The following is a 108,032-nucleotide window of genomic DNA, read 5'->3' as shown; positions in this document are numbered from 1 at the left end:
GACCGCACTGTTAGAAATTGAGTCAAGCGTTACAGAAGTTACCCGGACCACAATTGATAAAGTACTATATGACAAATACTCCCTTTGGCTCCCCTAGTAATCGTTTTTTCTTCTCTCCCTTTTACCATTTATTTTTCTTAACATGTTTTTTATTTTTCTTATTTTTACTTTTAAATGTTTTTCTCTGTTAGTTTTTAGAACTTTTCTTGTTCATGTTTATTGTTTTGTTCATTACATCAGATTAAATAGTTTGTTGAAAACCATTACCTGAAATAAAACTTTTTTGGAAAAGCATTGCAACAATCAATCTTGTTATTTGTTTCGCACCCATTCAAATCTATTGCTTCCATGACATCAGATTAAATAGTTTGTGGAAAACCGTTACATCAAATAAAACTTTTTTGGAAAAGCGTTGCAGTAAATCAAACTAATTATTTTTTTCACTAGAAAAGAAACAAACTATAATGTTATTAATTATATCAAATAAAAAATATATTTGCAAACTCGTTACATGACATAAAACTAGCCGCTCATAATGAAATAAAACCATAGTTAAACATAACTTGAAAGATCACACATGGCAGAGCAGAATCTATTGAAACGTGCATATTATGACCCAGCTCACCCTGGTAGCTTTTGCGGTGTGGAAAAATTGATTAAAAGCATACAGGATGAAACTGGTACAAAGATTAACGCGCAAACAGCACAGAAATTCCTCTCTGGACAAGACGCTTACACCTTACACCGAGCTGCACGCCTGCGCTTTCCGAGAAACCGTGTGTTTGTCCCCAGACCTCTTAATCAATACCAAGCAGACCTTTGTGATATGAGAGCGTTAGCCGAGCATAATGATGGCTATCAATATTTACTTACAGTTATAGATGTTTTCTCTAAAAAAGCTTATGCAAGAATCTTGAAAAACAAAACAGGCGTTCAAGTCACTAAAGCATTTGAATCTGTCCTGAAACATGGCCAAATCCCACAAAAACTCCAAACAGATAGCGGTAAGGAATTTTTTAATTCCAGTTTTCAATCTTTAATGAAAAAGTATGGTATAAATCATTTTGCTACAGGGAGCGATCTAAAAGCATCAGTTTGTGAAAGGTTTAATAGAACTCTTAAAAGTAAAATGTATAGATATTTCACTGCTGCAAATACACGTAGATATATCGATGTGTTACAAGATTTATTAGACAGCTATAACAGTAGTTACCATCGTTCCATAAAAATGACCCCGAATCAAGTAAATTCAGACAACACAGCCTTAGTATTTCAAAACCTGTATGGCACCTCTTCTCGCTGTAGAAAAAACCCCATGAAATTTAAAAAAGGTGATCATGTTAGGCTCTCTAAAGTCAGAGGTGTGTTTGATAAGCGGTATGAGCAAACATTCACAAGCGAAGTGTTTACTATTGACCAATGCATACCTAGAGATCCTCCCGTTTATAAAATCAAAGATTATGACGGGGAAGAAATTATCGGTAGTTTTTATGAGCATGAGCTGCAGAAAATCACTCTTGTCAAGGATAAGCTCTATCACATAGAGAAAATTCTCTCAAAACGTAAACAGAGGGGACAGGTTTATTTCCTGGTCAAATGGAGGAGCTGGCCTGAGAAATTTAATAGCTGGGTTAAAGCCAGTGAGCTTAAAACCATCGCATAACAAACTTCGGACCACACACGCACCTTGGTAACCTTGGTAACGGGTTAGCAATGACTGTCAGGTCGCAGGGTTTTTACGTCACGCTTCCATCAAATGCAAGTTTGAATGTATTTAAAACTAACACCAGTAGCTGTTTCCGTGTGGATCTCGCCCAGCATCTCAATCTCGATGGGTCATGGGAGGTTGCTCTCACTGAAATTTCATATCCCTATACATGGCTTAATCTCCCAAATGATAAGGCTTATTTTGAATATAGGAGAAAGGGTGATGCTGACCCTGACAACGTAGTTAAAACCAAAATACGCGCCGGGTTTTATGATCATGCTGAAACTTTGAGAGCTGAGATTGAGGCCTGCCTGAGGCGTATCGGCTGTGATATTTATCTAAAATATCATCCCATTGTTAAAAAGTTTGAATTCACAGCTGGGGGAATATATCAACTAAGGTTTTTTCCGCCTCTCGCATATATGCTTGGTGTACCAGCAGGTGTATGGCAACGATTTGAGCGCAAATTTGCACCATATCCTGCAGATATAAAGGCTGGCTGTTATCATCTATTCTGTTATTCTGATATAGCATCCTTACAGCTCGTGGGTGATAGCTACTCCCCGCTACTGCGTACTGTGAAAATAGAGGGCAATTACGGAGATATCGTGACCCTATCTTTTAACAAACCAGACTATATTCCAGTTGCACGAAGACAAATTGAAAATATCCATATTGAAATCAAAACCGATCAGAACGAGCCTGTAAACTTTACCTACGGTAAAACGATAGTAAAGCTACATTTCCGTCCTGTCAAGGATCTTGCATAACTCAAAACAACAACAACAACAACAAAAAAAAATGGATAATAATAGATTTATAGGGTATTATCAAACGCAGGCTGGTAACGGTCTGCCCGGATTTTCAGGTGCGCCTGTAATTTACGGGCGCGGAATAGCGTCTATTTTCTCTAAATTGTTTAGATTTGTAACCCCGTTCATAAAGAGGGGTGTGAGCATCGCAAAGCCTCACCTCAAATCTGCTGTCAAAGGTTTTGCTTCTGATATTGTCACCTCATCACTCTCAAATTTAACTCGGTCGAACACACCAGAACAGCAAGAGGGTTCGGGGCTGACCCTAATTTCCCGCAGACCCTTGAAGCGACCCCCTGGTCAGAGGTTGAGAGGGTTTAAAAAGCGCAGGAAAACGGTGAAAAAGAGACAGAGTGGGAAAACCGTGGGACGGAGAGGACGCAAGACTGATATATTCTAAACACAACATCAACTAAGAAGCAATCAGCAATGTCTTTACTTCACGAGAGATCAAACGAATGCACCTTGAGTGAGTTAGATATTTTTACAGCCCCACTCACTCAGATGTCTATCGAGGACAAATGTTATTCAGAAATTCTACCAGTAACAGCGCTCACAGATCGGGGACCTCTGGAATTTTATGTCCCCGGAAATGGCTTGCATTACTTAGATCTGAATGATACACTGCTCAGTTTAAGAATGAAAATAACAAACCATGATGGTAGCGATATTGCAGCAGACGCTAATGTTGGAATTATAAATTACCCTTTAAACACCATCTTCAGTCAGTGTGACGTCACATTGGGCGACAGACTGATTTCACAAGCGAGTTCGACACATGCATATAGAGCCATAATTGAAACATATTTAAATTACTCAGAAGAAACTCTGAAAACTCAATTTAGTGCAGGTCTGTTTTACAAAGATACTGCTGGCTCACACGACTCCCATGTTATCAATAACGGGCCGAATAGGGGCTTAGTCCGGAGGGCAGTTTACAGTGAACGCTCGCGAGAGTTCCATGTGATCGGTCCGCTACATTCAGACATATTTTTCTGCGAAAAACTCTTATTAAATAATGTGGATCTACGGATTAAACTCACAAGAGCCAACGATGCTTTCACCCTCATGGCGCCTCAAAATGCCAATTACCATCTCAATATTGTTGGGGCATCATTGTTCGTAAGGAAAGTCACGGTCTCCCCCGCTGTCCGTGTTGGCCATGCGTCCGCTCTCATGCAAGCGAATGCATTGTATCCCATCTCCCGGATTAATGTAAAAACATTTTCAATACCCGAGAACTCGCGGATATCACATCATGAGAATCTGTTTCTGGGCTCACTTCCCCGTTACCTAGTCATAGGCATGGTTAACCATGAGGCTTTTACAGGTCGATATGATTTATGCCCTTTCAATTTCCAACACAATAATCTAGAGTTTTTGGCTCTGTGTCATGAGAGTAAGCAAATACCAGCCAAAGCGTTTCAACCCAATTTTGCTGAAAATCAGTCCGTAAGAGAGTTTTACAGCCTGTACACTGCTACCGGGAGAAACCTGAAAGATTTGTCCTTGTGCATTGACAGACAGGAGTTTGAACAAGGATATACATTGTTTGTTTTCAATATGAATCCTTCAGATGACAATCAGGCCTTGTCACCTGTGATAAATGGGAACTTGAGACTTGAAATGCGCTTCAGAGTGCCCCTGCCTCACACAACGACACTGATCGTTTATGCTTGTTATGATTCCATTCTCGAGATCAATTCCAAAAGACAAGTTTTGGTTGATTATTACTAAGGTTTCACTTTTTTATTGAATCATGAACAATCACGAATTGGAAAGTATTATGAGACTGTTAGTGGGCGATAGTTTTTTTGGAGTATATGCAGAAGATGAATTATTAACATTACTCAAACGCTCGTTTAAACGGCCTACATATATGATCATAAATACAGATCCTAGGAACAAACCTGGAACTCACTGGCTGGCTATTTCTTTAGATCAAGACGGAGGTGCAAGTTTTTACGATTCATTTGGATTCCCACCAGATTATCCTTTTTACCCGAAAAGTATTGTAACATTTTTGAAAAAGCATGCTAAACGAGTATCTTTTCATCAAAGACAGCTACAAGCCACAATCTCCACTGTATGTGGTCAACACTGCATATTTTTTCTGGCTAACAAATCGCGTGGAAAGAGTTATGAGGATGTACTTGCTTTATATAGCTCTGACCAAATCAAAAATGATAGCATGGTCTCGTGTTTTGTAAAACGATTTATCAGATGTGTATTAATATGTAAGGCTAGCAATTTTAATCAAACTTCGTGTTCTCTGAAAGCTTTTAATGATTGTCATTTGTGTTAAAAATATTTCAATAAAACTATCAAACGTTTTCTTTCGGAAAAAAGTGGTGTATTTGTGCTTTTTTGTTATATAAAAACATGAGAAACAATTAACTTTTAAAAACAATAAGGTTTTATTTTTTGGTTTTTGATTACATCAGAAATACACCCAAGACGGCGTGATGCTCTTGCTTTTCTTCTTCTTCTTCTTTTTCTTAACAATAACATCATCCTCAGATGATGTGTGGTATTCTCCTGTTTCTCCTTTTAACGCTGCTATTTCTCTTCTAGCTGATAAGTTTCCAATAGTTGATAGGGGTATTTTTACATCCGCCAACATTCTCGCGAGAGAGCTCCAGCCTATGGGTTTCACACTTGCACGGGGACTTGCTAAAAATTTCATCAGGTCCAGCATTTGACTACCTACTATGGGCTTTTCTCTATGCATCAATTCACCCTCCTCACTCCACCCGATGTGACCTTTTGATGCTAATATTCTACGCATTAGATATTCAGTGTTTCTCTTTGAACGTGGATTTATGTGGGTTAAAACATCGTGTAAAACCTTATTCACACTTCCCGTCTTTCCCCCCTCTGCGCTTTCTTCCAGATGATATTCATCGGATCTCTCACTATCACCCCCTTTATGCTCTCTGGGCAGTCTCAGTGTTATATGTCTGCTTTCATCTGATTTCTGTCTCTCAAGCACCAGATACCTTTGTAAAAGCATATTATACTTTTTAATTTTCTCATCTGGTGCTAGACCTTGAGTCTCCAGTACTTGTCTCATTTGACTATCCAGATCATCCTCCGCCTTCTCTCTGATATTCACTCGAGAAGCATTTGCATGTGTTTCATTTAAGCGTTTGATCTGCTCAGGTGAGATCAGATACATTTTCTGCATCTTTATTTGCGAATGGCCCCGATTGCCAGGTCAGCAACAATGGGTAGAACCGTTGTGAGCAAAGGTAACAGAAAACCCCCCTTTTGAGTGATTAATTTTCTTTTCTTTCTAATACCCTCTCGTCTGCTGGCCATCTGTCTGATTTTCTCTCTATACCGTCTCAACTTCTTATGCTGACAATCTGTGACTGGAATATTTCCTTTTAAAAGATTCATACAAATCTCACAAACAGACTGAATAAAATCGGGCGAGCACTGTTGTAAAATAACCTTACGGATTTTAGGGGAACTTCTCGATAGTGTTTTCAGTAAAGCTAAGTTTCTTCTCAATCTTACAGACATTGTTTCTATTATTTTTTCCTGGGCAAGAAAACACACAGCTTTTCAGAGGGTAGTATCCCTGTTCTCAGTCTTAGTTGCTCTGGACAGGTGGGGGTTAAATCTATCAATAAATATCCATGTGGCTCTCTTGTAGCTTCTTCAAAACTTTCCAAAAAGTATTGCACACGTCCTGGGTATATTTGTCTAGCTAGTGTATTAACTTGTAATTTATCACGAGGGTTTTTAAACAACACCATGTAAGTACTGTTCAGACTGATCGTCCTGCTGTGTTTACCTTGCAAAAACACGTTCTGGCTCAAAATCATCACACTCATATTTTTATGGTGTCTGTATTGAGTGAAAATCCGGACCACTTCCGGATGATTAGCTGCTTGAAAAATAACATCGTCCAGTACAATGAGATGACTTTGGTGTGAGGGAAACAAGGTCTCATCTTGAAATGATTCAGGAATGCCCTCGATGAATTTAATGTTTTTATTTTTCTCTTGAAGCTCAGAATACAGAGGTTGAAAGGATGTATAAACCCACACAACATTGTCAATAAGCTTGTTCAAAACATGTACACAGTTTTCCAATACAGATTTCACAAAAAAGGTCTTTCCAGAGCCACTTGGCCCGACAACCATACAGGAAAATGGCACATGAAGTCTGGGGTCAAACTCGATTAAAGCAGGCTGAAACATTTTTTTAAAAAACAAACAAAAACAAATAACAAAAAATCAATAACCAAAGGGTAAAGTCAGACCTCCTGGCAGCAATCTACGCTTGTCATAAACAACACGGAATTTTTTGGGAAATGATGAATTTTGTAGTGAAAAGGCTGATTTATTACGAACGATACTGTGCTGAGGGGCCTCAAGTGTAGACCCCCCTTCACAGTTATCAATGTAATTGTCAACAAGAGTCTTTACAGATTCAAAGTTGACCTTCTCGCAGACATCATGTGTTTGTGTGATTCCTTTTGCTTTCAAAACAACTTTACCTTTTCTGGTCATGTAACCATAACTCTTAGGTCCTGCTGCAACAAACTCTGTAATGAAATCATCCTGGTCTAACTCATTTGTTAGCTCGCCTAAATACCTGCCTGTTTCTAGTTCAGATTGATTTTCTTTAGTGAGATACACTACGCTATCAGTGTCATAGTAAATAGCTCTTTCCTGCAGCTGATCCAAGTAACTGTAGAGTTTCATACGCCCATATGAAGTAGTGAAGGCCGCAATGAAGATGTTATCTGTGGAATTTGGGAGCGGAGTGCAGAGGTCACCATAACACCATTGAATAAGAGCCACATCATCACTGACAAAAGAGAAATAGCTCACTTTGTATTTTGGAGAGAACATGAGGTTAAAGAATTCCTCTGGGTCACTCACCAGTTTGCTCTGTGTGAGATTATTTCTCTGACCAAATTTTCCCCAAAAAGAGTTTAAACAAAGTTTGGCCATTTGTCTTTTAGCAGGGTTTAGTTTTATGTTTTCAGGGTCTAAAGTTATTCCTTGCTTAGCCTGGTAGTCTTTAATGTAAAGCTGTTTAGCCTCCTCAGTTACAGCATCTGATGGGTAGCCTGAAGCTTCTTGTTTTTTGCGCAGGAAATGATGTACATAGTCTGTGAATATTGTGTTACTCTGTCTCTCAAAGTGCCATACCTCTGTGATTCGACCTATTTCATAACCCTTTTCTAATGCGAGGTTAAACTCGGGAGTGGTCCAAACCCCTCTCAGTGCTCTATCCTCGTTACTATGGTTACAGGCTCCATGTTGGTTGTTCATTTCAGCACAAGTGCGACAGAGAGTAAAGAGAAGTTTTCCTGATTTTGTTTTATATGGTAAAACGGGGAAATAGAGCCGTCGTGGTGGGTAAACGGCAGCTTTGATAAACCCAAAGTAGTTTTTAGGGTGCTGAAAATTTCGAAAGATTATTTGAGGATGACCCAAGGGGTAACTACATGTACTATTTACATATGGATACAGGGATGTGACATCGACATAGTTGATTTTCTCACGGGGGCCGGCACTACAGCGAAGTTGTGCTGGGCTTGTACGGCCTCCAAAGAGGGCATGGCGGGGGTTCAAAGGCTCTGGTGGATCATAACGTTTGAGAAAGCTGATTACACTCTCATCACTACGTTTTAACTCGGTCCACTCATGCTCCCAGATTATAACAAGAGAGACATTATGCTCAGCTCTCAATCTAGCGAGCCTGTCTTGAGTGGCGCTGTTTAACTCTGCAAAAGAGGAACCTACCAGGGGGTTAACATCGGACTGATTGGAAAAACACTTAATACACCCATGGAAGTAGCAGCCCAAAAATTCCCACACGTATGTTTTACCATTATTTTCGGAATATCCATCTACATAATAACTACCGAGCTGTTTTTCTCCTTGATTGAGCGCATGTCTGATAAAAACACCCTGCGTAAACGAGAGATATTCGAGCCATTGAATTGAGGATGAGGAAAATGATTTTACCTGATTATGGTAATTTAAAGGACAGGGCAGGGCCAGAGAATTGGCAGGCATGAAGTTTGTCAAATACGTTTTAAGACAAGCGCTTGCAAGCGTGTTGCGACTGAAAGGATCTACTCCTGTCTCTTCAATAAACCCGTTTCTAAACAATGCGCAACCCCGAGCTAGAATTTCAACATCATTTTTACAGTATAACAGCGCCTGTTTCATGAAATTGAAGGGGCCAGAGCTGACTGAATCATACCATTTGTAAAATTCCTCTCTGCCTTTTGATGTCATGCGCTCGAGACTAAATGCGGAAGGGGGAGGGTACGGTCCAACATAAGTTAGGTTTTGTTTGGAGCTGAAAGAATGAGGAAAAAAACCTTTAACACTATCTGAAAATCCCATCGCTTTCGGGATAGCTGACAATGGCATAGGTAGGAAGCATGACGAGTCTATATAACGTTGATTAAAGTCTGGGTCTGTAAAGCTGATCACTTTGGAACCTTGCATTATCAAGTTTGGTTTTAATCCTCGCATAACTAACCCGCGAAGGATAATGTACGCATCGAAACCCTTTGCATTATGAGCGATAAAGATTGAGCCCTTGAAGAGGGGGCGTCTAAAATGAGCAAGAAAGTTTTCAACGCAATGCTCACCCTGAGAGCTCCAAGATTTACCATCTGATGTTTTTGTACACACCAGAAAAGGGCTGTGCTCACCGTGTTTGTTAACAAAAGTTTCAAAATCATAAAAAATCAACTTGTTATTATGTTTTGTTTCGCGTTGTAAAACCTGCATATAGCACTGATGTGTTTGATGATCACTAGAGATTTCCTGACGACAGATTTGGCATTTTCTCTTTTGGCATTTGTGAGGTTTTTCATATGCTGCTAAGTAATATAGCCTTGAGCACTTGATACATTTCCTGTAGAGCTCACAGTTGCTGGCAGACCTTTCACGCCTCTCAACGAGTTTTTTATGGCTCTCAAAACAATAACGAGATCTACAGGTGCGATTACAATCGGTACATACAATAGGGGAGAGGAAATGCTCGTTGCAGTCAGGCTGCATACAGACTGAGCAACGAGCAGGGCAGAAATGGGATAACACATGGTTAAAGCCTATGTAACAATGAGTACACAAATACGCTGTGCCCAAAAATCCTTTAAGATTTTTGATAGCGTAGTAATGATTGTCAAATAAAAATAAACACAAGGCTTTTGCGCTATTCACTGTACTAGTCTGAAATTTACAAAGGGTGCGATCATGCTCGTTACGGTAAAATACTATAATTTTACATCCTAGTAACCTTTCAAATGTAATTATTTGATTAAACCCAACAGGCGTTTGATCATTTAGACCAGCTTTTTGTTGAATTTCTCTAGCTAATGTTTGTGCTTGATAGTCATTAAAATCGGGTTGCAGAAGGTGGGCAACACTTGTAGCAAAACACAACTTATTCGAGGGGTTATGGACCACGTATAAAAAACGTCTTTTCTTTTTCACAATTTCGCTGTCGAGTATGTGTTTAAGCAATCTTTTCCCACTGCCATTTGGGGGTGTAACAATCTGAGCTACAACCTCCAACGAGCCATCACACATTACTGACCAGTTTGACTGTACCGCTCTCAAGAATAAATTTTCAAATTCAGATAAATCATGATTATCACGTAAAATCACTGAAACATTATTTTGTAACTGTTGGCCTATCAATTCTAACTGGATATAATCACCTGGACGTGCGTGAGAGAAAACCCTGTTTAATATTTCACGTGCACTAGACATTACGCCTTGATAATAATGCGCATAGTCGGGTATATCGTTTGGAGGAGGAAAATTCAAAATTTCTCTAATTTCAACGTTATTAAATTTATTTCTAACAACTATAGAGGGTTGTGCTGAATTACTGGCGCAACTCTGGTCTGGATTACCCCCTTGTTGAAAGGAGTGATCATGGTTTACTGGGTTAAGTGGCTCGTTCGCAGAGACAATGTCTGCGGGAGAGCTGAGTGATTGATGAGGATTAGAGTCATTGAAAGTGGTTGACAGCTGTATCGGGGGGCTGCGGCTGAGCGGTTCGTGGGGACACGCATTTTCTGGGGAAAAGACTAGCGAATGCTGGCTTTGAGAATCAATGAAACGATTTTGATTTAGCCTGTTTATTTGACTCAATAACTCTGGCGGTATTTGAACCTCATTTTGTATTTGGGCCAAAGCTTCTAAAGCTCTATTAATTGCTAAAAACGGATCAGAAGAGGAGATGTTTTGTGTCAGACTCATTTGTGAATGAACCGCGTCTGACTCTGTTTGGATCTCATCATGATCCAATCCCAAACTCAAAGAATTATTTTGAAAGGCACTTTCATTGGGTGCTAATCGGGCAAGAGCTAAATTAAGCAATTCTAAAGGATCATTATTATTGATCACCTCAGGTTGCTCACTGTTTTGTGAATATGTAATCTGAGAATGGTGTATATTTTCATTTAACCTAGCTAACGCTGTTTCTAAAGCAAGAAACGGGTCTGTAATATCTTGTTCCTGGTTATCCATTTTATTTTATTATTATTGTTTAACAGGAATATATTAAAAGAAAAAACCACAAAAGAAAGTATGTTTGAAAAGCAAAATAAAAAAAAAATATCAAAAACAAAGTTTTTATAAGATGAGCTGAACTAATTCAGCGAACAGAGATACCGCACGAAGAGCGATTGACGCCAGCTGCCTTCGGGTGCGTGTTCGCGTTGTCCTCCTTGTCCTTGCGATCCTGCGGGTCCTGCTACTCCTCCTTCTGAGACGCCCTGAGAATTTGAGGGTAAGATACAAACAGTTAGTAAAGTTAAATAGAAAAGGGTTAGTTTTTATTTTAAAAAAGAAATGACAAAAAAAGCGAGAACCTAGAGAGACTGACCGTGATTGGGTCTCAAAGGCAGGCGCGGTGCATTTCGTGTGTCTGATGGCGGAGAATAAGAAGCGTTTCTGGGGCTCCGATCGGCCGGAGCATCGGGAGTGAGCTCGGAGAGCAAATCTTGGCTGTCCCCCGCGGACAGGCGCAGGTTTTTCCCAGAGGGTTGCGGGAGAGAACAAGCTCCGACGGGAATGGAACTGGGGCCAGATGAAGCAGGGCGACCTAGCGTAGAGAGCAAATACTCTCTGTCCCGTGTGGAGAGACGAATATTCTTTCCTGTGGATCGCACAAGCACTGGTGGTGAAGAATTCGGGGAACTCGTACCAATAAAGGTGTCCAAGTCAGAGATATCTAGAAAGTTTGATAAAAATGAAAAAAGAGGGTAAATGTTTTGTTTTTCTTGTACAATTAGCTGTTAAGAAGGGGAAGAAGAATGAACCAAACCTACCAATTCGATCGAGATACTCAAAAAAAGAGGAGTTGAGCAGGTTTATCTCAGAGTCTGAAAAGAAATAACATCGAGTATTTACAAACGGGGAAAAAACAGTAAAAATATAAACATTATATGAACAAGAGTAAGAAAAATGAGGTACCTGATGAGGCCATGATCGCTGCTATAGTTTAACTTACAAACGCACTTTTTAGCTCTGAGTGTTAGAGGGGAGCTTATATATGTTTTAAAAAGTGTATTCCAAGTGTTACAGAGCCTATTTGCATGGCTTTTTTGAAGATGAAAGGATTGACAGAATGGTAAAAAGGAAAATGCGAAAAATGTAGTTAGAGAGGAAGATTAACACTTACCGAGTGATATGCACATAGGGCACGCGAAAGGTAGTTGTTGATCCCTGGTTTCATGGCTGTTGAGCTCGCAAGCAGTGTGAGCGGCGCCAGTTGTTGATACGTCTGAAGTCAGATCTCTTCTGGGGTTCGAAGATAGTCTTAACATCAGCGGGAGAGCGAGTAATCGAGCCTGGAGCGGATTGGCTAACCGGGGTGCGAAGGGAGCGGTGCAAGGGTTATGTGATTGGCAGCGGGGCGCAGTGAGGCGGAGTTGGTCTAAGGGGGGAATTTTCAAACGAGGTAAGCAGCGCATTCGGGACCAGAGCGGGGAGCGAACAAGCAGGAAAAAATTGTGCTCTGGAAGCTGTTGCGGGATCGGTGCGATTAAGAGCGAGGTAGAACTTAGAGTCTGCGTAGAATTTTAGAGGTAGCTAGCAAGAGGCAAGTTTTTGAAGAAAAAAGAGTAAGGAGCTTTCCCAATGTTTTTGGATTATAGCGCTTTTTTTGGGGGGGAATAGAGGGGTAGCTAACAAGTTATTCTAGGGGTTTTGGAGAAATCGCGGAGAAATTTTTAAAAGGAGTTTTGGCTTTGTTTGGCTGAGCATGAAGGGAGCCGCGGGGCGCTGAATTTGAGAAAAAAAGACTAAGGATTTTTTCAGGATTTTCCCTGTTATCGAATATAAGGTTTTGGGAATAGAGGGGGTACCCTAACAAGTTATTGTAGGGTTTTGGAGAAATAGCGGAGGGTTTTTTAAGGAGTTTTCCCTGCTTATGTATCTAAGGATTAGGTTAAGGGGGCTGCGGGGATCGTGAGTTGTTTTTTCTGAGTATGAGTTTTATTCTAAATCTACAAATGCATATAAATCGAAATAAAGTTTTCCCCCAAGGCATGCAGCATGTGTTTGTGGCCATACTGAACGTTACAAAAGCACAAGTTTAACTAAACAATTTTAATATGGTTTAATACATTTTTAAACACATGAGCACAGAGCCCGAGAGAGCACGGTCCGGAGACACGGGCGCGCCCCCGCGCGCCCAGACACACAGCCTCGGGCGCGCGCGCGCGCGCGCACACACTGACCCGCCACCAGATGGCGTTTTTTGAGCATAAAAAAATAAATAAATTTTTTAATTGCTTAAAGAAATAAAAGAATGCTATTTTGATATATAAGAAACTTTCTAAATAATCAATTATATTTTTATGAATATCATATTTTTATGAATATCATATTTTTATGAATATCATATTTTTATTATTTAATTACTTCCTACTTCCGGACTTCCGGAGCTAATTTAATTAGGGGCTAATTTAATTAGGGGCTAATTTAATTACTTCCTACTTCCGGACTTCCGGAGCTCATGAATAATTAATGAGCTCCGGAAGTAACCTGTCACTTTTTTTGACGAGAGGGGTATAATATCACTCTCTGATGTCAAACAGTGGTTGTCATTAAATGTTTTAAAGCTAAATGAAAATAAAACTGAGGTTGTCATTTTTGGCAACTTTAATCATATCGACAGCACTCTGGGCTACTTTCCTCGTATTGTAAAACACATGTAAAAAACCTCGGTGTCTATATTGATGGTTCTTTTAAATTGAATAAGCAGGTGAGTGCAGCAGTTCAGTCCTGTTTTTTTTTAGTTAAGACAGCTAGCCAAGGTAAAGCCATACCTTCCGGCTAAAGTCTTTGAGCGTGTTATTCACCTTTTTCTTACTTGCAGATTGGACTACTGCAATTCATTTTATTATGGTCTAGATCAGGCCACCATCCATCATCTTCAGATGGTTCAAAATGCAGCTGCTCGCCTGCTAACTGGTACCAAACGGAGAGAGCATATAACCCCACTTTTAGCTTCTTTACACTGGCTTCCTGTCTCCTACAGGATCCAATTTAAACTTTTACTTTTTGTTTTTAAGTCACTTAACGCCCGAGCCCCTCCTTACCTGTCTGAGCTCCTCTCTGCCTATGCTCCAGGAAAAACCACGAGGTCTAGCTCAAAACTAATGCTGTCCATCCCACGGACTAACCTCAAATCCCGTGGTGATAGATCCTTCTCTGTGGCAGGTCCCAGACTTTGGAATAGTCTCCCCTTAAATATTAGATCTGCACAAACACTTGAGCAATTTAAATCTTTACTAAAGACACATTTCTATGCCCTGGCTTTTAACACACTATGACCCAAACATTTTGGTCTTATTTGAATTAGTTTAGTTATTGTTTTAATTCTTTTACTGTCCTATTATTGTTTTTTATTGTTATTATTGTATTACATTGTTGCTTTTTAATACCATTTTTATATTGTTAAGCACTTTGTGCAGCATCGGCTGTTTGAAATGTGCTATATAAATAAATTTGACCTTGACCTTGACCTTGAGGTAGGAGCCAAAAAGGGTGTAGTTTGTGTGTGTGATCACCCGTGTGTACACCTGTGAGCATGGACGCGCTTGTCTTTTTAAAAGGTTCCTTCATGTAATGATCTGCTAGAGGGTGTGGGGGGGCCACAGCCCCGTCCTCCAGGGCATGAAGCAGGTATGGAGGAGATCAAAACTCCAGACATCCAGAGGCCCCCAGAACACAAGAGACCAAGGAAGACCAACAGAGGGGCAGCCGCACCACTGTCCCAGAAAGAGCTGAGGAGAGTCCCAGATGAGGGCTCACTCAGCAGCCGCGGAGCAGAAGCCAGGGGGGGTTGCAGTGACGCGCCCGTGAGCTCCGCCGGCAGCCAGCTGTGCCTGAGTGACCGAGCCCCAGGCCGAGAGGCCGAGGGCACCCCACCTCCGAAGTGGCCCGAGCGAGCCCCAGGCTCCAGGCCCCGATAAGCACCCACCAAGGAGTGAGCCGGTGTGTACCTGGACGCCCATCCCCAGACACAAAGAACCACCAACGCACCGATGTCTGAGGGCGTCCGCCACCGGATATGAACTTTTTTCAAGACAGTGAATCTTGAAACCAGAGAAAAAATAGAGAGTTTTAACTTGTTCCATTGGCAGTTTTTTTTCACTTATTTCAAGCTAAAATATTTATTAGAATTCAAATTTAGACAGAAATAAAGTGAATAATATTATTTTATTATCACGTTGATGCAGCACATGGTTCAGTTAGCTTTGTATAAACACGTGTTAGAAATGTTCTTCAATCAGCTCTTTTTACTCTCATTTCACAGCCAGTACTTTTTACTTTTACTTGAGTAAAGAAGTTGAATTAGTACTTGGAGTATTTTTAACAGTAGTACTTCTACTTCAGTACACACTGTGTGTACTTTTACCACCTGTGTCTGAGACCTCCTTCAGGGTCCACCTGAAGCTCTCAGTCTGCTGTGGAAAAAGGAAATCCAGGTGAGTTTCTCCTGATCACCTGAGGCCGTCATTACTGTGTGAACCCACACACCACTCCTCACTCCTCCCACCCGCTGCACACAGTCACTGAGTACAGACCGGCTGATTCCTGTAAAGGGAGAGGCAAGAAGAGGCGGAGCAACACCTGAAAAACAAGAAGCTCAACGTCATTTTGCAGAAGTGAAAGTGTGAGAGAGCAGCAGCAGAGCTGCAGTCGAGTCCTGTTTGTCTCTAAAAGAAGATTCACTGGAGTCCATCAGGTTTCTCTCAGCAACAGTGGTGAGTGCAGCTGATCACACTTCCTGCTTCTACACAAATCTTCACTCTGTTCACTTCATCAGGGTCTAGAGCACCACCTCATTCCTCCATGGTGCCACTTAGGCTACGTCCACACTCGCCCGGATAGATTTGAAAACAGCGCTCCGCGTCCACACTAGTGTTTTCAGTCGTTTTCACAGAGTTGTGCGTCCACATTAAGACGGCTGAAAACGCTTACGTTCCAGTCCTGCGCATGCGTGAAACGCAAGACGATTCGACCGGTCTCATTTCTGTCTGCCGCTTATTCACTTTCCGGCTGTTTGAAACGTCGCGGCAAAAGGTGGAGGAAAAGCACCGAGTTTTAAAATGGACTAACAATGAGGTGGAGTTGTTGCTGCGAGTAACACAAAAGTACAAAGTTGCAAAAGCGAGAGAGAATTAAAGAATTTTAAGAAAAACTCTGTGGAGCATGTGCAGACTGATATTCATCTTTAATAGGACTGTCAAAACTGCTGCTGTATAATGCTCTCCACTATCTTTGTTTAATTGGTCACATGCCTGCATCACATGACTAACATGCATCATCGTTTTAGAAAGTCTCTGTTTTCACTGTTCACTGTGACACAAACGCACCGTCTCCAAATTATTCACTTTCAGGCTGTTTGAATCGTCGCAGCAGAGGTGAGCAGCGTGATAGGAGTGGATGTAGCTGTGGGTAATGAGAAAAGATGAAAAGAACGATTGATAACTTTTTCGTTAAGGCCGGTGCTCTGACACGGAGCCATCAACCTCTCAGTGTCTAACACTGGTCTGCAGACGGCATCAGATAATGAGCCACATTAGATGGACTCTGAGCCCACTGACAGTAAAAGGGTGAAGTGTAGACATTTGGAAGAGAGCGGCCTGACCAGTTTCTCTGACTATGATACTGTAAAGCTGACAACATGATGCATTTACTGTGGTGAGTGTGCAAAGACCATGGCAGGTGTTGTGCCAAGGTAGGGATCCCCAACAGGATCTGTTTCCCTGCGTCAGGAACATCGGCTGGGCAGGGAAAGCGGACCCAACGCACTCCGCCTCCATCACGACCAACTAGACGTGGAAGGAGTGATGTTTTAGTGACAACATGAAAGATGAGTGTGACCGTTCAGTTTGTGGGTTACAACAGAAAATTATACATTTATTGTTCTCGTGTGTTATCGGACGGGATCGTTTTAACAAACCGAGGACATTTTCCTGATAATTATCTGTATCCTCCTGTAACTTTACTGTTTAAAGAGCTAAAACCTCCAACATTTCAGGATCAATAAGTCCTTATAAGACGTGTTTGTGAGCTAAAAATCAAGAATGTGGGATACTGTTTGTCTGTGTCAGCCAAACAACTTCACATCTTTGTAACGACTGTTAAAAAGATGTTCATCCTGTTGATCCTGTTCATCTGGACGCTGCACTGTACAGCAGACACGACGTTGTTCAGTTTGTGTTTCAGATGAACCAGTTTGTGTCTGAGTGTGTTGCTGGGTCTCCACCAGTTACTCTGACAACTGAAGGTTCAAGATTTTTATTTTGACATTTGCACACAGGACCAACAGTCCATGCACAGTGGAATACTTGTGCAGAGCTTTCCAAGTCAAATCACACTTTAACAATATAAAGACAGAAAAAGCAGGAGGATAGAAATGAAGTCCGGAGTAGGGTAGTCGTACTATTTTCTATATACAAAGAAAAAGAAGAAAATGTACAGAGAGTGTGTAGTTCTCTACCTCTTATCGCACTCACAGTGTTGCACATTTGTTCCACAGATCTGTTTCACAAGTCTGTTGTGAGTGTATTGCCCAATGGTCAGTGAACCGATGATACATTCAAAGTGAGGTTAAGTAGTGCTGTGTTATTTTAAGTGTTCAGTGTGTTTTTGTTTGCCGTCAGTCTGACAGTTGTGGGGAAGAAGCTGTTGAAGAATCGTGTTCTGTGTGTGATGCTGCTGTCCGCTCTGTTGTGTCTGAGATTGTATGTGCAGCTTTGTATGTGCAGGTCCATGGATGCAAGTGTTGTTCCCATAATCCTCTCTGCAGACTTTCTGACTCTGCAGAGCCTTCCTCTCTGTCTGTGTAGTGTTTCCATACCAGACAGTGATGCCTGCGGTGAGGATGCTGTCTATCAGTCCTCTGCAGGCCTGGGTGAGAGGGTGGTGGTTCATGCCAGCTTTCCTGAGCAGCCGAATGAAATAAAGCCTTTGCTGGGCTTTTTTCACAGTTGCTGTAGTGTTGAGAGTCCAGCTCAGGTCTGATGTAACCTGCAGTCCCAGGAATCTGTGGCTGTTTGTCCTCTCCACCTCCGTCCCTTTGACGATAAGAGGTTGCAGGGGAGGGAGTTCTTCCAAAAGTGCAGTATTCATTCCTTGGTCCGTGTTGAGGATGAGGTGAAGAAGCTTCTGTGATGAAAAGAAACTTAAAGAAGTCCAGACGCTTTTCTCTCCAAGCTCCTCAGACTACTGACGCTTGTTTCTCTCTTTGTAAAAATGAAATTTAAAGTGAATTTTGAATCAAATGTTTCTCTTCTTTCTCCCTCAGAGTGCAGACATGTCTGCTGCCAGCAATCTGCGATCTGAAGATCAGTTTCTGTGCTCCATCTGTCTGGATGTGTTCACTGATCCAGTCACTACATCATGTGGACACAACTTCTGCAAAACCTGCATCAGTCAGCACTGGGACATGAATCAGAGCTGTCAGTGTCCCATGTGTAAAGAGACTTTCTACACTCGACCTCAGCTGAAGATCAACACCTTCATCTCTGAGATGGTTGCTCAGTTCAGACGTGAAGCTCAGCAGAAAGCCAGCAGCAGCAGCTCAGAGCAACAAGCTGCCAAACCAGGAGAAGTTCCCTGTGACGTCTGCACTGGAACCAGACTGAAGGCCCTGAAGTCCTGCCTGGTGTGTCAGACCTCCTACTGTCAGACTCACCTGGAGCCTCATCTGACACTGAAAGGTCTGAAAAGACATCAGCTGGTTGATGCTGTGGAGAACCTGGAAGGCAGGATGTGCACGAAGCACGATAAACTCCTGGAGCTGTTCTGTAAGACCGACCAGACATGTGTCTGCATGCTCTGCCCTGTTTTAGACCACAAGAACCACGAGTTTGTTCCTCTGAGAGAAGAATATGAAGGAAAGAAGGCAGAGCTGGAGAAGACAGAGGCTGAGATTCAGCAGATGATCCAGAAGAGACGACTGAAGATTCAGGAGATCACAGAGTCGGTGAAGATGAGTAAAGATGCTGCAGACAGACAGAAAGCAGAAGGTGTTCAGGTCCTCACGGCTCTGATGGAGTCTGTTGAGAGACGCCTGAAGGAGCTCATGAAGGAGATCGAAGACAAACAGGAAGCTACAGAGAAACAGGCTGAAGGTCTCATCAAAGATCTGGAACAGGAAATCTCTGAGCTGATGGAGAGAAGCTCTGAGGTGGAGCAGCTCTCACGCTCTGAAGACCACCTCCACCTCCTCCAAAGCTTCTCCTCCCTGAATGCTGCTCCACCCGGGAAGGACTGGACAGAGGTCAGAGTTCATCCACCATCATATGAGGGGACTGTGGGGAGAGCTGTGGCTCAGCTGGAGGAGACAGTCTGGAAACCCATGAAGAAGAAGCTGTTTGAGGCTGAGCTGCAGAGGGTGCAGCAGCATGAGGTGGATGTGACTCTGGATGTTGATACAGCTCATCCTGACCTCATCCTGTCTGATGATGGAAAACAAGTTTGTCATAGTGATGTGGAGAAGAAACTTCCAGACAACCCAGAGAGATTTTCTCACTGTGTTGATGTTTTAGGAGAGCAGAGTTTCTCTTCAGGCAGATTTTACTTTGAGGTTCAGGTTAAAGGAAAGACTGCGTGGGATTTAGGAGTGGCCACAGAGTCGATCAACAGGAAGGGAAACATCAAACTGAGACCTCAGGATGGTTTCTGGACTGTAGTGCTGAGAAATGGAAATGAGTACAAAGCTGCTGCTAGTCCTCCAGTCCGTCTCTGTCTCCATCCTGGTCCTGAGAAGGTGGGGGTGTTTGTGGATTATGAGGAGGGTCTGGTCTCCTTTTATGATGTAGGTGCTGCAGCTCTGATCTACTCCTTTACTGGCTGCTCCTTCACTCACAAACTCCACCCATACTTCAGTCCCTGTTTCAATGATGGAGGTAAAAACTCTGCAACTCTGATCATCTGTCCTGTCAATAACATTAATCTATCCCCGATTTCATTGGAAGAATTGCTTGATTTCTATTCTGATTCTGATTGAAGGGAACAAATGAACATGTTGAGTGTAAATCCTCTACAGTCTCCATGTTTCTATAGAATCTGATCATCAGGACTCTGATTCACACTTTGATTCTCATGGAGTTTGATTTGAACAGAAGAAAAGTTGAATCAGGAAATGTTCCCACTGATGGAGACTCGAGCTGAAGAGCAAATATCAGAGAACAAATGTCCAAAAGCTTCATTTCCAATAAAGTTTGTTCAATGCTTTGAGTGAATCCAGACTCATGTGTGGCTGTTATACGGAGCATCAGAGTCCAGCTGAGTTATGTTGGATACAAACTGCTTATTTTGGCTCTGTGAGGAGTTTTGTTCACTGAAAACTGATGAGACGGATAATATTCAAAGAACTCTGTAGAGATTCATGCATCCATGTTCTCCACCTGCAGGTGTCATTGTTTTAAAAGAAATGAGAGGACTACAGTTCACTTTTTTCTCATTTACATACTTCTTATGGTAAAAGTCTGGTGCAAACATACACTTGGTCCTAGAACAAAAAACAATTCTCTCTTTTGGCTTTAACTATGCGAGAATAACCTGCGGCATTTGAGAACTTATCTTCCAGATCAACATGCACAAACCTGTTTGACTGTTTCTGTAAGCAAAACCAGTGTGTGTGTGCTTGTGTAAATATGTGTGTGTGTCATAAGTTTAAAAGAAACTTTTCTTACCGTACAGGAGGATCACAAACAAATCCAAAATCTTCATGTTGCTATACAGAGAGTAGACATCTACAAAGTTAATCTTCAACCTGAACCGACTAAGAGATTAAATAATCCTGCCAAGAAGCCAAAGGTGTTTTCTGGCTGCTCTCCATGTCACACATCACACCTGTGGATTGTTTTCATTCAGGAAGAGGAAACACTTTTTTAAAAGCAGCAGGAGGAGGAGTGTTCACAAAAGCCTCAGCCAGTAAAGAAGAAACTGTTTGAATGAAAGAAGCATTCATTAGAGTAAAAACCTAAATAACCTATTTGCACATTTAAAAACTTCCTGCTTCAAATCTGTGATTTTAATCTGTTATGCATAACTTTAATCATGACACTTTTTCAACATGAAACACTAAAATTAAATGTTTCCAGTTTTGGATCTGTTGATTCCCACTCTCTTTTAACTATTTTCCCACCATCTAAGTGCATCTAAGCACAGCTGGGATTGATCTTTATTTTCACTTCTCTTTAAATGTAACTTTTAATCATAAATATTATAGGATAGATTTAAATTCTAGTTACAAAACTGAAGAAAACAGCAAAAACAACAACAAAAAATCTACTGCCATTCACATGTAATACCTGTACAGCCCACCAGAGGGAGTGATACTCAAATCAAACACAGCAAAGGCTGATGGTGACCAGTGGGAGTTCATTCAGTAACAGAAAGGAACTGAGTGGGTAACACTTCATAATGGCCACTGTTATTTAACTGTGAAGTATAGGTGTTAATTTAACTTTACCATACTGCATGATACCATCTTTATTTATAAAGCCCTTTAAAATAAAACCAAGGTTCACAAAATGCTGAACACGCCAGCAAAAAAATGTGTTTTAAGAAGAGTTTAAAACTCAGAAAGAGAAGAAGCCTGCCTAATGTGCAAGGGCAGATCGTTCCACAACTTTGGAGCTGCTACAGCCAAAGCAAATTAATGCTTACTAAGGGAGTGGGAAGGTGTATATGGCTGTTGCATCTCAGAGAGGTGGGGGCAGGCTATAAGAGATTTAAAAACAAATAGAGAACTTTAAGAAGGACCCTAAAATGTACAGGTAGTGTCATGGTCTCCGTGCCTGCCCGGCCGGCCCCACAAGGCTGCATGTGGTGTTTGGTTTTCTCTCTCTCTGCCTGGGCGGAGCTCACTGTGGGCTCCCGCCCTTGGCCCACACACCTGTCAACAATCAGCTGTCATCACCTGGAGCACTATTTGAGGCTGGAACACAGATCCTCTCATCGCTGGATGATTGTACTACAGACGTTAGTGATTCTCCCAGCTCCTGTGAACCTGTGCTTGAGTATACCTGTGATTCGTGATTTGTGAGTGACTTCCCTTTCCTCTGCTACAGACTTTCCTCCCCGGACCTCCCTGTCGTGTGAGCATGTGTGGGTTTGGGCAAGAAGACGTGAGCGAGTGTGAGAGCGCTTCCCTGTGATTCCCTGGAGTTTGGATTTTCCCTTCACTGTATATATCGTGCACTGGTGCTGTAAATAAACTGTTTTTGGAGACGTCACACCGCTCTGCTCTTGAGTTCCTACTACCAGTTTGTGACAGGAAGCCAGTAAGTGAAATTAAAATGGGGGTAATGTGCTCAGACCTTTTTGTTCCAGTTAAAAGATGTGCTTCATAACCTGCAGACGCCTAACAGATGCATCACTAACCCCACTATAAAGTGCGTTACAATAATGGAGTCTAGAAAATTCCCACATGTGGGACTAATAAAGGTACATCTTATCTCATCTCTTATCTTAGATGTAACAAAGACATGGATTACTGTCTCAAAAAGTTGCTCTGATAAGATGGGCTTTATTTTTGCCAGTTGTCTCAAATGAAAAAAAGACAGATTTTACAACAGCTCTGACCTGGCTTTCAACTTCATCATCTGCCTCCATTTAAACTCCCAGGTTAGTGGTGATTGGTTTAACAAACTGCGCCAGCAAACCAGGATCCATAGTAGTGGTCTCAGAAGTGCCACCAAAAACCATCACTTCTGTTTTCTGCTCATTAAAATGTAAAAAGTTCAAAGGCACCCAGGCCCTTATTTCATCAAGACATCTGAGCAGAGGGCCTACTGAGAAACCATTTATCTTTTAAGTGGGAAACAAATCTGGGAGTCATCGGCAAAACAGTAGAAAGAAATCCCATGTTTCTTGAAAATATACTCGGGTGGTATCAGATATAAGGAGAAAAGAAGCGGGCCTAAAACTGAACCCTGTGGAACCCCACATTGAAAAGAAGCAGCAGAGGATACAAGCTCACCAAGTTTCACAGAGAAAGTTTGGTCTGCCAATTAGGATCTGAACCACTGCAGTGCAGTACTCCTAACACCCACCACCTGCTCTAAACTGCAAATTAAAATCTTATGATCCACTGTATCAAAGGCAGCTGTTAAATCTAAAAGCACAATAATAACACAGTCATGTGATGCAGTTCCTAAAAAAATTATTAAAAACTCTTAAAAGGGCAGATTCTGTACTATGCAAAGCTTTAAAACCAGATTGAAAAACTTCCGAAATACAACATTCTTCTAAAAATGGATATTCATGGCTTGTAAACTACCTTTTCAAGAATCTTTGAGATAAAACTCAATTTGGAAATAGGCCTGTAATTTGCAGTCATTTCAGGATGTGAATTCCAGTAATACTGTAATATTTGCTGACACCTGAAGTTCATCCTTCTTCCGTTTACGTTCAGCTCTCTACACTTTCTTCTGGCTTCACAGGTGCCTTCATTCAGCCATGGTTCAGATATGGCTTTTACTTATCTAAGATTAAGGAATCCCAACAGCCACTTCATAAATGTATGGCACAGCATAGAAGAGCCACCTCCACAGGACAAGACTCAGCAGTCCATCTGCATCTAAAGGACAAAGGTCACTCTTTTGAGGATGCCAAAGTTCACAAGCACAAGTTCACAATGAACTCATCCAAAAACCTTGGCTGATTGTGACCTACACCCGTTTTCACGCCATTGTCCCTCTTGGGGGGACACTCCCACGGGGCTTAAATCTGGGATTTTCCACGGTTCGACCCTAGAACTGAAGAAGCTTCTCGGATGAAACGTCTTCAAGAAACAGCTGTGAGGACAGAGCAACTCCTTGGTAAATAATGCACTTGATGGTGACTTATGAAGGTCCTTGCAGTCCAGTTGATCTTGCGCACTTCCAGGATCCCTGTGTGAGGCACAGAGTCATAGGCTTTCTTGTAGTAAATGCAGGTGGTGCATATGTTGGTCAGTGTAGTTTTCCTTTGTGTGCCCCACTCACATATTAATCCTTATTCCTCTTTGTTGCTATGCCTAACAGGAACTTATATGAAGTACCGAGGTATTCTGGTGAGACCACTTGCTTCTTCAATTGAGCTTTTCAGGTCTATCTTTTTTGTGTGTGTGTGTGTGTGTGTGTGTGTGTGTGTGTGTGTGTGTGTGTGTGTGTGTGTCCTGTCTGGCACTGTAGCAATCAGAATTATGTCTGAAGGCCAAGACAAATGCCCAACAGATTTACTTTCCCAAGTGGGCCTTTTGCAATACTGGTCCACTTGATTGTCATAGTTTATTTGATCTTTATCAGTTATTTTTATAAGTTATTGTAATCAGGCCAGACTGGACTCGGGGACGGGAAAGAAAAACAAGAAGAAAAGTTCAGAAGAAAGTTAACAGAAGGAGAGAGAAAGAAAAAGGAAAAGAGAGAGAGAGAGAAAACACGATGAAAATCTGCTTCATCACCTTTTTTTTTCTTTTTCCTTTCTCTTGATCACCTGTTGAGAAAGAAAAAAGAAAACAAGCAGAGGAAGACTAGAGCAATAGCATAAACAACATCACGATGATCTATGTGACTATAACAGTAATACTAAATATTAAACATTATTGTGCAGCACGTAAGATCGACAGCGCACAGTGTGCTTTAAGGTCTCAAACTTAGTGTCAGTAAACAGTCACAGGCCTCAGGTACTTTTTAACGTTCTTAATCGCTTTCTTAGTTTATGTGATAATTCTGGAGTCACTTCTTCACCAAGTATGTGCGATGATTTTTTAGCATTTTTTTAATGACAAGATCCTATTGATCAGGGCCCTTGTCTCGTTGTCTGCTGCCTCAGATCAGAGTCCTTCTCCTGTGTGCTCAGCTGTCTTAGAGCAGTTTGATCCCGTCTCCCTTAAGGACTTGACCGCGGTAGTTAGTAACCTAAGATCATCACACTGCCCCTCTGATTGTCTCCCCCGAGCTTGCTTAAAAGCACTTTTAATACTGTTGGGCCTTTTATCCTGAGATTAATTAATACGTCCCTTGCTACAGGCTGCGTCCCATCATGCTTTAAACAAGCTGTAGTTCAGCCTCTTCTTAAAAAACAAAACCTGGACCCAACTGTTCTGTCCAACTACAGGCCTATCTCAAAGCTTACTTTTCTTTCTAAAGTCTTGGAGAAAGTGGTCTACCTACAGTTGCAGGCACACCTTGATTCTTATATGATCTCTGAAAAATTTCAATCTGGTTTTAAATCCCTACATAGCACTGAGGCGGCACTTTTAAGGATTTTTAATGCTATTCTTTTAACTCTGGACTCTGGCAGCCCTGCTGCCCTTTTATTGTTGGACTTGTCAGCAGCTTTTGACACGGTCGACCATGACATCCTGTTATCACGGCTAGAATTTCATGCTGGCCTAAAAGGATCTGCCTTACAGTGGTTTCGGTCCTATCTGTCAGAAAGGTTTTTTTTTTTATGTCAGTATGGGCCCCCACAACTCCAAAATAGCCCCTCTTAAATACGGTGTACCTCAAGGCTCTATTTTGGGTCCTGCTCTGTTCGCAGTCTATTTGTTGCCATTGGGCTCCATCTTCTCGCGGTACAGCATTTCATTTCATTGTTTTGCTGATGATTTGCAGATTTATCTACCTTTAAAAGCAGGGTCAGACCATCCCCAGCTCTTATTACGCTGCCTTGATGATGTCAAACAGTGGTTGTCATTAAATGTTTTAAAGCTAAATGAAAATAAAACTGAGGTTGTCATTTTTGGCAACTTTAATCATATCGACAGCACTCTGGGCTACTTTCCTCGTATTGTAAAACACATGTAAAAAACCTCGGTGTCTATATTGATGGTTCTTTTAAATTGAATAAGCAGGTGAGTGCAGCAGTTCAGTCCTGTTTTTTTTTAGTTAAGACAGCTAGCCAAGGTAAAGCCATACCTTCCGGCTAAAGTCTTTGAGCGTGTTATTCACCTTTTTCTTACTTGCAGATTGGACTACTGCAATTCATTTTATTATGGTCTAGATCAGGCCACCATCCATCATCTTCAGATGGTTCAAAATGCAGCTGCTCGCCTGCTAACTGGTACCAAACGGAGAGAGCATATAACCCCACTTTTAGCTTCTTTACACTGGCTTCCTGTCTCCTACAGGATCCAATTTAAACTTTTACTTTTTGTTTTTAAGTCACTTAACGCCCGAGCCCCTCCTTACCTGTCTGAGCTCCTCTCTGCCTATGCTCCAGGAAAAACCACGAGGTCTAGCTCAAAACTAATGCTGTCCATCCCACGGACTAACCTCAAATCCCGTGGTGATAGATCCTTCTCTGTGGCAGGTCCCAGACTTTGGAATAGTCTCCCCTTAAATATTAGATCTGCACAAACACTTGAGCAATTTAAATCTTTACTAAAGACACATTTCTATGCCCTGGCCTTTAACACACTATGACCCAAACATTTTGGTCTTATTTGAATTAGTTTAGTTATTGTTTTAATTCTTTTACTGTCCTATTATTGTTTTTTATTGTTATTATTGTATTACATTGTTGCTTTTTAATACCATTTTTATATTGTTAAGCACTTTGTGCAGCATCGGCTGTTTGAAATGTGCTATATAAATAAATTTGACCTTGACCTTGACCTTGAGGTAGGAGCCAAAAAGGGTGTAGTTTGTGTGTGTGATCACCCGTGTGTACACCTGTGAGCATGGACGCGCTTGTCTTTTTAAAAGGTTCCTTCATGTAATGATCTGCTAGAGGGTGTGGGGGGGCCACAGCCCCGTCCTCCAGGGCATGAAGCAGGTATGGAGGAGATCAAAACTCCAGACATCCAGAGGCCCCCAGAACACAAGAGACCAAGGAAGACCAACAGAGGGGCAGCCGCACCACTGTCCCAGAAAGAGCTGAGGAGAGTCCCAGATGAGGGCTCACTCAGCAGCCGCGGAGCAGAAGCCAGGGGGGGTTGCAGTGACGCGCCCGTGAGCTCCGCCGGCAGCCAGCTGTGCCTGAGTGACCGAGCCCCAGGCCGAGAGGCCGAGGGCACCCCACCTCCGAAGTGGCCCGAGCGAGCCCCAGGCTCCAGGCCCCGATAAGCACCCACCAAGGAGTGAGCCGGTGTGTACCTGGACGCCCATCCCCAGACACAAAGAACCACCAACGCACCGATGTCTGAGGGCGTCCGCCACCGGATATGAACTTTTTTCAAGACAGTGAATCTTGAAACCAGAGAAAAAATAGAGAGTTTTAACTTGTTCCATTGGCAGTTTTTTTTCACTTATTTCAAGCTAAAATATTTATTAGAATTCAAATTTAGACAGAAATAAAGTGAATAATATTATTTTATTATCACGTTGATGCAGCACATGGTTCAGTTAGCTTTGTATAAACACGTGTTAGAAATGTTCTTCAATCAGCTCTTTTTACTCTCATTTCACAGCCAGTACTTTTTACTTTTACTTGAGTAAAGAAGTTGAATTAGTACTTGGAGTATTTTTAACAGTAGTACTTCTACTTCAGTACACACTGTGTGTACTTTTACCACCTGTGTCTGAGACCTCCTTCAGGGTCCACCTGAAGCTCTCAGTCTGCTGTGGAAAAAGGAAATCCAGGTGAGTTTCTCCTGATCACCTGAGGCCGTCATTACTGTGTGAACCCACACACCACTCCTCACTCCTCCCACCCGCTGCACACAGTCACTGAGTACAGACCGGCTGATTCCTGTAAAGGGAGAGGCAAGAAGAGGCGGAGCAACACCTGAAAAACAAGAAGCTCAACGTCATTTTGCAGAAGTGAAAGTGTGAGAGAGCAGCAGCAGAGCTGCAGTCGAGTCCTGTTTGTCTCTAAAAGAAGATTCACTGGAGTCCATCAGATTCCTCTCAGCAACAGTGGTGAGTGCAGCTGATCACACTTCCTGCTTCTACACAAATCTTCACTCTGTTCACTTCATCAGGGTCTAGAGCGCCACCTCATTCCTCCATGGTGCCACTTAGGCTACGTCCACACTCGCCCGGATAGATTTGAAAACAGCGCTCCGCGTCCACACTGGTGTTTTCAGTCGTTTTCACAGAGTTGTGCGTCCACATTAAGACGGCTGAAAACGCTTACGTTCCAGTCCTGCGCATGCGTGAAACGCAAGACGATTCGACCGGTCTCATTTCTGTCTGCCGCTTATTCACTTTCCGGCTGTTTGAAACGTCGCAGCAAAGGTGGAGGAAAAGCACCGAGTTTTAAAATGGACTAACAATGAGGTGGAGTTGTTGCTGCGAGTAACACAAAAGTACAAAGTTGCAAAAGCGAGAGAGAATTAAAGAATTTTAAGAAAAACTCTGTGGAGCATGTGCAGACTGATATTCATCTTTAATAGGACTGTCAAAACTGCTGCTGTATAATGCTCTCCACTATCTTTGTTTAATTGGTCACATGCCTGCATCACATGACTAACATGCATCATCGTTTTAGAAAGTCTCTGTTTTCACTCTTCACTGTGACACAAACGCACCGTCTCCAAATTATTCACTTTCAGGCTGTTTGAATCGTCGCAGCAGAGGTGAGCAGCGTGATAGGAGTGGATGTAGCTGTGGGTAATGAGAAAAGATGAAAAGAACGATTGATAACTTTTTCGTTAAGGCCGGTGCTCTGACACGGAGCCATCAACCTCTCAGTGTCTAACACTGGTCTGCAGACGGCATCAGATAATGAGCCACATTAGATGGACTCTGAGCCCACTGACAGTAAAAGGGTGAAGTGTAGACATTTGGAAGAGAGCGGCCTGACCAGTTTCTCTGACTATGATACTGTAAAGCTGACAACATGATGCATTTACTGTGGTGAGTGTGCAAAGACCATGGCAGGTGTTGTGCCAAGGTAGGGATCCCCAACAGGATCTGTTTCCCTGCGTCAGGAACATCGGCTGGGCAGGGAAAGCGGACCCAACGCACTCCGCCTCCATCACGACCAACTAGACGTGGAAGGAGTGATGTTTTAGTGACAACATGAAAGATGAGTGTGACCGTTCAGTTTGTGGGTTACAACAGAAAATTATACATTTATTGTTCTCGTGTGTTATCGGACGGGATCGTTTTAACAAACCGAGGACATTTTCCTGATAATTATCTGTATCCTCCTGTAACTTTACTGTTTAAAGAGCTAAAACCTCCAACATTTCAGGATCAATAAGTCCTTATAAGACGTGTTTGTGAGCTAAAAATCAAGAATGTGGGATACTGTTTGTCTGTGTCAGCCAAACAACTTCACATCTTTGTAACGACTGTTAAAAAGATGTTCATCCTGTTGATCCTGTTCATCTGGACGCTGCACTGTACAGCAGACACGACGTTGTTCAGTTTGTGTTTCAGATGAACCAGTTTGTGTCTGAGTGTGTTGCTGGGTCTCCACCAGTTACTCTGACAACTGAAGGTTCAAGATTTTTATTTTGACATTTGCACACAGGACCAACAGTCCATGCACAGTGGAATACTTGTGCAGAGCTTTCCAAGTCAAATCACACTTTAACAATATAAAGACAGAAAAAGCAGGAGGATAGAAATGAAGTCCGGAGTAGGGTAGTCGTACTATTTTCTATATACAAAGAAAAAGAAGAAAATGTACAGAGAGTGTGTAGTTCTCTACCTCTTATCGCACTCACAGTGTTGCACATTTGTTCCACAGATCTGTTTCACAAGTCTGTTGTGAGTGTATTGCCCGATGGTCAGTGAACCGATGATACATTCAAAGTGAGGTTAAGTAGTGCTGTGTTATTTTAAGTGTTCAGTGTGTTTTTGTTTGCCGTCAGTCTGACAGTTGTGGGGAAGAAGCTGTTGAAGAATCGTGTTCTGTGTGTGATGCTGCTGTCCGCTCTGTTGTGTCTGAGATTGTATGTGCAGCTTTGTATGTGCAGGTCCATGGATGCAAGTGTTGTTCCCATAATCCTCTCTGCAGACTTTCTGACTCTGCAGAGCCTTCCTCTCTGTCTGTGTAGTGTTTCCATACCAGACAGTGATGCCTGCGGTGAGGATGCTGTCTATCAGTCCTCTGCAGGCCTGGGTGAGAGGGTGGTGGTTCATGCCAGCTTTCCTGAGCAGCCGAATGAAATAAAGCCTTTGCTGGGCTTTTTTCACAGTTGCTGTAGTGTTGAGAGTCCAGCTCAGGTCTGATGTAACCTGCAGTCCCAGGAATCTGTGGCTGTTTGCCCTCTCCACCTCCGTCCCTTTGATGATAAGAGGCTGCAGGGGAGGGAGTTCTTCCAAAAGTGCAGTATTCATTCCTTGGTCCGTGTTGAGGATGAGGTGAAGAAGCTTCTGTGATGAAAAGAAACTTAAAGAAGTCCAGACGCTTTTCTCTCCAAGCTCCTCAGACTACTGACGCTTGTTTCTCTCTTTGTAAAAATGAAATTTAAAGTGAATTTTGAATCAAATGTTTCTCTTCTTTCTCCCTCAGAGTGCAGACATGTCTGCTGCCAGCAATCTGCGATCTGAAGATCAGTTTCTGTGCTCCATCTGTCTGGATGTGTTCACTGATCCAGTCTCTACACCATGTGGACACAACTTCTGCAAAACCTGCATCAGTCAGCACTGGGACATGAATCAGAGCTGTCAGTGTCCCATGTGTAAAGAGACTTTCTACACTCGACCTCAGCTGAAGATCAACACCTTCATCTCTGAGATGGTGGCTCAGTTCAGACGTGAAGCTCAGCAGAAAGCCAGCAGCAGCAGCTCAGAGCAACAAGCTGCCAAACCAGGAGAAGTTTCCTGTGACGTCTGCACTGGAACCAGACTGAAGGCCCTGAAGTCCTGCCTGGTGTGTCAGACCTCCTACTGTCAGACTCACCTGGAGCCTCATCTGACACTGAAACGTCTGAATAGACATCAGCTGATTGATGCTGTGGAGAACCTGGAAGGCAGGATGTGCACGAAGCACGATAACCTTCTGCAGCTGTTCTGTAAGACCGACCAGACATGTGTCTGCATGCTCTGCCCTGTTTTAGACCACAAGAACCACGAGTTTGTTCCTCTGAGAGAAGAATATGAAGGAAAGAAGGCAGAGCTGGAGAAGACAGAGGCTGAGATTCAGCAGATGATCCAGAAGAGACGACTGAAGATTCAGGAGATCACAGAGTCGGTGAAGATGAGTAAAGATGCTGCAGACAGACAGAAAGCAGAAGGTGTTCAGGTCCTCACGGCTCTGATGGAGTCTGTTGAGAGACGCCTGAAGGAGCTCATGAAGGAGATCGAAGACAAACAGGAAGCTACAGAGAAACAGGCTGAAGGTCTCATCAAAGATCTGGAACAGGAAATCTCTGAGCTGATGGAGAGAAGCTCTGAGGTGGAGCAGCTCTCACGCTCTGAAGACCACCTCCACCTCCTCCAAAGCTTCTCCTCCCTGAAAGCTCCACCCAGCAAGGACTGGACAGAGGTCAGAGTTCATCCACCATCATATGAGGGGACTGTGGGGAGAGCTGTGGCTCAGCTGGAGGAGACAGTCTGGAAACCCATGAAGAAGAAGCTGTTTGAGGCTGAGCTGCAGAGGGTGCAGCAGCATGAGGTGGATGTGACTCTGGATCCTGATACAGCAAATCCCTGGCTCATCTTGTCTGATGATGGAAAACAAGTGTACTGTGGTGATGTGAGGAAGAAACTTCCAGACAACCCAGAGAGATTTTCTAAGTGTGTTAATGTTTTAGGAGAGCAGAGTTTCTCTTCAGGCAGATTTTACTTTGAGGTTCAGGTTAAAGGAAAGACTGACTGGGATTTAGGAGTGGCCACAGAGTCGATCAACAGGAAGGGAAACATCACACTGAGACCTCAGGATGGTTTCTGGACTGTGTGGCTGAGAAATGGAAATGAGTACAAAGCTTGTGCTTCCCCTCTCGTCCCCCTCTGTCTCCATCCTGGTCCTGAGAAGGTGGGGGTGTTTGTGGATTATGAGGAGGGTCTGGTCTCCTTTTATGATGTAGGTGCTGCAGCTCTGATCTACTCCTTTACTGGCTGCTCCTTCACTCACAAACTCCACCCATACTTCTGTCCCTGTCCTAATTATGGAGGTAAAAACTCTGCACCTCTGATCATCTGTCCTGTCAATCAAACTGATCAACGACTGATTTTATTGGATGAATGATTGATTTTTCTTGAAGGGAACAAATGAACATATTGAGTGTAAATCCTCTACAGTCTCCATGTTTCTATAGAATCTGATCATCAGGACTCTGATTCACACTTTGATTCTCATGGAGTTTGATTTGAACAGAAGAAAAGTTGAATCAGGAAATGTTCCCACTGATGGAGACTCGAGCTGAAGAGCAAATATCAGAGAACAAATGTCCAAAAGCTTCATTTCCAATAAAGTTTGTTCAATGCTTTGAGTGAATCCAGACTCATGTGTGGCTGTTATACGGAGCATCAGAGTCCAGCTGAGTTATGTTGGATACAAACTGCTTATTTTGGCTCTGTGAGGAGTTTTGTTCACTGAAAACTGATGAGACGGATAATATTCAAAGAACTCTGTAGAGATTCATGCATCCATGTTCTCCACCTGCAGGTGTGGAGGAGAAAGGTGGAGCACAGACTGCTGCATCCTTCCAGTCACATCATTTTGATGATTATATTTGCATGTTGTGATGATTTGGGTTAAAGACAAACAGAGTTGAACGGCTGCAGTCACAGCATGAAGACGATGCTGAAGCTGAGCTGTCAGTGAACATGTTTCACTGTGATTTGATTTGAAGAATAGAAAGTGTGTGTGGCTGCTGACAGCTGCAGTCTCTGCTAGTCTGCATAACACACACACAACTTTCCCCCTGAGGCAACGATGCAGCAACAACACAAAGAACAGCTGCAGACACACACACACACACTGTTAAAGAACACTTTACTGTTTAAGGCAGAATTCCTCAGTAACAATGATTTGAGTCTACTGTGTCTACTGTGGTTTCCAACATACAATCTACTGAAACATGTTTTTCTTTCTGCCGTACAAACTATTTGATCTCAACATCTTTGCTTTTTTCCTCCAATCGTTTATTCTGATTATTTTATTTAGTTTAACTAAGAAAAGCTTAAAATTTAACTCTTAACCTGATTTAAACGTTTAATTTCTCATTAACTCAGACTTTTAATTTATTTCCTTGTTTAATGTATTATTTCTTTATCCTTGTTTAAGTTTTGCCGATCCTTTCTGTGTAACCTGTGTTACGCCCCAGTCTAGGGGTACAGGAACGCAACACAAGTTTGAAAGAATTGCCCCGCCCTGGTCCCCAAAACCATACACAAAGGGAAACCAATTTCTTAGTGAATCGTGATTTATTTTTCTGCACTGCAAAAATGAAGCTCCGGGGTGAACAAAGGCCAAAATAACAAACAAAACAAGCTAAGTCAGGAGGAGGTGTTATCTACAACCCTATGTGAAATCAAATATCAAACAAAAGACAAACGCTACACCTAACTCCCTAACTGAAATAAACAGGAGAAAACAGTGCAAGGAAAAACAATAAGGCAGCTCACCCCTTCTGTTGCAGTGCTATTTACAAGGCTATTTACAATGAAAACTAATGTACACACTATATACAAAACTCCAAAAAAGTCGCACAAAGTCACAGGCACAAAAGTCTCAGGTTTTGGAGGCCAGGGTCAGGTCTGCTGCTGCTGTCAGTGGCTGCCCCGGGACAACTGCTGGTGAGGGATTTGAATGAAGATCACATGGCCAGGGGACCAATCAGCAGCCGTCAGCTCATCCACTCCGGGACCTGCAAAGACTTAAAGGCACAGACAACAACAGCCACCAAAACAGATTATGGACAGGGCCATAACAGAAGCCATGACTCTGTGAGTTATGATTTGGATGCCAGCTCTGCTATTATAGAGCCTGACAATCTAAAACGATTCAGCTGGATTTATTGCTTACGCAGAATAGTACGAACATGGGGAATGACCCAGGTAAGGGGAGTTTCTGACCTGCCGCTATCAAATTTATAGGTGAACGTAACAAACAGAGAATGGAATGTTTGACTGATGTTGGTTTTTATCACAGGAATACAACATCACAATGCAACTGGAAGCAGGAGTTCGCTACTTTGACTTGAGGATCGCTCGCAAACATAATGACCACCATCCCACTAGGCTTTACTTTTACCATGGGCTGTACACAAGCACTGATGTTGAGGTAATAATAAGCATATTATGTAAAAGTACAAGACTATATATACCAAAGTACAAGACTAAAATATCAAATTTTTTGATATAAAAATAACTGAACTTTTAGCAGATTTTTTTTAACTTAAGAAGACCTTTACTAAGCTTTAGGCAAGACCTGTTTTAAAACTAGTTCAAGTTTTAAAATATGACCAAAGGTAAATAAACACAGGTGTTACTGATTTCCTTTATGAAGTGTCTGTTCTATTTTGGTAATTAGCCTTAGTTAATGTGATTTATAACACATGTGCTCACTTACTGTGTCATGAAGGAACCCTATAAAGAAGATTTCTTTTATCTAATGCCAGCTAATTTTCCCATTGAGTTCAGACTGTTCTCGGGGAAATACATGCCTGGACAGTGGCCCATCCTAAAGAAGTCATCATCCTGGCTTTTTCAAACTTCAATGGTTTTGAGAAAAACATTAAAGATAAACTTCACAACCATCTTATCGGCTTCATTAAGACCATGTTTGGAAGCACACTCGTCCCCCCGGTAGTGTACAGTTTTTCTTCTTTTTTAAAAAATGTATTCATTTATTCTTAGATCAGTAGGTCAAATAAGTCTCATTGTTGAAGTACTTACTGTAACCTTTGCTTATAGTTTCAAAATAAGATATTCATTATCTTACAACAGGGCATCCCCACACTGCAGAACTGCTGGGACCAAGGCAAAAATGTCATAGTTTCATATGACTATCCAGCAAACTACCATCCTGAAATGTGGAAAAAAATAACTTATTACTACGCCAATAGCATGGACCGTGCACAAGTTAAATCAAAAATATCTGAAGCCTTGGGAAAGGAAAAGACTTCCAATTGTGAGTTTTCTCAACTATGCCATGTTATAAGTTATAGACAGCAAGACATTCATCTTTGGTGATCAAAAAACAATATTACTTGGGATGTAAATATCCAAAATAACATCTATTCAGAGAGAAAAAAGTTTTAAACAGCCAGGTTATACACAATATAATTTGAGATAATTACTAAGCTTCAACTTGTTCCCCACAGATTTCTTTGTATGTGGTTTGAACATGACTCTTCCAGCAGATCATAGGATACTCATCTACATCCTTCGTCTCTGCGACAGTTTCCCCAACGTTATTAGGAGGGGTCTGCCTAAGCTCCTGAAATGGCTGAAGCAGCAATCAGGTGTGAACATCGTTGCCTCAGACTTGGCAACTCGCAAGGACTTTGTGTCAACAGTTGTTGAGCTCAATTCTGCACTAATGAAACCATAACTGAAAAAGTATTGTGTTTCTTTAGTTTGAATATGACGGTGTGTGTGTGTTTTATTCTTTAAACCATAGATAACTCATCGGTTCATTGAAAAGATATAAATATTGTACAGTTACTAGAGGCTTAAATATTTTGCTTGTACATAAGTATTGTATTGCTTTTTTAAATAAACAATAAATTGTTTTTAAATTTTTATTTAATGTGTCAAATACAAAAACAAACACATTTTGTGTTGTATAAATTCAAGACTAATAACAATTAATAAAATAAAAAATGTGTAGAAAAATAAGCATATGAACAGGGTGTAATATTAAATTATAAGCCACATACACAAGGAGGTAGGAAAAAAGTGCAGATATATATTTTATCTCACATATCCAATGCAATGTGAAGATGGTTTATAATATATTAGAATTTGTGTTTTATTTCCTTTAGGTAATGTAAAGATTTTATATTTAATTTAAATTCGTTTACGAAAATAACAAACTTGGGAGAAGACGTTACTGCACAGTTTGTCATTTTTATTTTGTATCACCAAAACAAATACATTATCTCCTGTGATCCCCACTCCTGCTTTGTTGTCGCGCCTCCATCTGTCAAGTGAGGGTATTGCAAAAAAAAAGTGTTTAACTCATGCCTGGAAGTTTTGACTGCTGTCTCTTCACAAACTAGCTAACGTTAGCTTGCTAAAGTGACGCACTTGGTGGATTAGGATGTTAAGACTAGCATGGCGTCGGTCGGCGTCCAAACATAGCCGCGCGGGACCTACATGCGTGTTAACTGCAGCTTATTCGGGAGCGTATAGTCCACAGCAGAAATCACAGGGTGACTTAAGGTGTTTCAGACAAATTCCCCACCCACCAAGCGACAGGTCACCGCTCCTCCATCCCCGGGCGGCCTGCTACCTCAGGTAACGCTGCCTCAGCTAATGTGTAGCTAATGCTAGCTGTACGTAAACACTGCTTTGACATTTTACAGCAAGCATAGCGGGCTTAGCATAAAAGTCACGACCTGTTGTATTATGATACGGTTGTTGCTTGTGGCACAATAGCACTAACGAGTGTCGAACCACACCATACTCCCATATAAAATCATTCATATTAATATGTCCCTAAGGCTAACTCGTGGCCAGAGACATTCCCCCGTAGGGGCAAACATTTGATTAAAATCATAATGCCACGCATTTCAATTCGGTGTAAGTACAAAGGCTGACAATATGTTTTGGTTTCTATTAACTGGTTAGCTTTTCTTGCTGGTTTCTTGGTAACTCATCGACCACCCTCCGCTAACGATGAAAATTCTAGCATTGTGCTTCTAAGTTACACGTGAAAAATCACGCACATATGTGCAGCTTTTCCACCCGAATTCAACAAAAATGACTCATAAAGTGAAAGCTGTTTGTTGACGTTTTCCGGGGTATGAACTTTTATTTTTTAGCTAAGTCATAATAAATTGGAGAATATTCAAATGGAATTCGCCACGGCTGCCAGTCTGGACTAACAGCTGCTTGACAGCTACTGCAGCTTTAATGAGCTGCTGAACAAGCTTGTACAGCCCCAGAAACGCTCAAGAATTGTAATTAGAAAAAATTAACCTATCAATATTAGTATATTATTTTATATATTCTTTTGTCGATATACTACACAGGGTATTGACAGTGTTTCTGTAAGGAACGGGTATGTATAGAGAAATTTGAACTGAATGTTGTAGCTGTATTTTTATCGTATTACTCAAGGGTAACACAATGACATCCTGGGGCTGGCTTAACATTGTGTAAGGTATTTAGTCACTGTATTTGGGCCCACACCGAGGCAGCAACATCAAGATTGCTCTGTTTTGCTAATAACAACATGCGCACAACCCTGTCGACTGGTGAGTGCTTTTTAAACTTCAGATGGACATACTTTCTGAAAGCACGGCCAAATGCTACGTTTTGTTTTTCTTTTTTCCTTTTTTGGTCAGGTATCCATGGGGGAAGGATGCTTTTGACAAAGCAAAGAATGAAGACAAACCCATCTTTTTATCCGGTAAGAGTTAAAAAAAAATCTCCGAGACATAGATTACAGATATCTGGATCACTACATTAAGAATTTTCTTTTGCTTGACCTCCAGTGGGCTATTCCACATGCCATTGGTGCCATGTTATGGAGAGGGAGTCCTTCGAGGACGAGGAAATTGGCAAAATCCTTAGTGAAAACTTCATCTGCATCAAGCTAGACAGAGAAGAGAGGCCTGATGTGGATAAGGTCTACATGACCTTTGTGCAGGTTTGTATACATTTACATTTTCACATGAAAATCTCTTTCAGCTTCACTCTGCTAGTGCCCCTTTATAATTTTTGCCTGGGAATTATTTCCAGGCAACAAGTGGAGGTGGTGGTTGGCCTATGAGTGTGTGGTTGACTCCTGAACTTCGACCTTTCATTGGAGGCACCTACTTCCCTCCCAGAGACCGTGGAGGTAGACCTGGGTTCAAGACGGTCCTCACCAGAATCATAGATCAGGTAGTAAAACTTCAAGAATTAGGGAACATTATTATATCAGATTTCATGCATTGTTAGTGGGGATGAAAAAAAGTCGTTAAAGAGATTTAAATTATATTTTTGTTTGTTCTCTTTACCCTCCTGTGCTGTCTCTGTGGAAATGTATGAATGACATAAAGTATGACTTGTGTTCTAAAGTGGCAGAATAATCGTCCTGCTTTGGAGTCCAGTGGGGAGAGGATCATTGAGGCCCTGAAAAAAGGCACAACCATCACTGCAAACGCAGGCCAAAGTCCTCCACTGGCTCCAGACGTGGCTAATCGCTGCTTCCAGCAGCTCGCCCATTCCTATGAGGAAGAGTATGGAGGCTTTAGAGACGCTCCAAAGTTCCCCTCACCAGGTCGACATGAGCCCAAGTGGTCAGCTCTGTAGCTTTAAGGCCTGTAGAAAATTCTTTATTTGACTACCTGACAGCAAGTCTTTTCCTGTTTCTCTCTCTTGCCTATGCATCTGTAGTGAATCTGATGTTCCTCATGTCCTATTGGACTGTGAATCGCTCCACATTGGAAGGGGTCGAGGCTCTCCAGATGGCCTTGCACACGCTTCGCATGATGGCGCTGGGAGGCATCCATGACCACATTGCACAGGTATAAACAAACCAAACTAGTGTTGTAATTCAGGGTTTTTCTTTCTTGTTGTTGTTGTTTTTTTTTGTAACAGGATTATGAATGGCAAAGTATTGTAAAAAAAATTGATATATGAATAAATATTAAACACAGAAAAACAAAATTCAAACCACCAGGTTGAGTGGTAAAGATTCATGAAAAATAGGGAGTAAATTAACTGTCAGAAAAATTTATAAATTAACCCTAAATTCTGGCTGACAGGGTAGATGCTTTTAGTTCAGCTGATGCTCAGCTGATACAGTTTGTGACACTGGCAGCTGTCATGTAGCTTGTCCCCACCATTTCTGCTGACTCTGCATGCTGCTTTGCAACCCAACTCTACCCTGGCTCAACCTTTTTCTAGCATAATTAATGCCACATCCAATGTCCTTGAGGCCTGCTCTGTTCTGTGAGGTCTGCAGCATAACGTACTATATACAAGTATCCATAACATAAAATATTAGAAGCCTCTCATGAAAAACATCCACAGGTCTCTTTCAATCCATTCCATTTTATGATCATTTTAAATTCACTAGTAGAAACTGGCATGTTTAAGTTTAGGTGTGTTTTAATAAAACGCTGTTTTTCCCACATCTGTCAGAACTCATCAAAAAAGCAAAGTCTTAAAAGGGCATTTGTGCTCGAACAGACAAGGATACCAAGACAACCTGGAAGTTTACCCAGAAAACCAAAATATGTTAGTGCTATTTTGTGCATGTGGTCAGTGATGCCCAACCCATCAAATCATACAGAATGCAGTGGCGAGTCATAGAGATGCATGACAGACTGAATCAAAACTGTAGGGGAAAGCTCTTAAAAAGGGCATTTTGTACGGTTAGGACATTTTATTCATCAAGTAACAAGAAAATTAAATAAAAAGTTGTCAGAAGTGGTGCTTCTCTAATGTGCAAGCCTGGTTTGTTCATGTCAGACACAAAAACACACAGATGTACTCTTGGTCTCTTTAATATAATCGTGTTTTTAGTTCAAGTCAGATATACTTATGTTGTAGTACTGATACTTTCAACTAATTTTAGTGAGTAAAATTAAGCAGCCTCCCTCTTTATGTCTCTTTATCTCAGGGTTTTCATCGTTACTCCACAGACTCCTCCTGGCATGTTCCTCACTTTGAGAAGATGTTGTACGACCAGGCTCAGCTGGCTGTTGCCTACATAACAGCTTCCCAGGTGTGTGCAATTGTCTCTGTGTGGCTGTTTGTGTATCTGACAGTGTAATTAGCTCTGATCTTTCTCTCTTGTCTGCATAATTAATGTTACCCCCCAACCTAAAATCTCCAGCATAAGAGATGGCAAACATTTACTTTGTTTCAGAGTCAAATCAAACACTCACAGTGACAACACATGTGCTGTTATTGTGAGGCTTATTGTTTGGGCAATGGCCTACCAGAACATATTCTGTAATTTTACACATTTATTTCTTACAGTTTGAGCCCAAAGAGTTGTGATAACAGATTTCTTTCATCATCATTTATTTATTTATCTAGCACTTTAAAAACACACCTGGTAGACCAAAGTGCTGTACAATACTAATATGCACATAGTAATAAAACCAGACATAGCAAAAAAAAAATAAAAAATTAATTAATGCGGCAAATGCGCCATCTCTCACTTTATGACATCTGGGATAGGGTCAGGCGCCCTGTGACCCAGAATTGAATAAGAAATGGATGAATTTCTTAAACTACGCAGTAATTTTGATGATCACTATCAAGGGCAGCAGTGATTAAACATCTAGTCATCTCAAGTGGTTTCACACATCGCTAATATAGTACAGTAAAAAAAGTATTGTAGATGTAATGCTGGAATTTTTTTTGCTTCCTCAAAGTCTGTATCAACATAGGTCCTAAAAATCCAGGAGTGGTCAGACTGTACTTTGTAACTTTCATTTTATTTATTTAGCCCTCAGTCAAAATGACTGTACTCTACTGTTTTTAGTACATCACTTCAAACACTTGACAGTGTTTTTCACTGCAGTGGGCAGCACTGAGTTATGATGCAGCAAACAACTTAAGAATCTGAATGCCATAGTTTTCAGTTTTCCCGTGAGTGCTTGCTGGGCTGGCCTGCTTTTAAGTCAGAGACTGAAAAACAAACCCTAATTAGGACACAAACTCAAACAAATAGAACTCTCATTGCGTACTGCACAGACCACTCCACGTGACAGTACCTGTGAGGTCATGTTAAGGTTAAATCATGTTGCTTTGGGAGGTGACTTGTGTGCGTTTCTGTTTTTCCAGGTTTCAGGTGAGCAGTTTTTTGCAGAAGTGGCTAAGGATGTACTGCTTTACGTCTCCAGAGACCTGAGCGACAAGGTGAGTCTGCCATTTCTGTGTGCACAACTGCTGTGTTGTTTTTGTGGTAATGGGAACTTCACCGTCATTGTGATGGTTTTGTAAATCAGCAAATAAAGAAACTATTTCACAAGAAATAGTTTCTTTTGGCTGCTTCTTTGGCATGAAGGGTCATCACAGCAGGTAACTTTAAAGGTTTAGTTTGGCAGAGCTTTTATACCGGATGTCCTTCCTGATATAACCCCAAAGAGGATTTATGTTTCCAGCTGAGCAAATGTGTAAACCCCTACACTGTGGAGCTAAGGGAGATATTTATGACACTAACCATGTTTATCTTTCTACAGTCCCAAAAAACTTTTTGGGGATTTTCTTACCTGCATGATTGAGCATGTGTCAAGACATCTTTCACAGACTTGGAGAATCAATGCACAGGCATATTAAAGCCAACACTGTATTAAGTTCCTTTCTATGGATTCTTTTTGTTCATGCATCCTCAAGGTCACGAGGTGGGACCCCGTTGATGAATAGCCTCTTAAACTCTTGCTTCTCGTCTAAGGGTCAAGCCTTTTTTCCCCCCCTTTTGTTAAATGAGGCGACAGAAGTGAACGTGAAGTGAATTGGGCACACAATTAAAACCAGACTTGTTGCAATAATAATATTCCCTAAGATTTATTATGCAATTACAGGCTAATGAATTGGTGCTGCAAAGATCATTTTCTACAGACTTCATGCTGCTTTTTTGTAATACAGTGGGTGGGATCTTCCCACAGTGAGGGAGACTCCGTGATTGTCCTCAGGCTAAATTACTGGAGTACTTTTTTACTTCAGCTGGTTCCCTGTGAGCTGTGTGGGTCCCAGTGATCTTCAGTCTCTGTATTTCCTTTTTAACTACCTGAAGCTTGATTTATCTTGCATCATAGGGGTTGAAATTAATCATTATGTGTTTTTTACAGTAGATCTATTAAAACCCTGTTAAACTTTGTGGTTGGCAAATCTCTGTGTTTCCCAACCACATTAATAGGCCAGTTATGATCTTAAAAAAGTGCAGTAGCAGTGCAGTGTTTAAGTCTTCATTTTAGGAAAAGGATGCTAAACCGTCCTGCTTTTCCTCCAACCAACTGCCGCGGTTTTAGGTTTTCATGTGTTTTTACTTTCCGAAGCTTTCCGAATTAATGCGTTTGTGAAATTTCAGTGTCTAAAATAATTTTTTCATGTTCTCAGATAGTTGTTTTTCATCATCATGTCACAGCAACAGAAAGAGTGTCGTGAATACTGTTGCATGTTTCTCAACTGATCTACAACAGTGCATTTTGTCTCTCGTCCTTAAAAAGCACCTCTCCCTCCTCCTGCCCTCTCTGTGTGTTTGTGCGTTCTCTGAAACAGTCTGGGGGCTTCTACAGTGCAGAGGATGCAGACTCTGTCCCGGCTTCGGGGGGACCAGAAAAGCGAGAGGGGGCTTTCTGCGTGTGGACAGCCTCTGAAGTTCGGGAGCTCTTACCAGACGTGGTGGAGGGCACCGCTGGTAATGCTACGCTGGCTGACATCTTTATGCATCACTATGGGGTCAAAGAGCAAGGCAATGTTGCTCCAGAACAGGTACTTTTGTTCTAGTTGTGTTGGTCTTGCTCAATGAATGAAAGTGAATATGCACAGAATGATAATGGTTTATTATACTTCAGTCACAGAGGACTTTAAGGTGACTTGATAGTGTCAGTAACCATTAACATGAAAAATGCTGCAGTCAGTGTGGATCAGTATGTGTGAACACCCTCTTATTCCCTGTACTGTGTGTTGCCAGGACCCCCACGGGGAGCTGCAGGGCCAGAATGTGCTGATCGTGCGTTATTCAGTCGAGTTAACAGCTGCTCGCTTTGGCATCACTGTCGAGAAAGTCAATGAGCTCCTGGCCTCTGCCAGAGCCAAAATGGCCGTAGTGAGAAAGAGTCGGCCACGCCCTCATCTGGACACCAAGATGTTGGCCTCCTGGAATGGTAAAGTTTACACTACAGCACTGAAATGGTCACTTCCAGTCATTCAAATGGCTCTTAGGCTCAGCATCATTGATTTTTCTGTTTAATAGATGAGTAATCGTAATGAGTGACAGCAGTAATAGGGCTTGATGATATGAACAAAAACATTTGAGGGTGAATGGTGCAGCTTTATATATATTAAGGCCACTGAGTGTTAAAAATTTATGCAAATTTATAGGGAACAAAAGACCACTAAAAACACACGTTCACTTTAGTCAAGGAACTATATCGCTTTACTTTTCAGGTTTAGGTAGGGAAGAAATTCACATTTTCCATTTTCTGGAATCAATAACTCATGAGGAGCGTTTTTAGAACTCCAACAGCACCTTTTTCAATCATTTTATTCAGGACGTCAACAGACCACAAGTTCTGTTTTATTAAAACGAGGCAGACCTGGAGCAATAATACACATTAATAAGTCATATGTAGCTGACTGTGAGAGGAATGTGCTGCGACCGTCTACAGAGTGCAACACTCAGCTGTGTTAGCTTTGCACTCATACAGTGAAGTGTCACTGAAATCACTTTATCCTTTTTGGGCACACTACAAGTCTTTGTTTGTGAAAACCTGTTCCTGTTTTCTTTTTTTTTTTAATCAATTCAATTATATTTATATAGAATAGAATAGCCTTTTATTGTTAATGTACACATACAACGAAATTGTGGGTGCTCCACACCAACTGTGCTGGAGCAAAATCTAAACTGTACACAGCAGGAATAAATAGCAAACAGGAGAAATATATACAATCAAGAGGGATTTATACAAAACAAGAGAAAGGCACACAATAGAGAACAAAATAGTTGCAAAGTGCTTGGATGTAGAGCAAAGAAAAGACTGCATGTGAGAATGGCCCAGGGGAAGAAGCTGTTTGTAAGTCTGGAGGTGCGGGAGGGCAGCGGGGCAGGAAATTGGTGGTCGGGGTGCACCTGTGATAGATCTGGTTTTCCTGAGATGGGAGGAGCTGGTGATGGGCTCAAAGGGTGGCAGAGGGCAGCCAGTGATTTTTTTGAGGTGGTGTTAATTACCCTCTGTACAGCCTTCCTGATCTCTTTTGTGGCCCCTGGGTACTAAACAGCCAGGCAGCAGGAGAGCATGCTCTCCACTAAGGAGCAGTATATAGCTGTCAACTCAAAACAGTCCCCTGAAGGATCTTTATATTGTAAAGTAAAGAAGCTACGAATAATAGAGAATAAAGCAAGAATCAGACGACCATCTGCGAACAAGCACTTTGGCGACAGTGGGAAGGAAAAACTCAATTTTAACCAGAAGAAACCTCTGGCAAAACCAGGGTCAGTGAAGGGCAGCCATCTGCTGTGACTGGCTGGGAGTAGGGGAGGAAGATGGGACAAAAGACAGACTGAAAGTGAGCCACAGATTAGTAATAACTAATGATTAAATGCAGAGCATTATTGGAGCACTATGAGCTCTGTAAGATAAGATGAGAAATAATTAGAAATTCATTTAGTAACTTCCTGTTCTCATAAATTTGCCTAAATATGGTCATTTTTTGGACGATAGAAAATTTACTCCCTTCTCAGCCCCCCTCTTTAGTCCTTTAATCTTTTTTTTTTTTTTTTGTACCTTAAATGGACCAAACACTCCTAGAGTGGTGATACCCAATACATATGTCTGCATTTTGTACAAAACCAAATTTGAGATATCAGAAGTAATTTTGCCTGTTTAGCTGGGGATAGATAATTTTATCTGAAGTAAGGCTGGCTGAGGTTGTGATCCACGGTCAGTTTGTTTTCTTCAGTAGATGCCAGTGACAGAAACTCAAACAGACAGCACACAGCACAGAAACTATAGCCATGTACTGCTGAGGACACAGTCAGCGCCAACATGGATTTCAGCCACAAAAAGGGATCAATATCTGTTTAAGTGTACTTTATGTTTAGGACATTTCCAGGCTTTTACCTGAAGAGAAGGCGGTGCACTCAGTCATTGACAAAACCAGTAATTTTACCTCCCAAAACAGCAGTAAACACAGTTGTTTGTGTGCTCCTACCTTGATTGGTCAGTTAGTGTTGTGTGACTGGTGAGTTAGGGGCCTTTCATCTGAATTTCATCTGTCCCACAGAGTAACTGCCAACCTACACTTTCTTTCTTAACACAAATCAACAAATGTCATCTGTTGTTACATACAAAGTTTAGCCATTAATTTAATATAAAGCTTCAAACTTAGAGTTACTATTTATTGTTGGACCTGCACTGTGTCCCCCTCCATGCTGCAGGAGAAAGTTGGACAGCGACCTTTAGGTAACAGTGCTAGAGTGCACCACTGGAAAAGCTGTGACTTTAAACATCAAACTATGTCACTATGAAGGACATGCACAAAAAACAATGTCAGTGACGTAGTAGTTCAAGCGTTTCACGATCGGTCACAGTTCTGAGCTTATTGCCTCAAAATGACAAAAGTGATGTTGACCTTTGGGCACAGTTTGGGTTAAGACCAATAAGTTGATCACTGTGTGTAAGTCTGATTAAATTCTGACCATTAACACAGGAGGAGTCGCGGGTCTTGTAAATTGTGCACGGCTGTGGCATGAGCTCATCGATCCTTTGGCTGGATTAGCTAAGTATCGATAGACAGCTCAGCCTCGTAATCAGAGGCAGTGATCTGTCTGATCAGGGATTCAGGTTGCAGACATGATCAAAAGTGTAACACAGCGTGCCAGAAAGGAGAAGTTTTTCTGTGGGATGTTCCACAATGTGACCATTAATTCCACAACGGAAACAGACACCTTACATTATATTAGTTGATAGATTATGAGCACTTCTTCTTTTCTCAACAAGACAGTTTGATTCTGATTATGTCAAGTTAGCACAAGCAATTTTATCAGACTGTCATATATTTACAGTAAATACCGCTCATATTCACGAGCACGCCGTTTTTCTGCAGTGTCAAAGTGTGCGTAGATTATTACAGACACTTGTCATTTGGGATTAATGTGATGTCTCCTTAGCACTGTTTGTCCTGCACATTGTCTCAGATTCGATTAATTACAAGAGAGCACACATACACAAGTGCACCCACGAATTTGGCTCCCGGGGCTGACGTCTCAGACAGTGTGTGTTAGTGAGGTAATGAAGCTCGGCGATCCTGAGAACTTTCCAATTAGACGCAAGACTCTCTGTCTCCTCTCTAATGAAGAAACCTTGCCATTAATCACCTGTCCTCTGCTGCAAAACTTTGAAGGCGAGGCTGTGCACTCACTAGGCTTTGATTTACTACATAAAAGACGGGTGGAGGGAAAGCGGGAGGAAGGATGGATGCAGATAGGGACAAGAGGAGGAACAGGGGGACTTCAAAGGAGAGAGGGGGGGATAACTAAATTGGAAGTGTGGCAGGGGCTACATGTTGATACCTAAGCAGTGAGTATGTCATTTTATTACTTGGTGACCTCAATACACTCACCCTCAACGACATCACCGTTACTTTCTCCCTGTTAGGCCTGATGCTGTCGGCCTACGCTCGCGTCGGAGCTGTGCTGGGAGACAAGGACTTGGTGGAGAGAGCAGTGAAGGCTGGGGGTTTCCTAAAGGAGCACCTGTGGGACGCTAAGCAGCAGACCATCCTTCGATCTTGTTACCGTGGAGACCAGATGGAGGTGCAACAGATGTAAGCGAGAGAAAGTTTTGATGGCTCAGTTTTTAAAAGCTTTAATTCAGCGATCATAGTCAGAATGAGAATCTGATGACAGCTGGTTGCTTGATGCTTTTGTTCACATACATGTCAGACTAGACCCACACAGTCCTGCAGTTTTTGAATATTTAACTGTGACTGAAAGCTGTCAGAGGATGTTTGTCCTAACCTTGATTTGGATTTTTGAGAGTCTCAGAATTTTATTCCTGATTCGATGCATCTGTAGTACAAAATTCTCTCAGAGACACTGCATGTGTGCTTTTTTCCTGAAGTTTAGCGAGCCTCACGGGTAGGGCATAGAGTCATTGCAGGTGAGGCGGGAAGGTTATGGAGTGAAACCAAAATGAAATGAATATGATTTATGGAAAGTAAAGGTTTGCTGAACCCACTGCACTAAACAAGTTGTGCTAAATTGAGTCCTCCTCGGCCGAGAGAGTTGTTGAATGTTTTAGTTCTTATGAGAAAGCAGAAGACCACAAAGGAAATACTCCTGTATTTGTCTGAGTTTCCTTCGCTTTCTTGAAGTGTTTGCTAGATTTATAAGGTCTGATCCAGTATTTGGGCCCACAAAAATGAAAAGCCTTAGCTGATTTTGGGTTTGGTTGATTTCTCCTTTAACATATTCCTGTTGTTGTGCCTCTAGACTGTTTTGAGCATTTTGCTATTTTTAGGTTTTAGTGGACACTTGTGCCTTCATCTACTGGATCTTCTCCAGCGGTGATCCTTCAACTTGATTTTCATTTTTGGGTGGCAGACAGAGTTCCCAAGGTGGCCGAGTTGTAATCAACGCGTTGCCAGAAAAAGTTTGAGTTTGCTGGAACACATCAGAGTTCTGGTTGTTTCCGCTGGAAGTTCTCTCAGGGGCCTTTAGACGTCACATCATAACGTCAGGTTTCTAATCTCTCACTCTGTGGTCTAGAATCTCAGTCTTTCTACCTTCAGGCTGATGACTGTGTGGTCTTTGAAGACTGTCCTGTTAGAACTGGAGACCCAGGCCTAATTGCAAGGGATGATCCTCCACACCAGGATTTTTCCAGATGTTGATGATTGAGATGATATGAGGTTATAATCTTGAGCTTCTCAATGCCAAATGACAGACAGCTTTGTCCCTTTTGTACTGTGTGACATTGTTAAATAGGATGTGGAAAATGTTTTTTTTTCCACTTTGTAGTAGAGGAGCGGTACGCAGTAGTTCTGTACTGAGATGGCTGTTTATATGCAAACAGGAAACGGTTATATCTGGATAAATCAGGTTACTCTGAGAAATCAGAGAACATGTTCACATGCATTCTAGTAACCTGGTTATAGCAAAGCCACATTTACATGCTGCAGGTCAGTAATTAGTTTTTCTCTTTTAGTTTCTATCATTTTGTCTATCTGAGACAAGACTGGCCCTGTGTTAACTGGGTTAAAGACGCCTGTTGAATGACTCGTGATGAGTTTTTTTCAGCCTACATAGCAACAGTACAAAATCTGTTTTGTCTTAGAATGACTGTTTTCTTTTACGGGGTGCCGTGTTTGATTTTTAACCTTTTACAGTTAAGCCTAACATGAAGTGGAAGATGGCACAGAGTTAAGCTAATACTGTTAAGCTTAAGCTCTGGTTTTTGTGTTGAAATGGCCAAGACGACCAAATACAAACAGAATTTCTCATCAGTGTGACAAACACAGCGGAACGAACAGAGTCTCTTGTTGATTCTACACCATCACTCCAGGTGTCCCCGTTCTGTTGGCTAGCCCTATGTCCTAGTTACTACGAATGAGTGAGTATGCAGTATGGCCGAATCAGCAGAAAAATATGCCAGGAAGCCCACATCACAGCATGAAATGCATGCAATTTTAAACACACATATAAACAGATAGACACCACGAGCCTCTGTCTTCCACAGCCTGTCTCTCATTCATAATGTTCCAATTCAAGATGGGGTCGGCACTGAGAGTGCTTACCAAAGCCCTTTTCTCAGGGCTGGTTTACTTTCTGTACATTGGTAAATCACTCTGTCACACCAGGCCAGGCACATATGGGCCGTGCGCTAATTTACCAGGAGGAATAGTAGGTGCTCGGGCTAACTGGGTTAATAGGCCGTGGTAATGTTGAGGAGCTGATCATGAAGAGTATCACCAAGGTCTTTAGGAACCAAAGGAAGGCATGACAATGGATCCAGTATAGCCATGGCAAGTGGGTCACTGGTGATGTTGACTCATTACTCAGGCTGCTGCTGTAGCCTCTTCAGCACTACACTTAGCAGAGATAACTTCTCAATTAGTTGTTTTTTTAAGATTTCTTTTTTGGCATTGTAGAATTATTAGACTGCAGTCTACTCTGTACTATCCAAAGTAGGAAGAAAGGGTGGGGCCAGATGAAATTGTGTGGGGAGAAATGGAGCCCAGACCCTTGTTGGGGCATATGTATTGCCTGGTCAACCAGCTGACCTATAGTGGAGCCCCCTAATTTATTTTATTTTGTTTTAGTTTAATGTTAGCCTTGCATCAGGCTCGCGACCTGTCCAGGGTGTACTCTGCCCGTCGCACTATGGTAGCTGGGATAGGCTCCAAGCCCCACCCCCCCAATGCCCACCAATTTGATTTGATTTTTAATGATGTTAGTTTTAAGGATGGTTTGTTTTCATTCAATGACTGTTGCAGTTTAAATTAAATGTTATTTTCTTGTGCTAAAATGAATCTGGCTTTTTAAGCATGAGCCTGTCATTACTGTGTGGGTCTGTTTGCTTGTTTTTCCAAAGATCACAATAATATGTAGTAATGCAAATTCAAACTTTTTGAGCCAATAATCAAATGTGATTTTGACTGCACTCTAATAGTGTCATAAGCAGTTATTCTTTTTCCACCTCACTGCCGTTCAATTACAGTTTTATACACAATCCCACACACGCTGATGGGCTGGCGCATAAAGAGCAATTAGATGAGGGCATTCAAATTAATTTCAAGGGTCTGCAGAGTATCATAGGCTTCTGTTAGGGTTAGCTACATTGTTTTATTAATGACTCAGAAAGGGGAATCTCCTTCTGTGTGTTTTATTTTTGTCTCTCCTTTGTTCACAATTGTGTTTTTTCATATGTAATTGACTCCTCAAGCAGCACGTTCTGTGGGACGAGCAAACATATTAAATTAGACTCGAACATAAAGGTCAGTGCTGTTGTTAAAACGATGGGACCCGTTGCCTTTCTGTGACCCACATCACCCCAGTAAGTTCCTCCATCTAAGCTTTATTTAGTGGGAAGTGAGTGCCTGTGTATCTGGGAACCATGATGAAGCCATCATTCTAAAAGTGTCCCCCGCGGTGCTATGATACAGTAGACTGACAAGGTGTTTTATCTTTGCTCTCAGGGAAATGACTCATTTAACACGGGCTGTTGAAGGTGTGAATAAAAAGGCTGTCGAGTATTTCTGAAAGGCTTTTTACATTTTTGTGTTTGTGTGTTAGTGAGGTCGTCTTTAGCGCTCGCCTGTGGCTGGAGTCACCCCAGCCAGATGACATGTTGCTGTGTGACTGAAAAGGCTGTTGTCCTCTTTTGTTTTGTTTTTTAAACTAAGAAAACAAAAATGATTCAGAAGCTGGCTTAGTAATGTCTGTGTGTGAGTGTAGGGAAGGTTGAGATTGTGTTCTATTGAAAAACAATATTTGATGTGTCTGATGTTAAATGTAATTTAAAATGTTTTTTTGTTTTTTTTTAGTTTTCAATTTAAAGACTTTGCACCAGCAGACACTCTGTGCCAATACTGCAGTAGTTTTCTAAATCACTGCATAGTGTGGGTGTTTCTAAAGACCCAGACTTCATGAGGCTCATGCAACAAAGATTTTAGGGAAATAAACTTCTCATTATTATATATCAGGGCTCTAGACTAACTTTTTGCCATGGGCGTACCGGCACAAAAGTTAGGCGCACACAAATTGTATAATAATTTATATAATCTAATGTGTTTTTCTGGATACACTGGGCTTTTTCAGCATTCAAAGATTGATGACACCGTGTCAGAGCACTGGCTATGAATTTCAGAAGGATCAGGCCTTAACTTAACAGAAAAGTTAGCAATAGTTCTTTTCCTATTACAGCTACATCCACTTCTGTCGTGCCTAGGCTGCTCATAGGGCTGGGTATCATCACTGATTTCTATAATCCATTCGATTCCGGTTTTCAAAGTCCCGATTCGATTCAACTTAGCCTCAGACAGTCAGAAATATTATAATTCTGATCATTTATCAGTACTGACTTCATCAGAATTGTGAACATCACAGCAGATGCCTTTGTGTGAAAGTAACTGAGAATAAAACACAGAAAAACATGAAGGAGATTTCCCTGGTCTGGCTTTTTATAGCAGATAACCTTAAAAATATTCTACAATGTTCTGCATATAAAGTTTAAATTTCTTCAGTATTGAACAACAGAAAAAATAGGCTTTCTTGTCCGAGGTCATTTAAGTGAAAAAAGAAAAAGACAGCAGCCACAGCGCTGTAAACAACGGTAGACTGGTGGGTAATAAGCGAATGAATAATACAGAAAACAGAGATTGGAGACGGGAAACTGTTCTTGAAGTACAGAGAGAGAGAGAGAGAGCTAGCTGTGCATGAAGTGTGATTTTAATAGTCGTGGAAGCAAAACAGCAAAATTCAGCTCGGTGAATTTTGGCTGGAGAGACAAAACCTGCAGCTCAGAATCAGCGCAAAAAGACGTAAACACAGCGGACCGGACGCATCAGGATCGCTAAGCTCCGACAGCGTGTCCGTCTACGGGCCGTCGGGTGAGAAAGCCGAGAAAGACAAAGCTGATTCTGATGCGTCGGCTCTGTGTTTACGTCTTTGTGTAGAATCCGTGTACCTGCTCTCATCTGCTGTTTGGTTGTTGTTGAAATGGTTTTGTGGCGTTTCTGGCAAAACACAGTTATATTTAAAAGTCAGGATTTAATGAATTGATATCGCTTTATTCAAGCTACTCACCTCCCACTTCCACCTACACTTTCTACTGGACCACGGCCAATCAGAGTGGTCCCGCCCCTGACTATCTCTGATTGGTTTAGTCCACGATAGGGGCAAAATGTGTGTCTGTTGTTGACCACAGGGAAGGTTGCATATTTATTTTATTTTATTTTTTTTTGCTACCCGAACATTTGGTCTCACAGGTGCAACCAAATGTTTGTTTTTTTAGTCGCACCACTGAAAAATTTGGTTGCATTTGTGACCAAATTGGTCGCACTCTAGAGCCCTGTATATTAGGGGTGCAACGATACACAAAATTCACGGTTCGGTTCGATACTTTGGTGTCACGGTTCGATATTTTTTCGATACAAAAAAATGTTCATGCCTTTTTAATTTGTCATTTATTAAAATTATAAATATATATTTTAACACAAAAGTACAGTTTTTAAATTTAACCCTAACCCTTGTGCGTGTTTTTTATTTTGACAGCGAATGCGCACCTGCGGACCACTTATGTGCAGCCCTGGTTATTTAGCTCGTCATATTGCAGCCACAGAAATTCTTTTGTCCATGAAACCATAAAGCTGCACTTTCTTTTTGCCTTATAGTCTGATTTGTCATAACTTCTCCGTTTTGTGGTAAGCTTTTCTTTGGCTGTCACTTCTTCACCCCGACCTGTCTTATTTGGCTCAGCAGAACAAAAATATATATCCTGCTGCTTTTACACACTCACTCACATAAGCTCAACGATTCTCTGTGCGATCAACCTCTCACATGTTTAAACTTGCTGCGGGAGATTTCACTTGTCATGTTTGCATAGTAAGCTAACGATTAATAAGACGATGTCAGAGGAATTGGTGCACAAATTATCATCACTCACAGATCAGTGCTGTCATTGCAAAGTGAAAGCAAAAAAACAAGCGCAAATTCAAACGCGATTTCAATATGTCACATATTGACAGTGGCTCAACGATGCCAATGACATAATTACCCAGCTACATTTCTGAAAGAATGCAAAAGCATTGACATATATTTTTCCTACAATAGCCCGACGGGCAGGGCAGAGAGATTTTTGTAGCCCGACTGGAAAGATCGCTAGCTCCGGGACGTCGGGCTAGCGATTTTGCAAGCCCTGTATCTGATTGAGGAATCACTCATCTTTGGAAAAGAGAGTTTATTACAGAGAAATGTCTCTTTCCAAAATAAAAGCTATACTATCCGCTTCTTCTGGGCTATATTCTCAGCAGCATAAGGAGAATCATGTGCTAACAGCTGTCTAAATGACTCGGCTAAAGTTAGTAGCATGCTTGTTGTTTTGGTCTTTGCACTAGGATGATGTCGGCGTAAATGTGCAGTCATATTCGTTGTGTTCCCACTAGTGCTTTCAGGTTAATCTCGTTGAAATGACCTTAACGCCACAACACGGCAAATCTCCGTTAACGAGCTACCGCCGATCACCCCGTGCATGGGGCTAGACGGCCAACACGTTAACGAGCTAACTGCGCTAACACACTAGTTAATTAAGCATTGCATGGCACATCCAACATACTGTTTTACTTTAGTCCATGACTCGCTTACCTTCAGGGTCATACGTCACATGAAAACCAAAATAATTCCAAACGCCAGATCTGAATGAGGGTGGGGGAGGTCCACTTCTGTCTCGCTAGCTTGCCCTGCGCTCTTCCTTCTGACTATGCTGTCTGTGTGGAGCGCTCAGTGGATCTGCGCTCGACAGTGCAGCCTAGGCGGAGTAGTCGAACGCAGATTCACTGAGCGCTCCACACAGACAGCATCGTCAGAAGGAAAGTTGATAAAATAAATTACAAATGTTGTATTGTTCGATACATATGCGTACCGAACCGAAAGCACTGTATCGAACGGTTCAATATCGATACGAATATCGTTGCACCCCTACTGTATATATATCTGCTTTATAAGCTCAGTACTGTGCAAAAGTATTAAGCCAGTGTAAAATTTCTTTATATTTTGTAAGGAAAGTGGGAAATGAATGCAGCGATTTACTGAAACGTGCAAGCATAAATGGAAGTACAGAATATGAGGCAAAAAACGAGTTTTCACAGTTCTGTCAAGCAATAACTGGAATGACCAGATTTATTCTTCAGCACAGCTTGAATTCTTATGGTCAAGATTTCTTATAATTTCTTTATCAATCTCAAGGAATATTTGTCTGGGCATCTTAAAGGACTTGTAACAGGGTTCGTACGGGTGCTTGAAATACTTGAAAATGCTTGAATTTTAATGTTGTCTTTTCAAGGTTTGAAAAGTGCTTGAATTTTTAGATGTGGCGCTTAAAAGTGCTTGAAAGTGTAACTGTATTTCATTCACCACAAATAACTATCTGATTGAATAGTTTTCTTATCAGATAGAGAAATAATATGAGTCGCAAAATGTAAAAGAAAAATTTCCCCGCCTGGGCTGCCTTGCGTCTGTTTCAACGTGTGACCCCGCCCTTCCCTCGGACAGTCAGGGATGAGTGCGCTAACATACCTGTAGGTTGCTGTTTTAACGAGTGTTTGATGGAAAACGACAATGGCGGAGTTTGCGCTCTCCAGTCGCGTGATAGGTGAGTCCTAGTAAATAATTTTCCAGTACGTGTACCCCATATGGAAAAGATATATAGATACAAACTTTATAAGATTTATGTCTTGTGTGAAACTTGTATGAAAAGTATACAAGAGTGAAAACAGGTATAAGATCCCTTAAAAATTATATAAATGAAACTTGTATGTTTTGGATACTTACTTACATCAAGTTGCTGGAAGGAATTATTTATGTTTCAAACTCAAAAAACAACGGCCTCCTTGTTGACAAAAAAAGAAATCACATTCCTTTAATTATATAGAAAATATAAGAAAAATCATTTATTTGCTATGTGTAAACATAGATCAGGGCCTCCTCCTGGTGGGACATGCCTGGAAAACCTCACCCAGGAGGCGCTCAGGAGGCATCCTTGTCAGATGCCCGAACCACCTCAGCTGGCTCCTTCCAATGTGGAGGAGCAGCAGCTGTACTCTGAGCCCCTCGCGGATGGCTGAACTTCTCATCCTATCTCTAAGGGAGAGGCCAGCCACCCTTCGGAGGAAGCTCATTTCTGCCGCTTGTATCCGCGATCTCGTTCTTTCGGTCACTACCCACAGCTCGTGGCCATAGTTGAGGGTAGGGACGTAGCTCGACCAGCTGCATCACTGCGGCCGCAGCACCAATCCATCTGTCGATCTCCGGCTCCCTTCTCCCATCACTCGCGAACAAGACCCCGAGAACCTTGAACTCTTCCACTTGGGGCAGGAACTCATCCCCGACCCGGAGTGGGCACTCCACCCTTTTCCGGCTGAGAACCATGGCCTCAGATTTTACATAATAATCTATATGATAATTGTAAGTTTACAGGGACTGAAACGAGTGAATAAAGTGGCCAAAGCCACTTCAGAAAGCCTCAGAACTTTTGCTTAAGGCCAATTTAAAAATAACAAGAAATTCTGGCTCCATGGAAACAAAAGAAAAGAGGGGGTGGGTCAGGACTTTTGCAGAGTCCTATACTGAGTTGAGTTGGCTAGAACAAGTGCTTTTGCTCTGTGTATGAGTTGGCTCATGAATCAACCTTTTTTCTGGGGAAGAAAAGCTGCTCTCTGACTCCTCACCTCTCCATGACCTTAAAGTCATGCACTTTATCTTCTCCAAGTGCACCTCCTGTTTTTAGCCTCTTGACTGCCAGCCATCAGCCTCTCATGTCACAGCACTGTCTGGCCTCCTGTCACTGTCTGTCCCCATGCACTCACTCAGACGGGGTGCCGTCATAAGAATTGGAGGGGAAAAGTAGCACGGGGTGGAATAACCCTCGAATTTAGAAGCTGATTTGCAGCGACTCAGTAGCAACATTGTGAAGGACAAGTCTTGAACAATAAATCAGAATCAATTTCACTGACAGAGAATGATTTGTAAAATTGGGAGAAATTGGTAGGACAAAAGAACTCGTCTGAATGAAGTGGAGGAGGAAAAAGAGTTACTTCAAACGTCAGACATCTTATGTATGCAGTTGTGTGCCTATGCGAATGTCTTTGCCTTTACTATAGAAACACAGATGAATAATTACACATTGAGAAAAATGCTTCAGGAAGTGATTATACTCAGCTAACTATGTGTATTATAATGTAGTCGTGGATTGTCCCAAGTATCTCCTTCAGGCTCTTTGTAATGCCTTTGTAAGGCAGTCCCTCCACATTTCTTTAGCATCTGGCTGTTTGTCTTCCTCAGGCAGTATAAAAAAGTAAAGCATGGAATGGAGAAAAAAACAAAGCAAAACTAGTTCACTAAAAGTAACTCATGTCAACGCATCGATCAATAAATTCTTAATGAAAATTGTCCTGATTCCCACTCTCCTCTCCTGCTCCTCTGATTTTCACTTTCTCCCTCTGCGCTCTGCAGATCTCCGTCTATCTCTGGCTTCCTGGATGACTATGCCTTCATCATATGTGGTTTGCTGGACCTGTACGAGGCCACGCTACAAACAGAGTGGCTGCAGTGGGCTGAGGAGCTGCAGCTGAGGCAGGACGTGTTGTTCTGGGATGATCAGGGCAGAGGCTACTTCTGCAGTGATCCCACTGACAGCACAGTACTGCTGCAGCTGAAAGAGGGTGAGGGATGGATGCATTAGCTGCTTTTTTTTTTTTTTTACCATAGGAACATTTGAAGATGCTCAATGCACTTAACTTCAATAAGAACTACAATATCTTACCCCCAGCAAAGTCCCTGCTCAGGGGGGTTGGCACATTCTGGAAGTTTAGGGATGTGTGAGTGGTGACTGCTTTTTGTTAGGATAACTTACTTTTTATAAAGATAACATTTAAATCTGGCCCAAGCACAGCTTTTGATTGCTCTGTTTGAGCAAGACAAGAGAGGCTTACACAGCTGGAACGTCTGGTTTGCCATGTTTTTAGAAAGTCTTGTCAGAATAGCTGTTTCTACATCAGTGAACTAATTTGCCTAATCTCTGAGGTTCTTCAGACTGAAGTGGAATCACATATGAACAACAGTGTAAAGGAACCTTTTCTTTCTTTGAAGTTTCAGGGACAGAATAGGTACCTGGAGTGGAAATGTAGGTGCTGATAGATTGGTAGATCATCTCAGTATGGGTGTTGAGGCAAACATGATTTCTTTCTTATAAAATGAAAATAAACTACTTAGATATCTGAAATCTCTGTTATCTTACCTGTGTCTACAATATTAGTAGTGAATTTAAATACATAACTCTGGAAGACATTACCATCATGTCAGAGCATGATGGTAATGTCGCCTGTGGCAATTAGGAATCCGCAAGGAGTGTGATTTTACAGTGTCATAGAGCGGACAATTTGAGTGATTGTACTCTGAGCTATAGTGATTCATACGTCTTTTGTTTCTAAAATATGAAAGCCAACAAAAACATCACAGTTTGTATTTAGCATTTTTTGTGACTCATACTGAATAACTAACTTCTTCTGTTTAAAAACTTGCTAGTGTTTTTGAATGTTGTATTTTAACCCTCTAGAAATCTAACTGCTCTGTAAAGTTTCAACATACACTACATATAAGAGATATAATGTAGCTACCTTAATGATCTCACACACACACACACACACACACACACACACACACACACACACACACACACACACCGACCGATCTATAACCACTATATGAACCCTATAGTCAGCTCCTCTGACTTTAAGTCCTATGGATAATATACAGTTTATACAAAGAGGCAAATTAGCCATGGAGTCAAAAGTGTGTTAAATGGAAGTCTGTGGTCTTGAATAGCTTTAAGTGGGTCTTCAAGGAACAACAGTTTTGATATTAGACCTGAAGATTTGCCCAGATTAGTAACTGAAAGGAGCACGAGTGCTCGAATGCAGTGATTGTGTTGTTAGATGAGCACAGAGGTGATCAGGAAAAGTCTTTAACGTCCATTCTCCTGGGCTCACAAATGTCTGTAGAAAACTTAGGGTAATTTTGTTAAGCAGTCATGTAATGTTTTTTTTTTAAGCTTCCAGCTGCTCCTGTCAAGCAGTAGAAAAATAAGTCAAGTGATTAACAAACTGAGAAGGGTTCAAGCTTTGGATACACATGGAGTCAAATGTGACATCAGAAAATGATGCCAGTCGACTAAGCAACAGGCCGAAAGTGCTACAGGCATGTACACACATCTGCTGTAATATTGGAAGTTCTGTTGAGCTGTTAGAACATAAATAACAAACTGGTGCTGCTACTGTGGGGCATGTGGCAAGTGTGTTTAAAGATGCAGGTTGGATTGACAAACAGGTGAAAGATTAATAGCACTACTGCAGAATACCGCTGCGGCTCAGGCAAAGTGTGAGGATGTAGCTCAGAGAGATGAATAAATACTAAGTTTGAGATGTGTCTGCAGAATTGGAAATTGACAGAAGTTGACCACACTGAGTTAAACAAACAGAGGAGGCATGAATGGATGCTGAGTTACTGGATGAGCGTAATCATTAATTGCTCATCTTTTCATGTACCGTCCATCTCTTTCTCGCCTATGTATATCTTCCACCTTATTGATCGATTTGGATCTTAACACGATGGAAGCCTCGTCTGTAATATCTCTGTCAGTCTCCCTCTATTGCTACACTTTAAATGTTAGTGAAAAGGCAAGAAGGCACAGATTGGTGGATAGACTGATGAATAGCTGGAGGATAAAAGAGGGGAGCAGAGGAGTATTGACCTCCTCCTATCTACCTTCAGCACTGTAAAAGCCTCACTCATTCAAGCTGAACCTCTTCAACTTGAAAGCACTCAAAGACTGATGCTCTGATTCTTCGGCTACTTTGATCACCAGGCCTGTCAAATATGTCTTCTTTCTGTCTCTCAGTCCATCTGCTCCTGACAGGCTGGAACAGGACGACAATCTGCAGTGGGAATCTCAAACCCACCTTCTGCTTCTGCCTGCTCTCATCTTGCTTACATCTTCATTCTTTTCCAATTATTACATGTTCTTCCTTGCTGCCCTCGTACTTACCTTTTAGCCTTGTAGGGTTTGTTTCTTTTCCTTCCTCAGTATGGGCCTTTTCATGTTGATTACAAATATAAGCACAATTGGGCCGCAAATAGTTTTCCTTACAAACAGTACTAGAGTGTTGTTTTGTTTCAGGCTATTCGATAAATAAAAATCTGTTTTCTGCTTGAGGAAATGAAACCCAACCCAGAAACAATCCTACTGATTTCCCAGTGACTGAAGTCTTGTCTTTGACCTGGTCCTGTGCCTCAGCTTTACAATGATTTTGAACCTGGTAAATGACAAAACAGGTGGCATTGCATTAGACTAGCATCAGCATGGTGCAGGAAACCTTTGAGGACAATATTTTCAGCAATATCTAACATAATATAAGTGATTGATGGAGCTGTGATGAGATGTGGGACATTTGGGCCAGGCCCCTAGTGGACAAGCTGTGTAAGGCCAGTATTTATGTGTTTGTTCGTTATTTATCACAAATGCACTGAAAATATCTGATCTAATCTAAAATTGGCATATAACTGTAGAGAATAAATTGAATGATTAAAAAGGTTAGAAATAGATTGAACAAGGTACACGAATGGCCACTAAAAATGAAAAATGTTGTCTAACCTTGTTTTCCACTAAGAACTTAAACCTTTCCTGTAACTACTATTATGGGTTGCTGGCCATCCCAGAAGTTTGTGCTTAGTTTTGGTGATTAAAATATTAGTGCCTTCTTAGCTGTTACTTAGAGTGCGGGAAAATATTATTTGGTCACTTGCTGAATTTGTAAGTTTGCTCATTTACTAAGAAATGAACAGTCTCTATTTTTTATGATGGTTTCATTTTAATTAAGTGAGACGGAATATTAACCAAAAGTTCAGAAAAAACACATTACATAAAAGTTATAAATAGATTTGCGTCTCATTAAGTGAAAGTGAAGTACTTGATTCCCTACAGCCCAGCCAGAATTCTGGTTCCCACTGATTGGTTGTGTGCCACGTTACAAACAATCAGTCAATTACAGATACTCCTGATCTCAATGTGTTATGTGTGTAAAGCACACCTGTCCACAGAATTAGTTTCTTCCATTCCAGTCTGTCCGCCATGGTCGGCAAGACCAAATCTTAACTTTCCCATTGAACAGCTAAATAATTCAGAGAAGGCTTGGAATAAGTGCTGCGGTCAGATGAAACTCACTCACATCAACCTAACCTGCCATGTTTGGAAGAACAGATATGTTCTTTGGGTCACACTCAACATATCTGTTCTTCCAGTCTCCAGACCTCAGTCCTGTAAACGTCTGTGGAAGGAGCTCAAGCTTCAGGTAGCTAAGCAGGTAGCTAATCTGTTAGCCAAGAAAGCTAAAAGATTTAAAGAGTTTCTGTAAAGAGACTCGCTGCGCTGTTAAATATAAACAAATGTCCAAGAAACCCATCCGCATATATACATATTCTGTACAGTGTCTGAAAATATAATGGTCTATACCAGGGGTCTGCAACCTTTAACACCCAAAGAGCCACTTGGACCCGGTTTCCACGCAAAAGAAACACTGGGAGCCGCAAATACTTTTTGACATCTAAAATGAAGATAACACTGCATATATTATTTTTTTTGGTTTTTACCTTTATGCTTCAACTAAGGTGTGTTGCTTATGAAATCCATGAAGTGCTACAGAGAAAATTACATTTTATTTATGTAATTAACACATTTTGAACTCTTAAAGAAATATAACAAAAGGAAAGACACCCAGCTGAACTAAAATGATCCAGCAAACAAAAACTGTTGTGAGGCCCCCTTATATCGCCTTTGGGCTTTTGGAGCCTTGACCTGACTTTGAAAAAACTATTGGAAAAAAAGCACTATGCTGCTAAAAGATGAAAAATAGATATTTGCAAAATTCTGCCTAAATATGTATTTTACCAGGTTGATGTGTGTGGCGGGGCATCGTCTGCAATGCCGCTGCAGGGGAGGCGGACGCACCTGAGCGGCACCCGCAATCTCGCCTCGCCGCCTTAACGTCTGTGCTCTCGGCTGTTGTGTTGGTGTGTGTCGGGCTGTGAGCTGAAAAGCTACAGCCGGCTGTATGCGTACAGCAACCGTGTGTGAAAAGTGGTCAATAAAGAGATGCTGAAAAGCACGTTCATGGAAACATCGTCGGGTCTGCGTGGTATGTTTACAACGGGACTTCCGCTCCTGAACCTCCGCGCACAGCGTCTGAAAATCGGGGCTTTATTAAGTCACTTTCATCTTTACAGGACTGTAAGCTGTCGTCTGTGAGGCGTGAGCGGTGTTTGTTTGAACATAGTTCACGGTGGAGAACAGCTGCTGACATAATGTGGATCCGAAGATCCATAATTGGCCTACCTGGGGTTGAAAGTCTCGATAAATGCACGGCGCTTCGGCGGGTATACCGGCTTCCGCGAGTGTGACGCTTATTTTGAGCGATGAAAAAATAATAAAATATAATTTTATTTTATATTTCAATATCACAATAATCTTCCAATTTAGAACTACAAGTTAAAAAAATAACTAATCACAAATAAAACACACTTCAGCTAAATACTTCTAATTTATTTTCCCAGACCACGCGGAGCCGCAGTACAAGGACTAAAGAGCCGCATGCGGCTCCGGAGCCGCAGGTTGCCGATCCCTGGTCTATACTTTTTGCTTAGCTCGTAAAAAACAAAAAAACTTTTCCTCAAGAACTTCTTTAATGTTGCAAATCTGTAGAAAAAGGAGATTTTTTTTGTACCAAAGGACTGGGGATATAAAAATAAATGGTCCTGGCCTGGATGTGCACTCCAGCCTTTCTTCAGTTGCCAATCCACTTCTGTAACTGATGGCTGCTGGCATGTCAGAGAAACTGACACTTTGTCTACGTGCTGACATGCACCTTTGATCTGCCAGGCTGTAGATTCCAATTTGGATGTAGTTGCCTATTTGTTTTTGCTCCCAAGCTGCTCTGTCTGACAGGGACCATCTATTTCAACAGCTTCCTACTCCCACTTGTATTTTTATTCATAACTCTTTTGTCATCTCGACTCAGTTAATTTTTTTCTCCTTACTAATACAGTCAGTAGGCTCGTCTTTCTCCCTTCCAAATGGATCTCACGTTACATCTTTTCTTTTCCTCCATGACAGGATTCATCATTTTTCAGTTGGAAATGCAGATCTTTTGGTGATTGTTATTTTTATTATGAAATGTGGGACAGATCAGAGATGATGGCAGCCTGAGCTTGTGTGTTTTGGAGCGCTTGTCCCTGCGCGCCGTCACACCTGCATCTGTGTGTGTTTATCGAAGCTGACACGTGAGAGCTCTCTCATCTGAGAGGATTGACGGAGCCATTATGGTGGCGGCGCTGTGTGGGGTTGAAGCCCATTAGTGACGCTACACCCGCTGCAGTGTGGACGCCGGTCCCAGCAGCGTGGCCTGTCACCGCAAGACGGATTACCCCACTATGCTGCCACTCTACATCCCCTCGCCTCAGCCTCCCTTGTGTGTATTTGTTTTTGAAGACTAAGGTTGCAATTATGCACAATATCCGTCTTTGTTTTGTAGTTGAAAATCAGTTGTTTGTGAAAACACTTTTTGTCTCTCGTGGTCACAGTGCATTGTCAGATGTATTCCCATTTAAAAAGACAGAAAAATACAGGATACATCAACTTGAGACTGCTTCAGCTGTTTTTGTAGACTTTAAAAAACTGATAAAAGTCTTAAGTAGTGCTTTACTGCAGTGAGTGTGTGTTTCTGTGCTGACAGCAAGTTTTCTATGTGTGTGTCTGTTTGGAAGCAGTACTGTCACGCCTTCATCTGCCCTCCTTCCATGGGGATCCTTAAGAGATGAGATGTGAAATGTTGAAAGCAAACAGACTCTCAGGTTAAACCTCTGTGTGTGTTTACAGTGTGTGTGTGTGTGCTGAAACTTCCTTGCTGTGGAGTCCAGAAACATGCAAATCAAAGTATTTCTGCATTTCAGTCACGCATGGATGATGGTAATTCGTGCTCATTATAAAACATATTGAATATGCAGTGTACAGGACAGCTGTGTGGCTGTGTAGGGCCATTTTGCTGTAAATACTTAGAAGTCAGAACTCTACAACTCTACATTTCCAGGTTTTGCTCAAAATGTGCAGTTTAACTTAAAGAGTAAATTGTGTTGGACAATAAAAAGCACACTCACACACATTCAGAAACACAGAACTCAGGCCTGAGAAGCAATCATGTAGCAAGGGCAGAGGTTATGGGAACATCACCTTCCAGGTTCTCATTAGACACTGATATGAATGATAAGGACCAGTCACTGAACAGAGCCATTCATAGGGTTATCTGTTGTGTCCATCACATCACACAGAAAGGCATTGCATCCACATTTGGATTACAAGCATGGCATCATTCTGGATTTAAAAGCGAAACTTTTAATGTTTGTTCATGTTTAGACAAATCACATTAGTTAAAAATAACGTACAACGCATTGCTATGCCATAGAGTTTATAAAACACTGAGCATAATCTGAGTCTGAAAAATTAAGCATGAAATTTCCTAAACCTGCATTCATTTTTTATTATTTTTTTTAAATGATTTTTTTCATTAAAAATAAAATTGAAAAATAAAAAAGAAGCTTTTGTTGATTGATGTTGGCATTTTAAACAAACAAACAAACAAAAAAAGAGGACAATTTGCTGAACTTAGTGGGCAATACCTGTGTTTCCACAACTGAATGTTCAAACATTCAGTTTCAGTCGGTCACCGACAGCAAAAGACTTCAATGCAGTCACTGGGCAAAAATTGAAGCCAACTTTAGTGAAGAATATCTAAAAGACAAAATAATGCTTAAGTTGATTATTGTTTTTTGTGCACCTTCCCAGGACCTTGTTTCAGATAACAATAAATGAGTTGTGTTGTGAGTGAGTCTGTTTTGTATCAAGTCCTAATCCCCGTCTTATGGCTCAGTCACACTAGAGTAAAAATAGGATGGCAACATCTCTGTAACTAGGAATAATCACTGGTCGCCTGGTAATTGCATTGAAGTTTTTTGCTATCGGTGAACAATTTGCAAGTAGTTGCTGTGAGTATTTTTATTGCACGTTGCCTGGTGAAAAGCAGCCTGTCTCCAAACAACTGAAGTGTATCTTCAGAGGAGTCGTTCAAAGCCAGTGAGTTTGCAAATTCTTTGCACAATTGTGCAATAAATATGCTCATGCTGAAATCTCTGACCACGGTTTTAGTGTGACTATAACTTTATACTCGGTTTCATTTAAATAACTCCTCTGTTTTCTTGATTCAGAGTATATTCAAGGTCTTAGACTGTAACTGTTGAGCATCTTTTGTTTGTCTTTGCGTCTCAGATGAGGATGGAGCTGAGCCCAGTGCTAACTCAGTCTCAGCGTTCAACCTCCTTCGTCTGTCCCACTACACTGGAAGACAGGAGTGGCTCCAGAAGTCCCAGCAGCTACTGACGGCATTCTCTGACCGTCTGACCACTGTTCCCATAGCCTTGCCTGAAATGGTGCGAGCTCTTATGGCCCAGCACTACACACTTAAACAGGTGAGTTTGAAACTAACACACATGATCATGAAGGGGAACAAGTTCAGGCACCAGAAGGATTTATGTTGTCCTGTGAGTTCACCGGTTATTAAAGTCTTTTGAGTTTTGCATGTAGGAATCAGGGCTACTGGTGGGTTTTAGTTACTATGACAACCAGATAATACTTTACAATTGGTATTGGTAGGATAGTCAAAGTAGTCTTGATTTAATATTACGCATTTAAAGTGCCACTGTTGATTGGTGTTAGCCAAAGACAGTTGTCCTAAAAGCCAGGTTGGCTTGGAGAGCAGGTGTTTGCCAGGCTGCCAGCCCAAATTGATTTTTGCATCCACCCACTAAAGGCAAAGGTTTCTGCTTGAATGATGTATTGTGCAAACACAGTTTGTCATGCAATTTGCATTTAGCGGTAAACAAAAACTGAAGAAAATGATGTGGCATAGCAGAAACAAAAGCTGAACAAGAAGCTGGTGAAACAGATTTAACTGATTCTCTTGTATACTCAGTAACCATGCAGTAAAGTGAACGTGAATCAGTATGAAACTATTCCACTACATCTCTCCACAGCACTGCAAATAAAGTTTTATTGATTGATGATGTTTGCATATTTGGGTAATAAAGTTCTCTCTTTAGTTGGTCAAACTACAGATGCCATGAAGCAACCAGAGCCTAAAGTCATGTCTGTTTGTTAACTTTTTTTATAATAACAAATATTGCAAAAAGTGAAAGACAGAGATAACGTATACTATTCCTCACATCAAGCAGCCCTACTGTACTGTACTTTACTGTATTGTGTTTCAGCCATTCCTAAACTTCCACGGCACAGTTTGAAATGGGACACACAAAACTTTTAGTCACTCTGATCGTCTCACAAATGAAAAATGAAACGTTTCCTGTGCGTGTTTTGTCATTCATTTGTTTTAATCTTAGTTTTTCTTTCCAAATTAAGTTTCCTGGTTACTATGAAATGTGAGATGAGTTCAAGATCAGGAAATGGTCTGAAAACCTGAATAATAATAATAATAAAAAATAAGTTATTTTGAAACCCCTTAAACCCTCAGAAGTTCTTTAGAATCCCAAAACTTTTAAAATAAAAATGTGTTGATTTTGAAACCAATCCTAAAGGATTTTATCCTGTAGGGTTAAATAATAAGTGCATCTAATTTTATAAAGTTATCAAACAGGATTAAGTTGTATAAAAGTCTAAAAGGTGTGACTTTTAAAACGATGCTTTTCTGTGCACTTGAAATGTAATTTGTTTGAAAGAATCAAATATATTTTTTTAGGTATTTATTGTAAATTATGCTGCGCGGCCCACCTGGATCAGTTTGTGACCCACATTTACGTTATCACTGTTAAACATCTTTTACTGAACAAAAAAAAAAAAAAGTTACGATTTTTGTTCCCTGAAATCAAAACGATTTTTCATTTAATGAAAAAAGATAGCAGGGAGCTTTTTAGTTCAGTCAAGTCCATTTTGTTTTTATATCACATTTGTGTCTGCTTTTAAAGTAATAAGTAACATTGTGTTCAGAAGTTGTTTTTGTATTGTAAATCAGTTTTTGATTGATCTCAGCTCCTGGCAACTAATTTCTTAGTCGACTAAATGAGGGGCTGCACAGGAGTGTGTGTGTGGTGTAGGGCTGCAACTATTCCTCAGCATAATCGACGACATCGCCTGCGCAGAAATTTATTGTCGACGCATCAGACGCTAGTACCACGTAAATGTGTTTTTGTAACTGACCGCAAAACAAGGAGGACGGAAGAAAATGGAAATGAGAGATTAAGATAAACATTAAATGTAGATTGTGCAAAGTGGAGCTTTCCTCCCACAACAGCACTACCGCAGTGCGTGATTATTTAAAGCGCCCGCACCCTGGAGCTGTGACGCCAGGTCTGAATGGGTCCGTTTTAGAAAGTTAAAGAAAAAGGCAAATTAGATCACTACATGAATAATCTTTAGTTACAGCCCTGCTGTGGTGGGTGAAACCTTTCTCCCTCCTTTGTCCGATCAGACTATCAAACCAGCTTGACTAGCAGTGACTTAAATAAAGGATCAAGCCTAGATTTACAGATTTATGGGGGTTTCTACAGCGATCTTGGGGCTGCAGCTCCATCTGGTGGCTCATGGATGCATAACCTTTACGACACAATAAATTGCTGGCATCGATTGAAATGTTAACAATTAGATTAAATGAGCAGAATGTCTGGTACCAACCAGCAGCGACAGTTAGTCATCTAGTCAAGTAGTCACGCACATCCTTAAGCTGAGGAAGTGTTCTAAATCAAATGAAGGATGAAAAATCTTTCACTTTATATATAATGAAACTGGAATGTATGAAAGTTTTGCAGTAATTAAAAAAATAAGAATTTTTTTAAACAATGTTGTATTTCTTTAGCTTCATTGGTAAACCTCGATCCCAGTAATAATCATGAGTTAGACTGTGAACAAAGTGGCTGTGTGTGTAATTTACTGACTAATGAAAGTGGAGTTAGAGCCAAGTAGCCTTCAATATCCTCACCATTCACAATATTTATGTCCTGTGCTGTTTCTCCTCCCGCTGCTACTTTTTCATTATTAACTTGGAAGCTCAGCGCCCATCATATAAACCCTGTTTGGATAAACATTTGTTTACAAGAGTCCTCCTTAAGCAAGCAGCTAATTTGTTGATACATATTTTTCACCCCATTTCATGGCCCGTAGGTCATCTGAGGACAGCACCTCTCTAAGCTCCCTGCACATCTAATCCCTGGACACACAGACTCTTAATCATTTTCCCCTGTTTTTAAACAGGACTTGTGCATTTAAGGGATTATTTCAGCTGTTCAGTTATGTAACTGCTTTGAAATATTAACACCCTCAGTTTAGCCTGAAACCACCAAAACTAGCAGGCACAGCAGGAGTTAGCCCAAAGTTTCTGTAACACTCAAAGAAAATTTTAAGTTTGAAAGCGTGTGAGAGAAGGGAATAACAGGAGCCTAAAACAGGATTAGTTAGGGGTTTGTCTGTCATAGATGACAGGGTGACAGGTCAGGGTAACAGCGCGAGGGTAACAAACTGAGAAGTAAAGCAGGGGAAGGCAATCCCAGAGAAAACACCTGCCTCCCTTGTTAGTGCTACAAATACAGTACTGACCTATATCACTTCCTCTCCATCTCCTCGTCCCACGTGTCACCTTTCCCCCCCATTGCTTTGGTCTTATTATACTTCTTTCCTCTTTCTTCCTTCTTCTTTCATCCACATAATCTTTTTTTCCTCACCCTCCCTCTTCTATTTTTTTTTATTTATCTTTTTTAGATTGTGATCTGTGGCCAGAGGGATGCTCCAGATACCACAAGTCTCCTAGCAGCAGTCAAGTCCCTCTTCCTCCCGTATAAGGTAAGCTTTCAACATCATGTTTGATTGAAAGTGATGCATCATTTCGACAAACTGAGAAAAATATATCACCAATCGCTAAAGCAAAGATCAGCTTTCAGCTTTGTAGACGCATGCTGATTTACTCCAGCGTCAGTGTCTTTAAGGAGGCAGCAGATTTGCACTAACCTTCTAAACGTGCACACACACTGACACACAGAAGCAGAGTGAGCCCAACGTAGAACAGCGCCTGTGGCGTTGGCTGATTTAAGTGTGGTTTTTTAAAGGTCAGCCTGAGCTTCTCTCTTTTCCACTCCTCAGTGTAATAACTTCCCAGCTATCTCTTTGGGGGCATTAGTTGACCTTAAAGCCCGTTGCTGACATTGAAAGGCCCAGTAGGTCTAAATCTTAACTCTGCAGTCGGTGAAGGCCTTACTTGTCTTCCTGCTAGCCCTGATGGAGGCTGGTAGTTAAGAACTGGACAGCTGTCAGTCTGAGTCAGTCTTAAATTCACTGTGGCTAGCCAACATTTTTCAGTGCTTTCAGACAAAAAATGTTTCTCTGTGTTTCACACTAAATATAATAAATGTTAAAAAAACAACAACAGCATAAATTGTATATAATGGCAGGTTACCCGTGGTGAAAATCCAGTGTGGGAGTGCCTTTAACCTGCTTTCTTTGTAAACTGAACATGTTAGAGTAAAACCTAAAAGATTGTCAAACAAGCACCAGAGGTTTCCAATTTGTGAGCGTTAAAAAAATGTCTTTTTTAGAAAATTTTGACACAAAAGGAAACAAAGCTAGAAGATGAGCCAGTAACAGAATGTAGATAAAAGAGACCTTTTACTTACTGTAACTTGTTTATCAAAAAAATACATAAAAAATCTCAGGTGAAAATACTAGTTTCTAGTATTCTGTGTTATTCTGTGGGGGGTGGGTGTAATGAAATTGAAAATTTCATGTGACTATTTGCCTTTACGTCTGATGTGGGTCAGATCTGAGTTGACTTAAAAAGGCCATGCTTTCACACATGCCTGTGATTTGGTGCCAGCCTCTATCTCAGAACATCTTGACAGCATGGAAGAAAAATTTCTGCGTGGCTTTGACTTTGAGAGGGTGAGGTCGGAGACAGTCACTGTCTGTTATGGATGTTAAGGTCCAGAGTGCATCCACAGGAAAGCTCCTTGGTGTTGTAGCTTTCTGCTGCTTTTGTCACTTTGTGGGTTGAATCAGCGGTCTCCAACCTTTTTTGCACCACGGACCGGTTTATGCCCGACAATATTTTCATGGACCGGCCTTTAAGGTGTCGCGGATAAATACAACAAAATAAAACTAGTACCGGTACCGAAAAAAAGAAGATTTATTCATAACACACGTGAAAAGACCCAGGAAAACCGAGTTAACGATAAAAACGATAAAATAACGCTGAAAACCGATAAAAACCCTGAAAACCATACATTTCACACCTGAGCCTCAACTCTCGTGGCCTGGGACCAAACGACTCACGGACCGGTACCGGTCCGAGGCCCGGGGGTGGGGGACCGCTGGGTTAAATTGTAAAAAGAATCTTTACAAGCTTGTTGAGTAAGTGAAACTCAACAAAGAAAGGGCTCCAGCACAGATTCACAGCTCTCACTATAACACTTCTCTTTAAATTCACTTATTTGCCCAGCTTGCAACCAGAATTAGACTACTAAATTAAAGCAGTGATTGTCCACTCCATCTCTCGCCCTGTCTTTTCTCACACACACACACACACACACACTCCACACTGCCCTACTGAAATATAGATGAGTTGTGCAGTATCAGGCAGTGGCTGCAGTAACATCAAGCCATTCCAGATCCCCGCAGAGAGACACAGATCAGGACCGAGCTGGATGGAGCCATTATCAGGATGGATGTATTATTAAGGCTGATGTACACTGTGTACTGTCACATGCTCAGCCATGTTATATTCAGGGTAATGACAGTGATTTCTCTGATGGGGTACTGTCTCAGTCAGGAGAAATGGTCACATCAATAATAAAGACAGGTTTATTTTCAAGTTAGGTTCATTTAAATGAGAAAGTTGGTCATGAAAAATTTAGTTTTTATTGCTCATTGATTTTACGCTGCAGCCCCTCAGAATGGTAACCACGTCATGTCAGTGCAGCTGTGATCGGCCCATTCGGTGGTGTCATTTCCTCCTGTGCAATTCCAGCTTCTCTTTCTGTCACCATTTTTTACCCCTTAGCCACGTAAGGCTGATGGGGTATCATGGTCACCCCACCGGGTGGGTGGATAAATGCTGGCAGCAGCAGTGACTATGTAGGCTAAATTGTAGCCTCGTATTGTAATCGCGCATGAGGAGGCCATCTCACAGACGAGCCCTTGTGTAGTGACGTATGAGAAATTTGTCCCTGTTTGTTTGTTTTTCTTGTGTAAAATGACTCAGCTGTCACTCCTGTGCTCTTCAGCACACTTCAAGTTTTTCATTGACAAAAATGCCCGGTGGGGAAAAAGTTAAGGAGATGAGATAATCGAGAAGCTCCGCAAATGCACTGTCAAATTACACTGTGATTCAAAAATCAATCCAACACTCGGAAATGTCCTCCTCTTGTTTTCTTTCATTTCATGATGACTATGATGGATCAGTGTAGCTGCTACATACACACACAAATAAACTTCAGCGTGCACAGAAAACACACAGACTTTATACAGAGAGGTGAACCAGGAGCCTTCTTGTTGTGAGGCAGTAAGTGATCAGCACTACACCACTTAGAGTAAAAGAATAAAATGTTCTTTGGACTGAAAACAGTAATATGGTTAAAAAGAATACAGAAAAGAAGTAGAAACATTATAGTCTAGGAAATTTTATGTGTTTATTTTTTATCTCGAAGACATGGAATAGAAAAAAAGAGGCTTCACTGGTATCTTGTTAGATACTGAATGTAAAGATGGAACAGTTTACAGTATAACTGTGCATTTGTGCTTTTAGAAGCAAAGAAACAAAGACTCCTGGAGTCTGTTTGAGTGACACGTCAGATACAGATTTTGTTCTAATGAGCCTTCAGAGTGAGATGAAGGGGGAGGCTGAGAGGGAGTAAATGAGGCAGAGGACAGAGTGTGTGTGCACATAGTATCTGTGTGTGTCCAGATATAGTGGCAAGAGCCAACTTTAGTGGCAGTAGAAGCTGTCTCAGCCAGGATGAGATTTGATGGTCCTGCACAACAATAAACATGCACATAAACCTATTTTTGGAGATGAGACATCACACTTTGAGAGGAATGGCATCACTGCCTACAGCAGATGTAAAATACACTCACGGACTTTCTGATACAGTTTGTTCACAAGCAACACTTGGAGCACATAAACACATTCTGGGAGATACACAGTTTCACATGCAAATATAAGATAAATAAGTGAGGACAAAAGTTCACATGTACGTGATGTGATTACAAACTAGAGGAAGGGAAAAGGAAGAAATTAAGAAAAAATAAAACTGTGCTCAAGCAGTTCGCCTGTTAATTGATTATCAAGAAATTTAATCAGCAATTTAATCAGCAGCATAAACAGAGAAGCCCACACCTCTCCCTCTCCCCAGCCACCTCCTCCAGCTTGTCCGGGGTAACACCAAGGCGTTCCCAGGCCAACCGAGAGAGAGATATAATCTCTCCAGCTTGTCCTGGGTCTGCCCTGGGGCTTCCTCCTGGCTGGGACATGCCCAGAACACCTCACCCAGGAGGCGCCCAGGGGGCCGCCTTATGAGATGACTGAACCACCTCAACTGGCTCCTTCCAATGTGGAGGAGCAGCGGCTCTACTCTGAGTCCCTCCTGGATGGCTGAACTTCTCACCCTATCTCTAAGGCAGAGGCCAGCCACCCTTCGGAGGAAGCTCATTTCCGCCGCTTGTATCCGCGATCTTGTTCATTTGGTCACTACCCACAGGTTGTGACCATAGTTGAGGGTAGGGGTGTAGAACTACTGGTAAATTGAGGGCTTCGCTTTATACTCAGCTCTCTCTTCAACATGATGGACCATCAATCTCCCGCTCCCTTCTCCCGTCACTCGTGAACAAGACCCCGAGATACTTAAACTCCTCCACTTGGGGCAGGAACTCGTCCCTGACCCGGACTGGACACTCCACCCATTTTCCGGCTGAGGACCATGCCCCCAGATTTGGAGGTGCTGATTCTCATTCCCACCACTTCACTCTCGGCTGCAAACTGTTCCAGTTTAATGGTTCAGTGTTTAGAATAATGCTTATTTTATAGTGAACCTTTGTGAAGCCCTTCACTTACTTTTAACATAGCTTTCCTTCTGATTGGTTACATTTTTTAAACAGAGGGATTGAGCAGCAGATGGGTGTGGATTTAGTGCTGACGTACTAAATAACTCTGAACGTAAAGCCTTAGTTTTGGCTTTACAGGGGTTACTTTATCATATGCTTAAATATGGCTTGAAACTTTAGCCATGTCTAATTTGAGCATCCAATTTAACAATCCAATCCAATTTTATTTTTTTTAAAAAGTTGACAAAAGTAGTGTTGTGTCGGTCACGAACGAAATGGCTCTTAGTAATAAAAGCATGTATAACTTTCCAAAAGTTAATAATAAATAAGAAGTGCTTGACCTTAGAAGCCTTAGTTGGTAAAAACCTAATTGAACAAATGAATTAAGAATTGTTTGTTCAGTCTTTAAGTTACAGCCCATTTTCACACCAAGCTTATTTATAATGGAAACTAAAAACGCTACGTCCAGATCAACAGAATCAACCTTTGGAGACATTGGACACAGGTCCAGTTTTGGATCATCGCTGGAACTAATTGGTTTTTATTATTGTAATTCATACTTCTCATTAAAGTAAAAAAAAAAAAATTAAGGTCATTCAGACTTTAATGTCACTTGACAAAATATGTAATACTTTTAGGAGCAGGTAGATTTGGAAATCATCAGCACAGAATTGATACCTGGCAAAGTAATAGAATAGAACCCTGTGAAACTGGTTAGATCTAAAGCACTAAAATAATGCTGTCCACAGAGTCATTAGCTAATAAAAGATCATTTAAAAACTCTTAAGAGAAATGATTCTGTTCTGTGAAATGTTTTAAAACCTATGAAATAATAAAAACCTCGACACTTTCTTGGTACACATTCTTTGATCTGTTCCTTTAAAGTAATTCATTTCTGGTAGCAAGAACAAGGAAAAGTAGAAAACATGATCTAAAACAGATAATGTACAAGATGACACGTAAAAACACCAAATGAACTGGAAGGGAATGGGTATAATGCAAGTAAGGGGTAAAGTGCATGATGGAGTCAGCTGGGTGGGTTATATAAGCATCAGGAGTGGGAAGAGATTGAGGGTTGGTAAATGAGATAAAGGGAAGAAGTCGAAGGAAGAGTAAGAGGACTGTGCTCCACGTTACATTAGGTAGCTATGAGCAGAGAACATGTCTAATTTAAATCCAATTACTCCTTGCCTGTTTTCCTGGTTTCAGACCGCCACAAACTAATTGTGGTGAATGAGGTGCTCAGAACTCAACTCATGCTAATCTAGAGCATGCACGCACACACACACGCACATTTTTATTTCTTCACACTTCATTTAAAATACTTACTATTTTAATTCACCGCAAGAGTCTGCACTTCTCAATTCACTCCAGCACTCGGAGCTGCTTCTTCACTTTTTGCTTGTTGGAATCAATTATAGGCCTCCGTTAAACCGAAACATCGCTCTTGATTGTAATTGCTGCAGTAAATTGTGGTTAATTTTTCTATTACACAGAAACATAGCTTGATTAGAGTCGGGTTAGGGTTTGTTGATTGTGTAAGTACAGGAATTGTAGTATGGGATTTGCAATACAAATAGAGATGCAGTCTTTTTTAGCAATTGGGCCTAAGGATAGAGATAGACACTACAGTGTTACAGTGGTGTTTTGTGACATGAATCTTAGTCTTACATTGGTAGGACTAGAAACAGTTTTTCTAGTGTGCCTCCTCTACTTAGGACATGAGGTCTATCTTGTGGAAAATATGTTAACAGTGTGAAAAACACAGGTATAAATGATAAATTGATGGTGGCTAAATTTTCTTCTTCAAAGCCACGTTGGCACTGAAAACACCAACGTGTGGAATTTCTTTGCTCTAAAAGTGTGCAGTCAGAATGTGTTCTCAAAATAAGGCTAATATTCTAACAACACTTGCAAAGTTGTTGTATCATCTTCATGTTAGTGACCTCTGTGAGTCACTGATTCGAAAGCATTACATCCATATTTGCACTCCAATAATGTTCAACCTGTACTGAGTAATTCGCTTCCTTTTTCTTTTACCATGTCTGCATTTGGGCACATTTGTGAGTCAGAATGGTTTAGCGTCTTTTGCAAATCTCCACATAGTAATGCTTACCGAGACTTTTTGTGGTTTATAACAAAGAGATGACATTATCAAAATGATAACATGTTTTACCCAAGAGGCAACGTGTGTGCAAGTGCCAAAAACTGCCACTTGAGCACCTTCAGGATTAAAAAAACATGTTTCAACCTGGTACCAAAAGGTTGTTTTTGTTGATAGTTTCTCCCTTCATAACAACTCTATGACTACTGAGTTATTTATTTATTTGTTTAATTCATTTTTTAAACAAATCCACCTGGGTGCTGGAGTTAGACACATAGCTGTGTTTATGGCAGATGTCCTAACAGAGGCAGCTGAAACTAGAAGGTCTTCGCTAGGGTCCATTCACTGCTTTGAGTCATTAAACTAAATTTCTTCACTGTGTTTGTGGCTGATTAAACAGGAGTTAACGTTTATTAGGGCTGATGCAGAGATGAGAATTGTCAAAACAAAGTCCAAAAACACCCACGAGATCGTACAGTTCAAACATACTTGGGGAATTTAACAGACCCAGGGACAAAGGAGAAAAGAGGACTATTTATACACTTGGGGCAAACTAGACATAGGTGTAGAGTAGATGATCAAGGCAATGAGACAGGATGGGGGTTCAAGGTCAAAAAGCCATTATCAACCTGATGAATGTCTCTCTTTAAAATTTTAAGGTTTTATTGCTATAGAGAAAAATGTTTGGTAAGTAAGGTAAGTAAATGCAATTTAGTTCTCTAGGAACATTACTTTTGAAAGAGGGTTGGAATTGTTGAAAGAAAGCTTCATTTTGAACTGTGTGCTGGTTAATCTTGGTGGTTAAAAAAGAAAAATCAAGATTTCTCCATTGGTCTGTCTGATCAGCATTTTTAGAATACATTTCTAGAAAATGGAATACATTCAACACTAAACATGAAGATTTACATTCATCAAGCTGTGATCTCAAGGCTGCTTAGTAATGTAAGCAACAAAGCATGTTGGCAGTGGCATTGATAGTGGTTCAAATTATGAATTTCTGTCAGCCCAAGATTTACACATGATCTTTTATGAGTTGAATAATGCTTTACAAGAACTGTAATTCCCATTGTGAGTTCCCACTGAGCCCGACTGTGTCTTGTCAGCTCTGCTTATTCATCAGCCTTCCCCCCAGAAAACTAGCCAAGGAACTTTGTGTAACTCTATTATAAGCAAACTGTCACAGAGAGCAATAGAGTTGCTGTTCCTCTCTCGAGTGTATTTAAGTAAAAACTTCAGCAATATGTGTCCCATAATCTGGAAAGTGTTTGTGGCACGTCTTATGGAGGACTGTAAAATGTGAGCGTTAGAAAATATGCTTAGGACAGAGAGATTTTTTATGGTTTAAGAAATACCATGTAAGAATTATTAAATGGAATTAAATGTAGATGGATATATTTCGCATTCCCTGTGCCTTTCGAAAGACGAGAGTGAGGCAGAGAGAATAGGACAAATCGTAGAGTAGAAGGATGGACCGTGGCCTATTAAGAGGAGAGTCCTTTTGAAAATGTCTGCGAACAACTGGGAATCCCTAACAAGACCTTAGAGACATGGGGGAACAGTTAGCAGGGTGATATGGAGTGTGAGTAGAGAAAGGGAAAGGAGGGGATGGGTGGAGATAAGAGACAGTATCTACTAGCCAACTTGCAATGGTAACACGACTGTAAAAAAGAGGATTAGAGTTAGGCATGCCCAGGGTCCTCAGTGATCTTTAAGCTCCGTTGTTTCACTCTGTGTCCTGTTGTGTCTCTTTGTTTCGCTGAGCCTCGGTCACTCATGAAAGCTCCTTAAAAGATTGCATATGTCCGCTAAGAATTGTTTCTTCTGTTCTGTTAAACAGACTCATAGTTGTAGCAACTTTCTGCTCACTTTGACCACTCAAAGTGCTTTCTACCACAAGCCACTTAAAAACACACAATTTCAGTGCTTTTATTTATTCCTAAGCACTTTTTAGCCAACATTTATAGTCTAATGGATGCGTCAGAGGCAACTTGGGCATCTTCAGCGTCTTCGACATGTAAAGCCAGGAATCAATCCACCTCCTGATTGTTCGGCAACTCTCTCTACCACCTGAGCCGCCAATACCTTGATGACCTGTTAAGCCCAGTAACCATCCAGAGTAGAAAACAGTCTGACTGACAGGTCTGGGAAAGGCCCCAGATGGCCCCAGATGGTTCATGTAGAGGAAAAGTGCATTTCATGCTTACTTTAATGCATTCAGGTAGCCACTTATCCTCTTTTTCCTGCTTTGTCTCTGCTATTTTGCAAATGAACATCCTTTAGATATTCAGTTTCACATTACATTCACCTCCTTCCATTCTTCTAATATTTGTTAATCTAAAGCATTACACATTCATCCATTAAGTGAATGTTACTTTTTTTTTCTTTTCATCTTCATAAAGCAACGGTGAAGCTGCATGTACACTCATGATTCAGCAGAGTTGACAGCTTTAGTGGCATGTGTGCGATATAATCCTCTGCCCGTGGTATCTTGAGTGCTGTAGCCATGCTTGATGCTTCGTGCTTGTCCATATCTCAGCTCAGTAAATATCCTTATGCTGTGTGTGGATACACATTTACACATACATAAATACAGGCATTTTGCAACTGTATATCCCTTTGGGTCATTCTTTCCCTCTCTATAAGCTGTGAAATTCTTTCTCATGTAATCACAGGTGTAGCAAGATGAAAAAAAAATTTTGTTTGATCGTTCTTATGCTTGTAAAAAGATTTTTCCCACAGTTGTGGACAGAAGTTTGCATATATATATTTAATACTTTCTTTGAACTTTTTTTTTCTTTCCAAAGAATTACCTTTAAAAAAAACAAGTATTGTGTTCACAAGTTTGAATTTATTAAGAATTTCCTCTAATGCACACAAGGTCAAAACTATACTTACATGTTCAAATATATACATGCAATTTCACTCATATTTGGTTAAATCTCCCTTAGCAAGTTTTACTTTGACACTTGATACCCATCAGTGTATCTTTCCTGTATTTAAATAAAACTCAAGATTTGCTTTTGTCTTGGAAAACTCGCAGCATAAATTTAACTTCTGAGATTTTTTTTGAGTAAATGATTCCTCTACACAGCATGCTACGACAAAATGTAATAATTTTAGTTAAAGTTTCCAAACCTGGAACTAGGTAGACTGCAATACAGTTGCAGACTAAAGCTGACAAACACATCTTGTTTGGTGTTACTTACACTCTCCTTTTGTAGTCTAGGTTAGTTTAAATCAATCAAAAATAATGTTTTGAAATGTTGTGCTGAAAATGCTACAACTTTGTGTGTCCCATGCCTCCATATTGGTGACCCTACCTTGAACACGCATCGAACCATGGAGTTCGCCCTGGACGGCCAGCTACTGCCGGCCCTCTAGCTCCTGCTGTGGCTATGTTTGCTGTGGCTACGTTTGCCGTGGCGCTCCAGTTGCTGGACTTCTGGCTCCACGACCCCTCGTCATGGTTTGTCCGCGTGGAGGCTCAGTTTGCTCTCCCCGGCATCTCGGCTGACGACACGAAATTTCATCATGTGGTGGCATCGTTCAACCTGCTAGCCACCCGCCGTGTGATGGCCCTCCTCCGGGACCCGCCCGTGCAAGGGAAATATGTCGCCCTTAAGGACCTACTCCCGCGGCGATACACCCTCTCCGGTGCGGAGCAAGCCAAGAAACTTCTTTCCCTCTCCAGGCTGGGCAGAGGCACGGCTCTTGAACTCACGGAAAACATGTTGTCCTTGCTCGGTTCGGACGACGGAGGATTCCTTTTCGTCCATCTCTTTACCAGACAACTGCCTGTCACTGTGAGAACTGGCCTCGCCAGCTCCCCGTTTCTAGCGGCGCAGGAGTACCGCTCCCTGGCTGAAGAGGCAGATCGCATCCTGCTGGTTTCCCACACATTTGGAGTGCATGCCTCGGCCGTGGATCTGCCGGCGACACCCCCAACAGCCTTCTCCAGAGCAGACAAGCTGGCACTAACGGCAGGAACCGCTACACACCGCGGGAAAGATTTTTGTTTCTACCATCAGCGTTTTGGCGCCAGAGCGCGTTGCTGCCTGCCGCAGTCGCTGACGATATGGAAAGGCTGCTCTTCATTGAAGACTCACGCTCCGGGCGCTGTTTTCTGCTGGACTCTGGCTCCCAGAAGAGCCTCATCACGCCCACCGCCGCGGACCGCTTAGCAGCAGGCCACGGACTGCAGCTGATTGCGGCTAACGGTTCTCCTATTGCAACTTATAAAGAAAGACGAGCCTCATGCTGGAAGACACGCCGGTGTGGGATGGCGGTCCGCGTTTGCTTTGCGACGTGTCTATGGGTCGCCCGTGCCCCGTCGTTCCCCTTTCGTGGCACCGTCGTGTTTTCGACTCCATCCATGCTCTCTCTCACCCGGGCTTACAGGCTTCGGTCAAGCTGGTAAGCGACAAGTTTGTTTGGCCGGGCCTGCGGAAAGCGGTAAAGAATTGGGCTGCTGCGTGTGTTCTGTGCTAACGCTCGAAGGTCCACAGGCACACTCAGGTGCCCCTCGGACCATGTGCACGACAATTTGGTCGGACCACTCCCACAGTCACAGGGTTTCACACACCTTTTGACTGTGGTGGATCGCACCACCAGGTGGCCAGGGGTGGTTCCCCTGGCTTTCACGACAGCAGAGGTGGTGGCCAGGGGGTTTCTTTTGGATTTTGGGGGCCGGCAGGAGGTAGTTTCAGTGGACCAACTTAAGCCTGCACACATTCTGCAGGATGCGCCTGTGGTGCCAGCCCTCCGCCGCAGCCGCCCACCTGCTGCCGGAACGTTGGACTCTGACCCTCCCTCTGTGATCCCACTGTGCCCGTCGGCGCTTGTCCGGCAAGCGGAGGGTTCGGCCTGTCCTTCCCGGCCTGGTGAGCCCACAGCCAGTTCTCGGACTCCGCGTTTCAGTCGTTCTGGACATTTGATTAAGCCCCGGGTCCTGGACTAGTGGACTGTTTGTTTGGGTGTTCGGGGGGCTGGGCAAGTGTGGCAACCCACTAGAGGGCTCTACTCACACCCAAGCTTGGCGGTGGTGGATTTAAGTAATAATACATTTTTACATTTTTAAAAAAAACTCAAAAGCCAGTTTAAAAAACTTAATATCACATTTTTACAGTGTATTTCTATTGTGATATCATTTTTATTTTAATTATTTAAAAAATACATCATCTGTGGTAGCATGTATAGATATGAAAAAGTAGCATTTCAGCACAACATTTCCAAACATGAAAACTCAATCTTTCATGTAAACTTTTGAAAGGAACAGTAGAAAACTGCTTTAACGAAAGTTTGTGTGCCCATAAATAGTTGGAAGCACTCTAAGCTGAGCCAACATCTCCCTGGCAGTCAAAGGAAGGAAAGCAGTTCTGAGCATTTTGTTCATTGACAGTGCCAAGAATCAATTTGCATTTAGTGGAGAACTGTGTTGAAGAAAATCCTGCATCAACATTACTCCGAACTGCATGCAAATTCTCTACAAGCAGTTCAGTCTTAGTCTGTCTCTTTCAGATAATTTATTTTCAAAGCAACAATTTGGATTTTGTTCCTGTTGGCTGCCTGTGTCTCCTTCCTGTACTGGTGTACTTCTTCATCTGCCTCAGCCAGTATCATGTAATTTTCACTTGGATCTCTTATCTGAAACTGATGAATGGTATCTAGTATCTGGACCTTGTAACATTCTATCGAGGAGGCAAGGCAAGTTTATTTCTTTAGCACATTTTAACAGCAAGGCTATTCAAAGTGCTTTACATAAAATTTCAAAAGACATCAAAGGTAATTTACAAAAGCAGCGTAAGAGGATATAAAAGAGCATTTAGACCAGGGATGTCAAACTCATTTTCCATTGAAGGCCACTTTGATCGCCGAGTGAAACATACATTGTGTAAAGACATTTAACTACACATTTAACTACACATTTAATTCCTGAGACATCTTACTATAAAATAAAGAAGTTCAATTTCAGTTTTTCTACACGATAAATATCTAAAAATACAGAAAAGATTCTGGCAGCTCACTGCCCAGACTGTCCCATATTTATAGAACTTACAGCTTATTGATTGATGAAAGTTTTCTTGTTTTAATTGAAACTTCTATGGTAGAAAGTAAAAAAACAGGAACTTTTCTGTCATTTAATTGTTTATCTGTTACTTAACTACTTTGGTGTAGTAAGAATGGCTATAGAGAAGATTTTTATCAGTTGTATAACTTCTAAAACTTTCTGCCCTCTTCATATTTTCCTTGCTTGCTGTCCTTGTCCTTGCTGGGCTGATTGTGGACCCTGGGCCTTATGTTTGACACACTTGATTAGACATTAAAATAGCTATATAAAATTAAAACAGTCATTTTTTGTGACGTTGCAAGAAGAATGAAGTAGTTATTAGTACTAAAGTTAGAAATTAGTAGTTATTTTCTTTAACCCTCTAGGGTCGACGGATGCACGAGTGCGTCAAAATCACATGACCAATTTAAGACAACAAGATGCAACGATGCACAGCCTCCATTTCAACTTGTCAAAAGTGTGGACTGCAAACTATATACCAGTTTTTGAATTGTGTTGATAGGCCATGTAAAACGAGAGTTATGATAAAAGAAAAATACACGCTATGTTTGTGTCTGAATAAAATGGTATAAACAGTGTTTTCTAAGGACAGCGCTAGCAACCACTCTCCCCTTTGGAGCAAAAATTTCTTTTTTAAAGAAAAACACCCCTTTCCTATTGGTGTTAAAGTGTACCATGTCAACGAATCACAAAATTATGTGTGGCATTTGGTTGTTTAGGAAGAGGGGGTAAGTTTTAGGAATGACACCAGATATGAGGTATGAGGGCTGTGCTGAAGAGAATGATACCAAACAAAGCAAGATGAACAGTTTTTAAAGGTGAAATATAGAAGTAAAATCAAAAGTACGGTAGTCAAAAACGGCCAATTATACCCTGGACCCCAGAGGGTTAATAACGCTTGAATAATTCAGTTCTGCTCACATTTTTTACAGCAGTATGAAGCTAAAATCTCAGTATACATAGATATCCTGTAAACAGAATGGTGTTGTTGGAAAGGCTAAGAAAAATAATTGAAAACTCACTTTGTTCATTTTGTGCTGAAATTAAAAGACATACAAATATGTTCTAGCTGATCAATCTTTCACACACAGAGCTAGTATCCATACACGTGCTGAAATTCACACAATTTCCCATAGTGAATTAGAAAGAAGCAAAATTTTAGACCTTATTTCCAATTCTGGCCCACTGTACGACTGAGAGCTAATGAAACACCTCAGATGGAGTCCAGCAGTCTTTCATCTCACACATCCAGTTAGTGGCTAGTGGTTCTCAGGGGCACAGATGTACTGTTCATCTGCCTTCCAGTGACCCTGAGTGTAAAGCCACCTGAAACAAGAGCCAAGCTCTCTGTCAAGGATTAAATTAGTTACATCTGACAAGAATCTAGATTTCTTTTGGTTCAAAAAAAAGTTCATCTCTATTATTTTTTCTGCTTTTGCAAAAGCAAAACAGAATGTAAATCTTTTCTTATGAGTCGATATTGAGTATTGACAAAGGCCGATTATGATAATATAATATTTTTATTATAATTATTATTATATAATAATAATTTGCAGACATCTGTAGTATTCTGATTGATAATAATAATAATAATGGATTGGATTTATATAGCGCTTTTCAAGGCACCCAAAGCGCTTTACAATACCACTATTCAACAACCACATATTGTTGATGTAAGTTGATACAGATTTGAGCAGGTAAAATTCACCACAATATGCTTTGTTTAATCTATAAATATAATAATTTACAGTATATTAGAATAACCTTCAGTACACTTTTGATCAGGATATGTTTTTCAGTGCACACATAAACAAATATGTTGGACTGATTATCTCTATGCTGGACTATTGATGTTTGTTATTATCAGGTTTTATCGATCTTATAATTCCCTAAAAAGCCCCCAGCTTTGAGAGGATGAGAGTTCATTTTGCTTGTTTCTGTTTTCTCCCATATTAGTTTCTTGTCATTGGCTCCCAGTTAAATCCAGAATTGAATTCAAAATCCTTCTCGTCACATACAACATCTTGAATAATCAGGTCCTGTCATACATGCACATGATCCTAACAGAGCACTCTGGTTCCCAGAGTTTCTAAAAGTAGAGCCTTCAGCTGTCAGCTCCTCTCCCATGGAACCAGCTCCCAGTGTGACACCCTCTCTATTTTCAAGATTAGGTTTTTTTGATAGAGCTTGTAGTTGGGGCTAGATCAGATGTCCCTGAACCATCTTCTAGCTATGCTGCTTCAGGCTCAGAATGCTGAAGGACTTAATAGGATACACTGTGCACTTCTTCTCCGCTCACCTTTTTTACTCTTCACATATTTTTACGCCACTGCAGCATTAATTGTAGTCTCCTCTCTCCCTCACCCTGCTTTGTCCCGTCTCCCTATGTTGTGGTTTCATTTGTCTTCTCTTTTTCGTATCGTTTTCCTCTTACCCCCCCAAATGAATTATTATAAAGGTAAAACAGTGAAAGTTTGTCATGTCTGCTTTTCCTTCAGTGGACTTGTAGCCTCTCTCATTCACCACCACCCACATTGCTCCACCTCAGTCTGCAGCCCTCCTCGGCTCTGCTCCTCAGGCCTGAAATCAGTTCAGCTGATCTGCTGTGTATTTCACTTTTTTTTGCTCTGATTACTACTTTGGACTCTCTGCTCTGACAGTAGAAATCTGCCCAATTCTCTACACTTCCAGCCCCGGGTCAGCACCGTAGTAACCATTCATCTTTTATCTAACTACAGTGCCCTGTGTATTCATCTATCAATCACATCTAGCTGTTTCTTGCTCATGTGTCAACAATGCAGGTGTGCTGTAAATGTAAAGTGCAGCATTTTTACAGTGATTTCTGTTGGGGGTCAAATTCTCTTGGCGGCTTTAAGTAGAGGTGTTTGTAATAATTTGTCATTTTAGCCAGCACTAAAACACTGGATAAGTAATGAAGTATGAGATGATGAGTTTTATACACAGCTACATAAATGACCCTCTTGGTGGTTCTAATATTAACCAAACTAAAGCTAACCGTTGCCGTTTCAAACGTGTAGCACCAGGATGATTCTCCACCCGTGTTGTGGAGCCGTGCTTAACATTCTTCTTTAAATGTGAAGTAGGACACTTATGCATTTTGTGATGTCTTTGATATAATGTTCCCCGTTACATTAGTAAGGGAGGACCTTTGATTGGGCCTTTCCATACAACCAGATCTGCTCCACTGTTCCTCCAGAAAGATCACCCAATCGCTGAAATGTTACTGGAGTAATGAACGACATTCTTCCAAAAAGGTAAAGGTGATTCCTCAGAACATCTTTGTATGGATTTACAGTCATCCTTCCTTCTAAGGAGACAGACCCCCACCCCAGCATAACAGAGCCAGCAGATCCTCTCCATACAGGGGTCAAGGGTTCAAGTCTTTTTCCTTCATTAGTCACCCGCCTGTATATCTGGGATATTTCAGACTACTGGCCTCGTCCTTGTATCACTCATATGTCAGATTTTATCGCTTTAGCATTTCTAACTTGGCGTGACTTTTACGACATTAAAAAATGAGAATCTTCTTTCATCTTAAACACAACAGAAGCCGATGAAGTGTGCCGTAGGTGTCAGGGCCTGATTGAAGAGAGAGGCTGTTAATTCTGCTCAGATCCCAAGGCATTCTCACATCTTGCTGCAGACACAGTTTGATTTAGTGAAGAGGGTCCTGTAGAGACTGTCAGCAGCTGAAAACTGATGCCCAGCTTGACAAAAGACAGAACACACTGCCAGAACAGGCTCGCCCACTCATTCTAACTCGGGTCAGACGGCGTGTGTGTGTGTGTGTGTGTGTGTGTGTGTGTGTGTGTGCAGGCTTATTTTGTAGTTTTTTTCCTTATGTCTGTATTCGTAGCTCTTGTGTCAAGTAATGTGCATAATTTTGGACATTAGCTTGATTCCACATTTTCGTGTCAGTCTTTTTAATTCTCTGGATTTAAAAAAAAAACAAACTGGGAGAACATCAATGATACTGTCACATTTCAGTAACCTGCTGTGAAACTCCTGATATTCATGCACATGATAAGCTGATTTACACCCCCACCACTGCCACCTACCTAAACATTTCTGCACATTTAACACACCCTTCCTTTGACAGCAGTGGTCTTTGTGAGCAGGACAGTGGGAACTCCACACTGTAAAAACTGTTAAGCGTTAGCTTGAAGAAGACGAAACACCTCAAATATGAGGCGGTCCAAAATTTTAATCCATAGGAAAGCCTCAGATCCTCGTCAGAGCCCTTGTGTGTCATAACTGTTTTTGGAAGGATAAGGAAAGCTTCCAGATTCTTGCTTTTAATGTGGTGTAGGTGATCATATTTGGAGTCTGAGTTTAAACTGAATATTAAGCCTTGCATTAAAATGTGCACTTAGTTGAAGTGTGTTAACTGTTCTGGATATTATATAGTTAAGTGTAGAAAAAGGCAGATTTTGATCTCTGTGAAGAGTTTTAGCTCAATCCTGCTTAATGCTCCCAAATCAGCCGAATCCGTTCCCGTTTCTCTGACCTTCTCCTTCCTCTCAAATGTCTCCTGTCCAGTTTTCTTTCTGGCACACTCACCTCCTCTCATCCTTCTCTCTTGTTGAAAAGATAAATAAATGAACCCAAGGGTAAAGTTAAAGTCACTGGATGACTGGTGATATGAGCAGCACACTGTCACAGAATGTACGTAAAAGCGTGAATTTGTCTGTTTCTGTCCTGGGGCAGAAGTCCAGATGTCAGGTTGCAGTGATGACTGAGCAGCACACAGTGAGCATGCATGCATGTGTGTGTGTGCGTGTGTGCGTGCAAGTTGGACAAAACAAAAGTGAGAGGGATGGGGGAAGTAATTCTCTTCACGCTTGACTGCGTGTAGAACTGTGATTGCTCTTCCTCAGGTGTGACAGCGGCTCCTGAAAGCACGCATTCGATGCGATCATTGTGTGAGTTTAGCCCCCAAGTTGTGCGGATGCTAAGTATGATAAAATGATTTCCGAAGCTGCGTGTGTGTTTGCGAGTTGCTGTCAGCACAGGTACGGCATGTTCTTTTTAAATGTCTGAGCTCTTCTGCTTTGGCAGAATGAGAGATGTAGAGTGGGAGGGAGCTGTCAGTGTAGGGACATTTAACGGGTGGGAGGTGTGTGTGTGTGTGTGTATTTGTTTCAGGGTTGCCCAGTATGAGGGGATTAACCCTGTGGGAGTTTGCACTCTCATGTGTAGCCAACTGTGCTGTCTGCTACAGCTTCACACACACACACACACACACACACACACAGACTTTGCGTTCAGTCCGTCACATCCACAAGCCTTCGTGTGTACATTCACACGTAATCTGGATCTGTCTGTCTCTGTTTCTTTGTTTCAGCTTCACACACACACACACACACACACACACACACACACGCACAGGTCGTTTCCAGCACCGAGGGGTCTGTGCAGATCGTGTTGTTGTGACACAGACAGACTACTGAGCGACCTTTAAGTTGAGGCCACGTGGCTGGATGTGGTCTGAACCCAGGGAGGGACGGCATGAAGCCAAAAGAAGAATCAAGTCAGGGTGGAAAAGGTTCAGTTTGGCAGGGAAATCCTCCTCTGGTCGCTATGACAACGGTCACACCAATATGAACACACTCCATCATGCTTCTTCCCAGTCTTCCCCTGATTTAATGCCCAAAAATGTTTGTAGACAGCTCTCTCCGGTGCTCGGTGTGATGTTTCCACAGTTTTCTGTTTTTTAGTGCCAAAATTATTTATCATCTGAGCTTCTTCAAACACGTAAGCCTGCATGAATTTTGAGAAGATAAGATGTGGGCAGCATCCTTTCATGCTCCCCTTAAGGAAGAATTTTCTTTACCACACAGCATATTTAGTAATAGACACAGAAGTAGTTCAACACAGCGGCACGGTGGCACGGTGGTTAGCACTGTTGCCGCACAGCAAGAAGGTCCTGAGTTCAATTCCAACATCAGGCCGGGGTCTTTCTGTGTGGAGTTTGCATGTTCTCCCCGTGTTTGCGTGGGTTCACTCCGGGTACTCCGGCTTCCTCCCACCGTCCAAAGACATGCAGCTTGTGGGGATAGGTTAATTGGATAATCCAAATTGTCACTAGGTGTGAATGTGTGAATGAATGTGAGTGTGAATGGTTGTTTGTCCCTGTGTGTTGGCCCTGCGACAGACTGGCGACCTGTCCAAGGTGTACCCCGCCTCTCGCCCTATGACAGCTGGGATAGGCTCCAGCGCCCCCCGCGACCCTGAAAAGGATAAGCGGAAGCGAATGGATGGATGGATGGATTTGAGCGGCGTAATCTATTGATAGTTTTTTGGCTTTTGAAGTGCAGATGGCTATCGGCACAAATGAGCATCTAAATGGCTGAGTGGAGCACTTGGGGAGCTCTGAGACAGCCAGTGAATGAGAAGGCTCATTGAGACGGGGTGAAGAGGATGCAAACAGTTCCGCATGGTGACCCGGGTGAGTGCTGGCTGGCACGCTTACAGAAGAGGAGAGTCTCCTCCAGCAGACAATTTTGTCTAATGACTAAAGAACAATTAGCGATGAAAGCAGGATCGGGAGTACCTGTGTGCTCTAGTTTATTACAGCCACCTGTACATGTGGACATGTAACAGGGTGCAGCGTTATTGTACGGAGTGGATCACAGTACACGGATAAGCTCACATTAACATGTCCTACACACCCCCACGTGCACTCGCATACTACAGGTTGAATTAATCGGAATAATAACAATACATTATTGATGACTGTGTCAAAACAGCTGTAGATAGAAGACCAAAAACATACATCTGAAAGGCAAAGAGCAGGATTTCTGTTTATATCTATACTGTATATTGCAGTGCAGTGTCAGTGTGTGTATTAGCATTATTAATCAGTGTTAATAATGTGTGAAGTTGATTAATGTGCTTCACATTGCTGTATGCACTTCAGAGTTACTGCCTATTTCAATTTAAATATGGATGTTTCTAGCCACTGGGTAACCCATAGGAAGATGAAGGACCGTGATATTTTACTGTATCATTATTTATGTTTAATCCATACTTCATACTGATCATTATGTACTCTGTGAAGGGATGACATTTCTAATATTCCCAGATCACAGTTCTGATATATTAATGTTGTTTTATCACTGATACCAAAACAGTGTTTCGATCTTTTTATTAAATGCTTTGCTAGCAGCTCTAAGAGTTAGTACTGCAGCACAGCAGCATTTAAGGAATCACAGGGACAGCTGGGTAATGCTGATGATTAGCAGGTTTGTGTTTAACAGGTTTGCCATTAGAGTTGAGCATGTTAGCAAATTTGGACTAAATGCAAAGTACAGCTGACTTTGATGGGAATGATATTCATTGTCAACCATATAGTTGTGCAAAAGGGAAGTGTCGGAGGGTAACTGGACTCATTAAGATGCATCATCTAGGAATTATACATCTCTGTGAATTGTATCAGTATCTGAAAGTGACGACCTTAACAATTAGGAAAAAATCTATTAAAGACCTGACACAATATCAGAGAGATGCATCAGTTGTTTACTGAGCATTCAGCACAATGGTCTCTGTCAAATGGTGGCTGTCAAGAAGACATTCTGAAGGAAGGGAAACTGGGAGAAAAGGCTGAGGTATCCCACATTACACAAGATCTGGACTAACAGGACTAAACCAATGTCGGCAGGAAGTCAGCAACGATGTACAATAGTGAGTGTCTACAGCCATCTGTAAGACACGGTGGAGGCTCTGTCATGGTTTGGAGCTGTTGTTGGAGAACTTGTCAAAATTGATGCAATTTATCAATCTAGGAAAGTACTTTCAGATTTTGACCCACCATTCAATACCAACTGGGAAGGATGTGAATCGCAATGGCTGCATTTTTCAGCATGACAGTGTAAACACACGGTCAGTGCAGGAACAGCGAATCTGGATAGAAAAGCACACTATCGAACTAGAGATGGACCGATCCGATATTACGTATCGGTATCGGTCCGATACTGACCTAAATTACTGGATCGGATATCGGAGAAAAATAAAAAATGTAATCCGATCCATTAAATATCACGAAAGCACCTCACAAAACTTGCAACACGCCGTAACTCGCCTCAGAACGTGATAGAGCAGCTGTGGCATGCGGGACCTGTCGGTGGTCTGGATAGCATTTGGAGCTTCGCTAGCAACCTGGCATTTCATCTCCGACAAAGTTATCCCGAGAGAAGTAAAGCAAGTGTGTAAGTCCATCTCTGAATGTTTGTAAAGCATTCCCACGTTAAGCTTAACGAGCGACTGCCTCTCGCTCTCCGGCTGCTACTTCAATCGTGAAACTGCTAATGATCAGCTGATCGGCTTTTCTGTCGTGAGTCTCTCTTGTTTGTTTTTGGTCCACTTTGCGCCAGAAAGAGGAAACCAGCGGCTGAACAACAGCAGCACGTTTAAGCTTGATAAGCTGTTGTTAGAATGTATTTAATATTACTTTCTACTCGAGGATCTTTTTCTACTAGCTGACGGCTGGTAACTGTGCAGGGGCGGATCTAGCAAAGTTTAGCCAGGGGGGCCGATAGGGCATTAACTGGGAAAAGGGGGCACAAAGACATACTTTTCTTTCTTATTCTCATTTAAAATGTCTAGCTTTTAATAAATAATTATCTGACACCCAAAGTTTTAATTTGATGTAAAATGAATAGAAGTCAATTACTGTATATAGTGACTATTAAGTCTAATATATATACCCTAGTAAGCTATAGTACTTTTTACTTTGGGAAGGTACCATCTGTGCAGTCTGCAATTTTGTTGAAGAAAGATGTTGAATCTATTTAATATTTCTTGAAAAATAATTTATTTCTGTGCATTTTTTTCACACTGCATCAAATTAAGGTTGATTACGTTGATTAAGCATCATGAGGTGGAGCGTGAGGGGTGGTTCCCTATTTTTTATTTATTTATTTTTGTTGTTGCTGGGAGTTGGAACCCTATTAGTTAGGTTGCTTAATATTTACGCTAAGTACTCTTTAAAATACCAGAATAGGGAGGATGGTGTAGGTTTAAGTTTATTAGATTGATCAGTATTGCTGAACTATGAAATATTTTTTTTGTATACAGGTATAACAGAATAGCTTTAGTGTAGTTGTTGTTTTAAACTTGAGTATGAACTTATACAAAATGCAGCAAGATATTTTAAAAAACAGTTTTGTTGATTAAAAAACACTATATCGGATTCATATCGGTATCGGCAGATATCCAAATTTATGATATCGGTATCGGTATCGGACATAAAAAAGTGGTATCGTGCCATCTCTATATCGAACACTGTCAGTCATGGATTGGCCTCCCCGCCTGGACCTCAGCACTATTGAAGCAGTGCGGCATCTCGACAAAGAACACAACGAAAGGCAGTCGACCTCCAAAGAAGAGAAAGGGGACGTCTGGAGAACTATTCCTGAAGACCCATAAGACTACTTTGGGGGATTTCCTTACCTGGATGATTTTGCATACATCAAGATGTTCCTGAAGACTGCCTGAACAAACAACAGGAAAGCTTTCCTAAGATAGTTCAGGCTGTGCTAAAGGATAAGGTGGTCATTTGTCTTACTAGCAAACGTACAATTTATTATTGGAAAAACAAACAAGACCTGATTAAGTTCATCTGCTGTGTGGATAAAACAGTGCAGAGGTTTAACCTACCTGGCTCAAGCTTGTCTTAGATGTTTATATACTGCAGATACTCTGTCGATCATTCAAACCTGTAACCAGTGTTTGTTTCCTATACTGCCTCTGGTTGTCAGCTTATTATACCGACGGTCATGTCAGTCTACTCAAGAAGTTTCACCTCTACCCTCCTGCAGTCGTCCGATCTCGTCTCCTTTCTCCTTCCTTTTCTCATTTTTCCCTCCGCTCCTTGTTTGTATTGTCATTTCTCGCTCCGTTGTGAACCAGAGGTGGTGCAGGGCCAGGAGGAAATGACACGTGTCTGACAGGAAACCGCCCAGGGACCAGACAGGGCAGCTCTCTTTAACTTCGCTCTGCTGCCTGTCCAACACTGCAGTGACACACAGACATGCACAAAGACAGGCAGCCGGTTTTTCTCTCTCTGGTGACCTGAAGCCCAAATTCACATTCTTGTGAATACATACTTAAATTATTTGTTTGGGTTTTTGTCTTTTTTTAAAGCGTCATTGCTGCAGGCAGGACTGGTGAACCACGCATGTATCCCCCACACAGACACACACATAATAATTTCTTGACTTGGTGTGGGCATGACAGCATAGCAGCCACTTATTGAAGGGTTATTTTGGGTGAGTGTATGGGAGTAGTACAGCTGTATTAAAGGAATAAAGAGAGCAATCATGATCAGCACGAGGCCGCGCTGTGTGCCGAGATGATGCGTTGACACAGAAATGGTTTAAAGATGTAATTACACTGAACATCTTTCTCCCGGACAGTAACACTCTTCTTTAGTGACTGGACTGCTGCCACACAGATGGAAGTAACATAAAAATGACAATCCAATTACTCAAACCATTTTCACGCTTGGCCAAATGGCGACAACTGACTTTCTTTTTTTTTTTTTGTTCGTATTAAAACAAATGGTTTCTATTTACTGTTCCAGCACTCGTTTGATTTTTCTGCTTCTCAGCTGTAATTCCTGTGTCCCACACACAGAATTCCAGTTTTCCATGATGCTAAAACAAAATGTGTGTATGCATTAGGAATTAGCATACAGGAGGGGCTAGCTTCACTGAAATCACTGCCTTTGAGCAGATGCACAATACTTCAACTCAGTTCACTTTTATTAATTTACAAGCATAACAGCATGTCTTCTGTTTGATGTCAGTGAGAGCAGCATACTAATATGGTCATATCAGGCACATGTCAGCATAGAAGCCACACCCCAGAGTAGAAGCCACACCCACCTGCTGTTCAAACCTTTTGTCTTTGAGGGACAGCCAATCAAAAGAAGCCTGATTTAAAGCGAAGACCATAGGAGTTAAAGTGGCTTGTTTGAGACAGAGGATGGTCTACCAAGTACTAGCTGGAGATGAGATGTTAACTATTTTAACTGGAGCTTGGATTGAGTTTAATTAACCTCTCTTAATCCCGATTTGTTAATTAGAGATTCAGCACGTACGCTTCTATATGCAAACATTATCCTAATCTTGAAGCATAAATGTTATCATAATGGCGAACTGATTTATGGTCAAAGAAATGTTTACTGCACCTTGTTGATCAGTTCTGTCCTTGTAATCTGATGCCACATACTTTTTGCTTGGCTCTTTCAGGTCTTGATGCTCGCTGATGGGGACACGGAGAGTTTCCTGTGCCAGCGCCTGCCCGTCCTCTCCTCCATGTCGCAGCTGCGCGGTGTAGCCACAGCCTACGTCTGTCAGGACTTCACGTGCTCTCTGCCCATCACCGACCCACAGGAGCTCCGCCGGTTACTCCTGGACGGAACTAGGGCTGAACGATTATGGAAAATAATCTAATTGCGATTTTTTGCCCCAATATTGCGATTGCGATGCGATATGCGATTATTTTTTAAGGTCTTTGTCTTCTGTATTATTAAACAAAGACAAGCAATACATCATATAGTATGGCCAATACTATATTACATTAAGTTTAAACTGTTCTTTCACCGCTGTTTCGGTGGAGTTTAATAAACTCGGCCGTCTGCTTCTTGCTATCTAAAATATAACCAGACACTGGTGTAAATTCTCGACTGTCTCATACTTCTGTTTAATAAGTTTTCTGTTTGACGTTTAGTCAGCTGTGTGAAAACCAAGGAGGAACCCACCCGGGGGATTAATAAAGTTTTATTTTATCTAATCTAATAACTTTAATCTCAGCCAAACCGATTTACTCACGAACAAACAAAACACTGAAAAAAGCCCAACAATAACATTTTTAGGTTGTCTAAGTGACTTATATATTACGTTTAACCCGAGCAGCGAAACTCCGCGGTGATCTGAAAATGATGTGCCGGGAGTTGTGCCGTTCTCGGCCGCATCAGTAACCCTCGAGCTCCCGGCTAGCTGTCGAGCTGGTGGGTAGCAGACGCCTCTGAAAACGTCGAAGCACTTTTGCAAATATGGGATATCTTGATAAACCGAGCAGATATTTGATGTTTACACAACTACTTTCTTGCCTGAAAATATTTTAAAAGTTTATTTTGTGACCCAGAAAGATTAGTATGAGTAATTTTAAAACTTAGTAGCGGCCGCCATTGCTGGAAACTGGAGTTTGGCTGGGCCGCGCTATGAATTCTGGGATATGGTAGTAATTTGGACAGCCTTCGGCGCGTCGCTGTGACGTAATCGGTCTACAAATGCGGCCTCAGGAGGATGCAGCCCATGAATTGTATAATATAATCGCAGTATAATCGCAGCCTTTGCGGTTAGAAAATTGCACTTGATCATGTCGCGATATTATCGCAAATGCGATATATCGTTCAGCCCTAGACGGAACTACAAACACGCAGATAGAATGACAGCTGAATAAACTGACCGAGCATGTTATCCTCAAAAACTGCTCTTCTAAGACCTGCAGCTCAAGCCTAGTTCTTTTTTTGTTGGATGTGGCTAGTGAGTCCGGCTTTGCCATCACTGGATGGCGGTGCTTTAGCAGCTGATGTTGGTAGGGGTAGGGCTAAGGAATCTTGTTAGAGATTTTCTACATTATACATTATAACCAAATCTCTATAATACAATATAATCAAGTGTGCCTTATATTCTAACCAAGTATGCCTTATATTTTCTTGTGTTCATATATTTTCACATAACCAAGTCTATTGTTGAAGAATCACCTAACCAAGTCTATTGTTAAAGGAAAACATGATGCATTCCTTACCTCAGTGTCTGAGATGTTTGACAAGCATGATATACTTCTGTATTCTTATCCCAGTGTGTGAAAGATCAGATAAGCTGATTTAATGTTTAACCTCTTCCCTGACAGTTAAAAGAGGAAGTACTATGTAACCCATTTTTGCCTTATAAATAAAGCAAGCAGCCTGTGCTCGTTGTGTGTGTCTTCTCAGAGAGACATTCACCCGTGCGCACGTTTTCTAATTACACTCTGAGTCGGTCTGCAGTTGTCTCATTTCTCTTACTTGTGTTTGAACAAATGTCTACCCTTGACAAATCTTGAGGGTGTCGTCCTGCTAGCCATTCCACATCTGTTACTCCAGCCTGTTCTTTATCAGCAATACCAGGTATTACCTCAAATATCAGCTCCAGGTTTTAATTCAAATCAATGTGTAGAAATGCTCAGATGAGCTAAGCAACAGTGGCAATCTGAAAAACCTGTAGCAACTTTGCAAAAAGTTGTAGCTTTACCGTTACCCCAGAAGATCCCTAATAGAGGATAAACTGAGAGCCCTTTAAATGAACTGGGCCGATAACATTTTGCAGAGGGACCTCTCCGGCATGCGTTCCAGCTCCTGTGTTCACGACACACGGATTTGACAGAGGAGACCTGCCTGGCGGCGGTTGATTTGTGTGTAACCGTGTACATACATTTTAAAAACCATTGCATATGATGCTTTTATCTGTGAGGAGCGAGTCTACTGAAACTGTTGCACAAAAGATCCGCCTTGTGAATGTTGTCTTTACCTTTAGACATCATAAAAAAACAGAGCATGTATATTCACAACCCCCGAATAATAAATCTATTTCTCCTACAAGCAGTGGGTGTTTGATTTTTGGATTGATGCTTCTGTTTTGTTTGAATGTGCTGCGTTATGTAATGCAGCTATAAAGGTGCCCAGAATAAGTGTCATTTTTGTGGTGTTCGTTTTTGTCTGTGACGTCCAAGATGGGGAAATTCCATGAAGGAGTGAGTGAGTCTGTCCCAGCAGCGTTTTTCTTCTCTGTACTATAAATACTCGTACAGAGAGAAGCCGTCAGTTGTGTATTCTCTTGCTGTCTGTTTCCCGCTGTAGGCTGGGCCAATGTAATGTAAACATTGTGTGAAACACTTGGGAGTGTGTGTATTACTGCGTGTGTTTTAGGGAGACACAGATGGACCGCCGATGTCGAGGCAGGCAAGTCTCTGAGGGTCGTCCTCTGGGCTGCGGAAGCAAAGCGAGAAGAAAAAGACGAGAGGAGAAATGCAAAGTTTCCGCAATGGTGGCGGCAGATTCGTGTCCTTCACCTCGCATCCACCGCTGTCCTTTAACAACACGCAGACCATCTGCACTTGTTTACTTTTGTCTCTGTACTTTTGTCAGCCAAGTCTCCGCCCTCCCCTCCTTTTTTTTCGTGTCACCTTAAGATTGAGGAGGGATCATATTGGCAGACGGCTGCTTCTGTGGAAGAAGAAGTAGCCAAGAGGAAAACAAGGCTGTGGGGAGGAAGAACATGAGGCAGAGGGAGAGAGATTTGAATGAAATGTCCCAGCATCACTTTTCTTAACTTATCAGATTGTGAGCGGTTGTTCTTTCTGTCTGTTGAAACATTTGGATGCTCCTTTTCTTGTATTTCCACACCGCTCTCTCTCGCTTGCTTCCTTCTCCTCCCTTTCCTCTCATCTTCTCCCAGGATTGGACCCCTCTGTCTTGGTGGCATATACACACTGGCCATTCCACTGCTGTGCCATTGGCATTGAAAGCATGTTGGAGCCTCTGTCTCATTTATTGAATCCTAGTCTACAAGCACACACAGTCCCCCTCCTTCCATCACTCCTCTCATTATTGTTCTCCACTAATTGTTTTGATGAGCTGCACAAGCTAAATTTTAATTAGCACTGAGATTAGTGTTTGACCCCAGCTAACCTGACGGCCCGCTAATTATGAAGTTGTAATCTGCATGCCTCAGATCTTAGTCATGATATGAATGATAAACTTGTACATTTTGAGCAGCACCTTTGTAGAAAGAGGCTAAATGGAGTGCATACGCAAAAGGCATGACACAGTAATACAGCTGTGCACATAAAGGAAGAGATGTTTTAATAAGGTTTTTGTTAATCGTTTTTTTGAAAGATATTTTACTCATTTTTAAATAAAAATACTTAATCTGCACTTTTTAATTAAATTTTAATTTAATTTCTATAATATATCACAATTTATGAGATTTAGTTTCAAATCCACAAAAAAAGAAGACTGGTTTCTAAGTCTGCACATACAGAGGGAGGAAACAATTATGTGATCACCTGCTGAATTTGTTAACTTGCTCAGTCACAAAGAAATGAACAGTCTCTAATTTTTATGACAGTTTCATTTTAATAGAGAGAAAGAGAAAGAATATTGACCAAAAATCCAGAAGGAAAAACACATTACATAAAGGTTATGACACAAAGAGCTCCATTCCCACAGTCAAGCACGGAGCTGGAATAACATCTAAAGTCGGGGCTGTTTTTCCACCAAGGGTACGACAACTTCACCGCATTAAGGGGCCAATGGACCAGCATGTGGCGTAAAATCTAAAGATGGGTCTTCTAACATGACTAAAGAAGAAGCCCATTAAAGTTATAGAGTAGGCTAGCCAGTGTCCACACCTCAATCCTATAGAAAATCTTTGGAGGGAGCTTCAAGTTGCTAAGTGATAGCCATGAAAGGATTTAAAGTTTCTGTAAAGAGGAGTTAGCCAAAATCTCACCTGAAATGAATGCACACCTGGTGGTCAACCTCAAGAAATGTCTTCCTGCTCTGCATGCCAACAATGGTTTTTCCAACAAAAATGTTCACGCGATGTCATGCACATTGCTCAAAAGTTGCATGCTGTTTTGGCCATGATACAGCCACCAGTTGCTAGCTTAAAATGCATATTCCTCGACTGTTTGGCAGTGGTTCTTGTAGGCTTCCTAGAGAGTCTCTCACTGCAGCAAAAACCTCCTAGTCCTTATCTAGTCAAGTCATCTTTATTTATATAGCACATTTAAAAGACATCAAGTGTCGGCCAAAGTGCTGAACAGAGGGATAATATAATTAAAAAGAGTTAAAATAGATAAGATGAAAACATTATAAGACATCCATGTATGTTTGTAAAAAATATGTGTACATGCAAATATGCACATACATGTACAAAAATGTACACATTCACACATAAGCACACATACGTGAACATAAAATACATGTATACGTATATACACATTTCCACAGTTGCCTGTAGATGTTCATGTTTATCTGTAAATAATTGCTAACAACTAGCCTAGCAACAGTAAAAATCTGAGCTAGCAAAGGGCTACAAAAAGGTTTGTAGGACTGGGGCTCACATTGTTGCCATGATTGTCGCACATCCAAAATGACAGATAAGTTAACGTCATGTGGTTAGCGGTTGCATGTCTGCAACCACTTAATAAAAGGGTCGAGCTGCATTGTGGAACAATTTAAAATTGAGTGTTTTATTGGTATGTTTTTTAACCAAATGCTATATAAAGAGAGTTGTAATAATCAAGAGGGAAAGCAGTGAACCTGTAAATATTTTTAACCAGTCTAGCCTCCTAAAAGGTTTATTAGAGCAGGTGACATGCCTCTCCACTGATAAAAGCTGATAAAAGTTTGGATATGAACATGAAGATGGTAAGACCAAGCAGAGCTGAAACCATCTCAAAGATCCTGTTGGAAAATATGATGATGTACATTGCTGCCATAGTTGCGTTTCCTGTTTTGAATGCGATTTGCATTTTCCAAATGTTTAGAGAGAATTGATGTATATCCTACATTTTGTGTGGGTTGGATGTAAACAATGAAGTGAAGCTAAAATTATAGAGCTGTATTTGTCTTGTTATATAATTCCTTATTATTTAGCGTGCATGTGTTTCGTGACTCCGTTCTGGTTTTTGAACGGACATTAAGTGTGTGGAATGATCTGTGTTTTAGATGAAAGCAAGTGTCTGTGTGTCTGTGTGTGTGTGCGTGTGCTGTTGTCCTTGCTATCAGACATGGCTGCTGTGTTTCAGTCTGTGTTATAATGAGGCCACAGGGGGCCGGGAACAGCAACACACCAACTTGGAGGAAAGGAGGAACATTCAGCAGAGGGGGAGGTGTTGCGTACTTTCTGTCACCCAGCTCACGAGTCTTAAGGTTTTCTCTCCACTCCTGATGTGTTCTTACAGGACATTTCATTTCTCAAACTGTTTAAGATGCTTTGTTTAAAAGGAAAAGAAAAATCTTTGAGAAAAAACTTTCTTTTTAATAAAAATAAAAATGTTGTTGTCACTTGTAAATAATTAGATACGTGCATTGTGTGTTTATGTGATTCTGTGAAAACACTTCAGATATCTGAAATATGGAATCAACACTGTAAATGTGTGTGTGTGTGTGTGTGTGTGTGTGTGTGTGTGTGTGTGTGTGTGTGTGTGTGTGTGTGTGTGTGTGTGTGTGTGTGAGAGAGAGAGAGAGACAGTCAAAACAGGTATCACAACACTGGAACTTGTCTGATAAGACCTAAACCTCCTGGAGAAAATCAGTACCGCTTATCAGCCCAGGCTGGTACTTTGTTGATTACACAAAGCAAAAATAGAGTTAAACTGGGAGAGCGGGGTCCCAAGGATTCAAACGAGCTGATGCACCATTATTTCACACTACAAGGGAAGTTGCTGAGGTGCTAAGGTTGAGCAGGTAGGGGGGCTATAGCTCAGGCAGCAGGCGGAGCAGGTCATTTACTAACCTGGAAGGTTGGTGTTTTGATTCCGAGCTGCTCCAGTCTGTTTGCCAGAGTATCCTGATGCAAAAGGTGTCTTTGTACAAAATACTGAGCCCTGAGTTGCTTAATGTGTTCTCATTGGAGTATGAATGTAGAAAAGCACTATATAAGAACCAGATCATGTGCCAAGTGAGGTGGACTTGAAAGTTAGTGTTTTTTAACTAATAAAGCTAATACAAAAGATTTTAACGCATTATTAAATTAACATCAACGACAAGCCTTAGCTGCCTTACGTTTGACTCTAAACTACTTTGGTGTAGAATGGAGTTCATGGTTGACACAATGTATAAAGGAACCCCCAGATTCTTTGGCTGCAAAACAAGCCCGAATCGTTATACTTCCACCACCGTGCTTTACGGCTGGTATGTGGTGTTTGGTTTGCACCTAACCTGGTCCTGTGCATGATAGTGACTTATCGCCCCTTTGATCTTGTTGGTCTAAAGAACATTGTTGAAGTTTTGTCATTTGTCCTGCCATATTCTTTAAAGAGAAAAAAAAAACTTTCTCCTGGCAACACATCCAAAGCATTAGATGGATTGCTGCAGTCTTTGATTGTACTTAAATAAATGAACTTCATTTCAGTTCAATTCGGTTCAGTACTTCTTTGCTATTCCAGTTTCCATATTTGCTTCTAATTTTTCGTCTTTCAGTGCTGTCTGGATTTCCATGACTTCCTTTTGTTTGCAATTTCAGTTTCCTGGTTCACTTTTACATTTTCTGTCTTTGCTTCTTGGATTTCTTTTTTGGCCTCCTTGAGCTTTCTCTGGAATTCCATCAGTTCTTTTTTTGCGATTTCAGTTTGCATCTTTGCCTGTTTTTATTTCCTTGTCCTCTACTTCCAATTCAGTCTGCATTTCCATCAGTCCCATCTTTGCTTCTTCGGGTTTCAGTTCTGCTACCTCAGCTTGCAGTTGTGCAATTTCAGTTGCATGTTTTGCTGCTTCACTTGCTTTCACTTGCTTCTGGATCTCTTTTTTCTTCTCTCCCAGCACTCTCTAAACTTCTATCATTTGTTTCTTTGTCATTTCTGTTGCCTTCCCTACTGTTTCATTTTCCTCCTTTGCCTTCTGTATTTCCTCTTCCAGAGCTCACTGGACTTTTCAGTCCCTCATTTTCAGTTTTGCCTATTCAGTTGTCTTCTTTGCTGTTTCCTTTTCCCTCTTTGCTTACTGCATGTTTCCCCTTTCTAGTGCTCTCTGCCTTTCCCTCATTGCCATTTTTGCCTTTTCAGTTTCTTTGTTTGCCTTCTTCATTTTCTTTTTCTTCTCATCAAGAGCTCCCTGGAACGCCATCAATTGATTCAATGTATTTTCTGGCTCTTTCTTTGCTTCTTTGTTTTCCTTCATTTCTAAAGTTTTAGTGTGTGGAGCAGTGCTCACTAATCCTTTTGTAGAACTTTGGTTGTCCATTTCAGGATTTCAGAGAGGCTGTATGCAATAAAAAATAATCATACGATAATAACTTTATTTGTATAAAGTTTTTTAAACATAGTTACAAAGATCCTCAGATATAAAATATAAGCGTAGATGTCCCAAAAACAAACACGTCTTCCATATGTTCACACACACACACTTTCATACATTACATACTTGGAGAAATTTAAAGCTGCTGATGAACCTTTCTCTCAGCAGTCCAGCCAAACTTTGGATAACCCAGCTTCCTGTATTTCAGGTTAATTAGTTATTCTAAATTAGCCATAGGTTGAATGGGTGTCTGTATGGGAACTGTGTTTGTCCTGTAACAGACTGGTGACCTCTCCAGGCTGTAAATTTGATAAGTGGAAATGGTTGGATGGATGTTCTGCAATGATGAGTTAGTCTAGTCTAGTGATGAAGAAAGAGTTCTCTGTTCAAAATTCATCATCACTTGATCCAAAGTTCAAGAGGCAGGAGGATGAAAAACATTACATTCAAACACTGAGTTGTTGCCACAGTGTCACCTCCTTTACCTTTCTGTATCTGCTCCTCCTTGCTTTCTCAGTTTGACATTTTAGCTAACTTATGTGCATGACAGAATTGTGTAGGCAGGAGTGTTGGATCATGGCTCAGACTATATCAGAGGCAACAGCATGTCAAAAGCAGTCATGGGCAGCAGAGTGCATCCAGCCAGACACTGTCAGGCCAACTGATGGCTGGGTTGGAGGTGGAGGGATAATAGAGTCATGGACACAGCCTAGATGGGAAACAACATACTTGATTTTGACATTTCAGCACAAACAGCATGCATCCATGTATTTTTGGTTATTTATGGTGTCACACAGTTTGTTTGTTTTTTCCCAGAATGTATGAATTTCCTTTAAACGTGAGAACACAGAACACAACATCTGTTGCAGCACCTAGCTTCTCTTAATAGCAGTGTCACTACTGATGTTGATATGTCAGTGCTGATATTATAGCAATGAAAACTTTGTTACACATTGGTAAGACAAAAGCCAGCCATCATTGTCATTCCCGTATTCATTTGTGTACAACCAAAACAACTTGGACCGCCCATAAAGGGAACAACTGTTAGGATCTGCTGAAAGGTAGATTATCCAAGTCGATGTGATAAATCATTTCCACCAAAAATTACTCGTGCAGTTAGTTCTGCTTTGGTGTCTTTCAAGATCAAACCTGCTATTCAACAGGTTTACGAGCAGAAGTTCAGGTAATTTCCATTATAACTGAATTATGGTGGGCAGAATCCATGGGCTCCATCTTCCAATAATGAGCAAATTTCTTACCTAGACACTAGCATTAATGGTCCCAGCTTTGGGCCCACCATTTCTGTGGTGCCATGCTGGTACCACCAGTTATTTTATATATGGAAATACATGGAACTGACACCACATCTGTAGAAACAGTCTACAAGTATGATGGAGTCACTGCATATCAGGCTAGTCCCACTTTGTAGTCAGCGTTTCAGGTTTTGTGCCCCCTCAGACCACTGTCTCCAAGAATTTAGCATGGTTAGTCCGAGCACCCCACAAGCCTCGGAGAGGTAGAAGTGTGCCAGATCCACCAAGTGTCATTCTCTATCTCTGGGGCTGCGTTAAGTCAACGCAAACTCATGGTAACACCACAGAAGTGCTTTACAAAAACTGGAAATAGTAAATAAATTATTAAGGTGCAATGGAGGACGAAGCCATGTTAAGATTTGCAGCTTAGCTCAGCAAACCATAGTGTGTCTGTGTGTGTTTTGGGGTAACGGACTGGTTCTCATAAAGCCGTGTAAGTTCTCAGTTAGTCAGGTCATTGCGGTCTAAATCTTCTTATATGGTGCATTTCCACTCCAAGTACTTAAAGTGCTTAATGCAACATGGCTCATTCACCCATTCATACAAGCACTTTTTTCTTAGTGCTTATATGAACATTCACACTGTGATGAATCCAGTGGAGAGGAACTTGGAGTTAGTATCTTGCCAAAGAATATTTAGGATGCAGACTGAAAAACCAGGGATCAAACCACAAACCTTCTGATTAATAGATGGCTTGCTCTGCCTCCCTACCCAACAGTTAAGTCTGTAGGCTACTGCTAGACCGTCATGTTGGATGAAGGGTGGAGAGAACAAACTACACGAGAGAACAAACTACACCTACCTGGTCACAGGTAGAGAGAAAGCGAGTGTACCATGAGGTCTTGCACTGCAAAGTTTTTATCAAGAAGTTTGGCTGGCAGCTCAGCTGAAAGACCAGAGGTTAACGGCTACCAGCCTGACGGTGTTGTTTGTGTTGTTCCTACATCACTACAAAAATCCAGGCTCAACAATGCCCATTTTTGCAATGTCAAGCTTTAGAATGTGGAGGAAAAAGAAAAGAAATGCTTTTATTTATATAATCTCTCTTCTGGAACAAATGGTAATCATCCCAGGTGTTTTCTTTATTCATTATCCATTTATACAATGTATAAATAATACTATTATCAACTTAGGTTTGTGGTTAGCCAAATTTAGGTTACTCACATTGGTTTGGTAGTGGTAGCTTTCAATAGCATTAGCTAACTTCTTTGCTAACGCTAACTGATTGCTCAGAAAATGTGGGTGGTCAGTTGAAATGCTAATTCTGGACCAACACTGTTGTGATGATGTCGGAACAACACAGACAGAAGAATATCAGACTGCATGCACAGGATACGCAGAAAGATACTACAGGAAGTAGAAAACTGAGATAAACGTGCCGGCAAAAGTTGAATGAAGAAACACCAGCAAAGTGTACCAAACCAAGAGCGTTGCAGGAGAAGCGCCTACCTGTATAGTTAAAATGCACTTATGCAAACAGTGTAAACTATATATAGACACATGGTGCCTATGCTCTTTTACTCTTTTAACATTCTGACATTCCCTCAGGACTCTCCAAAAACCAGCAGGTTCCTGTTTCCAGCTGGAACCTTGGCAACTGCAGTGGGAACGCTCACAGTTATTGGTACAGTTTCAACGTCCTCTTTAAATGCTGACATTATTGTTCTATTACAAATAATTGCACAGACCTGGCATGTACAGCTTTTATGGTTTCAAGATTCCCTAACTCCATCATTTTTAATTGGCTGGATCAGCACTGGTGGGTCTACAATCCATTTAAAAAGGAATTAAAATATTTCAGTTTTTGTACATTTTGACTTTGACCACATATAGATGTTTTATTGTTGTACCTTAGATTATTATGGTTGGAGTGCTGGGCAGAACACTGACTGTCGTCTTTGTGAGGTGTGAAATTCAGTAACTTGTTTTATTGTTCCCATTCAGTCACTTTGTGTGAATGTTATCACTGCCCTTCTGTTGTTGTGTTGCCTTTTCCAGCTGCTACAGTGCACTATAAAGCTGCCCAGTGGACATAAAGCACGGCTCCAGGCGAGATATCATTAAAGAATGTGAGCAAAGATTCCCTTTCCCTCATGACAGCAAGAAAAACAAATCTTTTTGAGTTTCTACACCAGTCTATAATTTATCTCATGAAACCCCATGTTTCTCAGACAGGGTTCTCCAATGGAAACCTGTTAATGCCTGGAAAAAAGACAATTAATATAAAATATTATTAATAACTTTAATTTATTTGTCTACTTTTACTCATGAAAAAGTTGCCATATGTCAGTGTCATATAACCACCCTAGCTGATATAACCAACATCTGATTAACTTCTTCTGCAGACTGAAAAAGTCTTTCATCGGTCTTCTTGATTAATATGCTTTCATTGAATGTAGGAGCAGCAGAACACATAATCAACCAGTCATCATTCAGACAGAACATGCAAGAGCTGTGAGCAATGAAACTCCTAAATCCATTCTGTTATTATGGGAACGCCTTTGTTTTTCTTCTCAATTACAGACCTACCCTAATTCTTCAGAGCACAGATTCAACAAAGCGCTAATCTCAGAGATTTTGGTCCATGTTGACATGATGGCATCACAAAGTTCCAGCAGATGCGACTCTCCCATTCCACCTGATCCCAAAAACTGGATTGACAAGCGGTGACTTTGCAGGCCACATGACAATGATTTCAAGAAAAAGGTCTGAGGTGATTTGAGTTCTGTGACATTGCATACTGCTGGAGGCAGCCATCAGAACATGGGTACAATGTGATTATAAAGGGACGGACATATTCAACAATACTCAGGTCGGCTGTGGTGTTTAAACACTGCTCAGCTGATAAGTCCAAAGTGTGCCAAAAAATATCCCTTTCTTGAATAATCAGGCTCCATCTTATCTTAAGACATCACAGTGCTGTATCACCCCAATAGAGCACTTTGCTCTTAGACTGCTGGCTTAGTTGCAGTTCTATGGATACTTAAAAGTAGAATGGGAGGCTGAGCCCTCAGTTTTCAGGCCCCACTTCTGTGGAGGCGGCTCCCAGTTTGGGTTCAGGAGACAGACAACCTCCTCTACTTTTAAAATGAGGCTAAAAACTTTTCTTTTTGATAAAGCATGTAGTCAGGGCTGAAGAAGGTGACCCTGAACCCCCCCTTAGTTATGCTGCAATAATCCTAGGGATCTTCCATGATGCACATATTTTTTCTTCTTCACTCACCTCCTTTCATTCACTGTGTGTTTATACACCATCTGCATTTAATCATTAGTTATTATTCATTTCAGGCTCTCTTTCACGGTGTGTCTGTTGTCCTGTGTTCATCACCTCACCTCCAACCACACACAGCAGATTGCTGCCAGGGGTTACTTCCTATTATTTTGTTTATTAATAGGAGGTCATCTGATTGTTGGAGTTTCTCTGTATTATTGTAGCATCTTTACCTTACAATGTAAAGCATTTAAGATGACTTTTGTTATTATTTGGCCCTATGTTGAACCCATGAACCAAATGTTATTGAATTTTATTGTTTGATTTACTGTTGCCTTCCTATCAGCTTGAAGCAGTCTGGTCATTCTCCTCTGACCCCTGGCATCAACAACGCATTTCAGCCCAGAAAACTGTTACTCACTGCACATTTTCTCTTTTTCAGTCCATCCTCTTTAAAGCTACTGATGTTTGTGTGGGTAAATCCCAGCAGATCACGGGTTTCTGAAATACTGAGATCAGCATGTCTGACACCAACAACCTCGCCACAGTCACTTAAATCACCTTTCTTCCTCATTCTGATGCTCATTTTGAATTTCAGTCTTGACCATGTTTGCATTGCTAAATGTACTAAGTAAGCAGCCTTGTGATTGGGTGATTGGGTAATTAGATATGTGCGCTAACAAGCAGTTGAGCAGTTGTGTTAATTTATTAATTTTTAAGTGCTGACTGTTTCTTAAACACCACATAGGAGCAGTTCCACAGTAGATAGTGTGACAGTGGGCCCCAGTGGGCCCAACCACCACAGTAGATATGGTGGGTGGGCCTGAGATGGCTAAATTCTCCTCAGCTCATTTGTCTGGACAAAGCCTGTTGCTTGTTTGCATGCCCATTGATGCAAGGCCTGCTGTGCAATCACAGTCAGACAAGTTCAGTTAGAGCTGCTGCTGATTAGAGTTTGCTCTTTTTGAAAACCCATTTTATTAAAGAGACTTTAAATTACTGAAAGTTGACCGCATTTAACTTGAATGCACTAAATGATCCTTTTTTACTCATCACGTGGCTAAGCACACTAAACTCCAGCCATTAATAGGGTTAACCCAGGTTTTAATTCACTTTTTGTTGTAAAAGGACAATAAAAACAGTGCATATGCCAGCTTGTGGCTGCTGGTGGGCTGGTAGACAAAGAGTGCAAGAGAAACCAGAGAGAACAAATCGACATTTATTCATTACAACAGAGCAAACTCGTGCTCTCCATCTCCCTCTCACCTGCTCCGCTGTAAATTTATCATGAGGTACCAGGCCTGGTTTGTGCGGCGTGTAGGGAGGTAACTAGAGCGATGGAGGCTAAGCGGGAACAGGACGACTAGTTCATCATGTTAGCCCAGTTAGATGAAAGTGGAAAGAAAGAGGTGCTCATTAAAGCCTCCGTGGTTTCCCATTGTCCTCTACAGTTCTGTCCTCTTTCCTCTTACTCAGTGTCAGGGTCTTGCGTCATACTTGGTAAGGGGGGGAAAAAAAATCAAACTGTTGCACAAGACAGTCTGGTAATTTTCTACTGCCTGCTGCTCATTTCGTCCTCCTAATTGGAATCACTGTCAGTGTACGGTAGGACCTGTCACTTTTGATGATGGTGTGTGATCATTATTGGCTTAAACCTGCCACAGACGAGGGGTCGGCTGAGCTGCTGTAAGCTGAGGTGAGGGGTCGTAAGGGGCTCATGATTTCTTTGTGTTGTCTATATCATATATACTGTCATGTTGCCATTTTTTTTGTTGCCTTCCCAAAAAGATCTCCCTTCCACATTCATGTAGTGCGTACACACACAAACTCAACTATCCCTGCTTGCCTTCTTTGTCTGCGGCCTTGACATTTGCACGACATTTGTTGACATTTGTGGACACATGTCACCAGGCTCTGGCCATCTGTTATCATGGAACCAGAACTGAAGGGAAATGCGATGTGGGACAGTGTGATGCTGGACACTTATGCTGCATTGTGGCTTTAAGGGGCAGTTTGTGACTTTGTAGCCCTGAGAAAGTCTAAGATTTTTTTCCAGATCTATTCCAGTGTTATGGAGTGGATGTGTCCAGGCTTGTAAAATTAAGAAGGGTCAAAAAATTCCAATTCCTCCAATGACCACTTGAGGATGACTCCAAAAGTTATTCAGTGGCAGGATATGCTGGATATTGCTCCCTGTGAGTTGGAGAGGAAGACTGCCCCAAATCAGGGAATTCATGTTGCTCGACATTTTATTTATGAGTGATAGGAAGATGGAGCTTTAGATAGACTGGCAGATTTGTGTGCCAGTAATCCAGGTGTTGAACAATGTCTCCAATATTTGACTTGGACGTCAGACACTGCAGGGAGCTCAAAGTAGAGCTGCTGTTCCTTTGTGTTAAAAGGAGCCAGTTGAGGTGCTTCGGGCATGGATGCAAGACTTTGGAGGTTTTCTGGGAAGAGAGCCAGAATGCTGAACAAAGAACGCTTATCAGGCGTAACATTATTAGGTGAAGTCAGTAGCACTGTTTATCTCTTTATCATGGTACCTGTTGGTGAGTGGCATATTAGAGAGCAAGTGAACTTTGTATCCTCAAAGTAGATGTGTTAGAAGCAGAAAAATGGGCAAGCGTAAGGATGCGAGCAATTTTGACAAGGGCCTATTGTGATGGCTAGATGACTGGGTCAGAGCATCTCCAAAAATGCAGTTCTTGTGCAGTTTTCTTGGCCTGCAGTTGTCAGTATCTATCAAAATTATACCAAGGAAGAAGGAGAGGTGAACCAATGGCATGGCCATGGATGGCCAAGGCTCACAGATTCATGTGCGGAGCGAAGGTTGGTCCGTGTATACACAGTGTATCACAATTTGTTGTGTTTTGGGGCTACATAGCCACAGACCAGTCAGGGTACCATTGCTGACCCTTGTCCACCACTGAAAATACCATCAGTGGGCACATGAGCTTTAGAAATAGACCACGGAGCAATGGAAGAAGGTGGTCTGGTCTGTTGACTTATGTTTTCTGTGGCCAGCTGCCAGGAAAACCTGGCACCAGAATGCACTATGGGAAGAAGACAAGCTGACGAAGGTAGTGTGAACCTTTGCACAGTGTTCTGCTAGGAAACCTTGGGCCCTGCCATCCACGCGGGTGTTACTTTCACAAGTACCACCTACTTAAGTATTTTTGCAGACCATGTGCAACCTTTCATGGAAACAGTATTCTGTGATGGCAGTGGCCTCTTGTAGCAGGATAATGCGCCCTGCCACAAAGGACAAATGGTTCAGGAATGGTTAGAGGAGCACAGCACAGCAAATTACTCAATCCAAATCTCTATCTAATCTCAATCCAGTCTCAATACAAAATGAGCATCTGTGGAATGTGCTGGACAAAGAAGTCTGATCCATGGAGGCTCCAACTTACATGATCTGTTGCTGAGTCCATGCTTTGATGTGTCGAGGTTATTTTGGCTATACAGGTACACAAACAAGGTTTAGCTGGTTCAGTTTATTTAACAAAGAAATAGTTAACTGTGTAATGTGTGTGTGTGTGTGTGTGTGTGTGTGTGTGTGTGTGTGTGTGTGTGTGTGTCCTGTCTGGCACTGTAGCAATCAGAATTATGTCTGAAGGCCAAGACAAATGCCCAACAGATTTACTTTCCCAAGTGGGCCTTTTGCAATACTGGTCCACTTGATTGTCATAGTTTATTTGATCTTTATTAGTTATTTTTATAAGTTATTGTAATCAGGCCAGACTGGACTCGGGGACGGGAAAGAAAAACAAGAAGAAAAGTTCAGAAGAAAGTTAACAGAAGGAGAGAGAAAGAAAAAGGAAAAGAGAGAGAGAGAGAAAGGACAATGAAAATCTGCTTCATCACCTTTTTTTTCTTTTTCCTTTCTCTTGATCACCTGTTGAGAAAGAAAAAAGAAAACAAGCAGAGGAAGACTAGAGCAATAGTATAAACAACATCACGATGATCTATGTGACTATAACAGTAATACTAAATATTAAACATTATTGTGCAGCACGTAAGATCGACAGCGCACAGTGTGCTTTAAGGTCTCAAACTTAGTGTCAGTAAACAGTCACAGGCCTCAGGTACTTTTTAACGTTCTTAATCGCTTTCTTAGTTTATGTGATAATTCTGGAGTCACTTCTTCACCAAGTATGTGCGATGATTTTTTAGCATTTTTTTAATGACAAGATCCTATTGATCAGGGCCCTTGTCTCGTTGTCTGCTGCCTCAGATCAGAGTCTTTCTCCTGTGTGCTCAGCTGTCTTAGAGCAGTTTGATCCCGTCTCCCTTAAGGACTTGACCGCGGTAGTTAGTAACCTAAGATCATCACACTGCCCCTCTGATTGTCTCCCCCGAGCTTGCTTAAAAGCACTTTTAATACTGTTGGGCCTTTTATCCGGAGATTAATTAATACGTCCCTTGCTACAGGCTGCGTCCCATCATGCTTTAAACAAGCTGTAGTTCAGCCTCTTCTTAAAAAACAAAACCTGGACCCAACTGTTCTGTCCAACTACAGGCCTATCTCAAAGCTTCCTTTTCTTTCTAAA

At 41.5% G+C, this 108,032-nt stretch overlaps 5 protein-coding genes across 8 annotated transcripts; 4 read left to right on the top strand and 1 right to left on the bottom strand.

Annotated features, from left to right (window-relative positions):
- Positions 1-8,058: 8,058 nt before the first annotated feature.
- LOC112432848 (uncharacterized) lies at positions 8,059-12,978 on the bottom strand. The gene is made up of 4 exons (XM_076880830.1): positions 11,849-12,978; positions 11,404-11,751; positions 9,040-11,293; positions 8,059-8,122 (listed from the first exon to the last, which is right to left on the bottom strand). The coding sequence occupies exons 3-4, from the start codon at positions 11,043-11,045 to the stop codon at positions 8,059-8,061; spliced, it is 2,070 nt and encodes a 689-aa protein (XP_076736945.1). The 5' UTR covers positions 11,046-11,293; positions 11,404-11,751; positions 11,849-12,978.
- A 2,325-nt stretch (positions 12,979-15,303) lies between these two features.
- Positions 15,304-20,287, top strand: LOC112432850 (E3 ubiquitin-protein ligase TRIM21-like). 2 transcript variants are annotated; one of them, XM_024801289.2, is made up of 2 exons: positions 15,304-15,796; positions 18,346-20,287. In XM_024801289.2, exon 2 carries the CDS (start codon positions 18,355-18,357, stop codon positions 20,050-20,052), a length of 1,698 nt encoding a protein of 565 aa, XP_024657057.2. In that variant the 5' UTR covers positions 15,304-15,796; positions 18,346-18,354; the 3' UTR covers positions 20,053-20,287. The 2 variants fall into 2 exon arrangements, with proteins under 2 accessions (XP_024657057.2, XP_076737030.1); XM_076880915.1 differs by lacking the exon at positions 15,304-15,796 and adding an exon at positions 18,060-18,194.
- Positions 20,288-27,381: 7,094 nt separating this feature from the next.
- On the top strand, positions 27,382-32,375 carry LOC112432849 (E3 ubiquitin-protein ligase TRIM21-like). 2 transcript variants are annotated; one of them, XM_024801287.2, is made up of 2 exons: positions 27,382-27,901; positions 30,450-32,375. In XM_024801287.2, exon 2 carries the CDS (start codon positions 30,459-30,461, stop codon positions 32,124-32,126), a length of 1,668 nt encoding a protein of 555 aa, XP_024657055.2. In that variant the 5' UTR covers positions 27,382-27,901; positions 30,450-30,458; the 3' UTR covers positions 32,127-32,375. The 2 variants fall into 2 exon arrangements, with proteins under 2 accessions (XP_024657055.2, XP_076737044.1); XM_076880929.1 differs by lacking the exon at positions 27,382-27,901 and adding an exon at positions 29,632-30,298.
- A 147-nt stretch (positions 32,376-32,522) lies between these two features.
- Positions 32,523-35,619, top strand: LOC101478787 (PI-PLC X domain-containing protein 1). The gene is made up of 5 exons (XM_076880930.1): positions 32,523-33,940; positions 34,035-34,166; positions 34,526-34,690; positions 34,832-35,015; positions 35,209-35,619. The coding sequence occupies exons 1-5, from the start codon at positions 33,704-33,706 to the stop codon at positions 35,436-35,438; spliced, it is 948 nt and encodes a 315-aa protein (XP_076737045.1). The 5' UTR covers positions 32,523-33,703; the 3' UTR covers positions 35,439-35,619.
- A 439-nt stretch (positions 35,620-36,058) lies between these two features.
- On the top strand, positions 36,059-93,531 carry LOC112429799 (spermatogenesis-associated protein 20). 2 transcript variants are annotated; one of them, XM_076880927.1, is made up of 15 exons: positions 36,059-36,346; positions 37,399-37,463; positions 37,549-37,703; positions 37,796-37,939; positions 38,117-38,318; positions 38,435-38,565; positions 39,666-39,770; positions 40,841-40,915; positions 42,278-42,490; positions 42,693-42,885; positions 46,378-46,546; positions 55,950-56,158; positions 63,865-64,064; positions 67,360-67,440; positions 91,133-93,531. In XM_076880927.1, exons 1-15 carry the CDS (start codon positions 36,150-36,152, stop codon positions 91,334-91,336), a joined length of 2,343 nt encoding a protein of 780 aa, XP_076737042.1. In that variant the 5' UTR covers positions 36,059-36,149; the 3' UTR covers positions 91,337-93,531. The 2 variants fall into 2 exon arrangements, with proteins under 2 accessions (XP_076737042.1, XP_076737043.1); XM_076880928.1 differs by lacking the exon at positions 36,059-36,346 and adding an exon at positions 37,119-37,308.
- Positions 93,532-108,032: the final 14,501 nt, after the last annotated feature.

The sequence above is a fragment of the Maylandia zebra genome, unplaced genomic scaffold, assembly GCF_041146795.1.
Source record: "Maylandia zebra isolate NMK-2024a unplaced genomic scaffold, Mzebra_GT3a scaffold01, whole genome shotgun sequence".
NCBI lineage: Eukaryota > Metazoa > Chordata > Actinopteri > Cichliformes > Cichlidae > Maylandia > Maylandia zebra.
This window is presented reverse-complemented; position numbering and strand designations above follow the sequence as displayed.

Coding starts and splice junctions, on each gene's coding strand:
- LOC112432848 (XM_076880830.1), bottom strand. CDS start 11,045: ATGGATAACCAGGAACAAGATATTACAGACCCGTTTCTTGCTTTAGAA. Junction 8,123..9,039: donor GCGTACATTATCCTTCGCGG/GTTAGTTATGCG, acceptor ATGATCCACCAG/AGCCTTTGAACCCCCGCCAT.
- LOC112432850 (XM_024801289.2), top strand. CDS start 18,355: ATGTCTGCTGCCAGCAATCTGCGATCTGAAGATCAGTTTCTGTGCTCC.
- LOC112432849 (XM_024801287.2), top strand. CDS start 30,459: ATGTCTGCTGCCAGCAATCTGCGATCTGAAGATCAGTTTCTGTGCTCC.
- LOC101478787 (XM_076880930.1), top strand. CDS start 33,704: ATGGCCAGGGGACCAATCAGCAGCCGTCAGCTCATCCACTCCGGGACC. Junction 33,941..34,034: donor GAACATGGGGAATGACCCAG/GTAAGGGGAGTT, acceptor TTTTTATCACAG/GAATACAACATCACAATGCA. Junction 34,691..34,831: donor GAAGCACACTCGTCCCCCCG/GTAGTGTACAGT, acceptor ATCTTACAACAG/GGCATCCCCACACTGCAGAA.
- LOC112429799 (XM_076880927.1), top strand. CDS start 36,150: ATGTTAAGACTAGCATGGCGTCGGTCGGCGTCCAAACATAGCCGCGCG. Junction 38,319..38,434: donor TCCAAAGTTCCCCTCACCAG/GTCGACATGAGC, acceptor ATGCATCTGTAG/TGAATCTGATGTTCCTCATG. Junction 38,566..39,665: donor TCCATGACCACATTGCACAG/GTATAAACAAAC, acceptor TCTTTATCTCAG/GGTTTTCATCGTTACTCCAC.